The following is a 144179-nucleotide window of genomic DNA, read 5'->3' on the forward strand; positions in this document are numbered from 1 at the left end:
TCCAGCATTTTGGAGTCAATTGCTGGGGCCCTTTGCCATCCAGACGTGTTGCTTCAGGTGCCATCAACAGCAAGCAGTCAGATGTGCTGGCATATGCTTGCAGAGGTTTAGTGTGTGCAAGTCACCTGGGGATTTTGTTAAAACACAAATTCTGATTTAGTGGGTCTGGGCTGGGGCCTGAGATTCTACATTTCTCATAATTCCCAGTGATGCTGTGGCTGGTGGCCATTGGATTTTACTTTTTGCTACAAAATGGCTCAAATGACTAAATTTGCTTTTTCACCTTCCAGCTATATTTTGATTAACTTAAAAATAAGAGCTATGTGTTATGTGCTTGCTCTCCATGAGGCACAACACATCCTTGAAGTCATTTTATGAAACAATACAATTGTTACATCCTTATAAAGTAGACCGAGCCTAAGAGACATCAAGTGATCGCCCAGGGTCACAAGCCTGGTGACCCTTACCATTAGTCTGTGCCACGTTCCCACTCCCTCACTCATTTGTCCTGAGATTCTACTGGCTCTTTTAGACACTCTTCTTACCTATGATCGCTCTTCATTCTTACTTTTCAGGAATCCAGTATTTTGTTGCCACATGTTATCTGTCTGAAAAGAAATACCTCAGTGGGAGCATAAGACTTTCTGGCTGCCTTCTTCCCTCCAACACTCAAACCATCTTCATGGGAGAGGGGCAGGTTAGGAAGATAATAAGGACAGAGAGAGAGAGGAACAAATTGCAGGCTTGACAAGGAAATTGAGTTGACTCTTGCATGAGACTCTGGATGTCTGTTTCCTAATATTTTAAAATTTTGGGGTATCTATTTTCTGCCAACCTAGTACTAGGATGGCATTTTTTAAGTAGCTGTATTTCTCACACTGCTGCATAAGTAAAGATGCTATTTCCTGTGACTGAAATTCTTGTTGTTTTGGAGAGGTGACTTGAGATCTAACCCCTTCCTCAAAACAAAAATCCTTAAAGAAGAAGCAAGGCAAAATACTCCCACTTTGTGTTTTGTAAGGAACTGACTGATACCATAAACATGGTGTGGTCCTGACCTGGGCAACTTGACTAAATTCAAGTGGAGGATCAGAGATGAGTGTGAAGCTTTAAACACTTGAGTGGAGAGCAAGGTGCGCTCCCTCTCCTCAGCCCCCTCATGCTCAGAAGCATATTTTCAGAATGCATCCTGTTCTTCAAGACTAGTCACGGTCAGGTGCCATGGCACTACCTGTAATCACAGTGACTTGGGAGGCTGAGGCAGGAGGATCAAAAGTTCAAGGTCAGCCCTGGCAATTTAGCAAGCCCTGTCTCAGAATAAAAAATTGAAAGAACTGGGGATGTAACTCCCCAGTACCAAAAACCAACAAACAAAAAAACAAAAACAAAGAAAACTGTAGTCACTAGGAAAAATGACAGAGACAGAGATGACCCTAACTAAGGGAGTAGAAATTGGGAAAACTGCTTTGAAAAGAACAAAAATCAATTAAATATCATTGATAGTTACTTGCTCTCTGCAGCCAGGACGATATACTATTTTCAGTGCAGTAAAGAAATAGAAGAGAAATACCTCCTCAGGGAAAGCTTCCATTTTTCTTCTGGCTTCATTATCCCTGGGCTTAATTTAAAAAGTCCTCCCCAGGTACTCTTGGCCTCCTCAGGTTTTCCCTGTGAGACTTTCCAAACCTATGTAAATTAGCTCCACTATGGGGACAGTGTTCAGGACACCTCCAGGAGCCTCTTCTTTCAGTGTAAAGGTTCAAAGTCTCATCTTCCAAAAACTTCTTGTGGCAAGATGATTGCTTTTTCCTTTCTGCTGTCCTAGTATTCAGACTTTCAACTGGGGACCTACCTCTACAAGGCCAGTTGAGGGGTCTGCATTCACAGGCCTCTTGATCAGTCATTAATCTAAAAGAGGACCCTAATTTCCCAGTCCTCTCCTAGCTCCTGAGACACACAAGCACACAAGCAGGCACGAATGTGCATTCCCCACATGTGCATTCCCTTGCATGCTATTTTACTAAAAAGACTTATAAGGCCTATCATCTCCAATAATAATTGGGTTGCTGAAAATGGCCCTCTGGAAATAGTGTCCCACTTCTGTTGAAAGACACCCTTTTGCTCCACTAGAGAACAACTTTTTCCCCCCTTAATTAAACTTTCCTTGATGATGGCACTGGCTTTTGTTTTCCAGCATGCTGTCAGTTTCACCCTTCCAAAGGAAATCCATGAACTCCTAGCTTAGGATTGCAGGTGGAATAAAAACAAAAGAAGGCAAGAATTGTCTAAATTTAAAGTGCTGGAAAATCCAACATTTTATTTACTACATTTTGGTGACTACATAAATGCTGAAACATTTTAACACTGGAAAGCATGATGGCATCATCGCTTGCTTTTTTTTTTTTTTTTTCTTTTTTTCTTTTTTGCTTAGCAAACACAGCAGATGATATTGCACGGCATAAAGTGAGAACAGTAGCGAAGCTTTAAAAAAAATGAAAGACTCCTTAATGCAGTACAGGAGATACTCATAAACAAACCAGAATAATGCCTAATGCATTACACTTCTTGTAGCTACACACAAAAATACAGAAGAAGCATTGGACAGAGAGTAAGAGAGAGACAAAATATTAGCAAACAACCATAACTGGGTACAATAATCATTTCATCTGAAATGTAGATGCAATGTAGAAACTACCACTGTTTTCTAATTGACAAAGAAAATGACAGCAACATTTGTCTTTTATCAAAAAATTTCTAAGCCCCTCATGGTTAGGTTTTTAATTCATTATGTCTTTTTTTTTTTTTTTTTTTTTGTCTTTTTGTGTTTTTTTTTTGTTGTTGTTTTTTTTGTTGCTAAGGAAGAACTCCCTCTGCTCTTGGAAGATTTTTCTACTCTACTGATCTTTTTTAAAATTTTATTTTATTATTATTATTTTTACCTGATGATTGTCTTAGGCACCCTCCTTACATAATAAACCATCAAGCTAACTTGAACAGGGAAACTGAGTCACACTCGAACAATAGCTAAGGTCAGAGATGTACCAAAAATAGGAAAGTGGAAAGGGACAGGTCTAAGTGAGTGACAGATGGGCTGAATCAGACAGGACAATTAACACAGGGAGATACGAAGACAACTACCCAAGCAAGTGGAAGACAATGTTTTAAAGTTTATTTTTTTTAAAAAAATACTTGTCACTTGGTTCAGACGGCAAATCTAAAATGAGCCCACAATGATTATGTAATAAATGCAGAACATACCACAAAAAATCAAGACTAACACAAGAAACAGAAAATGTGACCTTGTGAATACAACTCTGCTCCGTGCTTCATTGCTGATTTCAACTCCCTCAACCACTTTCGTCCAGTTTCTATGACTAACTGCACAGCATTTGTATTAAAAACACATAATCCATCAATGCTTACCAACAGAGCACTGAATGATCCTGCAATTCAGAGCAGATTTATTGCCCTATTAAAATACAGAATGAGTATAAAAATGTTCCTAAGAAAATGTAACTTTTGACCCGAAATCTAAGCCCTCCCTTTCTTTCCCCACCCCAAACACACCTGCAAAAGAAAATAAGATAAAATTCTTGTGTCAAAGGGGAAAATATTTACATCTATGAGTTTATGACAAAGTCAAAGCAATTTATCTCACCAAAATGAAACAAAACAGTGGCGCGGGCTCTTCTGAGGATGCCCTTCGTCATTTAGAATTCTGTGTGTGCTAATATAAAGTATGAGGGGTGGGGGTACTGCCTTGGTCAAGGGCCTGGGCAGGAGGGATGCTCTTGTGTGAAAAAGAAATTCAGTGGGAAGAAGAAGAGTGAGAAGAGACAAACTCAAAGAGCTCTGGGTGGATTCACCCTGGGACCCTGCCATTCAAAGGTACTTCTTCCAATCGTGGCAGGGGTCTGTGGGAAGGTAAGGGGAGAGGGCAGTTGTAGAGAGGAATATGCAACTCTGAAACATTTTTTTTTAAAAATTAGAATGAAAACCATGGCTGAACAATTGTTTTGATTCTTCCAGGAGCTGTTAGACCCACCAGCGTGGATCAACTTGACATTTTTTTGTTTTTTAAGGGCTTGACTCCAGTAAGCTCTCAGCTTTGCAAAAAGAAATGTCTCCAGGCCCTGCCCCTGACTGGAAGAAATTTAGAAACTTAGGGAAAACAGAGGATTTCCAGATTCAAGTTAGCTTGTCTCTGCATTTTTATACTCTTTACTTCTCATAACTGTTCGAATGGTTGAAAAAAAAAAAAAATAGAAAAGTATCTCACAAATGCCGGTGCTTTGAAAACATAAAAAAAAAAAAAAAAAGTCTTAAATTCTTTGGAATTTCAGGTCTTACCTGCAAAGTAGTCTTTTTCCAAAAAATAAAAAATAAAATTAAAATAATAAAATTAATAAATTAAAGGAAGAGCATGAATAATGCCTTTCTTATTTCTAAATGATAGGACTACCTTGAAACACTCTTTTTTGGCATGTACAAGTTTTTGAGGGGGGACCTGGCAGTGTTCACAGCACGTGTGGAAGTGCCTGCTAAGAAAAAGCTAAAGATACACCCTGCAGTTAAGAGAAGCTCCTGCCTCCAGCTCATCTTAGCATCAAGAACAAAAAGATTGTAACATAAAGCTTTGGCCATTCGATTCTACTATATACATTTTACAAACTACACAGTCATAAATTAAAGCAGTGATTAAATAAGCTCATATAAAATGTACTTAAATTAAAAAAATCACAGCACATTATAGAGAAAAATAGGAACCAGTTTCACAAAAAAGAGATTATATATATATTTATATTTTTTTGTTTTGTTTTTACCCTGTGGAAACAAATTTTCTACAAAAACACAAAACCTCCATAAGTAACTGTCAAAATGAAAATCATTTCTTATTCCATTCTTGCATTTTTACACAACTCTTAACCCACCTGGGGAACATATTCAGAAATTAAGTCTTCCTTGAGCAACAGAGCAGTTCTGCCAAGAAAATAAACCCCAAACCAAAGGGGAAGGGGAGGGAACATCCCAAACATACAAACTACAAAATAAATAAGAGTTATAAAGTTTTTTTTTTAAAGTAACCTTAACAATTATCAAACTAGTAAGTTCTGCCTTATCACATAGACTCTCTATACAACATAACCCTAAAACTTTATTACTATGAGGTATTTGGAGAAATTGGTAAAAGTGATGCACGGCCTGCCTGGTGAAGGGACCCAGGGAAGTGGAGAGGACCTCGAGAGGGAACAAGGAGGAGCTTTGGTTTATCAGCAAGAAATTGGGGGTCGGGGGAAGTCATCCTTTGGTATCAAAGAAAGTTTCATTGCATGGTTGCACGGAAAAAGCACCACGGTGAATAATTATTCCTTTTTTTTTTTTTTTTTTCATTAGTGGCCTTTCTAAGAGGCTGAGGTATTCAAAGAGTATAAGGTGAGAGAGGTTAACAGCGGTTTAACACTTTGGTTCAAGCAAGGCACTCATCCTAGGAGTTTACAAAGTTTGCAACATGTTTGCCTAGAGATTTACAAGAAGAACTAGCAGTAATAAGAGTAGTATTTCCTAATGTTGTTGTTACCATTACCATATCATTATTAAGAATGAAGACAAGTTTACACACTGAGTGAAGAGTGAGGAGGGGAGAGGAGGTGGGGGAAGGGAGGGGCGGAGTTCCCTCTGCAGACCAAGGCCGGCATGAAAATATCTTTGGTATTCTTTGGTATCATCAATGTGATTAAAATCACCAATGGAAATTGAGTGAGGTAGCGTCTTTGGTTCACACTATAAATAGTAGATCTTTACACTTTTTTTTTTTTTTTTTTTTTTTTTTTTTTTTTTTTTTTACACGTGGAAGTAGCTATTTCTTACCTTCTGCTTCTTTGTCCTTACTATTTAGGAAATAGTTACCAATGTACTGTAAAGCTAACCACACCACAATAATAATCCAGAAGGCCAAATGCGTCTCAAAACAGCCTCTGGCATTTGAATGCACCCTAAACAACTAGATAGAAAAGGGAGAAGTGCTTTCTCTTTGTTTGCTAAATGCATAGTTTTCATCCTTTATGTACAAAGAAGGGAGGACCTTTCTTGGGGAATGCCTTTATAGCTCATGTGAAAATGTCCTAGGACTCTTTGGTATAGCAAAATTTGCATTTAACCTGCAAAGACGAGTTATTCACCTGGGGTAGCAATGGGAGCGGAATGAGTCCAAATGTAGGTTAGTGCTTTTATATTTTCCTGGAAAACTAATTACACTTTTTGGGGGGCACAATGAGTGACATGTTCAGTTAGAACTTCTGGATTTCCCCACACATTTTCTTTGGTCTTTGGGGTCTGTTCCAGCTGCATTCAGGGACTTAAACTACTGAGTTCCTGACATCCAGAATTCTCTAACTTGAACATTTACTGTAATTTGGGCTTCTGTGTTGTCCAGACTTCACACCTCCTGGCCCTCTTTTCAGGAAAGCTTCCAATTATGAGAGGACCTGAATGATTTATGGCCCAAAACAAAAAACAGACTAACTTCCATTCTACCGAAAAAAAAAAAAAAAAAAAAAAAAAAGAGTATCATTTGAAGTGCAGTTTTGTCTTTAACAAACAAACAAATGAAAAAGCAAGATATCTTTTTTAGCTGAATTTTGTTAAAGGATTGAGAAATGATAAGTGAACAAATGGAACATGACCTGCTCTGTTACATGTGGTAGGTTCAAAAACAGGTGCCATAAACTAATGCTACACTAAAGAGGAACAGATTTTTTTTTTTTTTTTTTTTTTTTTTTACTATACACCAGTTCAGAAACACCTAAAGAATCAGTCATATATGATGTGATAAGTGTATTGCTTGTGAGGAGCTACTTGTTCATTATGATTTCTAAAAATCAAAGTTTGTATGTTTAAGTAGTTAAGTAAGAAAAAAAAATTGCTTTTCAGGCTCTGATTTGTGCATCTGTTTATGAGAAAATATATCTCTAGGCCCTGAAATTGCATAATGGGTGCAAATTCAATGCTGGTATGAAAATCATCTTTGGTGTCAGCAAGTAAGATAACTGGTTATTTTTCAAAAAAACATTATGGTAGGATATTTAATGTTTAGTAATATTCTTTGAGACTGTGTCTACACAGCACCAAAATAATTGGTTGAAAATGCAAAATGCAGTTGGATTAATTTTGAGAGTAGTACAGTAAAAAAGAAAAAAACAGCATGGCTGTCTGAATTCAGTTTTTTTTTTTTTCCTGGAGTATTGAAATTTGGTAAGATTGTGTGTAGACACAGCTTGAATTTTCCCTGCATTTTAAATTCTTATGTTTTAAACAAATAAGGCTTTCCTCCCTCCTAATTTATAAATACATTATATACCCCTGACTTAAATGCTAGTCATGTTTTTCCTTTTTATTTAGATTGATAAAATTATACTTTTAGTCAATCTTGAAGGGTGGCCATTTAGTCTCTCAACAGCTGAACTATAATTGTGCCATATATAGAAGGGAAAATTTTAAGCTGAAATTTTGGATGAAAAAAAAAAAACTAAGACAAAATGTGTCAAGGCAAATGCAGTATTCCATTAAAGGAGAACTACATGATAGTTTCCTTTTCTCCATCTATAGCAGACTTCAGGAGACAGACAGATGGCCGGTTGGTTTAGCGTTAGCTCTCCAGGTGCTAGCCTGTTTTAAACCTAGTTAAGATACTGAGGTTTGATCCTAAAGAGTTAGGTTTTGTGTCAAGATAGTTTAATTTTTTTCTTCAGCATTTGAAGTGACTCTCAATAAACAACTTATTGTTAGGATAATTTTTAGTTTTACATTTCCAATGAGATGTATCCAATTCTTTACCTAATGGTAAGACAGGCATCCATTTACGTAAGTTATGATTCAAAAGAAGTTTCTGGGATCAAGTGATTCATGGGGGTACCACTAGGACAACATTACTACATTATTATTGTTTTTGCCTTGACTTATATGGCCTCAACTGAGTGATTTGGAGAAACAGAAATTTTAAATTTTGTATTTGGAAGCTCAAGTCTAATTTTTAATCTGACTCTGGAATCTGTGTTATAAAATTTCCAGTTTCATGCAGTAGCAAGAAAGAATGTAGTATGCTTTGAAGGTTATGCTTCATGGAACAAGTTGCATAATACTGACAGAACCAAAAATCTTGTGTTTCATTAGAATTCTGGCTTCCTCGATGCAGTTCCACCAATTCTAACACTTCTCAATAGCGCCTACTGTCTTATCAATGTTCAAGTCATAAAATGTCCAGGATTGGCAATAAAATCACTATGATTACTTTTTAGGATGATTATAAATTCTTGGACAATTCATTTTAATAATAATGTTAGTCTGCTCACCTTATTTATATTTGTAAAAAAATTTTAAAGATATTTGGTACCAAATGCATTAAGCAAATTGAAGTCAAATTAATCTAAGTTCTTTACTGGGTAGTCTTGTACTAAAACTCATCACTTTGGCATGTTCACTTTGGCCACTTTGAACAAATTTTCTAATTTAGTTACCTGCCCTTGTTAAAACTTAGTTTTCTAGTGTGTAAATGGGATCCTATTTTGGAAGGAGCCTCACGTTTTCTCAGCTATGAACAGATTATGGTATCATGTCCATTTTTCTATGTAAGTGACATTTATGGATCCTGGAGAGGAGTGTCCCACCTGGATGTACATGTGTAGTGCATCGACCTCTCTGCCGTGATATTAATTGCTTCCCTGAAGCTACATTCTTTCTTGCCATTTCTGAAAACTCATATTTCAAATACTTCAAGAGTCATAAATAATAGTTGTGGATCTATGTAGCATGTGTATTACAGCTAGATCAGTTCATACGTATAACTTTACATAGTATCTTGTGTAAAAATAGCTTTGGTTATTAAAATCATTGCAATAAAATACCTGCACTATAATATTAAGTGTGTTCTTTGGTACCTAGGTGATTTTTTAAATGGATGGACTCTTGTTTCATTTCTTAAAAAATATCTGAACATTCCTTAACAAACAAAGAGAATGCACTGGTTTAGGTGTCATTCAAATTTTCTTTGCTGGGTTTGAATCTGCATTTAGGTTGCGGGCCTGGCAGGTTCAAACGCTGGGCTAGACGAACGAAATCACACTCTTAATCCAATGAACTCAGACAACCCCACACCATGTTGGTTGCACTCCTATAGTGCAACTCTTCCTGAAGACCAGCCCTGCCTAAGATTTTAACCACCGGTGGCATGCGTGGTGTGTGTGTGTGTATGTGTGTGTGTGTGTACATGTGGGTGTACCCACACACAGTACTGAGATACCATACACCTTCGTGGTGCAGTGGGACAGGTATTGATCTTAAAACCGTCCACACAATGGCTCAAAATCACTATGCTCCAAACCACTAAACAGCCAAGCACAGCGAGAATGATCATGGATTGAAGGTGTGAGATCCAGTGTTTTCCCACTCATAACTTCTTGCTGAGTCGTCGCCCTGCTGAAGTGTGTCTCCGAACAAAGTCAGAATGCAGGTGAGCTAAGTCTTTGGTTTCTTTGGACTATAAATATCACTTTTTTTTTCTTCAAATATTTCTAAGTATAAACCTGCTATCTTGAGGTCCTGGTCTTTAAAAATTTTTTTGTTTTGTTTTGTTTTGTTTTTTAATTAAAGCTTTTCCACCGAGGTTTCAGTTTGTGGTTCTTCCTTCATGCTTTGGTACAAGTGCTTGATGAAGAAGATGAGTTGCCTGAATTGGAGCTGCCCTCGTCCTGCCACTTGTCCAGACTCCTCCTCCTTGCGTTCATGAAGAAGTTGCTGACGGTGCTCAGCTCCAACCCCAGCTGCTGGGAAATGGTGATTTGCAATTCTTTGGATGGACGCTTATTTTCCTTGAATATTGCATGTAGAGTTCGACGCTGGACATCTGTGAAGACCAACCTGGGCTTTTTGGGTGTGTTGCCTCTATCCTTCCCATGTTCTTGCTCTTTCCTTTTGCATGCTGAAAAGAAACAGAAGATGTTAGAATAAATTACCTGGGGGATCAGGAATAGAAAGACTGGGCCAATAACAGTTTTTAGCCATTCCTGACGGCCTGCATTCTCTCTGCTGAAATCTGATTGAAACACCACAGGGGGCTGGGAGGGAAGTATAATAAAAAACAGAGAACTGGGACACAGGTAAGACCTAAGCACGGGTTCCATGTTTGACCAGAGTATCTACTCTTTGACTTAGGTATATCAGTTAATTCCATCTGGGCCTCAGATTCCTCGTACAATGCAAGCCTCTTGCTAAATGAACTGATCACTTTTGAACTATGAGTTCTCCCTCTGTAAAGCACACATAAGAATACTTACCTTGTTGGTTATGATATGAAATAACATATATTAAAGTTCATGGTGGCCAGATGCAGTGGTACATGCCTATAATTCCAGCAGCTCAGGAGGCTGAGATAGGAGGAACACCAGTTCAAAGCCAGTCTCAGCAGAAGTGAGGTGCTAAGCAACTCAGTGAGACCCTGTCTCTAAATAAATACAAAATAGGACTGGGGATGTGGCTCAGTGGTCAAGTACACCTGAGTTCAATCCCTTGTACCAAAAAAAAGTTCATGTAGTTCAGTGGTTGAGTGCTTGTCTCACAAGTGAAAGACCCAGGGTTCAATTCCCAGTGCCACCAAAAAAAAAAAAAAAGAAAAAAAAGAAAATAAAGAAAAAGTTCATGGTAACTGAAATGCTTTACAGATGCATGGTATTATTGCAAGAACTGATTGTAGACCTTAGGAATTTATGGTCTGCTGCTGGTAGAAAATCAACATTCCAACTGAGAGTCTAAAAGGAATTGCATTTGTTTCCCTGCTGATTTTTTTTCTTTTCCAAGAAACTCTGTACATAAAATTTTGGGACTAGATATGTAGTTCAGTTGGTACTTTATCTAGCATGCATAAGATTCTGGGTTTGATGAGATTCTGGATTTGAGACTCCAGAATTGAGAAAGAAAGAAAAAAAGAAAGGAGAAAAGAAAACCCTGTAGCCATGTTTATTTGGGGGTCTCTCTGTATCCATTTGGCTCCTTCAGTAAGTCTTGCTCTTGGAGTCCCCTCCTCCCTTACCTGGTTTCCCATTGAGAGACCCAGTCCTTGCCCATGCCTTTCTGGTCCTGTATCATGAAGCTGATTCTTAGAGCTATTCCAGTACACCATCCCAATGTGGCCCTTAGCCCCCACAGGTTGGTGTTGGATCAACATCTTCCTCATCTTTTCTTGTCTTTCCAGCCTAGTGTGACTCACTGGCTTCTTCATGACAAAGGGCAATAATGGCTGCATTACTCACAACATCCTTCCCCCTCCCCATCTCCACTATCAATGAACCCCTAACCATACCCCAGTAGAAACTGTGCTCCGGTCATGCTGATACAGCTTGCAGATAAGCCTCCTGTGCTCTGACTCCATCAGACTGCTGCCTGTTGGGCCCCTACATAGGCCCCCTCTGGAATAGCCACTGCCATCTTCATACTGGTTGGCTACACCTCTCCAACCACAAGAGGCAGAGGGGCATGGGGCATGCTCCCTGGGGGGTCGAGACGGCCACTCTCATACCTTGTACCTCCAGTTCGCATCCCTGTCTGTGGCTGCCTCCCATTTCACCTCATCTGTGTGTTGTAGGTTCTCAGTCTCTGACTAGTTATTTCACCAGCTTTGGCTAGATTTGGGCTCTGTGCTTTCTCTAGGTAGTCTGCTCCTATCTGAGCCTCTACCTTTCATTCCTAACTATTCCAGATTCCAGATTTCTGAGTTCCTCTACAACCTAGGTGCCCCCAGTACAAATTAGCTCAGCAAGAGATCAGCTGAAGTGCTAGTAGGTGAAAGCTAAAGAAGCCTCCAGTCTTTGATGGCTCCAATTTTTTGTAAATACAATGTGTTATTTAGTTAAAAAAATTTTTTTTTCGAGAGGCCAAGGGTGTAGCTCAGTGTCAGAGCATGTACTTAAGAGTATGTGACGCCTTGCGTTCCATACCAAGCACCTTCAAAAATGTTTTGAGTATATGCTCCCTTATTTATTTACAGATTATACGTGTATTACTATACTACAAAATTATGCACATTATAAAATGTAGGAATACCTAAAATGTAGAAATTTTAAAAAGGGGTAATATAGAGACAAATGGACATAGGAATTCTCTTCTCCAGATGCATCAACTTGCCCAGGCTCTGGAATGCATTCACCCATTTAAAAGACCACCGCTGGTCCAACCATTAGTAAATACTAAAGTAAGAGCTTTGGAAGTGAGCTTCCCTAAGTAGAGTTCTTCCTTCTGGGACCTGCAGCCCTCAAGGGCAACCAAATTAAGTCCCTGTAAAAAACTGAGTAGACTACAGTCAACTCGAGTCTGAGCTAAACCCAGTAGGTGGAGGCTGGTACAAGACTGATGCACATGGCTGAAAGAGTCATTCATTCACACTCAGTGAATATAATCCAGGCTCAGCTCATAAGAAGGTCTGTCTAGTGGTTATGTAAGTAAATAACTGCAGGAGTATTATTACCTCTCTTTGAGGTTAATAAGGAAGGCATTTCAGAGGTGCTAGTAAGATAAGCCCTAAAGGCTAAATGGAGGCCTGCTGGTGAGAGAAGTGGGTATCCTTCCAAGGTGAGGAGCATCATTTGTAAGGGACTGAGACAGAGCAGCATAGTGGTATTCATGGCACAAGTGTGCACCCGAGGGGGAGAGGTGAGGGAGATGGACTTCTAGCAGACAGATCAGACTTGAATCATCATGTGCGTGAGGAGGAGTTACTGGAAGATTTTGAGCAAGGTGGCAATGTGATTAAGTTCAGGGTCAGAAAACCCCTCTGGTGTGTTGTGGGGGATGACTTGGAAAGCAGCAAGATTAGGGACAAAGATATTGTGGTGGATGATGTCCTACTCCACCCTGCTTCCCCATTAGGGGCTGAGGACCTCATACCTGGTGGCTGGTGGCTCTCAGCTGAGATTCATTATAGGAATTTCCTTTGTTTAAAGGCTATGCCACCCTGGGGTCGGGTGGAGGCTGCTCATATCCAGTGGCAGGTAGAAGCAGTAGGAGATGGTGGGGTGAGTGGTGGTGGTCAAGGAGAATAGAATTTGTTAGTTTAAGATTCTTTCACCTCAACCCCTTATATCAAGTTTAGACAAGTCTAAAGGGTTATCCAGTTCCAGAGCACCCTGGAAGATTGGTTGAGGTTATTCTTGCAGTTCAACTAATAGTGAATTACAGTGCAGTTCAACTAATTTCCTCCAATCCCCACAAAGGCATCAGTCTGTCTAGCACTCTTCAACAAACTTCCCATGAAAATCTCAGAAACTCAAGAATTTGTTTCTCAAAAAACCTGACCTAAGATAGAAGACAGAAAACTGCAGTAATGAGGACACCAAATTAGACAATGGCAGTTGAGGTCAGAGAAGTCTTTCTTAGGAGGTAGAATTGAGAGGAACAACAACTTGGCTAGGACAGTAGAATTTAGAACATCTTCCAGGTGTCTGGTTGGATGGCAGTATTGGGACTTTTGGGAATGCAGAGATACATTTTATGAGGGCAGCAATTACTTCTGTATTGGATGAAATGCATTGGAAGTGCTTGCAGGACATTCTGTTAAAGATCTCCAATAGGTGGTCATCCAGCAGACAGCAGGATGTATGGGGTCTGGAGCTCAGGGGAGAGATTTAGGCTAAAAATATAGACTTGGACATCATTAGGGCTCTAGATGATAAATGCACAACACACACCTATGGAAAAGTAAGTAACAGTGTTGGTTGAAACCTTGACTTATGTATCATTCAAAAGGAAGAGCTAAGGGAAATCACACAGATCCATTTTCCACCTAACCAGGATGTACTTTTAAAGGATTTTAGTCTGGGGTCTCAGTTCTTGGCAGGACTGGGTGGCTACCCTGGAGCCAGCATTTCCCAGATATCATCAGAGGAATGATTGGGTCTCTGGCAGAGGTTCTTTGAAAAGATGGTTTGCAGATCAAGAAATTTAGAGACACCTGTTAAATATAGCCTCTTCCTCAAATTCATAATATGTGTTAGGATACATAATATTTTTTTTTGGCAGAGTCCACTGATTAATGTATTATACAGTACTAATGCTGGGTGACTCAGTTTGGAAGTTCTTGTCCTAAGATCACAAGCACTGTAGCTGCTACAATACCAAAACCTGGGAAGTGGAGATTTTGTTGGAGCAGGGACCTGGCTGAATAGTCAGGTCTCAGTCTCCTGGGCATCCTAAATAGGGAGGTGGAAGAGGAAGTCACAGCCCAGTGGGGGTGGTGCCTGTGGATAAATGGATGCAGTTATGTCTGGAGAGAATTCTGAAGAAGCTGGAGCTGCCAAATAAGAATACAGAGACAGCAGTAGAGTGGAGAAGAGACTAGACCTTGTTGAGGGTTCTGTGTGGCCAGAGGAGGTGAGGAAGAGCAACCTGCAGAAATAAAAGTCATACTTTTAGAAGCTTTCACAGGACTGTAACTGATAGAGCCTTTGAGAGCATATGAGAGGCATGCTTTGGAATGTTTGCAGAATGCATTTTGGGGTAGAGATGATCCATCATAAGGGAGGAAGCTATCAACTGGTTTGAGTGTCCACACAAGTGTGCAGGGTGGAGAGAGAAAGAGTAAGTGAGTGAAAGTGGAAAAGAACAAGCACTGATGCTGAGGGAATAGTAGTGCAAGTGCTTTAGGTGGCAGTAGTGATTTCTGTGTGGATATACAGTTTCCATTAAAAATAGAGAAATATTTATCATAGAACTGGGTTTACTGTGAAAGGTAGTACTGAAGATAAAGAAGATCCATCACGAATCACCTCCATGAAGGTGGGCAAGCAGGATTCAGTGGCAAATTGTAGTGGCAGCTACAGACAGGTGACTTGGATCTCTTTGTGTATGGTTGCCCATAGCTAGTACTGTGCAGCAGGATGAAGTAGACCTGGAAGATGGTAAAAGTTGGATTATGTGCACAACAGAAATAAAAGATGAAAAAGGAAAAAAGAAAAGAGTATGAGGACATGGGCAAAGGACAGAGGCTTCTATTTCAGGCATGCCTGGGGACTTGCTCTGCCCATAATAGGCAAGGAAGAGCCAAACGTATTTCAAGAAATGGATGTAGTTATGTTTGAAGGGTGAATTTGCAGGATGTTAAAAGACATTCTGTAAACAATAAGTTGTGAGGTTAAATTGGTTTGAGAAATGCTAAGTTAATGATTACATGGGCTTCTTTAATGCAGGACTTCTCAGAGCCTGTGATATGGAAGTGTGAACCAACATTTTCTATTTTAAGGGATCCCCATAAATAATCAAGGAACTCTTTATTCAGGGAATTTCTCTTCGGAATAGCAATCCTTAGAACAGTGTTTCTCAAAGTGTGATGGGCAGACCCATGCTGGTCTACAAACTATTATTGACTTACAGCAAGATTGGTGCAGAAAATGGAGAATAGTTAGAAATGTTAACAGAAGCTTGACACTGTGCAACATTCAAGTGTTTTACTGTTTTTCTACTAATGCATTTTTATTATATTGTCAGAACTACTGGTCCAGGACAGATGAAAATTAGAAAACAAACAAACAAACCAACAAACAACTACTTTTTTACTACCTGGAACTTAAGAGGCCTTATCTTGGAACATACCTCACAAATATGGTATGTAGTAACATTCCAGAATCAGATACCAATCAAGCCTTTTTTTTTTTTCCCTGAATGCTTCCACATTTATGAAGTACAAAAGACAAAAGGAAGCTCTGTCATTCCACAACAGTATCAGTCAAGCATTTGTAACTTCATTTATATTCATTTTCCTGATTTATTCCACAAAATCCCTTACAACATCTAAAGTGCTGACAGTTATGTAAAAGTCTCCCAAAAATTTGTTGGTAATATGTGATCACAGATGTACTGGCCAGGGAGATGGCAAGGCCAGATGGATTTATAATACAACTTCTTAGATGAACCTGGATTCAGAAGACACAGTGGTCAGTTCTAGGGCCACTGACAGAAGCATGATCTTGGGGGCTGAGGATATGGCTTAGTGGTAGGGCATTTGCCTAACATGCTCAAAGTCCTTGGTTCACCTGGGTTCAATCCCCAGTGCCACAAAAAAAAAAAAAAAAAAAAATGTTTTTGCTAAGTATTGTGTTGCATGCTGTAATCTTAGGGCTCAGGAGGCCCTGGGAGAAGAAAAGAAAGAAAGAAAGAGGGTGAGAGAGAGGGAAGGAAGGAAGGAAGGAAGGAAGGAAGGAAGGAAGGAAGGAAGGAAGGAAGGAAAAAAGAGAGAGAAAAAGAAATAAAAGAAAGAAAGAAAAGAAAAAGTGTGATCTTGGGCAAGTCCCTCATCTTCTTTGAACTTATGTCCCCAGTTGCAAAATGGAGGACAATGGCTTCCTTACCTCTCAGGATGGTAATAAGCATTAAGTAAGATAAAACATGTTGGAGGGATTGAAACCACTAACATGTAAGGAGTACTGTAGATTCTTCCTTCTTTATTCAAAATACAAGTATGCATACTGGGCTTACACATCAGGCTTGAATCTTTGCTCTGACTCTGACCACTGGTATGAATTTATAGAAATCCTTCAATCTCATTTTCTGCAGATCTCTTTAAATGAGCAGGCAATATTCTAGGATCCCTATTGGTTCTAAAGCTCTTGTCCACGGCTGTAGTTATCTCTTGTTTTCCAAAATCTATTACCTCAGTTAAACAATGTCGATGTAACCCTTCTCTCTTTGCAACATACAGCTACTATGTTGAATTTTCATTGTATCATGTCCATCCTTCATGACTTCTCAAAAAGAGTAAGTAGCCTTTGCAATCAGCTAGTCCTGCAATAATCCAGACTCACATCTGAACCTACAGTGGCAAACATAAACTCACAGACCTAACAGTTGCTTCAAACTTATGAACTTTAGACAATAATGTAATAACAACTGCCATAGACTCCAGTTAAGCATTTGTCCTCCTAGGACTCTGAGTCATTACACAATGGATGGATTATTTATTTATTTGTTTTACTGAGTTTCTACTTTTGCATTAAAGTTGTAGAACAATTTGTTTACGTGTTTCCTGATGTTCTTGACGTATTTGTCCTAGGGTTGGCTGCTTCATAGAGATGGAGTACTGATTAGTATAGAGTCCTCTTCCTGTGGTCAGCAGAGTTGTGTATGTTTCAAGGTGTGCTTACTGAAAGCACATGGTGGGGTGGGGCAGGTATAATCAGATGTACCCCACTCCATGCTCCAGGTCCATAAGGGAGGTGGCATCAAGGGAAAAGTCTTGCTCTAGTTGTCTGAGGATTTGGGTTCTGCTTCTGGCTCTGTCATTAATTAGTCAAATGATTGGGTTAAAGCCTTGAACCAAGCTGGGTTCAGGTTTCTCAATGGCAAAAATAAAAGGGGCGGGGGCTGAACTAAATAACTATCTGCATGACTTGATGCATATCCACAGTCTTCAGCACTGACCCAGGGGAAGTGGCAGATAGTGTGGACCCTGCCCAGGACTGTTGGTTTCTGAGTAATCAGTGGATACACTGAGAAGTGTGAGGGTTGCACTGTTCTCTCTAGGAGCAGCCGGGCAACCCTTCTGATCCATGTCCTGTCTTTTGTCAGACTGTTCATGTACCACTGCCTCAATCTCACTCCTGGCAGGCAGAGATGAGGGGGAGGTGGGACAGATAAAGACCAGAAAGCCTTTTGGAAAAGCACCTTCAGGAGAGGTAGGTAAGGGAATAAGGTCTGTGCGTTTAGTGAACAGTATTATCATGTATTACAAGATTGGAAAATTGGAATTCATAAATGGAGTTTTTTAAAAATAATTTTCTTGTTTTTCTTTATAGTCTTTTTCTGTATTTTTTATTGGTGCATTATAATCATCCATAATAGTGGAATTCATTTGTAGGATTCATTGTTACATGTTTGTACAATGGAGTTATCCCCCCCCCCCCCCCCAGTACTTGGGATTGAACCCAGGGGCTCTGCACCACAGAGCTACATCCCTCAGAGGGAGGAGGATGGCAAGTTCAAGGTCAGCCTCAGTAACTTAAGGTGTCCCTGTTTCAAAAGGGGGGCAATGGGGATATAGCTCAGTAGTAGAGCACCCCTGGGTTCAATCCCCAGTACTGAGAAGCAAAACAAAGCAGTAGCCAGGCAGGCCTGGGAGGTGAGCCCTCAGCCCTCACTCCTACTGCCACTGGGAGAGAGTCCCTTCTGGCCTGTTTCAAGAACAATAGCTAGTTGGTTTTGATGTTCACTGAGCCCCCAAAGACCCTCTCTTAGGGGCCTAAAGCTGTTTCTCAAAGTAAACTCCAGGAGACAACACACATGGACAAGCAAGTATACAACAGATTTCATTAAACAAGACCAGGTTAGGGAGGGTCTCCTAAGGGAAACTATGGAAGTGACTGTGGTTCTCTCCTGAGCCTGTTTTCCAGGCCTAGTACCCACCCACACTGTGGAGATTAAAGAGTCAGGCTATTGACCATGACAGCTTCAGGATTACAGCTCAGACTCCGGGCACCCTGGGTCAGAATGTTATCTGCCTTGCCTGGAGTTATTTTGCTGTGCTGTGTATATATTTACAAGCTGAACCTCCAACTGTTCTAGGAATGAGGCAGCCTTAAAGTGGCAAACTCGCAGGGCACAGCACAACATGTGGTTTGAAAGGCCACACTAGTGAGTTCTCACTGATATGGTCAAGGACAGCCTTGGCGTGGGAAGCATACTTCTGCACAGATTGTCTGGAAACCGATGCCCAGCAGCGGGAGGTGGAGCCAACACAATCTGATGGACACAAGCTACTTCAGTTATGTGTCTGTAAACATGTGGATGGCCAGAGCAACTATGGAAACTTCTGGGCACATATATGAAAAGCCTAATACTCAGCGGACTTTCCCAGCAAAGAATAATCATCATAACTCATCTGTACCTTGTTTGACAGTGCTAAAACACCTCCAACAAACTTTCACGTGTGACTCCACAAAACTCAGGTGAGGTAGAAAGGTATTCCCTTTTTTGTAAATAAAACACTGTGAGAGAGGTCAGGTTACTTGCCCATGGCTACAAAACTGGCGAGTGTGGGTCATCGGCCTTCAAGTTCACTGTGCCCTGGATGCAGAGGTTAGTGTGGTGGACACATCTTGAAAACCTTCCTAGGGTCATGAGATGGCAGGAGCATATGAAGTAGAGCCCAGGGAACCTGGGGTGAACTGTTGACCAGCTGAGCAGCAGGTCAGCTGTCAGCCAGACCTGTCTCCAGGTGGCTGAAAAGTCTGCACTTTGCCCATTCAAGGAAGTGGACTGGATGGAAGTTGAGATGGAAGCAGTTTGGGAAACACAGTGGGCAGCATATCTATGCTGGCCTGGGAGAGGGACCTGAGTGAGTCCACTGTCAGGAGGGGTGACAGACAGCATAGGTCAGCTGATTCTATGTGAAAGAAAAATGCGGTGTGGAGGGCTTTAGCTAAAGCCAAGAGAGGTAGGTCTGCTCCATCCATTCAGGTGGGAATGGTCATCCAAATTTCTCACCACTACCCTGCCCCTTGTTGATTTTCAAAAAGAGATATCCAGGACAGACATCTGCCATCCCATATTTGCTGCCTGGAGTCCTTCCAAAGTCAGCATATAAAACACTTAGATCCATCTCTCTTCTCTAGGTAAAGCTCAGTAGTAGCCCAGTGGTAGCCCGGGAGAGGTGGGGGCTCCTGAACTGTATTAAAAAGGAGGACAGTACAGAGGGGTGGAACAGGGACCCCTCCCCGCCACCCCCATGCTAAGCCCCATATTGTGAAAGACCTTGCATGGCCTCATAATAACTATTATTATCTCTAATTGACAAATGAGCAACCTGAGGCTTAGTGAGGGTGAATGCCTGGGCCAAGGTCACCACAATGATCTTGGTGGAGCTGAGGTTTGAATCAATATAGGGACCAGTGATTATTAGAGGGGACCAGGAGGTGTGGCTCCAACCAGTCCTCAGGCACAGACGGGGAAAGTGGAGAATCACATCAGCCTCTGCCTTCCTCCACCCCTCACAGGGTCCCTCTTGTGTGATTCTCGGCTATCTTAGCTCTTTTCCCTACAAAATTCTGTTTCCTCATTTGTTCTGTTTTCCTGCTGGCACAGGCTGGGAATCCTTGTTGAGTGAATGTATTTCATACTCCAAAGTCATGGGCATTGTTCTCTTGCTGGCTATTCTAGTCCCAAAACACACCTCTCCTGAGTACAGCCTCGAGGATTTCTATGCTCACAGGAGGAGACACCTGCCGACCTGAACAGCTTCAGAGTTCTGGTGGGAAGAGAAGACAGGGCCTTGCACCTGATTGATTGGTTGGCAGCAAAGGGGAATGTGGCTCTTTTCTGAAAGTTTGGCTCAAGAATTTTGATTTCTTGATTTAAAAAAATGATTTTTGATTTCTAAATTCCTAAACTTCTCCACCCTCCTTTATTTAAGAAATTAAAAAAAAATTAAATTTTATTGGTTTATTTTTGGTGCTGGGGATTGAATGCAGGGGTCCTCTACCACTGAGCTACATCACCCAGGCCTTTGTTTTTATTTTATTTTGAAACATGGTCTCGGTAGGTTTCAGAGGGCTTTGCTGAGCTGCTGAGGCTGTCCTCAGACTTGTGATCCTCCTGCCTCAGCCTCCTGAGTTTCTGGAATTAGAGGCATGTACCATCATGCCCAGCTAAATTCCTAAACTTCTGCTAATGCCTGATCTACTAGAGTTTTGATACATCAGTGTTCCTTATTTTTAAAAAGGCCCTCAGTAGTTTGGAACCCAATAATTGGAAATATGTGATATGGATACCCTAGTTATGATGCTTATTTGGACAAACAGACCAAATGGAATACCTGACAAATTACTTGCTTATTATGCATTTTTGTCTCATACAGGCCTATTGTGAATTATAAAGTTTATTGATCCCATTTCTTTAATTAATGGCTGTACATATTACTTTACCGTATTTGTAGCAACTGAAAGTCATAAAATAGAATTTCTTTAAAAATAATCTACAACTTTGACTTTACCAAAGTTATCAGACATTTTCTACAATAAATTTCAAATTAGTGAAGTTTGCCTTGTTTGTATTTCTAGAAGTTTGTCTCTAGAATCAAATTACAAATGTTAAGCTGCCAATAACATGTATTATACAATGAGCTTCACAGGGACCTTCCAAAAGCCCAAGAAGAAAACTCTATTACACTGTACTGTAATATTCAAAGACCTTGACACTGACCTCAACCACCTTGCCCATCTTGCTCCCCACTACTTGTTCATGCACTACCCATCACTCTTGCTACACTGCTCAGAAGTCATTCTTAAACACACAATGCACTTCACAGCTATAGTCCTTTATTCAAGCTGTTCCCTGCACTCAGAATGTCATTCCTTTTTTCTACACAAAGAGTTACCAACGTAATCAAGGCCAAGGTCAAGCATGAAGCACCAGAAGGCTGAGGTTCCCTGCCTATGATCTTCCTTGCTAATGGGTAGTGATTGGTTCATATGCCTTAGTTACATATAGAGGAAAAAAGAATTAGATTTATGGATGACAGCACATATCCACAGAGTCTGAGCAGTAGAAACCATAATGACAATTAATGAGATGATCTCAGGGGAACAGTCTTGAAGAAATTCAAATTTAAGGGATAAAAGACTCAAATGAGGAATGCTTTATAGTCAGGTGCAATGGCACACACCTGTAATTCCAACAACTCATGAGGCTGGCAGAAAGATGAGAAGGTAGAGGCCGGCCTGGGCAACTTAGATCCTATATCAAAACATTAAAAGGGCTGAGAGGGACTGGGATTGTGGCTCACTGGCAAGTGTGCTTGCCTAGCATGTGTAAAGCACTCGGTTTGATTCTCAGCACCACAAATAAATAAATGAATAAAATAAAGGTCTATCAACCTCTAAAAAAATATTTTTAAAAAAGGGCTGAAAATGTAGTTTAGTGGTAGAGAGCGCCTGGATTCAATTCCCAGTACCACCAAGGAAAGAAAGAATGTTTTACAAATAAGGTGAAATGATATATCATTTTGCTTCTTTTTCTTCTGGCAACTGCAAAGTCACTGGACATTTTGCTATTTGCACCTTGGCTATTGGTGCCCTGGATCCCTGGTTGAGGGTATCATTCTTTTCTCCTCGGCTTCAGGGCTGGCCTGGATTCTGCAGTGAAAGTCTGGAGTTACCCTGAGCAGTTCTTAGTCGTGGCTATGAACTGGAACTATCTAAGAATACTAAGAACATTGGTGCTTCAGACTCATCTCCAGAGATATTGATCTACTTAGTCTACCAAAGGCCTAAACCTGGGTTTTTTTGAAGTTCTCCAGGTAATTCTAACTCAGTCAAAGCTGAGAACCATTACTCTAAATCAGTGCTTCTCAAACTTGAATCACATGAACACCTTGCTAAGGTGAAATTCTGAGTTAGTAAGTCAGGGTGGGGCCTGAGATTCTGAATGTCTGACCTGGATCAGATGATACCAAGCTGCTGGTCCAGGGCTACACTCTGGGGAACAAGGGCCTAGAATCCAGACTGTGAATGCTAATCAAGGTATGGTCAGATACATCAATATTATAGAAGCAAGAAGGGATGGTTTGTTCAAAATGCACATTTGGGAACCCCATCCTATACCTAAAGAATTAGATTCTTTGAGAGTGTGCTTCACAAATGAATATTTAAAATAAGCTTACCAGGTAATAGAATTACTTGCTTTGAGGCCAGTATTTTTTTTTTTCAATTTTCAAAATTTTATTATCAGCTGTGTCAGTAGTTTGCTTACTCTTATTAAATTGATTTGAAACATAACAAAACAAAAACCCAGACAGAGTAGAGCAATTCACAAGCACCATCATCAAGTAGACTGCAAATCTTTCCTTTGTCACAGAGCAAGAGGTCACTTAAGATCACCTCAGAAAACATCTTTTCTACAGGAGTATCCACATCCACTTGTCATTCCTGGACCTCAAAGCTCCTTTTTAAGTAAGTCTTAATCCAGCTTATTTTGATAGTCTGAAAATATGGAATCACCTTCAGAACACTGTTGAAAACATATTAAACTTGGAGATAGCCCAGATCCCTGTTCTTTTTTTTTATATCAGGGATTGAACTCAGGGCACTCAACCACTGAGCCACATCCCCAGCTCTATTTTGTATTTTATTTAGAGACAGGGTCTCACTGAGTTGCTTAGCACTCCACTGTTGTTGAGGCTGGCTTTGAACTTGAGATCCTCCTGCCTCAGCCTCCGAAGCCGCTGGGATTATAGGCGTGTGCCACTACGCTGGGCCAGATCCCTGTTCTAAAATGTTAAAATTATTTTACATGAGTACATAGAATATTCTTAGATTTATTCTGTTATATTCCAAAGGGCTTTTATTTCCCTTGATAATGTCTTCCATTTCCTCTGAGACCTTTCCTTTATGGTCATTTGGTTCTATTGCTTTTAAATTCTCTTGATAACTCCAGTGGTAGACCATTTTCTTTTGCACCCACACAAACAGCCTTTTTGTATTGTGGGAATGAGGGAGCATGCTCATAATTTGTCATCAGATAGCTTCAACAGGTTATTTCTTTTCCTTATGGAGTTGAAACTTTAGCTTCTATTACAACATATATTCCACTTTTAACTCCTTCTTGCTCATCCAGAAAATTTTAATTGCTTTTGTCCATTTTCCATACTCCTCCCCATACTTCACCACCAGGACTTTGAAAAAATGATAGCTATACCTCCATGCCACTTTTGACTTTTTTTGCCTTGGAAAAGGCCAGAGTCAAGCTTAAAATCCTGCAGGTAGGCCATACAACAGAATGGGGCCAAGGGGTTTCAGAGGTGGATCCTCTCCGCCAGCAGGCTGCTGCCAGAGGCAAAGTACAGAAAACTCTCCTCCTTCTGGTCCATACCTTCCTCCCTCGAAACCCAATTAGCCAAGTTTCTCCAGAATCCTGTACTACCCTGTAGGGAGGGAAGTGGGAGTGCCAGGAGCCAGCAGCAACCGGGCCTGGTCATTGGGCCAGACATCCCTGAGGCCAGAATTTTTAATCTTTCAAAAGAATCACTCCATACATTTATCAAAAATAGAGACTGATGGAATCAGAATTTTAGGAGAATGGTCTGGGAATCTGTGATTCTAATGATAGTGGAAGTTGGGTAAGAACAAAGAAGGATCAGATATTAATGACTGACTTTTTTGTTTTTGTTTATGATGCTGGAGATTGAACCCAGGGCCTCACAGGACTGTGAGTTTTTTAGCACTAGCTGACATATCCTCCCTCATCTTGCCTATAGAGGAGGGGAGGGAGCTTTGGGACTAGAAAGTATCTATCCTCTTGTACAAGTAGAATATTTCTGGCCCAGAGAGAGGAAGAACAGTGTTCCCAGGCCACCCTGATTATCCACAGGACTGGCCCCCATATACGTGTAACAAACTCATGCTGAATATTTTGATCTGTGCTTCTCAAACTTTGGCATGCCTTAGACTCACTTTGAGATCTTGTTAAAATATAGATTATTGGGCTCTATCCTAGAGTTTCTAATTCAGTAAGATTTCTAACAAGTTCCCAAGTGATAATTGGGGACATGTGTGTGTAGGGGGTAAGGACTGTAAATGAATCTTATCTAAAAATGTTTAAGCAGTTTGATTACTTTATGAGTATGCACCTGTTGGAGCAATTTTGAAACTACTTAGATGTATAATAGGATTGAGAAAATGAGTGTGTGTGTGAGAGAGATGGAAGTAGATTATTGGGTGTCGGGGTTCTCACTGTGGGGATATATTGCAATTGGAGGTGGAGATAGTTGTATAGGCTCATTATTTAAAAAATCTGTACATAAGCATGTTTACATAAATATGCACATGTGTGTTATGTATTCATAAGAGAGTATATGTATATTTGTATGTGTGTATACATTAATTATATGCATATATTCTTCATGGCTTTGTCTGAGAGGGTGGAAAGACAGCCACCTTAACAACCAGGAGCATATTCTGCATCCAGGTCTTCTCCATCTTTAATATCAGTCTTAATACTCTGCCCCTGGGGCAGAGTAGATGAACTTAGGATTTTTTTTTTTTAATGCCAGAAAGCTGAGGCGGGGGGATGGGAGCATGTCACAAAGACAAAGGAGCCAGGTTAAAAGGACCCCCACCAGTCAAATCTGAAATAATCTGAGCATCAAAATACTTAAGTACAACAATGAATTACAAACAATTGGGCCTGGGGCTCGAGTTGTGGCTCAGTGATAGAGCACTTGCCTAGCACATGTGAGGCACTGGGTTCGATCCTCAGCACCACATAAAAACAAGTAAATAAAATAAAGGTATTGTGTCCACCTACAACTAAAAAAAAAAAAAAAATATTTAAGGGCTGGGGCTGTAGCTTAGTGGTAGCGTGCTTGCCTAGTACGTGTGAGGCACTGGGTTTGATCCTCAGCACCACATAAAAATAAATAAATAAAATAAAGGCATTGTGTCCATCTACAACTAAAAAACAACAAAAGAAAAAAAAAAAAAGAAAAAGAAAGAAAGAAATGAGAGCCAGGGGATTAATTTAAAAAAAAAATTAAAAAAAATAAACAATTGGGGAGAAAAAGAGAAATGAGTAAGTCTACAACAAAAGTAAATGGGTGAGTGAGAGAGAAGGTAGGGCTGCTGCTATTCATTACAGAATGCCAAGGGCTGCCTGTCAAACAAGGCAGGAATGCTGGGAATGGAAAATAATTTTGGAACCATCAGAATACAAATGAGAGCATGTAAGAACCAACAGATGCTAAGTCTAGGGGGAATTTTGATGAGAAGTGGCATATCATCATGGTCTAAAAGTGTTCACCCATGAATCGCTTATTAGTTGTAAGGAATGAAAAGAATGGGTCATGATCATATAGTGGAGAAATTAGATGACACATTGGGTGATTAAATTAAACTCACTAGTTAAGAGTGGGACAGACAGTTGGGGGCCTCTAGATGTGATCCTCTGAGAAGGATATACATGCAGTTTTCTGGATAAGAAGGCATAACTCAATGATCACCAGGAAGTGCCAGAAAAACACAAAGAACTAACATTAAAAACAAGGGGTTGTTAGTTTTCAAACATGTCAATGTTGTAAGTGACAAAGGAATACTGTGGAAATGTTTCATAATAAAAGAAGCACAACAGATATGACAACTAAATCTGAGACTGGATCCTGTGCTTTAGGAGAACAATGCTCAGAGGATATTATTGGGTCAAATGACAAAGCTGAGCAGTGACTATGTAAGCGAATATCCCTATCCTTAGGAAAAACACTCTTGAATATTTAGGGGTAAGGGGCCATGATATATGTAACTTACCCTCATATGGTTGAGAAAAAAAAATTCTGTGCATGAGGAAGAAAGAAAAAGAAAAAAGCAAATAGGATAAAATGTTAACAATTGGTCAAATTTTTGGTTGGTTTTGGTACTGGGGATTGGTACCAAAGGTGCTTTACCAAGGAGGTGCATTCCTGGCCCTTTCAATTATTTATTTGAGATGGTTTTACTAAGTTATTTAGGGCCTCACTACATTGCTGAGGCTGGCCTTGAATTTGTGATCCTTTTACCTCATCCTCTCAAGTAGCTGGGGTTACAGCCACCATGCCACCATGTCTGGCTTCCGTTTTTCAACCCACCTAGAAGGTATCACACTATGCCACTTTTTCAGATTGCAGCACCTTGCTGAGCTTGTAAACACATTTCTAGGGAGGAAATGTTCAGTTGAAAGAATTAACGGAAGCAAAGAACCATTCACTATTTTCCTTAGGTATAATTTGGGAGATGGAAGAGGCCCTTAATTATTCTAAAAAAGGGTTACACATATACACACATGCTTGTATGCTTGAAAAGTCATAGACTATCTTCCAAGAATTCAAAAGAAATTGACCATGGATTTACTTTAGGGGAGGAGGACTACATAACTAGGGAATAGGTTGGGAGAAAAACATAGTTTTCTCTGTATATCTATTTATGATGTTCATTTTTTTTTCTTGGTTGCTTTGGTTTGAGTTTTGATACTTGGGATTGAGCCCAGGGATGTAATATCCTGAGCCTTTTTATTTTTTATTTTTAGACAGGGTCTCACTAAGTTTTGAGGGTCTTACTATGCTACTGAGGCTGGCCTCAAACGGTGTCCTCCTGAATCACTGAGATGACAGGGGTGTGCTACTGTACCCAGCTAAACTGTTTAACTTTCTGAAAAAGATGTGCATCTAGTATATATTTAAACATAAATATCTTTTTAAAAGTTGGGGCTCATGGGACAACCATAAAAATAACTAGATTAGAGAAAGGAATTTTATGAAAATATCTTGTCTTTAGGATGCTTATTTCCCATCACAGAGGGTTTGACTCAAACCAAGACTTGCCAGCACTTGTCTGCCCACCAACTGGTCTGTGCTTATCTCTCTTCTCCTGTACTCCTCAGTTACAGACTGAAGCTCCTGATCCACTATTTACTGGGGGTTTCTTTGTTTCTCTAATAGCAGGAATGGATTCAGATACACTTTTTACATTGGTTCTTCAGGGCTCCTGTATGCCCAAGGGCAGCTGTTGGCTGAGGTGAGAATGACCATCTCAAAACTGAACCAGAGGGAGTGACCCAGAATCTTCACCTAAATAGCATCATGTTCACATCACCTCTCATCCAGTAAGAGACAAATTTGGGTAAAAAAGACAATTGGCCACATTCAAAATCTCAAGTTTATACAGAGCCCAGAGAGTCCATCTATCTTAATATGCAAGTTTGAGAGGGCAGGTTCCTCCTAAAGAGTCTATCTTTGTAGTTACATCAACACAGCCATTCTGTGGTTAAAGGTATATCCAAACACCCAACTCCCCAAGCCAGGGCCACAGTAGTCAGTGCTCTTCCGTTTTTACTTACCACAAGCTCTACTTGATTTTCCTTTGGAAATACTTCTCAAAACTTGTCCACCCATTTTCTCCACCTTGGTTGACAGTGACATATCATGAGACCTTCCTGATCTATTGCTACCCCTCCTAGCTACTAGTTCCCTGCTACTTCTCCTCCTAGTCCTTCCCACTCTGGCACACTTTCAAAAGCACAAACCTGACCATTTCCCTGCATGACAGGCCACCGCTTCCTTTAGCTCCTGCTGTCATAGGCCAAAGGCCCTGGACTTTTACAGATGTGCAAGGTCCTTTGTCTCCTTTTAAAGTCTTCTTTCCAGTTTCATTTTCTGTTTGCACTGCACTGTATTCCTACGTAGATCATGGCCCTCAACAGAGACACTGTCAGTTATTTCCCCACACGCTTTCTCTAGGTTGTGACACATCATTCCTCTTTTTCACCCCAGGGCCTGGCACATGAGAAGCTTTTGGGCAAATGAAGAAACAGGGCCCTTTGAATGATGTAGCATGGCCTTTGAAGGTGCTTCTCAGACTTTACACACAGAGAAATCTTCTGAGGATAGTGTTAAAATACAAATTCAGATCCCGTAGTTCTGGCATGGAACCTGGTCTGCATTTCTTACAAGTTCCCAGGTGAGGCTGATGCTGCTGGCCAGGAAGCCACACTTTGAGCAGTAAGGACTACAGAACAGTACTAACTTTTTAGTTGGAGGAGCATGGGGATCAATTATTTTCAAAGGGATCTTGAAATTTTTAGTGATTTTTTTTTTTTATTTCAAAAAGATCAAAAGGCTGGGCATGGTGGTAATCCTTGAGACTCAGGAGGAAGAAGGAGGATGATCTCAAGTTTGAGACCAGATTCTGCAACTTAGTGAGACTCTGTCTCAAAGTAAAATTTAATTAAAGGCAGGAGGTGTAGCTCAGTGGCAGAGTGCCCCTGGGTTAAATCCCTAGCAACACATAAACACACACACACACACACACACACACACATCAAAAAAAGTCAGAGATTTTATATACACACCACCTAAGTGAGCTGTGGAGCTATTGGTTATTTTAGAAATGAGGGTAAAATAATTTTAAAAAATCATTTGCTTTTAAAATATTGTATCAATATTCTAATACTTCATTTGGAGTTAACATTAGATTCATCTAGGAAGCTTTTTAAACAACACATACTCTCCTTCAGCTTTCCCACCAATCTGAATTTCTCCCTGGAGGAATATGAAACCCTTGGTCCATGGCTCCTACCACGGAAAACTACAACCTTGGAAAATGCTTTTGTTATTGATGGGACTGAACTGTGTCACTCAGTTGTTCTGGGGAAGAAACAAACTTTCAGTTTTATGGTAATTCATATCCAAGAAATCTCCCTGGAAACCTCTTCCTCCATTTCTGATCCAAGTCTGACTCATCCTGTAGGTCTTCAAAATTGTTCCTTCATCATACTCAGTCTTCTCCTCCCTGGAAAACTCTCCCCACCCCTTATGCAATTTAAACTGATATCTGTCTCTCTTCCCACTACACTGAGTTCCAAGACTGGGGTACTTTCCTTCCCCAGTCCTGACTATAGAATCTGCTAGAGCATGTGCTCAAATGAACAAAGACATTAACTTTTTTTCTTTATCTAATGAATTTCCTCTTTTGCTTCTTAAACTCTGTCTACAATTGACTGCATAAAATTCCTAGAAGTGCTAACATTTAGCACAGGGCTAAGACTTGCTTAAATGACAACACAAGATGTCTTGGAGTCTGTTTGCTGTATATTGTTTGGGTCGGGGGATCAGACAAGAATAATCTCGTTCTCTCCAAAGTTCAAACTGAGTAATATTTACCGCTTACAAGACAACATGTATCATGTTTGTAAGATATGAAGCAGTAACAAAATGAACACCTATGAATCCACCACCCACAGAACTAGAACATCAGCTGCCCTTGTGAAGCCACGAACATGTCCTTTTCTCTTATCTCCCTATATCCCCACACCAGAGGCAACCATTCTCCTGAATTTGTGTTTATTATTATTATTATTATTATTATTATTACTATTATTAAGTGGGGTGCTGGGGGTGGAACCTAGGACCTCGTGCAAGCCTGCACAAGCACTCTCTCACTGAGCAATATCCTCAGCTCCATTTTTTTATAGCTTTATTTTTTATGTGGTGCTGAGGATGGAATCAGCACTAGTGCCTCATGTGCTAGGCATGTGCTCCCATTTGTTTTTATAAAAATAGTTTTTATCACAAATTTGTGCATCTCTAAACAGTAAGTGGTTTTGCCTTGCTTGCTTTTGAGTTGTGTAAAAATGGTATTGTTCTGGTGTGGTTTTCTAGTGCTTACTTTTTAAAAAATTCAACATTATTCCTAAGATTCATTTATATTGTTGTATACAGCTTTGGCTCATTTGTTTTTATAAGAAGCATATTATTGCAGTATATGAATTCATCATTATTTATTTATGCTTTCCTTGTCAGTGGACATTTAAGCTGTTTCCAGTTTTTTGCTCTTACGAACAATGCTTCTATGAACAGTCTTTTTAGATCTCTAGGTATACTCATGAGTTTATCCAAAATGTATACAAAAGAGTAGAATTGCTAGGTATGTGCAGGTCCAGGGTTATAAGAGGATGCCAAATTATATGTTTGAGTTTCTGATAATCCATATCCTCACTAACAGCTTGTGTTACTAGAACATGGACAATGGAATCCCAAACTGGCACTTTCGAAGGCAGCATTCCTGACTGGATGGGCTATTTCCTCTGACCACCTGTCTGGAGAGGCTGGCCTGAGACTCTACCCACAAGGCTGGGCCCTGAGCCTCACACCTTGCTGGATCTTAATATTGGGGACAGAACACTAAACTGAGACAAGAGACTATAGTGCCTACTGGGCTTTGCTGTGGACACACAGTCATCATAGAAGGCAATCCATCATAGAATGTAGGAACTGGCAGGGACCCTACGGCCAAATACTTCATTTTACATTTCAGGAGACTGAAGCCCAGAAAGGTTAAATTACTTGACAAGGTCTAGGAGTTAATTACTGCAAGAACCTTTCTCTAGGGTACTTGATTCTTAATCCAGAGTTGTTTTTTTTTTTTCATCCAGTAATTTAAGATGGCATATCATGATCCATAAAATTAACAATGACTCTAAATATTCAGATAACTGATTTGTTATTAAGAAGATAGTTGTTTAAGTGACTGATAAATTTGATTATTCTAGCTTCTTTGCTTATGATGTAATATTCAATGAGATATACAGTGGAAAGATACAACCTCCACAATTACAGTTTCAATATGCAAATTAACTAACACAAGATTCAGGTCTCCTGAGGAAAAGTATTCCCAATCATTCTTACCCTTGGATTGTCCCCCTGCACCAAGGAAAACATTAGGCACCTCCTTAAGAAGCCATGTTTGTGAGGAAGGCAAACTTCAAATTCATTAAATTCATCCTCACTTTATGATCACTCATAATTAAGCTATCCTAAGAGGCTGGGAACTGTAGAGGTTATGGCAAAACAGCCTCAATGAGTTGATGGTTTATAATCCAAGAACTCTTTCCATATGAAGGTGGAAAAAAAATTGAACAGAGAGCAATTTGCAGCAGAGGTTCTCAGCACTCTTCAGAGTTTGTATAATAATAAATGTGGCATAATTGTGTGCAAGAGGACTCCATCAAAGGCAGTAAAAATGGAACTGGGCAGGAAAGAAGGACTGCTTAATAATAGGAAAGGGTGCATGTGAGAAGGAAAGTGACTTCCAAAGCCTACAGTGGAAATGTCCATTCTGTTGACCTCAGGAATTCTCTTCTCCACTCCTACCCATTTGCCATGCTCCTTGTCACTCAAAGAATCCATTTACCATTTAAAAATATTTTTTCCTTTAACAGCATCTGAAGGTTGATAAAACAAGAGCTTTCTGTGAGGCATCCTCCTTTTAATGTCAGGGGAGGTTTATTACTTCAGGGTGGAGGGCTTGGAGGGAAAGCACCTCAAGTAATTTTGCCCAGGAATGCTGACCAAATGGTATTGAGATACTTCTGGTTCAAGTTTTCCTCCTAGCAGTCATTTTAATCAGCACTTCCCGTATTTAATGAGCTTGTAGTGCCATTACATAATCACCCAGCTCACTGGATTAATGATGAAAAGAGGAACTGATTTTTTCTGTTGCATCATTTGAAGTAAATGTTAACTTTCTTTCTGAGTCCTTAGTTACCCTAACCGCATTAGTGTGACAAATATGTCTTTGTCTAGCATAAGTAATTAGAATTTAATCACTTTAACTGCATCTTAATTACCCCAAATGAATTGGAAGGACATTTAATAGCAAAGATTAAATTGCCTTAATGAACGATTTTTGTGACTCCATCAATACTTGAATCGCGTTAGCCACTCCTCTCACGCACTCCAGCCGAGGAACCGGCAGTGAGCACAGAAGTCACTAGGTGGCGCACTTCGCTCGTTTGTTTATTTAATTTCCCCATTGATCTGTTTTGGAAGGCAACAGGAAGGAAAGCAAAAAGCACATAGTTTATTGTGTTCTTCTGATAACCTCTCTTTGGGACTATGAGATCATCACCAGATGTGAAAATGAAAGGAGTGATTTCAGAAACTGTCGATTCTGAGTACCCTATGGCATATGCAAAGAAAGATGAGAAACACATGGGTGACTGGAAGCATGCAGGGTTTGAAGAAAACTGTAAGTTGCCCTCTGGACAACTGCCAACATATAATCAGAGTTTTAGTCAATTTATTATTTTGTATGTATGTAGAGTCCTAAAATATGAGTAAGAGGCAAGTTTTGGAACAGCAAGACAGGCACTGATGTGGAGCCAAAAAATATAATTGCTATCCAAGTGCAGATTAGAATGCTGATGCTTGAAAATATGGGAGGATCTGGGCCCTTGGGTCCTCCTCCAGGCATGGGTCTCAAGGGGCCATCCCTACTCACAGAGCACATCTAATGAGATGGGCCTTGCCCATCAATAATTGTTTAAGTGAACAAATGGATAGAGACTTGGGTTCCATGTGTAAGTCTGTTACTGCCCTGCATTCTCCCTGGCTGCTTCTTCAAAGGAGAGCAATAAAAAATCTCTTTTAAAAGTCTTGAGTAAAAATGAAAGAAGTTTCCATAAGTAACGCTCTTTGAGAGTCCCAGAGGGAGAATATATTCTCTCTAATTTCAAGAACTTTATTATCCACAGGCTTCCTATTGGGTGTTTATGACCATGAATCTGACATTTCCACACTCCAGGTCCACTGATTTGGTGGACCTGAACCAGCAACAGAAGCATGGGGTAGAGGATAAAAGAGTTTTGGGTTTTTAATTGGGAATGCTGATTTTAGGGCATCAGTGTTTTCCAGTTGTGTTAGTACAGGTAAATTATTTTACCTCCCTAAAGAAAGCATCAGGGAAAATCATGGTAACCACACAGACTACTGGTTCCAAAACTTCCCTGCACATTAAAATCACCTAGAAGCTATTAAAAGTCCCAATATCCCAATGCTTCATTAAGCAGGGAGTACTGGTATATATCTACATATATGGCCAGCTACTTGGGAGGCTGAGGCTAGAGGATCTCAAATCCAAGCCCAGCCTGGGCAACTTAACAAGACCCTGCCTTAAATAAATAAATAAATAAATAAATAAATAAATAAACAAACAAAAACAAAACCCCAATGCCCAGGTCATGTTCCATACAGTATATATCCAAATATCTGTTGTTGCAACCAGATATTAGGGTTTGTTTGTTTTGTCTCTAAGTGATTCCAATATGTAGCAAGACTTAGGAGCCATTGGCATAGATGATGAGAAATGAGAATATCTATGTGCCGACCACAGTATACAATAAATAACACAAAACAAACTTAAATTTCCTTTATTATATTATTTATTGCTATGAAAAATCTGATGGGTTGAACTTTAGTGTCTGGTTATGTTCAGCTGTAATCTTATTAAACTGCCTCATCAAAAGAGAAGAATAGTTCTAGAACTAAACTGTTCCAATTTTATGACAATATAAATATTTTGGGAGGGACATATGTAGATGATTCTATAGCAAGACCCCAGGATAAATAATTTGTTTGTATCAAAATAGATTGTTTTGCGATTGGCTGAGTTAACTAATCCAATTCTATCATCTCAGAAAAAAATTAAGCTTCATTAGTATTACACATTTATATTAAAATAAAAACCTATAAAAACTTATTGATGAGATAGGAATTTATGATTATATGCTAAACTCATTCACACTAGAAATAAGTTTTTCCTTTTTAATGAACTATAACATTGATCTTTTTCAAATAGAAATAATGTGATTTTCTTCTCATAAAGGTGCTTACTCATCTTATTTAAATAGACATAATGAAAAAAACATATTTAATGAATATTTGTTAAATGTCTCTCTCCAGCATGATGAGAAATGGATTTTCTAACACCATGACTTCTGTAAGGTCCTCCTGTACTATCCTAGGTTGGGGGGGCATTCAATTTTACCAAAGGTTGGAAATCCTGTTGCTTTAGTGGGGACTGAAATGAACTTAGCTATTTCTCATTCAACCCATGAAGACTCTGTGGTTGAGTTGCAGTATTTAGTATGTGTTTAAATATTCCAATGTGTAGAGTTTTCAAAGAACACTCAGCACTGCCACTTCAAGGACAGGTCCTCTAACTACAGTAGGCAAGGACCAAGACACCCAGAGCCTCCTTTTTAATTTCCCCACTGCGTTAGATTTGAGGATTTTTTTTTTTACAAGAAGATGAGGAATAAATTTTATTGATATGCTCTGTAAGAACTATTTCTTCTGAGAACTTTGGGGAGCAGCATCTTTTTGATTAGCTGAATTCGCCATGAAGGTGGAAATGATGACATCAAACAGCTCGTGTAACAACCTCCTTAAAGACCTCGTAGATTAGAGATGACTATAGATTTTCCCCAGCGCGGATCAAAGGGACTGAATTGAACGTTTTAGCTTAATGATCCAACCCCTGTCACACCCACAGGGACACGAATTCCGATTTTATAAGCAGGTGTGCACGTGCACTCAGATGCATACACAAAGCTGCTATGGGGGTCGAAAAGATCAACCACCAGATCAACGCCGATAGGTTTGATCTTTTTGATTACTTGACTGTGCCACTGTATACTCCTGGCAGGTCTCGTGCTCTCACAAACTTCGGAATATTAGCTATTAATTTTCGTTTTCTCACTACAACTTTTAAAAGACACCCTAGCTTCCTTTAAGGGGCGCAGACTAGGTGACGCTATAGTGGGGCCCTGTCCAGGGTCCTGACGCTGAGACGCCGCGCCAGGGCTGCGGACCTGTCGCCTCGGATCGCCCTTTCACCCACCCCACAGGAGAGGAAACAAAGACTTCCAAGCTCAAGGCCTCAGGGTTGCCTCCTGACTCCAGTCAGTTTGCTGGAAGAGGAGACAACAAAACAAAGGAACCACTAATCCGCTCAAACTATATCCCTTGGCCCCAACATCCAACTTCAGAATGCCAGGGTCACCTTCTCTACCCTGACTCTGCTTTTCTCAAATAAAAACATGTCAGCAGAAGCATAATTTGGATAACAAATCCAAATATGCATCTTGTTTGGGGATGTGTTGGGGTGTGCTTCAGGAAAATGAAAATTTTGTCTCCATCAGTGGGGCAGCACTAGGCATTGTTGAGGACCTCAACAAGTTAATTTGATATCTTTCTCCTCCTCCTCCACACCCTCTTCCTATGGAAATAGTTATCAGTTTGAAAACCCCTAAGACGGAGATGTTCTAAAAACAAAGACTCAGCAAGCATCCCTTTCCTCTCCCAGCAGGCTGAATCACTGATGCTTGCTGGGCGTCCAGCCCCAGCAGCCCGCAGGGGGCGCACACAGCTTCCACAGCCCAGTCTGTCTGGCAACCCAGAGATGGTGAATCCAAATGAAGGGAGCACAGCAGTTCAGCCACTGCTTGACTCACAGAGGACTTAAAGCTTAAAAATAAAGACATATATTGGGCTCTGGGTCACTTTGCTGCTACAACACAACCATGTTATTGTTGGTACTGTAGGTCCCAAATATCAGTTGCAATCAACAATGTTGGGGGGCTGAGTCTCAAGCAATTGTGGTGCCCTGAACCTTGGATCCAGGATCTGGATCACTTTCTGGATGGTTCCAAGTAGCTCGGGGCTGCACCTCCTGCCAGAGTCAGACATCTCCTGAACAGGCTATGGGGTTTGTCTCTGGTGGGCATCCTCCCTGCGCTGACACCAAGGTCAACACACAATAAATAGCCACCAGTCTTCCTCAAGCCTCAGAAGCAGATTTAGCCAACACCAGTCAGATGTAACAGCTCCACTCTTCAGCACCTGCTTATGTCTTCTGAAACCTATGGGCACCTCCCTTCCGCTTGTCACTCTAGGGGACCCCTATGGTTCACATACCCTCAAGGGGGCAGACACAAGCTGATAAAGGTGCCTGCAGAGTCTTATGGTGACTGTCTCCAAGACTTTTGGGTTTTGCAATTGACCGTTGCGTGCATGTGTGTGTGTGTGTGTGTGTGTGTGTGTGTGTATGTGTGTGTGTCTGTGAGAGAATGAGTGAGAGTGAGAGAAGAAGAGTGTGTGTGTGGGGAGAGAGGGAGAGAGGGAGAGAGAGGGGGGGGGGATATTGATTCCCCACGGAATTCATGATGCATTGCCACCATTCATCCTGAGCAGGTTCTGGGACACTCGATTCTTCTTCTGACAACAGGTCATCCCCTGGCCACACTGAGAGGAGGCCAGTCCAAAAATTTCACCCAGGATTCAAGGCGGATATGGGACATGGTTGGTCCATCTTTGGCTCTTTGTTTGCACTGCAGCAGACTAGGAGCAGCTGCGGGACTCCAGACCCTCTGCACCAAGAGGCTGAGATGGAGAAAAACCCAGCCCTTGGCGCCTTATTCTCCCTTTCTTGAGCCCAGGAATCTTTACATCTCCCTTGCCCTCACACCCTGTCCTGTCTTTTCTCCCTGCTCAGGAGTCTTCCAGGATTGAGGAAGTGCAGTTCTTAGAGTCCAACATAGCATTCCTGCCTGGCTCCCGTGGCCCAGGGAGGCAATGGGACAGTTGAAATGTCACTGGCCGAGGTAAATATTAACAAAAAGCAAATGGACTTGTGCGGGGGCCAGTTATCAATCAACCAGGCCGCAAGGCCACTCACAGCAAACACAACCCAGGTTGGATCTGGCGAGACTTTCTCATCGCCGCCTCCATGCAGAACCCAGTCCCCCTGGCTCAGGTCCTCTTCCAGGACTTTGTAGGTGAAAGTAGGGGCCAAAGTCCTGGGTGCTGAAGGCCTGACAATTTCCCCTGCGCGGTTTGGAGGTTTTCTTGCCTGCAAGTCCTGCAGGGTTAGAGTGGCCCAACACCTATCCACTTCGGAACCTCTAGCCTGTGCTCAACAGCCTCCTAGGTCTACTGTGCCTCGCCCATTTGTGGGTATTCACTGCAGTCTCTTCCTGCGCTGGTAGTTCCTGGTGTAGCCCAAAGCCTTCTGGAATCTTTAATTGGAAACTAATCTCCTCACTTCTTGAAAGGTGCCAGCGACTGCGGGGGGGCACACCCCTAGCCCAGTTCCCCCACCCCACTCGGGATCAGAAGCATCGCTGCGAGCCTAGTCGTGCTGTGTTGTAATGGGGCAGTAGCAAGTATTACATTGAGGGAACATATATTGATTTTCTTAAAGGTAGTTAATTTGGTGAGAATTTCTTCTGTCGCCCATCTTCCACTGGAGTTGAAATTTCGAGACCAAAGCCACCTCTTCAAACATGCTACCACTGCCACGTGCAGAGGGTTATGATGGTTGACAATAGGCTGCGTGGAACGTAGGGAACAGAGAGGAACACGGAGAAGCCACCCTCTCGCGGGGAGCAAAGGAACGCATGGTAGTGCGATTCCACTTCCCTTGAGGGTTGGGAGGAGATTGGGGAGCGGTGTCTTTGAGCACAACAGCAAGCAAAGATGCTAGGGGCACTTCTGCATTCGGGAGCAGGCGGAGAAAGGCAAGCACCAAGGTCCTCAAGCCAAGGCCAAGTCGATTTTCAGGCTCCTGCACTCCTAGCCTAGACACCATTTGAAGGGTTCAGAAAACGATCTCGTGTTTTTTTTTTTTTTTTTTTTTTTTTTTTTTTTTTTTTTTTTTTTTTTAAAGAAAATGTTAACGAGATCGCTGTTACTCACTGATTTAAAAATAGGTCTCGCTTTTGCTCCGGGTTCCTTGCGTGGGACCCTCCTGGCCAGCACTACACGCTCAGTCCCAGCCCTCCGTACCATCCTTTTCAGTGAAAAAAATCAAAAGTAGGAGACGCGACGTTCCACCCAATTATCAGGACACCAAGTGCTTTTGGGTTTGTCGAAAAAAGTGTATCCGGCCAGAGTCTCCTATTTTGTACTTTTTCTAGGAAAAGGCTGCCTGCCTGGGGCCACAAGAGCATCAGGCTTGACACAGGCTATTAGGTGCCCAGGCAGGCGCCTCTTCAATGACCTTTTGGGTCCCTCGAGTACCTGCCCAGCACCTCATGGCCTCGCCTCTACTGTGCGGGTCGCGGCGCTTTTCCCTACCCCCACCTCAGCTCTCCACGCCTGGAGGTCAGAGGGCACATACCTAGAATTGGGCGCTAGGTCGGTTTCCAAGTCTCGGGGGTGTTGCTAGACGGAACCTATCAAGCCTGTCCCTTCCAGGGGAAGACCAGAGGCAGTGGGGAGAGGCGGGTCGATGAAGTCAGGAGTAAGTGCTCTTTCACTGGGGGTGGGGCGGGGGCCCTGGACTTCCCTTTCCACCTCTTTTCCACTTTTCCACGTCCCACTCGCTGAGATCGGCGAGCACTGCCTAGGTAAAAGATCCTTAACTCCAGCTCCTGCGGTGGGCCTGTGAAGATGCACTACATTGGACGCCCACAAAGGTTGAGCAGTCAGGGCAGGGAGTGACCCCTTCGCTCATCCTTTTACGAACCTCAGCTGCCGGTAGGGTCTCGGTCATCACACGCGGGATAAGATGATGCCGGTACTCAGCGCTAGAGAGTGGAAACCTCGGAGCCCTGGATTCGATGAGACACTCCGCTAGCCTCTCCCCTTCGGTTCCCTTCCCCACTGCCTCGCCTGGCTTCCAGATGCAGGCAGCAGGAGTGTGCCAGAGAAAGTTGCTTGGCGAAGACCAGCTAGGCTGGAAAATCCCGCAGGGCAGAGGCTCAAGCAGCTTGGTGCTCTCGACCGAAGACCTCTAGCGCCCAGATCCGAGGAAAGCTCTGGGTCATTTCAAGGCTCGAATCGCAAGCTCACCCGCACCTGCCTCCCCCTAGCTTCTTATTGGCAGGCACGAGGTGGGGGGAGGGGGCTTCGGCTTCACGCTTTGATTTTAGACTGTGAAACGGCTCAGTGCCCCCGGCTCAGAGAGGATTGACTGTCTCTCGTTCTCCAGGGACGAATTAATGGAGAACGATCAGTTAATTAACAAACCCTCATTCTGGCTTTTACCTTTCTCTTCACCAAGGCTCAGGCTCCGGCGCCAAGCTGAGTTGCGCGCGCGGGGGTGGGGACATGGACTCAGGAGTCAATCAACTTGGCAACCTCCGCCCAGGTCTCATTAAACCCAGTCTGCCCTCCGCTGCCCTTGGCTCTATCTCCCCTCCTGTCCTCTGTCTTCAAGGTGTAGCCGAATCTTCCTGAAATCCCTGGTGCGGTTTCAGCTACCTCCTCCGCCTGTCTGCATTCTAGGAGAGCCAGGCGCGCTGTCCGCGCAGCGCCACCGAGACCTTCCCCCTTAGCTACGAAACAGCCGGCTTGGGGTTTTTGGGTCCAGTGGACCTTTGCAGACTTGGGGCTCATTTACATACTCCCACCCTCCTGCACTGGGATTCAGCTGAAAGTCACGAGAGGAATAAAACCAAATGCCAAGTCCTAAAAGAATGTATAGCGAAGGCGGCCCTTGCCAGTTGCCGCGAGCTCCCTTACGTGCTCTGCCGCTCTCATCTGGACCTCGGTACTGTGTGCCCCCTTCCCTCTCCTTTCCACGGTCAGTTCCACACTCAGTGTATACTAACTTTTCCGCCACATCCCCTCTACACACACACCGCTCCACAACTTTGCAACGTTTTGCCCGCACTCTTAAAAGTGCGGTTCTCCTGAGCCTGCCTAGTGCCTAGTTAGCCCAGGAGGGGGTCACCGCAGCGAGTTCAGCCAAACCTTGACTGGCAGTTCTGGCAAGCTCCAGCCCAGCGCTGTAACTGAGGGTACTGAAAGGGAGCTTCCAAGCGTATTTCAAGGCACGTGTGCCCCCACTCCACTTCTCAAGCCCTGAGTGCTCAGCTGATAAGCCACGTACAGACTGTATCCTAACAGATTCCAGGATTTCTCGCTCCCTCCGGTTGTCCGATCCTGAAGCGCGGTCCTCCGCACAAATGCGCCCCTACAGTCACCGAGGCCGCTGCAGCTTATGGCCTTCCACAGCCCATAGCCCTGAGCCGTGGAAGAGGCAGTCTACTCCCAAAGCCGTGTGCTGGCTCTTCCACGCCCAGGGACCCCTCTAAAGGAGGGGAAAGGATGAAAGCTCAGTCTACTCTTTCCCTCCCACCTTCAGGCCCTTGAGTTTCCGCTTCCCTTATCTCGCCTACGCGCCAAGCTCTTTGACTTGCTCACCTGCTAAGCGGAGCGCAGACATTCGCTGGAACTCTGGTTCTTGCAGCCACTTCCACATCCTGCGGAAGGTCTCTCGGCCGGACTTGAGTTTGCTCCAGGGTTTGGGGTTGCGCAGCAGGTCCGAGAGGGTCCCCTGGGAGCGGCAGAGCACCCTCTGCGCGAAGATGGCCTGTGGGATGCTGTAGCGTTTGAGCTCGGTGGTGATACGCTGCGCCACCTCTTTGGTATTGATCTCTTCCATCTGCCCTGAATTACTTCCATTGCTGACCTGCGCGCCGGTCACCGAAGGGTTGGGCTCTCGGGCCGTTCCCAGGAGCTGTCCGTGGCCCTGGGCGTTCAGGTGGGCATGGGGGTGGTGCGGAGGAAGGCCATTGATGGGCACCATGCCGGCCGAGGTGGGCGTGAGATGCTGCTCCCCGTGGCGGCCGAGCATGGCCGGGTGGTGGGCTTCGAAGCCGTTGGGGGTGAGCATCTTGTCGGTAGGCATGGCAGCGCCGGGGTGGGCATAATGGGGAAGCCCTTGCTGGGAGTTGTGAATGCTGCCCAGACCCGAGCCGGAGAGGGGGGAGAGGCTCTGGCCCATTCCAGCCACGTCCTTGTGGTAGGGGGTATAGAGGTTATTCATGGAGGCCAGCCCGCGCTCGTCCCGCATGAGTGTGAAGCTACCGCTCACGTTGCCCGCCAGACGCTGGTGGTGGTGCGGGTGGTGGTGATGATGGTGGTGGTGGTGATGGTGGGGGAATTTGTCCGACACGGTGGAGATGGGCGGCAGCGGCTGCAGAGGGGTTAAGGTGGTGTAGGTGGTGGGCATGCTCATACCTGGGGGAGTCTCGCAGGCCATGGTCATAGTGGGGTGCAGGGGGCCAGTCAAGCTGTGCTCAGGGGCTCGGTGGTGATGGTGGTAATCGCTGCCTCCGCCGCCGCCGTCCAGGAGGGACGCCATGCCCATGGAGCGTGGGTGTGCGGGAGGCAGGTGGCTACTACGGTGAGCCACAGAGCTGCGCGCGTGGGGACTGCCGCCCAGTAGGTCGGCAGGGGCGGGCACCGGCTCATGGCTCACCCCGTGCAGCTCGCCGATCGCCTCCATGGTCAGCTGCGCGTTCATCGTGATCCCGGCGAGCGGGCGGCGGACACAACATCGATGTGGCCGGGCAGAGGCTGTGAGGGGCGCACGGAGTCTGGTCTTCACATCAGCTGCCGGCGACTGTTGCCTTTCTTCCTTCCTCTCACTGTGGGGCTCTGTATGAGTGAGTGAGTGTGTGCGTGCGTGTGTGTGTGTGTGTGTGGCCTTCTCTCTTGCCCCCACCTTCCCCTCTGCGTCCTCCTTTTAAAAAATATTAATTTCCAAAAAAGATCCGCGTCGTTGTGAAAGCGCGAGGTCACCAGCCCGCCCAGCCCCGGCCCCCTCTCGCCCCTCTTAGAATTGTGAGGTCCCCGGCTCCCCTGACGCGACCGGCGCGCCTGCCACGGCTGCTGCCTGCCTGCGCCGCTCGCCAGCTCTAGCCATGGCTCGGTTACTGTTGCAGACTCTGTGGCCGCGGTTCAGTCGCCGCGGCGGCAGCAGAGGCCCGCCCTCACGCCTACCGGTCGTACTGCGCATGCGTGAGACTCGGCCCCGCCCCCCCCGTCCCCGCGAACCCAGCCCCTAAAGTCCCCGTACAAATGAAGGTGGGGAGGGGGTGGTCCTGCGCCTTTCTAGCGGCGCCGGATGGCCTGGAAGCGGTGGGCACGTGCAATGAACTGGGGCGGAGCGCGTCCTGGGGTCGCCGCCGCAATCTCGGGAGACTTGCTTCCCGCTCACCTCCCTTGCACTGGTGGGCTCTTTCCTTCCAGCCCCAGGACGCTTCTGCCGGGCTCCCATCCCGGTTGGCTCGCTATGCTGGGAGCATTGCTTCTCTCTGTACAGTTGCTGCTTCCCGGGAAAGGCTGCCCGGGAAGCTGGGAATTTTGTCATCACTCCTTTCCACCCAGGCCCAAAAAGCTCTATTTTCCGGAGAGCTGCTGTTAAGTCGGCGCTTTCCCCACCCTTAAATGTTCTGCCTATTGAAGAAGGGAGCCATAAATATCTTAAAGGTCTCGGTCAGCTTGGCGGCTGCTGACCCCGCACCCTTCATCCTCCCGGATACTTCTTTGCGCACCCTTCTTTATCCGTGCCCTGGGGAAGGAGCACTAAGTGCCAAGAGCTCATACCTCGTTGTCTCTAGCCGCTTGTGTCCTTCTCCCGCGCAGCTCATAATTAAGGCTGCACGCCTGCTTCGTCAGTGACTTGGCGGGGAGAGGGGAGGAGGAGAGTAGGAGTGCCCCGGTGGGTTCCCTTGTTAACTTCCGGTACTGGTGGGGCTGCCGAGGCTCTGACTGTTGCTGCGGTTGCCTCTATAGCTCTCCTGGTAGAGCACCCAGAGGCCACTGCTTGCGAAAAGTACTGACGCAGGCAGGGTAAATGCTGCCACTCGGGTTTCCGCTTGGCCCTTAGGGACGCCCCTTTCCCCAGGTCCCTGGGGGCCTCCCGACTTGAAAACTAATTCAGCTTCGGACGTAATTTCGCCTTTCCCACAGTCATGTTCCAATCCGGAATCGAACCTAGTCCTTAGGTCTGGTGGGGACGCGTGGGGAAGCCCCCAGTGTGGGATGTACACCCGGCCGCCACATGCCGCGGCTTTCTTTCATTTACAAAAGAAAAGGAAAAAAATCCGTAACAAAAGGCAGAGCCGTGTCCGCTTAGGTGCTTTCATCCCTCGGAGAAAGGACAGATGTGCCCATTGTCAGGCCCTTGGCAGTTATGGCCGGGTCAGCGCCGAGCCTCAGCCCCGGGCGAGCTGTGTTCACAATGGGGGCAGACTCTCAGACCCAGGGTATCTGGGCCTAGATACAGAATAAAGTTTGTGTGTGGCCTGTGCTGAGCCAAACTCAAATTGTCGGTTTGTTTGCAGACACACCAGGCTGGAATCCACCACCGGTGTTTGCACTGTGAATGTTCCCAGACCCTTGAAGAGGCCAGGGCTGAGTTGGTAGTCACGGTGGTGGTTGAGTTTCCAATAGGAAAGTTTCAGCTGGACAACCTTTGGGGGAAGTCCCCATCAGCTAGGGCAGGAACTAGGCAGGTCCCTCACCTTGCTTATGTCCCAACCACCAACAGGCCAACATCATGTTTTAGGTAGGTCAGGGTCAGAAGGCACAATCTGACTTCCTTGAAAATACCTTGTTCTGGAACTGATTAATATGACTGTCTCAGAGACACTCTTATCCTATCCCAACAATTTATATGGAGATCATGAAAATGGGGGTCCATCTTAATGGACTTCATTTCTACTAGCTGAATGAACATTGAGGAATATCCCTGCCCCCCAGGAACAGCCCTTTGGGAAAAACACACTAACCAAAATGAACTCAGAAAAACAATCACTCTATTTTAACATGTCTACATCTATCTCTTCATACACATATTTACACAAGCATAAAACATTTGTTGTCTAGTGGGTCACAGTATGTTGGTGGGAAGCTTATAAAAAATATTGTTGTTTCTGTTCTCTTTTCCTATTGTATAGAACATTGGCCCCTCATATGAACCCAAATAATGGGTTAAAATAGCAGCAGCCTTTGAGTTAAACTGGTGCCCCTCCCCATATTTTAATCCCACAGAAATGATTGATTTGCCCTTATGACAACTCTTTTCCCAAAAGGCAGCATGTTAAAAGAAAGAAGTAAATACCACCAAGTGCACAAATTGTTCATGGTTTTCTCTTTGTGTAGCTAATTAGGGGCTTGATCTTGGAAACCCTCCTTGTGAGGATCCTAGCTGATCCCCTGGAGGCTACCTGAAGAGGGCTTGATCAGGTGAGCTTGACTTCACCCATCCACAAAGGGACTTTTGAAAAGGGAGCCTGTTTTGATGTCGATCACTAAAGGGGAAGTGAAGGGAAAAATCTGGACAAGTATGTATTGGGCTTGCTAAATTCAATGTTTCACACTTTTTCCTAAAAGATTTTTAAAAATGCATGTGCAGGATTTGGTTTGGTTGGCAAATCTCCCTCATTTTTCTTGGCTATTCACACCTTTCATTTACCACTGTTTTCCTGTAGTTGATGAGTTGCAGTGATATCTCAGTCAGAATATTTTTCTTACTTGACCTCTTAGAAAAACTTCAACTTACTAAGAATGTATGTTAGTGCTCTTCTCAGGCCTAGCTGAGGTGAGCCAGCATGTGTGGGGGTGGAGGGGTACTAGATAGATTGCCAACTGTGGAAGGGCTGGGATCACTTTTTGTCATTTTGTCCTCTTCTTTTCCATCTGCCCCACACAATTCCTGGTCCCCACTAGATGCATTATGGGGAACAAGGGAATTATAATTATAGTACAAGGAAGAGTTCTTTGAAACTTGGTAGGTCAATGTGTGTGACTGAGAGGAAGTCTTATAATTAGATACTTAGATTTTGGTAGCTGCAGGGAATATAAAGAAAAAATATTACTAATCAACATCAGAAAATTACTACAAGTATATATGTTTTCTAAAAAAGGAAAATAAGACTATTTACTAGATGCTTGTTGCTGGCAATATTTTCAATGTAGAAACAAGGATTTCAAGATGTTTATTTTGTAAATGTCAGAGAAGAGCCTGGGGGGATGGAGTGTGCAGGTGTGCTCTGTCTTGTGCTGGATGCCCTAAAGTTTGCCAGGCAACTCTCCAGGCAACCCCATCAGGATTAAAAAAATAAAAAGAAGAAGTTCATTTCTTTAAATGCTGACACAAAGTTCTCTGAGAACTTTCTATTGGTTTCAGAGTTAATACTTTATTTCTCTTTGTGAGTAGTAGAGATGTAACATATGGTTGGTTCCCAGTTTTCAGGACTATTCCAAAGAAATGTTTCTAGACCCCCTGAGTCATCAAACATGTCCTTTTCCATTTGTTGTTTTCACAAACTGCAATCGTGGGTGTCAGAGCAAATATTCCCACCCAAGTCCCAGTGGGAGACTGACTCCTTGGCTAGAGCCTCAGAATGGAACTCATCAGCATTTCTGATGACAACAGCCAGTCTAGAATTCAGCTGCTGGTGAGGAACCATTTCCTTGATATCTAGCTACAGTAAAACACTTGTTAGCTGGGGGTGAAGGATTTGATCCTGGGTGCCACCAGGCTCTTCTGTCTTCCTCTGGAGTCCTCCCACCTCTGGAGAAATTCTATTCAGAAAATTACTATTGGCTTAGAATAGAATTATCAAGAAATTTAGAAGGGATTGGATTGGTGATTCGCTATTGAAAATCATTTTCATTTTTTAAGCACATGAAAAACTAGTTACTGGGCTGAGGGTGTAGTTCAATTATAGAGAGAGACTAGGTTCCTGGCCCTGGGTTCAATTCCTAGCACTGATGGGGGGGGGGGAATAAGAGACCTTCACTCTCTGAGAGCCAAGGAAGTAACCAATTATTCTGACCCTCCTTTTCAATCTTTGATCTTCTATTTGTCTATAGTGTGTATTCACCTTTTCGGTTAACTTCCCCCCTTCTTTTCCTTCTTAAATTTGGTTTTCGCCCATGAATTTAAAAAAAAAAAAAATCCGGCATTTTCGCACTTTTGTTTTGTATTACTTATCACTCCAAATCCCCAAGAGAGGATGCTCTGCCGAAGGGCTATCAGCTTATGCCAACCGAGTTCTGACTCCAAGTTCCAGACCTGTGAAGAGCCACCTGAGTGGCCATCATGGAACATCAGACCACTCCGGGTGTGTCTGTTACCTTCTGGGTGGAGGAAGAAAACCGCTCCCTCTTCTGGGCCCTTGGCTGAATAGGAGGCGGCTTCACCTGGGTTGAAATCTTTTCTGACTGTCACCCATTCAGGCGAGGGCTTTTCAAGGATTCAAACAAACCAAGAGCGCTGAAGGAAGAATGGGTGTCCTGATGTCCTGAGCAGGAGGGAGGGGTCCAGGTTCCCAGGTGACTCTCTGGCTACAGGACGGTGCTAGTTGCAACCAGCACGATTCTGACGAAGTTGTCCGCCCGCCGCCAACCCTCCGTTGGGTTTTCTTTCTTGGTCATAACCTTATATCGTTGAAGAATTTTACAAAGGAAACCTACCCAACCCTCAGAGGGCGGTGACTTTTCCAGATTTTAGACTGCCATGAATGCTGTTCTTTCCATGCCTCCATATTTTAGAGCCTGTGCGCTGAATTAACCACGCGCCAGTATTGACTTCCAAGGCTGGGGACTGGAAAGGAGAGCGGGAAGAATGGGGGCCCTTCTTGGTGCAATTCAGAGGAGGCGGGTGTAGCAAAATCACTTCGGGTTGGTCCCTAAATGCACTATCTCCCGGCTCTGGAGGGACTGGAAGAGCAGAAGTCACAGGTCGCTGCCCAGCCGATACCCTCAGGTCTGTTGAGCTTGGACCAGCCACTCCACCCTGAGCGGGTTGTGGGCTAGGAGGCCCGGCGCCTGGCCCACTCGGCGAACTCCTCCGCAGCCTCACGGGGTAACGCCGACCTGGATCTGAGAGCAGCTGCACTTGGGAAGGAAAACTCTTTAAACAAATCATTTTGGTGTCTAATCAATTAGTGTTTGCGCAGTCAAGTACCATAGATTTAACAGAATAATCGTTACCGCCCTTGTCTTTATTTGACCCGCAGACACCTAGAAGATTTAAAAATAAAACGTTGGTGTTCTGGTTTCCTCACCCCTTGCCTGTGTTTCTCTCTCGGGGCCTGCTGGGCCTGGATCCCGGTCTTTTTTTGCTTTCTTCAGAGCCTCTTTCCCTCCTTCTTGCCTTCTCCTCCTTTACCTTCTTTTCTTGCCCTTCCCAGCCGTGGGCCTTCCGCTACTCTACCATCTCATCTCCCTCCCCCAACCTCCCAGGCGGCATAAGAACCAGCCCCGGTGTTTCGGACCCGGGTACTCGGGGCAAGCGCACCTGCCCTTTGGCCTGAGAGCCATTCAGGCATAGGATTATGGAGTCTCCAAGCGTCCAGTAGTATTTCCCCCGACCCTCGTGGACTTGCTCTTTCATGAACTGTCCCAATACCCAAGGGATCATGTTAGAGCCCTTTAGTTTTTGTAGAACTTGAGAAAGGCTTCGCTCACCTGCATGGTGGGGTGTGAGAGCATTTAGGGCACTTGCGGGGCGGGGCGGGGGGGACAACCCCAAAACAAAAAACAAAAAGACAAGGTTCTGAAAGGGTGTTAAGAGGAAAACCAGTACAGCCTGATCTCTAACCCTCCAGTGCTGGACGGGGAGGTAGGACCTGTGGACGCAGGAGTGGGGAGCTTCCCCCGAACGCACTGCTGTTGTGTGGGGTCGCCGTTACTGTCTTCTCCGATGTTCTTTGGGCGGGGTGGGCTCCCAAGGTCCAAGAGTCCGGGCGGGAGGGTCTCCGGGCGCTCCTGAATAGCCGTTCCTGTGTGTTTCCTCTCGGTCGGGTGTCTTTTTCAGGCCTAACAGGTGTATGTGTGTGTAGGCAGGACGACAGTGCGCCATGCCGGGCTCTCAGGCCTCCAATGCTGGGCCGCGGGAGTACCGGGCCCCGAGAAGAGGTCCCGGCCCTGAGTACAAGTCCCAGAGGTGTGAGTGATGGTCACCAGGGCCAGCCAAGAGACCTGGAGGTGGGGCTGTGGGGCTGTGGGGAATATGGGTTTGAGGGTGAGGAACTTTTGGAGACCCCATGGATAAGAACACCTGCATCCTTTAGTTCTCCCCAATAATTTATGTGAACAGGGAGGTCCTGATGATTTCAGGTAGTAGGTTGGCTATAGGTGAGGTTGTAATTTTAAAAGGGGGAGAAGGGTACTGAACTGCAGGTAAAGCTCCCCCTCACTCCCATTGTCAGCCTCCTTGGGGGTTCTGGCTGCACTGAACCTAGAACATTTGAAGATACCTGGAATTGCCTCTCAGTTCAGATGCACTATCATCCCGCGGTGAAACTTTGCTCTAAACAATACATGATTATAATATACTTGACTACTGCCCGTATTTTCCTGTTTAACATACATTAATCCGAGTAACAAAAAAATCAATATTGCTAACAACATTGCAAACAAATCCTAGTCTCACACAAAAACCTCCAAGGGTTTTTGTCACTCCTACCTCCTTGAATTTTGGTATTTGCTTCTAGCCCACAGGTAGGTCCTGGCTAGCCTGGAGTACAATCCTGTCTTAATTCTTTAAAGATCCCGATTTTACTTTTGCCATGGGGGAAAATCAGGGACCCTCTAAATCCAGCTTCCTCAAAGACCTTAAGTTTCCTTCAAACTGTCCGCTCCAGCACCAGCTAATGCCTAAAGTTAGTGACTGGTTTTTGTTATTTATCCTCCCTAACAAAATTCTACCTCATATGTGGCAACCCTAGCATCTCTCCAGGGCAGGAGACCCTAAACTGAATTTTTCAGCCATCTTGCTCCCATTCTAGCCATCTGAAATGAATCTGGTTGTTATGGTTGGATATTTGTGATTCTTATTATGATTATTTTTAAAAAATGGTGTTTTCCACCATTTTTTCTCTGGAAGAAACAAACTAGAGGGGCTGGCTAATGAAGAAACTTAGGTTTGCAAAACATTATAAATTATTTAGTATTGTATTTCAAGGGAAAAATAGCTTTCTTAAATCATCCTCGCAATATAAATTGCAGACTTACAGTATGGTCCTGGTAAGTCTAAATTTTTAAAGGAGCAATATTCAAAGAGACATAGATGTCTGTATTAATTATTTATTCGCCGGTGCCTTCCTTCGTTTCTAACTTATTATTAATTAGGCGCCTCTAGTCTTTCGCAGAGCGCTCCACTGAGCCGGTTGCAGCTTTAAATATGAATTAAAAGCAAATCCAAGCTACTGTAATGCGAAAATTATTCCGTGTCTTGCATGGCAGAGATGAATAGCTGCGTGGATCAATACCGTGAAACTCGGCTCCCAACGACAGGGTTATTGATAGCTTATATTAATGATGTTAATGATGGAAAAAGGAAAACAACGGCCCACCCGACGTAGAAACTTTTTAGCCACTGAAACCCCGCAATAAAAACGGGAAGGGGGCAGGGATCGGGCTTAAGTGTAATAAGAAAATTATTTATGAAACCGGATAAATGACTTCAGAGCCTTGATGCATTTGAACCTAACGCTCTTGGCTCCTGGCGGCCCTGGCTCCAGCTGGGGAGACCGCGAAAACCCCAAGCCACGCGGAACTGGGGAGCCAGGGGGCTCTCCGACCGCCTCAGCAGCCTCCGGTTTGCTCCCTCTTTCCTGGTCCTCTCGGGGAGAGCCTTCTGGGGCGCTGGTTACTGAAGCGTTTGGAAGTTGGTGGAATAGGGCTGGCGGGAGGCTGGTCCCCTGCTGTCTGGGCGGAGACAGGTAACTCGGTCAGTGTGGGACTTTGGCCCGATTTCTTTAGGCACCTGCCTCCAGAGGGACGTCTAATGTTTCGGTCTGTTCCGGTCCCGTTATGCACTGTTGCCCCCTGCCCTTCTGGCTAAGGTTCTCCGGATCCCCAAAATGCAAACTAGTGGCGGGTGCTCGAGCAGGAGAGGAAGGGCTTTATGAGAAGAGAAACCGTTCTAGACGAGGCGGAAAGACTGGCAAAGAAGCTTGCTCTCCCTCCCTGTGCCTCAGCGGGTTCTTTACCAGACCCCGGGTTTAATGGGCTTTGGCATCCGGCTCCGGCAAGCGCTGGATCCGCTAGGATCGGAGTTCCTGCGGGTGGAGAGAACGAACTCTCTGGTCTGAGCCCCATCCTCCAGTAATTCGGTACAGGCGCCGGCCTCCTCCCCTGCCAGCCCCCAATATCGACCCACTCTCTCTTTCCCTCTAGCCGAGGGCCACTGAGAAGGAGGAGGGCGCAGAGTGGGGAAGGGAAAGGTTAAATCCTGACCCTAGAGGACGGCGGGAAAGGTCAGAGCCTGAGGGTCAATCGCAGACCCAGGTCCCATCCCCCCTCTGCAGGGCGTAGAGTCGCCAGGTCCCCTCCCCCAGCCAGGGTCTTCTACTCTCAGAGTCGGAGAGGGGTCGACCCCTGGCAGCAATGGAACGGTGCTAATAGCTAGGGTAGCTAGCTATTAGCGGTCCCCTCCTGGCAGCACGGTGAAGCCAGCCCTAAGTTTAGATTCTTGGATTGGAGTAGGAAGTTAGGGGCATTTATTCTGTTCACCAAAAGGGAAGAGAGTCGGTCCAGAGCTGCAAGAAAAGGCACAGGGGCAATCTTACTTTCCTTCTCATGAACCGGATAAATTTGCATTTTTCTTCATTAAATCCTTAAATCGCAATCTCTCTCATTTCCCTTTTTTCCGTCCTCTTCTCCACCCTTTCATCTCTTTTCCCCTGTCTTCCAGTTCTCTTTCCCTTCTAGTCCCTTTCCTTCTCTTCCCTTCCTTTTCATTTTTTCCTTCTTTCCTTCCTTCTCCTCTTCTCTTATTTCCCTCCCTTTCCTCTCCCCTTTTCTCCATCTTTCTTATTCTTTACCTTTTCCCCCCTTATTCTTTCCCTCCTTCTCTAGGTGGGGGACTGGTGCAGATCTTTGTACCCCATTACTGTCATATGAAAAGCTTCATTTGGCATCAACAAAAACTAATCTTTGTTTTTGAAAAAGGAGAGAGAAGAGCGAGCTGTCAGGTGAGCCTCAGGATGCAGAAGTGTCTCCAGGACTGTGGGACTTTTGCTGTAACTGGCTCCCACAGTGCTTTTCAGCTAGGTCTTTGCTACTATCATCCATGTTCCAGTGACCCAGGCCTGAAGTCTGGGGCTTGTCATCTCTCTCTCTCTTTGTGTAGGGGTGTGTGTGTGTGTGTGTGTGTGTGTGTGTGTGTGTGTGCAGTTCTTCTTGCTAATTCTCCACAGTGCCATATAGGTCCCTGACATTCACATATTTTTGGGTTATTGTTTTTATTTTTAGTTATTTGATTTTTATTAAAAATGTAAAACAAAGTGAATCTCTGAGGACTTAATACTAAAAGCACCAGTCAAACCTTAACTATCTTAGGGTGCTTGGGGTGTCTAAGTTGAAACCATTATCTGGATAATTAGAGAAAAATGAAGCTTCCTGCCACCCAAAAAAAAAATCTCAGCTATCTGCTTTCAAGGTCCACAATCAACCACGTGTTTTGGAAAAGCTCTGACTGCATAGACTCAACCTCCTTGCCATACAATCTACAAGCACAAGGTCCTTCTTCAGAAAGGAAACACAACAGACACTGCAAAAAAATCACTTGATTCTGGAAAAAAATCAATATCGAAATTAGATTTATTGTCTGCTTATGTGATTAAAAATGACAAAGTGTTGGCTTTTATTTTCATAAAAAGACAGAAGCCTGAACAAAATAATTTACTATCGAGTACTGCTTGCTTCATTTGCCTGGCAAAACCTGGAGAAGGCTAGTTGGGCAGTTGGAAAGTGTAATGGGGGTGCGGGGGGTGGGGGGAGCCAGATGCTCCCTGCACAGAGGTGGGCTCCAGGTTGAAGGATTTGTGTCTTGCTGTATGCAGGAGGAGAATAAATTTCCTAATCTCTAATCTGCTGCAATGCCAGTGCAGCTAGGTAGTTCTCAGTACTCCCCTGTTCCAAAGAAATGCTGGGTGATCTGTCCCTGGCTCCTAACTTTTCAACTCAAACCCAGGTTCCAGGTCTTGTTCCCCACAATGACTTTAGGGTGTTGCTGTCTTATTGGTTTCTGGTTTCCAGTAGTGTCAGATACTTTCTGGCTAGCTCAGTTGGCCTTTCCAGATCGGCATCCAGCCTCAGATCCTACCTACCACAGGATCCCTGTGTGTGCTTTTGATTGTGTAGCTTCTGTGGCTTGGCTTGGCCCAGGTGGGTTCTCTTCCCCTGGAGGATGGAGGATTGAGTGGTTATCAGAGTCCAGGCTGGAATCCAGAAAAGGGGTTTCCAAAACCACTGGGCTGGAATCTTCAAATGTTGTGGGTGATGTGCACATTCCAGGAATGTGGCTGCGTTTGGGAGGAGTGGTTACACCGGAGCCCGAGGTTATTTATGTTCGTTAAAACAAAATAGAAAAATTAAGAAAACAAAAACAAAAACCCCACAGTGTGTATTTCATCTTACATTTCCCATAATTCTCAAACTAATTTAGAATCTACTCAGTCTACTACTCTCAGGTGAGCGTCCAGCATGTGCAGCACACACTCCTACTCCTACTAGTTCACTGCCCACACTGGAACAAAGTGGCTCCCCTACTGCGAAGGGTCATAGAGAGTGGCACGCGAGAGTGCCAGGGGTTTCACGCACATGTAACAACATCATTAGAAAAATAACTACAAAGCCGGGTCCCTTAAAGCCCCTAAGCGCGCCTTTCAATTGAGAGTTGATGCTTTTTGCGGGCTGCAAACGTGGGGGATTCATTTGTGAAATCGGTAATTGGTCTTTCTTTTTGTTCCGGAACCCAACTGAGAAGGCTTATCTCTAGGTAGTTGTGGAAATGAAACCCAACCATCTCTTCCACGGAATCTCCACGGGAATGGCTTCTTCAAGGTTACCTTGCTCTCCTCTTGGGATCGAAGGTTTAAGGAGAAACACAGACGTGGATCCTTGGTTCCTTAGAAATTTGACAGCGTTTCTCCCAAACATGCTCCTCTTTCTGTTTTTGCACCTGTCTTGGACGGGCCAGTGCAGCCCCAGAGTCGGGTTGCCTTTCTCTCAGACTCCTGAATGGAGGACGCATTGGTCCCTACAGAAAGGTCTGAGTAGGCCGCCGTGGAGATGGGGAAGACACCCCAAAGGTCCCAGCGTCGAGTGGTTCCTGCTGTGGGACAGCACCAGCTTCTTTCAGCCTGAAGACAGGTTCTGCCACTAGCTTCTCAGGGAACAAACCCGGGCCTCTTCCTTTACTCTCCCAGATTCTTTCTCCAGCATCTTCACCGGACAACCTCCCTCTCCACACTGGATCGTAGAAGGTCAGGCCTTTTCTAGGCGCAGACTTCCCTGCACCACCCGCTGAAGCGAGTGCTGGAGAGGTCCCCCCTGTAATTGAGGCTGGATGCCCCTTGTCAACCAGAGAGAACAGACGCAGATCTCAGAGCTTCCCAGTCCCCCGCCAATTTAGTCTCTGTATATAATTGGTGTGGAGTTTTGAGGGGGTGGGAATGGAGTAATTTTATTTAGGAAATTATGTCTAGACCATAAAGTCACTCATCTAGACATTTTAGGAGTTTTCTTTCTTTCTTTCTTCTTCTTCTTCTTTTTTTCCTAAAGGAGAGGCGGTTTTAATGATTTCTCCGTGTCCACGTTGGTGTAACTTTGACTAAAGAACTAAGGAGCAATCTTCTAATGCATCATTTCATGCCCAACCTGGCCAGAGCTGAAAAGGAGTTGCCAGAAGGGATACCGGAGAGGCAAACCAATGTCCAGCCCTCCAATTAGACAGTTCTATTGCAAAGGGGCCGACCTTTTGACTGCGTGGGGGCAATTCCAACTGGCAGAGCAAAAAGCAGATTTCTATGCATGTTCACGTGGCCCAATGTAATGAACACATCTCCATCAATTCCTGGAGGCAGAGGGCTCAATTTACTTGTTTTAGCTGTGCAGTGTTCTCAGCCTCAGCTGACTGACTAGAGAGCAGCTAGTAGTTAGAATTCTCTTTCCAACGAAAGCGATGGTCAATAGAATTCTTGGTATCAAATGAGCAATAATTTGCTGTGGCTACATGCTGGATAATGAAAGATGTTAGTGGGATCAATAAAAAATGAAAACACTTTTACTTACATCTTGAGTTACTGTTTTAAGAGAGCGATCGCGATGCAACAAACCCAAAGCTAAGTCCAGAGCCTCCCAACACCTTCCTCAGAATCCAGAGGCAGAGTTTTGTCACTAACTGACGGGTTCGTCCTGTCCCACAGCTACTACTTTCTCTTTCAGTGTTGACAGGAGAGTAGATTATTTGCATCAAATTAACCCTATAGAAGCCAGTTATAATTTAACTGTCAGGGCTCCATTTTTTTTCCTTCTCTCTCTAAAGGCAGAAATAAATTTTAAACTGTTTTCTACCAGTATGAAACATCACCTAACTGAGTGTAGTTTACCAAAAAAGTATGCAAGTGTCCCAAAGCTGAATTGTCTTTTGGAATGCCTCAAAATATGCATTTGACTAAGATGGTCACGAGGCCCTCTGTTCTTTGGTTGTGTATATATAGGGGCAAAGGAAAATATTCAATTCCTTTTGATTTGGTTTGTGTTATTAACACAAACCTGGAGACTTCAGGTCCCAAACTCAAATTTTTTTTTCCTGATAAACTATTTCCCCCATCTTCTTTCATAATCATGTCATCTGTTCAATTTGTTTTCAGTTTATATTGGTTTTATTTGTTCTGTCTACTCTGCTTTTCTCACCATATGATCCCAACTGCTCTCTTATTTATCTTGTCATTAAGAATGCTTATTGTGAATTGATCAGAGAAACACTACATATTTAAAAGATACCAAGACTTAAAAAAAGGGGGGGGGGGAGCGTTTAACTGCTCTGGTGCTCTGCACGAGACAGGCACAACGAAAAAGCTCACTGCCAGACAGCTCCCAGCACCAGAACCAATATAAGCAAAGAACATTTGAAAATACGTGTTTGGCTGCTTCTGAGGGCTTAAAAAAACTACATTTTGCTCACCACTTAAAAAGCAAAACACACGAATTTAGCCGCCGCTTAATTTCCTCTGACTAGAGGAGCTAGTTGTGCCTCCGAGTTAACGGTTAGTTCTGCAAGATCAGTGGCCTGTGATCATCTTTAGCAGATTTGGGTTGGGTATGGAGAGACATCGAGCAACCTGGGAAATTTAGAAACCGTGAGCGAGACTAGGGAAGTGCAGAAAAGTTCCAATTTGGGGATTTTCCCTAGAAAGTGAATCTGGATGGCTTGGCTCTACAGGGCTTAGAAATACAGGTTCGTTTAGCCACTGCCTAGAGGCAGAATCTCGCACAGAAGGGATACGCTCGCTGGCGTACCCGCCACCAGCGCGGGGCACGCCCGTGTTATTTACACCCTGCTCAGAGGGCCGGTCTCCACTCTCATTTGCCACTTTACACTCTCCGGGAGGACCTGTTTGTTACCTGCGGTGGTCGGGCGGCAAGCTGGGAGGGGGGAGCCCCACTCAGCTCTCCAGCGGTGACGCTGGCGCTGCCCTCCGCCCGTGGCTTCTACCCTTTTTGCGTGGCCACAAGCTCAGCAGTGGACCAGCTTGGTCAGGCCCCTGGAGTCTCTGCTCCGGCCTATCGCCCCCTTCTTTTCCTCCCCCCACCGCCGCATACGCCTTGAGACTGGCTTACCCTGGTAGGCGAGTCGCGGCGCATTAGCGGATTTCATGGCAAGTTGCTTCTGTGACAAGCGATCAGGTTCGCGTTCGAGGATTTGCCCCCTAGGAGGGAGGGAAATGAGAATCAATTTGCATAATTTCAAATTAGAAATAGGAAAACGGGGAGCCGAATTTTAAGCCCACAATTCCTCCCTCTGCCCGGAAATGATAAATCAGTCCCTCCCGCCCAGTGCAGAGAGGAAAAAGTAATCAGCACACATAGCAGGTAATACCTTTTATTGCGCTCATTTTAAAGACAGGGACGGGACGGCCCCCAGCTCGAAGACTTTCTCTGCACCCCGGCCCGGGGCAGGTGGCTCAGCCCGGGCGCTCTTCAGCCCACGGATTCCTGCCAGGTCGCGGGACGAGGGGCGCCGGGGAAAAAAGACCTCGGGCTTGGTGCCCAGCGGCCCCCCTCAGCGCCTAGGGTCTGAGCCAGACACACAGACCCAAATTCCCTCCGGCTCCTTCGGCTCCATCTTTAAGTCCAAGCAAAGATCAATTCCCTCCCTCTCGCTTTCTCGCTCGCACACACACATTTGTAGTCATAAATAAACAGCTCCCAGCTAAATCAGGAACCGGAGAAAAGAAAGGGAGAAGGAAGGAGAAAGAGGAGGATGAGAACCGTGGCGCGTGTCTCGCCTCTCCCGGCGCCGTGTGGCTCTTTTTGGTCAGGCCAGCCTTGCATTTGGGGGATGCAACTTGCATTTGAATAGCTGCCTGGGCTTGTTATGGACCCGGGAAAGCTCTGAAAGGGAATCACTATGCAAATTGTCCCAGTTACAATCGAAAGGTTCGATCTCCAGGAGCTGCCTGACGGAAGTTGATGTCAGCTATCTGTGCATTAGGGTTGCATTACCGCCTTCGCTGTCCTCCTCACCACCCCCGCTCGCGCCTGCCCGGGAGTTTTTTTTTTCCTTATGTGTATATTTTTCCCTCAGTAATTAAAGGGGGGGGGGCGGATAAAGACTGAAGGTGGCGGCATAGCTGGCTTAGGCCTGGGAGGTCCACGGGTGGAGAGGCGAGGAGGTGTGGCAGCCCTGGGAGTGGGGGTGGGGGTAGTCAGTCTTTTGCAGCAGGTGTTGATGGTGTGTCCAAAATCAAATATTTAGAATTTTTTTAATGCTGTGGAAGAGAGGTGGTGGGGGGCTGGGGCGGCGATGTCTACCTCCTCCCGTCTGTTTGATCCTACAATGCTGGCTGCAGATCAATACTCGCTCACTGTAATCCCAGTAATTGTAGGGCTCGAAGCTTTTATTTTAAAGAAATAGGACACCAGGGCGCAGGAAGGCGACTGAGCCCACGGTTGAGTCGCGGTACCTTCGGGGTCCTTTTGGGGCGCCCACATTTTACCTGGGAGCCCTAAAAGCTTCCCGCAGTAGTGTGATTGCGGGATTGCAGCACCGGGCATTAGCCAGGGCCCATCTGAGGGTCCGCCAGAACCGGGAGACCGGCGTTGCTCGCCGCCCGGAATGGCGTTGGGGAGAAGGCGGTAAGGACTTAGGACAGGCAGCACGCGACCGGAGGCTCTGGGTCCCGCCTCTTCCCGGCCTGGGTCCTGGCCCGAGGGGGCCAGGCCTGGGGCGGGGCATCTTGGGCTTGGGCACTGAGACTGGGTCACATAGGTCCCAGACCTTTCGGTTGGGGCGGGATAATGCTGGAATTCGGCCTACAAATGGAGCGGTTTTGTTCATTTTCTGCTTCCTTCCAGCACCAGAGTTCGGGCCAGGCTGCTAACTGGCCTAGTTTGGGCCTAGTCTTCGTTGAGTCCGCGACTTGGGAGGCAGACAAGGGCGCTAGGACCCGGCGAAACTGCCCAGTAGACCCGGGCTTTCTTCGGGAGAGCGTGGCCGCGCTTTGGGCCGACGCCCACCGACCCCGTTGTGCGGGCCGGACTGGCAGGTCCCGCCCGCCGCCTGCTGCCTCTGCCGCCCGCCCCTTGCTGGCAGAGCTTCGGCAAGACTGCTGGGGCCTGAGACTGGCCTCCGAACCGCTGACCGCCAGCAGCTTCTGGCGCCCCCGAAAATGACCATCTGTCATTCAATTAAGGTTTCAGGGCAGCTGATGGGGGAGCCAGGGTCAGCGACCCCAGGACAAAACGGCCTGCTGCCTCGGATAGGAGAAGTTCAAATGTTAAATGCAGAACATTGTGCCCTCTCCCAGTCCCGGCCCCCACCGGGCCGCAGGTCCGACCGGTGGACAGCAGCCGGGTGAAGGGCAGCGGTCATTAGCACTTAGATTTCAGCTCTGGGTCGGGCTCCTTCTGTTGGGCTATTTTGACCAGAGAACCTTTAACTCTTTCACGCCAGCCATCCCTCTAGGGAAGGACAGATTGTCCGGAGAAGGAAAGAAAGAAAGATCAGATGCGTCCAAATAAAGAGGTTTCAAACTGTATTTCTGTCACTGCTCAATAGGAAAAGCAAACAACATACCTACAAGATAGAAGAAAGTTCATCATAGCCAAAACAGACTCACGGCTTCATAAAGTTTTATTATTAAGTTTTAAATTTGGGGGAGAGGTACGTTTGTTAAATATGACCATGGAACTATTGGGCCAGTATGGGGAGAATGGGTCTGTGAAAAGTCCCAGACTTACCTCCTATAAATGTGTTTACCCAACATGTGTGAGTGGTGATGAGCCCCACGTAGCTTGGATAACTCCATTTGAAATGTTGGTGATGAATAGTCTCTGTTGCAGACAGTCTCACATACAGTTGAAAATAAGTTGGATAGTTGACCTTTCCCTTTAAGACTTTCCTATAATAAAATGAAATTAAAGATAATTGTAACTAATAGAATTCATAAAACACATTTATTAAGCATCCAGAGGTTGAGGGTATTTAGGTGTTAATATGCTTGGTTTCTCCACACTAGACTGAGGGAGAAGCAGCCACACACTTAGCAGTTTTCAGAGGAAAATTCAACTATTCCTCTTAATTACTAACCATGAAGCCTGAAAACAGCTCTATTAGCAAAATACCATTTTAAGCCTTGGAAATCTAGGTCCTTCAGCAAGCTAGTTAGTAAGAGAGGCAAGTTCCAGGACTATTAGTTTCCAACCCCCAGTTCTCAAAATGAACCCAGTCCCTACTTTTTGGAACTATGAAGCAATCAATTAATCAATCAGGCATTCAGCATTGAAGCACCTTAGCAAATTTTTCATTGGATAACAATGAATAATGCATGACCCTCCACTATATTGACTGTGGTAAATGGTCTTTAAGGTAAGGTGCTGCAACAAGTACCTTTAAATAAAATCAAAATAAAAAGTTTACCACAATCATAATAAATTGTTCAGTCATCTTCCTATTGACCTACAGAGCATCTTTCTTCAGGGGCATTTGGAGGTGTTTTTTTTTTTTCTCCCTCCTCCCCCTCACAAACAGACCAGAACAAATTGATGAATTGAGCTTTCACTATGCTAATTTAGACATTATAAATATTTAATTAACATCTCTAATAGCCAGTCATAGAGGGTCCCCCTCCGCCCTACTTTACACTCTTCTTAATCTAAAGTAAATGCTTTTCCCATTAATAGCTTGATGCCATTTTAGCAGCTTCCTCTGTAAAAGGGCCCCATTTAATCCAAAAGGAGGGGGGCACTGAGTAGTCTGCATTAGGCAGGGGTTTATTCCTATTTGTAAAGGATCCCGGGAACAGCGTCAAGTCTCTTCTAATTCTACCTTTCCCAGTTATTGCTTAAGTGAGGCTGCTCTAAGAACAGGGAATATCTCTCAATTTAATTTTTTTTGAGACAAGGTACTCTTTTGAAGTTGTACTAGAATAAAAATGTATGTGTTTCAGTAGGGCTTACATTAAAAAGTGGATTAGATAGTGAATGACAAATTTCCAGTCATGGAATATGCTAGTTTTTCCAGCAAAGAGTGGTATTGTGAAAAGAATTCAGAACCAGGAGTCAAAGGACCTAAGTTCAAATCTTGTGGCACTCACTAGCAGTGTGGCTTTTGAGCAAGGGCATTACCTCACAGAGCTTCAGTTTTGTCTTTTAATGTAGAGGTAACTAATGACTAAGTCACAGAGCTAAAGATTGAGTGGGAGAATAAATTACTTAGCATATAGTAGACACTCAATAAATATTGGGTTAATTTGTAAAATACTGCTGAAAATTCATTAACCCTTCCCTCCCCTTATAATATCTATCCTTGTCATCTCTAATACACTCTGTCATCATAATACGAAATTGCAATAATACTTTATGTTTGCAAACATTGTCTCATCAGTTCTTTTATCTAGTTTCTATACCATGAAGTAGGGAGAGACCAGAAGGTCTAAACGCTTACCAAATGGCGAGACAAGAACAGATACTGGAACCTAGATGTTTAATAGCTCTGAGTCATAAACTCTGATCCCTGAAATGTCCTTACACAACAGCCCTTGTGTGGTTTAGAAAGAATTCCAGAAGCAGCATTATATTTCCCTGGGGGCAGGAGTCAGGTCAGAACTGAGAGTTCAAGAAATTAGAAACTCTCCAGCCTGATATAACTCTGGAACTAGAATCTGCAGATGCAGAACATTAGAGGAAATGGTTGAAGTAAGAGAAACAATTTCCAGACAATTTAGATTCAAAACTGAAAAGATAAGCCAACTTATTAAGAATAATTCTCAAAGAATTTGTGATTTGTGGTGTGTTACTGGTTATAGAAAAACAACAACCCTGCTTTTTTTTTTTTTTTTTTTTTGCTTGCCAGCACAAAATAAATATGTACTACTTATTAACTTATGGATTAACAATGGCACAATAGATATTTTTAAGTATCCTAGTAAAATCACATAATTTAGTTTTCTGGTGCATATCAAAATTTCCTTTTTGTTTTTGGTTAGCAGTGGAAAGGCCCAGATAGAAAGACTAAATGGAAAAAGGGACAAAAAATTGGCGGGGGCTATTTCCTAAGGAGCAGGGAGCAATAGGAGGTATGAGCTGATAGCAGAGTCTGGCCTTGGATAGCTCATATCTCTCTCTCTCTCTCTCTCTCTCTCTCTTTCTCTCTCTCTCTCTCTCTCTCTCCACACACACACACACACACTTAGACACACACACACTCACACACACACACACACACACACACACACACACACACATTCTCTCTTATTTATTTACTTATTTGTAGTGCTTGGAACCCCGGGCTTTAGCCCAAGTCTAGGTAAGCTCTCTACCCCTGAGCTTCAGCTTTTTTCTCTTTTAACTTTTATTTTGAGAGACAGTCTTGCTGAGTTACCCAGGCTGGCCTGCAACTTGTGATCCTCCTACCTCAGCCTCTTGAGTAGCTGGGATTACAGGCAAGTGCCACCATACCTGGCTTCATTATTTCTATCTTGCTCAGCTCTCTTACTTTTCTGCTCCTTGTCTCATACTGTCCTTTTCTCTTTTTACTCTATGATAATTTATTAAATAGAAAGGAAAACATTTTTTCCTGCTCCAAACCCCCTACTATTTTGTTTTGAGTTACCCGAGTAGAAAGTTTATAACAAGTGGCTCCTAGGGATGTGTCCCAGAGTGCTACTTCCTAAGTATACCATTTACTCTATGGGAATGCTTGAAGTGGCTTAGAGAAAGAACCCTCATCTATTTATTGGGTTTGGTGTGTGCACTTGGTTACAGAGGAGGCCATGTGGTTAGTCTAGGGGAAGTTCTCAAAACAGAGAAGAAAGTTCTTTGCAGCATGGAAAACTTTCAGTCTGCTTGGTCATCCACTGTCTATTGTGTGCCAGGGACCTTGCTGGGCACAGGAATGCTGAGAAAATAAGAAGTAGTTCCTATTTCTAATCTAAGGAAAGTGATAGTCATTTAGATGTCTTTTCAGAGATCTGAAGAAAGTTTTTTTTTTTAAATTTATTTTTATTGTAAACAAATGGGATACATGTTGTTTCTCTATTTGTACATGGAGTGAAGGCATACCATTTGTGTAATCATACATTTACATAGGGTAATGGTGTTTGATTCATTCTGTTATTTTTTCCTTCCCCTCACCCCTCCCACCCCTCTTTTCCCTCTATACAGTCCCTCCTTCCTCTTCTTGCCCCCTCCCACCCCCATTATGTGTCATCATCCAAGTTTTGAGAGTGACAGGATGGGTAGCCGTCTGGGGAAGAAAATTTGTCACTGAAGGTTTTATCCAGGATGTAACCTCTTAAATTCAGGAGGAAGATGAGTTGGGCAGGTGACAATGAGGATGGGGGAGGACAAAGAGGCAAAGAGAATGTATAGGCTCTACAGTCTGAGAGTTCCACCTGGCAGGCATGAGGGTGCACACTCCAAGGAGAAAGTCAGCTAGAGCCTGTGAAGGGCCTTGTTGCCAAATAGGATTGAGATTTTATCATTCACTCAGGAGGGAACCAGTAGACATTTTTAGCAAATACATGAGAAGATATGATGAATTGCTTAGGAAAATAACTGGTGACAGAGTAAGGAGGCTGGGGACAGGGAGGCCAGCATAAAACTGATAATAGTAACAAAAGAAAACAAAGCTGGTATCCATCTTTTTGATATATAAAACCTTTATATATTATTGAGATTTTCCAAACCTTCATTTTTCTTATTTAACTACAGAGAAGTCATAGTATCAAGTTTGTTTGAGAAGAATAATTGTGTGATGTTTTTCTATTTATTATTATTTTTAGTTAATTTTCCCTTCTGTTATTCTTGTATCCTGTAGTTTTGCCTTGAATTTTGTTTTTGTTCTCTGAAGAACTTGATTTGCTTGTGTTGGGTGGGCAACTTTGTCCTGGAAGTGAGACTCTGCTTCAGGGGCAGTGTGAACTGATTGTAATCAAATGAAACACAAAGCCACTCAAAAAGCCTAGAAAAATAATCTGAATCTTCACTCCCTGTCTTCTTGGATTGTCTTAAAACCTGCACTGCAGGACCAAGTATCTTATATGCACTCCACACAATATACCTCCTAAAGTTCATCTTTAGTCAGCTAAACTTACCTCCAAATTTCTCTCAGTGGCCACACAAGCTTCAGGATCTCTCCGAGGGATCCCTTCATTGCCACATTGCCATGCTTTTGGGTCTCTCCCTCCCTGCTCTCTGATGACTCACATACCACCACTCCACTCCCCCAGTATAGCCCTGTGGGAGAGACAGCTGGCCTCCCTCTCTGACTGCATTTCTCTGGAAGGCATCCCTGATGGAATTTGGGGGAGAAGACTCCACGCCTCCATCTTAAACTTTGTGACTATAATACTCCCTCACATAAAATATCAGAGGACGATGAACTGCTAACAGATTTGGTAGATTCTGTGCTATAAAAATTGAGGGGACAGACTGGTTGGACTAGAGTAATTCGAAAAGGCTTTAAGGAAGGGATGAGACTTGAGCCTGGATTTGAAATATTTAGGAAAGTAGCAGAGGGAGGTCATAGGACATTGTGGATGTGGGGACTAACCCACAAAATGGGCAAAGGTGCATAGCTAGGAAGAGATTTTTATTTGTGCTTCCCACTATAAAATGAAGTATTGAGTCTGGCAGAAATACAGAGCAGAAAGTTGAGAAGATCACTTAGTCTGTTTTGTAACAGACAGCTCAAGAATCTCATTACTTTTAGCACCTCTGAACAGTTATTTTAGTTCTCCCATCCTTAGGGAAACCTGTGATTTTTAAAAAATTTTTATTTGTAGGTGGACACAATGTCTTTATATTATTTATTTATGTGATGCTGAGGATCAAACCCTGTGCCCCACGCACGTGAGGCACAACCCCAGCCCGAAATCTGTGATTTCTAAGCAATAAATGAATTCACTGTCCATTCAATGTCTGTTCTTTCCTTCTGTAGTAACAAAATGCCTATATTGTTGAATTGTATCTCTACCTTTTCTTGCAGAAGCCATATTGGTCCCTGAGAAGTAAGTGAGTATTTATAGTAAGACTTCTGAGAAAGTACTTTAAATGATTCTGAAACAATCAAGATGTGTGACTCTTGATACTGCCTCCATTCTTTTTCCTGATGCCTGGATCATGGACTTGATGTTTGGAGTTGTAGTGATCATCTGGTAACTATGAAGCATCTTTGAGGCTAAAACCTGTATGCTAAAGATGGTGCAGCAAAAAAGATAGAAAAATCTTGCTTCTTGATGACCATGGACTAATCCTCTAGCCCTTGGTGTGTACCTGGATTTTTCTCATGAGAAAGAAATATGCTTCTGTCATATTTAAGCCAAGGTTATTTCAGACATGTTTACTAACAGCTGAGTATATTTCTAAGTGATACAATACTGATAGACTTTGAAAAGAGGTCCTAAAACCTGGCAGTCTTGGCAGGGGTATATTAAAATTTTTAGTCATTCAGTCAAAAGAAAATATTTCCTCACCTTGACAGTCTGTAACTTGTCATGGTGTACTGGCTATTTCCCTTTTTGTCTTATTACATACAGGCACAAATGGTTTTTTGTTACTCAACACTAGTTTTTTTCCTTATGAGCTCCCATTTATATGTCCTTTTTTTTTCTTTTTTAACCTCTGTTCGCATATAAGATGGTTTTGGAATTTTTCATGTTTCTTAAGCCAGACTTATTCATTATTGATACTTGTAAGCATCCAATTACTTCATTAGTTCTTTTAATGTAGTCATGTGACCCACAGAAAGTTTGCTTACCCAGACTGAGGCAAGCCTGCATCCAAGTGGAGCTTGAGGCCATAGAGATGCATCCACTGAAAAGAATGAAACATTGGTTAGTTGAGAGGCTGCCTTAAATGACCTTGTCCATGAGATGTGCAATTAAGGTTTTCACTTGTGCTTGAGTTTGATTTATCCATTCCTGTCTCCTTTAAAACTTATAATATTTTTTTCTGTTGTGATATACTGTCTTCCATGTTGGATTTATTGATATAAATAGTAAAATCCCAAAATCTGCAGAAAACTGTGCTTATATGTCTCTTGCTGTTATCATTGCTTATTTCAGTACCAGGGCATTTTGCTTGATACCAAGAATAGTGCCCAGCCACAATGTCAAGGGGCAGTGTCTTGTGGCTTTCTTGTTTTAAAGCAAAGTTGTGCTGCCAAAATAAAACGTTGAACACATAAAGATATTGAATTTATCCCTTGAAATATATGTTCCTTCCCCTTTGTGTTTTAGAAATTCAGAACTCAGTCATTGTGATCATAGTGTCTGGAACCAGAATAAAAGCAGAGTGAATCATATGAGAAAAAATGGAATAGGCAATTAGAAATAGGGATATGGAATAATACTTTAATTTAAAAATAAACAGGATCAAGATGCTTCTTAAATTTCTGTTATAAAATCATTTATTTATTTATTTATTTATTTACTTTTTTGTGGTGTTTGAATCAAATCCAGGGCCTCACACATGCTAGGCAAGTGCTATACCACTGAGATACACCCCTAGTTTTAAAATCCATTATTTTTAATAGCAGCAAAAATGAAATTTCAGCACCTTCTGTATGTTATAAAGCATGACTCTTTCTTAGGAAAACTGTGGTGAGAGGGTAGCTTAGAAGGTGGAGCTCTGGATATTTACCTTCATTCAGACCAGAGTAGTTCCATTTTATAAAATATTTTGGATACAAATTAGTTTGGATAGAGAGCTATTCTCCAAAAGCAATAGGAGATCATTGATAAGTGTTCTTTTCGTTGAATTCAAGTAGGCATAAATAATCAGTATTTCTGTGCTTCTAGCTAATTTAGTTCTTCTCACTCGTAGAAAAATATGTGACTACTAACAAATGGCCAAATACAATGAAACATTCTCTTTTGGCAAATTAACTTAAGCATTCAAACAAAAATAAAATTTGACCCGTTTGGTAAAAATATTACATTTGTTTTTCTGAGTTCTTAGTTTTGTTTTGAAATGTCAAAGATCCCTAACTAGATAGTTGACATTAGAAAATTAATGACAGTCCCTTATTGACATAGGTGGCTTATATATTTATTTTGAGACCTTCTTTACCATAATGACAATACAAATACAATTTTTCTCCATAGAGATAATCCTGAATTGGAATAACAATGCAATTTTCAGAGATATTAAAAGATGATACAGACATAGTTTAAAAAGATGAACGTAAGAGATATAACATTCTAGTTCTTAAAGACTTTGCAAAGCAGGGCATATATTTGATGCTGACTTAATGCTACTCTGTAGTATGAGTTATAGCCTGAAATTCCATTAATGAACAATTTACATTTAAGTTCAAGTAGATATGATCATTTCATGTGTTATGCCTTCATTGTGTGTTTCAACTTTTCTAGATGTCAAAGAACAAGGAATCGGCCTATTTTTTCAACTTTTAACTAAGAGGCACAAATATGGGAATACATATGTTAATTTAAATAAAAAGAGAGATGGAAGGTATTAGGATAAGTATTCCTTTTGGTTGATGTTATAGATGTTATGCCACCTTCTTTTGCGGACTCCAAAAAAGTTGAACAATATTTCCTCAAAATCAATTAATATGTCCGTTAAGATGGACTGATTTGATAGCTAAAGCATAGTAATTGAGGGCTATAGTGGCACAAGACAAGAATGGGGAATTGGGCAGGGACTGGACCATGCAGGGTTCTCATGGGCTATGATAGAAACATTTGTATTATATTCCAAATTCAATAGGAAGACTTTGAATAATTTTTTTTATTCGAACAGAGTATCATGGTATAATTCATGTTTTAAAAAAACTCCTCTGGATGCTCTATGGGAATGAATAGTGGAGGATCAAGAGTGAAAGTGGGAAGTTTTATGAGGTTGCTATAGTTTCAAATGAGAGAATTGTTTGGACCAAAGTGGTGGCAGTAGAGAAGCCAAGGAATGGAGGCTTCTGGAATATGATTTGGAAATAGAGTTGATAGAACTTGTAGATGAATTAGAAGTGTAGAGGTGTTAGTGAGGAGAAAATAATTAAAAATTTTTTTTGTTTTGTTTGGTCATACATGACAATAGAATGCATTTTGACACATTGTGCACAAATGGAGCATAACTTCTCATTCCTCTGGCTGTACATGGTGCTGAGTCACACCAGCAATGTTAATTATGAATGTTTATAGGGTAATAATGTCTATATCATTCTACTATCCTTCCCATCCCCACTTCCCACCCCTCCCCTTGCTTCCCTCTGCATTATCCGAAGTTCCTTCATTCTTCCCTACCCACCCCCACTATGTATCAGCATCTAATTATCAGAGAAAACATAAGGCCTTTGGTTTTCTGGGATTGGCTTTTTTCACTTATCATGATATTCTCTAGTTCCATCCATTTATCTGCAAATGACATAATTTCATTCTTTAAGGCTAAGTAATATTCCATTATGTATAGGTACCACATTTTCTTTATCCATTCATCTGTTGAAAGGCATGTAGTTTGGTTCCATAGTTTACCTTTCATGAATTGAGCTGCTAAAAACATTGATGTGGCTGCATAACTGTAGTATGCTGATTTTAAATCCTTTGGGTATAAACTGAGGAGTGGGATAACTGGGTCAAAAGTGGGTCCATTCCAAGTTTTCTTAGGAATTTCCATATTGCTTTCCATAGTGGTTGCACTAATCTGCAGTCCCACTGGCAATATATGAGTGTACCTTCCCCCCACATCTGTGCCAACACTTATTATTGCTTGTATTCTTGATAATTGCCATTCTCACTGGAGTGAGATGAAATCTTAGAGTAGTTTTGATTTGCATTCCTCTCATTGCAAGAGATAATGAACATTTTTTCATATGTTTGTTGATTGTATTTCTTCTTCTGTGAAGTGTCTGTTCAGTTCCTTAGCTCATTTGATTGATTGGGTTATTTGTTTTTTTTGTGTTAAGTTTTTTGAGTTCTTCATATATCCTAGAGATTAGTGCTCTATCTGAGGTGTGTGTGGTAAAGAGTTAGAAGAAACTAATTTAAAAGATAACTATTACATATTTGGCTTAAGCAACTAGATAGTCAGTGGTACCATTTACTGAGATGAGGAGACTCGGGAGGAACAAGTTTTTTTTTTTTTTTTTTTCTTTTTTGAGAAGGGGAAGGAAGGAGAAATAGTCCCCATTTCATTTCATATTTTATATTTGAAGAACCTTTTATACATCCTCATTTCTTCCTGTGAGAGAGAATAAAATATAGTGAAACCATCAGGGGTCAGTTTAATTCTATGAAACTGGTGAAATGAATATATTGAATTATGAAATACAGTGCGCTATATTTAATTTGTTTCCCTAAAGTTACTACATTTAAGAAGACTTGTTTATTGTTTTTAGGGATTTTGTGGAAGTGCTGTAATGTGTCATCTTGATCAGACTGTTATAGAGAAGGGAATGGTCTAAACTGAAAATTGTAGGAGCATACTCATATGAGGATAAATTGCTGCTGGAACATAACCATGGACTTATCTTCTCTCTCTGATTCTGAAGAAGGCGATACTGATGCATGGTGGCAGAGAAATAGTTGATTAATGTCCTTGGCTATGTGTTCAAGATCCTTATCAGTTGGTAGATTATCTATTATAACAACTAACCTTGAAAATTTCAATGGTTTACGCCAATCAAAGCTTATTTCTTATTTCTCATTAGACAAGCCTAACATGGATGTTCTCGGTTGGTGGATATCCTTCATTGTGGTCACTCAGGGATGTAGGCACTTTTCAGCTTTGTAGTCTCTGATGGAGCCTCTGCATTAGCTTGGGAGATAGGGGAGAAAATGGTGAGCACCCAGGCGAGATCTTATGGGCTAGGTCCAGGAGTGCCAAATAAACTTCACCAACATTTCATCAATGAGTCACATAATAGCTGCATATCTAGTACAGGGAGTAAAGTTTAGTTTTGTGTCCAGGAGGAAAGGGACAAGTCTTAGATACAAGTCTTTTGGTTGTGAAAGACTCTTGAGTATTCAGGTCATCCTTTGTCCTTGTCGAAGCCATCTTGTATTTAAGGGAAAGGAGGTAGAGAATACTTCAACATTGAATTTCTTTCTCAATAGGCCTGACTTTTGAAAATTGGAAATTAATGCTTCAATTCTTTTCTCCAATACAAGATAATCTCTTTACTCTCAAACAAACTCTTGCACCTGTTTACTGCATCTTGCTTAATAAATTTACTATACATCAAGTCTTTCACTTGAACATTTTAAAATGTTGAAATTCAATAATTTTTGACTTAAAAATGGCAATTTGGTATTGTTTGACCTAATAGTAGAGTCAGATACAATTTAAATACATTCATTTTCTTCTGACATTAATTGTTTTCCATGTATGGGTCATTCTCGTAAAATGAATGGGCAAAGGACTTGCACAGATATTTCTCCAGAGAAGATATAAAAATGGTCACTAGGTACAAGGACAGATGCTCACCATCATTAGTCACTAAGGAACTGTAAGCCCAAACCACAATGAAATAATTCACCCACTAGGGTGTCTATAGCAAAAAAGATGAACTGTAACAAATGTTGGAGAGAATATGGAGGAATTGGAAACTTACATATTGCAGGTGGGAGTGCAGAATGGTGCAGCAGCTTTGAAAGTTTTGCATTTCCTTAAACTTTCAACCATGAAGTTATCATATGACCAACCACTTCCAACTCCGGGTTGAATTCCAAGAGAAATGAAAACCATGTTCACACAAAAATCTGTACATGAGTGTTCTTAGTAGCAATATTCATAAGAGCTGCAAAGTGGAAACCACCTAAATGTTCACTAACTTATCAATTAGGTATACAAACTATATTGTATCCATATAACAGAATATTAGCAATAAAAAGGAATGAGTTGCTCACACATGTTACAATATGGATAAACCATGGCAATATTAATCTAAGTGAAAGAAGTCAGACACCAAAGGCTATTTATTCTATGACTTAATGTATATGAAATAATCAAAGTAGACAAATCTATAAGGATAGAATATAGATTAGCAGTTTCTAGGGTGTGGAGATAGAAGGGTATGGGAAGTGATTGTTGATGGATATGGAGTTTCTTTTGAGGTGATGAAAATGTTCTAGAATTTGATAGTGATGATGGTTGCAAAACTTCTGAACACAGTAAAACTTTTAAGAGGAATTTTATAGTACATGAATTATATTTCAGTAAATTAAAAAGGAATTAATAATATGTATACTTCAGATTGTTAGCATATAACAGTTTTTTTCATTGTAGCACACATTTTCCTAATCTATATTGCTGTTTTTGTTGTCTATTGTCCTTATAACACTCAACAATTCAGTACAAAATTGCTAACACCCACCATATATATTTTAACTAAGCCATATATTTTTGTCCCCTTTGTTTCCTGGACGTGAGAGGAAATAATTTATTTGAAATGCCCGTGTCTTGGTACTTAGATTGGTGAGCTAATTCCCCCAAACATACAACTGCCCATTGTAACATGAAGAACATTTGGGCTTCAATTTCTGTAAAACAGAAATAAAATGCAAACACACAACACTTGCTTTCTTTGATCATGTTTCCATGTTTACAACATGGAAATAATTTGGCAGAGGGTGCTGTGCAACTCAGGGAGGTGGGGAACTCAAACGGACACAAAGGCACCTATAGAATTAACTTGGCCCGCAATGTAGTCTCTTCACTTCTCCTGAGAGTCACAATGTTTGTTTCCCATGTAACCCTATAAAGCAAGCACTCCTGGTTCATTCTGGGAATCTGGCAAAATAAACACAGCCAAGTAACTATCAGTTCAGGATAACTCAAATCCTTTATTTGTTGTATTTCTTAAGAATGTGGAAGGGATTCAAATAGATATTCATGGAGACACATCCTAGAACCCTCTTTCCCTTCTCTAGAAAGTGCGGGGCATTTTGCTTCATGATGATTCACCTCCAACCTGTCAGTCCATTGCTGCTCTTCCCTCTCACCTCACTTTTCAGACCTTCACTGTGTAAATCAAATTTTCCTCTTTTGGAATAAGGAGGAGGTGAAATTGGGGGGTGGTAGATTATAGTATTTTTTTTGGCAGGGTTAGGGTTAGAAAGGAGGTAGTAATTATTTCTGTATTAATAATTTTGATCATATTATGTTATGATGTAGCACAAACTAGATGTTTAGTAAATATGTGTCGAGTAAGTGAATGAACTTTGATGTTCTCATAGCCCAGAAATAGCCCTACAACTAGTCAGGTAACAAGAAAGCCTAAGAATACCATGAGATACCAGCTATATCAAGTTATCAAGTTGGACAGAAATAGGCCTAAATGAACTCAACTGAAACCATCTTGTCTGGAATGTTAGAGTTTTCCTGGGTGCAGAGTACACAGTTTCACTAAATCACATTTTGACTCAAGTGATGAAATATGAAAGTAGTCTAATTAGTGGCTGAATTGCATTTATGTTGCTTTTGTTAAAAATCATAGAAGCCACTCTTAATTTTATTCTGTAATGCTCTACTATATGTTTCAGAGATCTCTTTATAAGATGATCTATATCATCTACCTACCTACCTATCAATCAATCAATCATCTACACACCTACCCATCTAGTATCTCTGTTAGGTTGACTAACTTGTGCCAGTTTGCTTGAGAATATCCTGATTTTAGCATTAAAAGTCCTGCACTTTGAGCTGGGCATGGTGGTATACGCCTGTAATCCCTGTGACCTGGGAGGTTGAGGCAGGAGGATCATAAGTTCAAAACCAGTCTCAGCAACTTAGGGAGGCCCTAACCAACTTAGTGAGACGCTGTCTCAAAATAAAAAATAAACAAAGGTCTGGGGATGTGGTTGAGTGCTCTTGTGTTCAATAATTGGCATTAAAAAAAAAGTCCTGCATCTCAAGAACCCCCTCAGTCCTAAGAAAATTGGGTATTTGTTTATATGTGTGTATATAAGCCTATAGTCCCTATTCCAAGAGATCTTTAAAAATGCAGCATCCCTTTTGTCCACTTTTAACCAAAATTTCTTCTATTAATATTTGAAGGGAATAAATATATGTTCTTGTAATTAATAGAAAATTTTGCCTTGCATGTTTTCAGTATCTTATTTCATCAAATTATTAGTCTTTTAATGATGTTGGCAAATCTCTTGACGTTTCTTCCAGCTATATGATGCTACTTTTCTGAATCTAGTCTATTCAAAGCCTGTCATATCTTAATGACTTTTCTGTCAAGTTTCAGTTACATAGAAACACCCCTTCCCTTGTAGTCACATTAACTTCTCACAAATCTCCCCAACAGATGCAGAAATACTTTCTGGTCTTGTCTAGTTTTTTATTTTCAATTTTTCACTCCTTGACTAAGTATTCTCTTTTCCTCCTATGATTTAGGAGGAAGAGAGAATATTCTACTTGGTCATCAATTGTTTTGGATAGTCATGTCCTTCAAGAACACTCCCTAATAATAGGTATTTTGTGGAGCCACAAAGAAGCATACTAAAACATGATTAATTTGAATTGTTTATTTGAAATTTGTGATAGTTGGATTGGGCTTTGTATTCTCCAATAATCTTTTTTTTGTCATTATAATTAAAAGAGCAAACGAAATGTATGGAAGGTGGAAAGAAGGGAGGTGGAAGATTGTTTAAGAAGTAGAATTATATATTCAAATTTTAAAAGTTGGTGTCAATATCAACAATAGTGTGTAATATTGACACATTTCTATTGGTGCAGGCCCAATGACATATCTTTTTTTCTGTTTATTATTTTAGTCTATATACATATATACATACACATATTTGTATACATGCATGCATACATATATGTATGTGTATATATACATCTGTATATTTAATGAAATTGCAGCTGCATCTTTCTTTCTTTTTTTTTTTCTGATTCCAGGGATTGAACCCAGGGGTGCTTAACTGGTGAGCAACATCCCAGCCATTTTTGCTTTTTATTTTGAGATGGGGTCCCACTAAGTTGCATAGGGCCTTGCTAAGTTGTTGAGGCTGGCTTTGAACTTGTGATCCTCCTGCCTCAGCCTCCCAAGCCACTAGGATTACAGACATTACCACTGTGCACAGCACTGTTGCTTATTTCTAAACAAATCTGAAATCATTTAAAATAAAAGAAAGATAGCCAAAGCTAATCTATACACGTTAAAAAACTCAAAACACAACAGGGTATGATGTGGAAAAAAAAAAAAAAAAAAAACAAACCCTCTCCATATACTCCTTGCAGGAACCATTGTTAGCAGTTTCTCATGTAGTTTTTTTATGCATTAAAAATTTTAGAAGAGACATCTGTACTCATGTTTGTTGTAGTGCCAGTCACAATAGTCAAGAAATGGAAACAACTTAAGTGTCCATTAACTGATAAATGGTTAAAGCAAATGTACATATACACTCTGGATGACTATCCAACCATAAAAAAGAACAAAATTCTGTCATCTGTGACAACATGGCTGAAATTGGAGGTCTTATGTTAAGTGAAAAAAGCCAAACACAGAAACACGAGGATAATATTATTTCACTCATATGTGAAATTTAGAATAATTGAGTGCAAAGAAGTTGAGAATAGTGTGGTTACCAGAGGATAGAAATAGTTGGGCACATGCAGGGAAAGGGATGGGGAAAGGTTGATCAGTGGTCACTAAGTTATACAGGAGGCAGAAGTCCTGGTGTACCAGTAAGATGATTATGTATACTATTAATGTCCTGTACATTTGATAAAACTAGGAGAAATAATTTTGAGTTTTTTTTCTGTAAAGAAATGATAAATATTTAAGGATATAAATATATTTAATTTCAGCATTACACGATGTGTACATATGTCAAAACATCACATGGTACTTTATAAATATGTATGATTTTACATGTCAATTAAAAAAGTAAAATATTTATCCCCCATGTGTATGCAGCCTATGTTTTTAAAACATTTATACAAATGGAGCATATTAAACTACTGTTATGACTCTTTTGTTAGTGTCTTTGATGATTCTTTTTAAAATATTTCCATTCCATTTCAACTAGATATACCTATTTTTTGTCAGGGCTGTGAAATATTCCATTGTATGGAAATGCTATGATTTATTTAACTGATACCCTAATAATGAATATTTAATTTTCTTTGATTTGTTTTTGTCATTGCAAATAGCACTGCAACTCATATTTTCGTGTGTGTGTGTGTGTGTGTTTGTGTGTGTGTGTGTGTGTTCATTCCGAGCAGAATTGTGTGGGCTTAATGTGTACGCACACTGAAAAAATTTTTAACAGACTTACCAAAATATTCACCTATAAAAAAATACTGATTTGTCCTTTCCAACGATATAAGGGAATGCCTGTTTCTATAACCATCATTAAAATGTGTGCATTTTCAGTAATAAAATTTGCTATTCTGGCAAAAATTCAAAGGTGGGCATTGTGTGGTTATTTTGATTTTCAATCTTGAACACTTGCTTCATTAAGTGTTTGCAGGTCTCAGCAGGAGTCACTTCCTTCTTTGGAGCTGATTGAAGATCCTGAACTGAAGAATAGTCTCCTTGCTCCAACTTCTTTCTAAAATAAGCCACTTGAACAAATGGGGGTGATAGTGGGATGTGAGAGTGGGTCCTGAAGGGAGGAGTAGGGGGTTTTAGGTCAGGGAAGGCTCATGATCTTTCATTAGTTCATAGGGAATGGAGATGAGTCATATTATTGGGTTCAGGTTGGAAAAAACTCTGGAACTATAAGAAGCAGTGAGTTCCCAATTAAAAATAGTAGAATATGGAGACTTATTTCTGTCTGGCTATTGACAGAGTATGAATTTACAGTCGCATTCCCTGTAAGCTTGTTTGCACAGGAGTGTGGGTTCTGGAGCGTGGCTGCCAAGGTCTGACTCCTGGTTCCACTACCTGGCAGCTATGTAATCTTGTGCCTCAGTTTTCTCGTACATAATGTGGGATGTTAACTGTGCTACTTTATAGGGTTATTAGGAGGACTGAAGAGGTTAATATCTGTAAAGCATTAAGAACTACACCTGGCATATTGTAGCTACCATACAGATATTTTGTTCAATAAGATAAATTATGTAGCTGGTGAGTGATTTTTCCAATATTTTTGCCGGTCAGCAGTGTACCAGTGGAACCTGGAGAGGAAGGGCATTGCTGATGACTTCTCCCAGTTCTGGGGAGAGTGGTCCTAAATAGTTCCTATAAGTAGTTCAGAGCACATCCTGGACTGGAGGGCACAGAGAAGGAACAGGCACTAAAGAGAAGGGTCAGAGGCTGAGGAAAATTGATGAAGTCTAAACAAAGATGACAAGGGAGATGAGCAGTTGGTGCTTTGAGTTTTATATTTGTTTGCAAAAGAGCCTGGAGTAGAGTACTTTGAGGTGAAGCTCTTCGTGCAGCTTCGCGTGGGGATAATGCCTGTAGGTTAACTCCCATTGCATTACATTGCTAGGTAGAATAAGGCACGTCTGGATTCAACAGGTCCTGTCTCAGAATAGGGCTGGCCTGGTTGGTTTTGGAAGGAGCTGGGTGCAGATCGAGAGAGACCAGAACTGGGCCTGTAGTCCAGGGTAGATAGGCATAGGAACAATAGACCCAGGCAAGTCTCTTTGGAGCCAGGAGCACTGTAGGCTTCTTTCATCTCTTTGACTGAAGGAATAGAGCTCACGGGAACTGCAGAAAACTCTCGTGTTCTTGGCCCTGTCAGGTACAACTGACTGAGAACAGGCATTACTCAGAGGAAAGGCGTTCCATCAGTTGGGATTAGGAAAGGGGGCCTTTTCACTTTCACTTTGGACACACTTTCCTAGATACCTATCATCTCTGCAGTTCCTGGCTCTGACTGGTGCCTCTGTGTTTGTAAATAAATTTTACATTGTCCAGGCTCTACGTGCTTGGCCAAGGGTGAGAAGTGGAAGGAAGGAAGATCTCACCTCCATTTCCACCATCGAGAGGCAGCCAGCATTCTTGGATATCATTGATTCTCTTCTCTTTTGTGTCATGTATTTATTTGGAATTTATTTTGAAATTCTGAAGATATGCCACAAGGTATAAGGAATAATATAGCCAACAACCAGGTGTCCACTTTCCTGCTTAAGAAATAAGGCCACCATGTTTATTATTGAAACTTCCACTGTGCCCTTTTATGTTATGTCTCATTCCCTCTAAGAGATTACCATTATGCTGCTTTTCTTTTTTTTTAAATTTTTTGTTTGTCCTAATTACTTATACATAATATACTATATTTCTTTACATTCTTACTAAGCAGTGTAAAGCATTGCTTTGCATGTTTTAAATAGATAAAGCTTTTTTCTGCAGTTTATGTTTTAAAAAAATTTTGTTGTTGAGGGACCTTTGTTTTATTTATTTATTTATATGTGGTGCTGAGAATTGAACCCAGTGCCTCTCACATGCTAGGCAAGCACTCTACCACTGAGCTACAACTTCACTTCTGCAATTTACTTTTTTAAAAAATTTATTTTTATTGTAAACAAATGGGATACATGTTGTTTCTGTTTGTGCATGGATTAACAGCATACCATTTGCATAATCATACATTTACATAGAGTAATGATGTTTGATTCATTCTGTTATTTTTTCCTCCCCCCCACTCCTCTCACCCCTCTTTCCCCTCTATACTGCAATTTACTTTTGATGCTTAATATTATTTTTGTGAGATTTAGCCATGTCAGTGAAGCTCTAGTTTATTAATTTTCATTGCTGAATAATATTCCTTTGCATGCCATGACTACAATTTATTCATCTTTTCTATTATTAATAGAAATTAATAATTAACAAATAGTTCTTTCTGTGGTTAACTAAATATAAAGGGTAAACTTTTCTGTGGTTGTCTTTTTATGTGCCATAGAGGATTTCTCTTGCGTACCTTCTCAGGTGAGAAAGTTCTTCAGTTATACTAGATATTGCCAAATTATGGTTCTAGGTTCCATTATTTCACAAATTCACCCACACTTGGCATTGTCAGACTTTAAATTCTGTTGATTTTGTGGTGTGAAACTGCATCTCACTCTCATTTTTATTTGCATTTCTCCTAGTGAAATTTAACCCATTATTTTATGCATACATTTTTGTATAATTAAAATAATCCTATATGCACATATTTTTACATTTTTCTCATGTGTAATTCAAACAAATATTCTCCCTTTTACTTACTCTTCATACATATTTTTTAATGACTGTATAATGTTCCAACATTATACTTACTTCCAGAGAAGTAAAATATTGTGCCGTTATTAGAAATTGAGGTCACATCCAGATTTTCAGTGTTACAGCTGAGGCTTTGAAAGAATTTGACTAGAAAGCTCTTTATATATTTTGGGCAATTTCCTTAGGTTGGCTTGAAGGAGGTGAATCATGCACAATTCTAATGTTCTTGCTATGTACTTTGCCAAATTGCTCTTCAAAAGGTTTCTACCCATATTCTTGCCAACTGTGCAATTCTTGTACAACTGGTGCCTGGAATTTGAAGGGTGCTGTTGGTATCTTTTCCAGATTCTGGGGAGAGTGGTTCCAAGTAGTTCCTATAAGCAGTTCAGAGCACATCCTGGATTAGAGGGCACACAGAAGGGGCAGGCACCAAAGGGAAGGAAGGGTCAGAGGCTGAAGTACTACAGAGTGTCTTGTCTGGAGCACAGTTCTGCTTCTCATGCCTTCCTGGGAAGGCTGGACTGTGGGAAGAAGAGGTGAAGCTCCTTGAGCTTGTGCAGGAGTCCTCCTTCTTTCTCTCAGTTGCTTTCCTCTTGTGTGGCCTGTTTCTGACTTCTTTTTCAAGTAAATGATGATTTCTGTGGATAAGAATTCACTCTTAAAGAAGTTGAGCCAATTCTATTTTTTCTTGGAAGTAAGATAGTGCATCTACCAAGTTATATATAAAAGTATATTAAATCCAAAAAACACTAGGCACCTGCTATATCCTGGGTAGTCCCTGGGGACACCGTGATGAACAAAATCATTGCAATAGTGTATTATTGTCAGATGAATCCTATAGTAGTATATTTAGCATATGAACAATAATAAAGTATTTAGTGTATTTAGTATAAACTATTTAGTATTCAGTATACTTAGTCTACTATAATGTCCACATAGGTTGTAGAGAGGGACAACAGTCATGTCTATAATTAGCAATAATATTTAAGATTACTAGAATGACTAGCAGTGCCTGAGAATTTATTATGCAAAAGTATTTTTTCCAGGCATTGTTGGAATGGAGTATTACAGTATGGGCAGGTTTTTTTTTTTTTTTTTTTTTTTTATCTGATTTTCCATATCTTTCATAGCTGAGCCAGCATGGCAGACTGGTGGCTTATTAGAACTGGCATGGTGCCCTGCAGGGCTAATGTGTTAGTAATAGGTTAGTGTTCCTTCCTGCACTGGCCCTGCCCCGCCTCAGTGTCCCGCAGGATCTGCTGCCGCCATACGAGTCTCCATTCTGCCCCCGATGTTCCTTTGACAGCCTCCAGAAAGTGGAGTTTCAGAGCCACTCATACATCACAGGTGACTCTTAAAAAGAGATCTTAGAGATGGCAGGATAATTTGATCGTCACATGTAATATTTGTAGCACCAGAGGCTAATAATGATGAAAGCAATGAAACTTGGGCGTCCAGAGCAGGGACTTTTCACCTGACAGGGTGAAGAAGGCACCTGGCTGTCCATGCATGCTCAATGGTTAAACGCTCCTAGGTTCAATCCCTGGTAAAAAAAAAAAAAAAAAAAAAAAGAAAAGAAAAAAAGAAAAAAAGAAAAAAAAGATGCTATGTAGCCATTCAAAAAAAGATGAAACCATGGGCAAGATGTAACATTAAGCAAAAAGAAAAGGCAGAAGAGTGTATATACTATGGGGAGGGGTTTCTTTTAATTTTAAAAAATATTTGAATGTTCATGTGCTTACTAACAGGTCAGAGGGAAGGACTGGTGTAGAAGTAGCTAACTAAGGCACTATGATATTTTGAGTTGGTATGACAGAATGAGTTCTTGCACTTGTATGGTGGGGAACAGATGAGGGATGAACGTCTCCACGGACCTGGGTTAACCTACCCAAGCAGTCCTGTTAGGAACCTCTTAGCTGCAAATGCCAAGGTCCATTTCTTCATGGGGAGGGCATCCTGAGGCTGCATCAGACCCTGAACTCGAAGAGCACACGTCCTCAAGGATTTATATGTATAATTTAGACAATTGTGAGATTTAATGATACATGTATTGCAATATGTCAATGTTTGCTATTTGGCAACACTTTTCAATAATAATACAGGGGAAAAATACCTCTGAGAGCCCATTGTTAGTGAACTGATTTTGTAAGCTGACAGAATTTAAACACTCTGGGATAAAATTTCTCAATATAAAAATTGTGCCTGATTTATTAATTTTATAAGCATATTCATTATTATCACTATTATTAAAACTAATGAATTCAACTTGGCACTGGATCACCATATAATTGGAGAAATAAAATTCTGTCTCTGAATGCTGAACTCACTGGCAATTGGTAATTTGACTACTCTAGCCAGTTCTATTATTAATTTCAGGGTTGTTCAGTTCAGCTTCAATTAAAATCAAACATTTATTTTATTACTTTGAATTGAATTGAATTGTTATCTTTGGATGGGTAATGTGGGTAATATATGCACATGGTAATATATGCAATGGTAATGAAATTCAAACAGAAAGTCTCTGTCCCCCCACTGACCCTGTATATCTGCCCCCTTCCTGATAGCAACCAGTGTTGTCAGAGTTTTATTGCATACCTTTTGAGAGATTTATCAGAGATCTATATACCCATTTGTATCTTTATATAGCTCTATCCATATCTGATTTTATTTTACATAAATGGGAGCATAGTATATACACTCTTCTGCCTTTTCTTTTTGCTTAATGTTACATCTTGCCCATGGTTTCATCTTTTTTTGAATGGCTACATAGCATCTTTTTTTTTTTTTTTTTGTACCAGGGATTGAACCTAGCAGCGTTTAACCATTGAGCCACATCCCCAGCCCTTTTTAAAAAAAATTTTATTTAGAGACAGGGTCTTGCTGAGTTGCTTAGGGTCTTGCTACATTGCTGAGACTGGCTTTGAACTAGTGATTGTCCTGCCTTGCCTCCCGGGCCACTGGGAATACAGGGTGTGCCATTGAGGCTGGCTACATAGCATTTTGTTGTAATCCCAAAATGTACGAAGTGCCTATCATGTACTAGATGCTGTCTGGAAGGAAATATGAATATGACAGACTTCTGTTTCCCTGGGGATCACAGTCTGGTGAAGAAGGTATGTACCTGGGTAATCAAAAAGAATGAGCTGTAGGTATTATGTAAATGATCCCTAAGCAGAATTCAGAAAATGAAACTGAGAGAAAGACATCCTATTTGGAAGACATGAGAAGTCTTCCTGGAAATGGAAGATCTGAACAAGATCTCTGACAGGGCTAGGGACACTTGGGTAGGGAGGGGTGAAAAGGGTTGTATGCTGAATTTGTTCAGGGCATGGGAACTGTGTGGTTCTAGGTGATGGGATAAAGTTGGAAAGATGGCTTGATGCTTTGAATGTCAGTGTATAGCTACATGGTGTGTGTGTGTGTGTGTGTGTGTGTGTGTGTGTGTGTGTGTATGTGTGTGTGTGTTATAGGAAGGCCTGGAAAAATGGGTGGCTATGAGGAGGGAAGGCTTTTATCTAGGCAGGTGTAGAGAGGGCCTGAATCAGATTGAGTTTTTTTTTGGAAGGGAAAGGAGGGGATGAATTCCTAAGATATCACAGAGCTAATTTTTCTTATGAATAAGGGTTGGCAGCTTTGTAACATCATTAGCCATTCTAAATCTATTCCCTGATGAACTTGGAGTTTTGAATTCCTAATGAGGACAGTCTGAGTGACAACCCATTTAGGATAATACACTTTAATAGAACAGTCAAACACACTTATTTCAACAGAGACATGGAACACCATTAATTTGCAGAAGAGAAATAACTGTGGGGTGGCACCCCTTGCCATGCAGATATCACTGACATGGCTGATTGGAAAAGTCATTGAATAATTGTATACGTGCAATTCTGTATTGGAACAGAGAACACACTTCCATGTTCAGTTGTGTACTTGCAAAGGTGATTTTTACAAGCTGAAGTGCTAGAAAGCCCTGAAAAGACAAAAAAAAAAAAAAAAAAAAAAAAAAATGAAGGCAAACAAAATGATTCAGGTAACCTTAAGAGCAAAGTATAAATGACATTTTGCAAGCCAATTTCATTAGCCTGTTTCTAGCATGAGGACCATGGTGACAAATAGACATCTTTTTTTCTCATCTTTATTTTGGGGTCTCTCACAATTCCGAGTGGTTCTCCATTAGGATATGGGGAAGTTAGATAATTAATACATGAATTTATTTGGCAAATTCAAATTGACTAGACTGCTAAAACAATGTAATTTGTTTCTCTTAGCTTATGATACTTTAAAAAAAATAATTAGACTTCTCCTTGCCCTCCAGGGAGAAATACATGTATCACAGTAAGTAAAATTAATATCCTCTTCTGTGTGCCCCTAATAAATAGTTTCTTGCCTTGAGCTGGTGGCTATTTGCAGGGCCTGTTGAATGTTTCAGACTGCCTGCTGGGGAGACACTCAGGTGAGTGATGCACTGCCTTTGTTTGGCACAAGCCATTTTAGCAGGTGGTGAGTCACAGCAAAGATTCCATATGTTCTCACCAAAGTCTGGGCTCAGGATTTGAGACTATAACCTGAGAGTCATTCTATGTTGAGTGAGGACAAGTGGCTGGCATTTGGCAATCCTCAGATTCCTTGGATAGCAGAGTGGCTAGGAGTGGTGAGGAGAAGGCACTGAAGTGCATGAGCTCTTGATGAGCTGAGTTACTCTCCTGACTCCATGGGGAGGGTCCCTCTGCAGCTTGCTGTATCTTGACCTCCCCCTGAACACTCCGAGTCACACACATCGACTTGTTGGAAGGCTTCTGAAATATTGAGTTGATTTCTGCTTGTTTAGAACCCACTTGTCCTAGCTGTAACCAAAAAGCAGAACTTGAGGGTGCATAAGAATCATGGGGGTTGTTTATTCCTTTTCTCTTAAATATTTTTTATTAGTGCTTTATAGTTACATATAGGAGGGAGGTTCATTTTGACATTTGCATAAATGCATGTAACATAGTTTGCTCCATTTAAACTCCAAGCACGTCTTTCCCTTTTCTCCTTCCTCCCTCTTTATATATTTTTATTATGGAAAAATTTAACATAATACAAAAGAGAAAATTATATCAAAACACTATTTACTTACCATCTACATTCAATAGTTATCAATATTTTAGACATGATCTCATTGTTCTTATCAGTTTTTTTTTTCTTTCTTGATACTGGAGATTGAACCCAGGGGTGCTCTAACACTGGGTGCTCTACTGCTGAATCTTTTTACTTTTTATTTTGAGACAGGGTTTCACTAAATTTCAGAGGCTACCTTGAATTTGTGACCCTCCTGCCTCAGCCTCCTCAGTTGCTAGGATTACAGGTGTGCATCACCATGCCTGGCTCAAATGCTTTTTTGATGTGGTAATTACAAAAAAATCTCAGACATCATATAATTTCATCTGCATGTACTTCAAAATGCATCTTTGCTAGGTGACAACCATTTTCTACATAATTCATAATGTCATTGTCACACATAAGAAAATTAACAACAATTCCCTAATATTATCTAGTATCCAATACATATTCCTATTGTTCTGATTATTTTCAAAATATTTTTTAAAAATGGTTTGCTTGAATCTGGATTCAAACAGCATCTATACATTACATATGACATTGAATTATATATAGCTTAAATGTCATTTAATCTATAGCAGCCCTCCTAACCATTTAAAAAATATCATTTATATGTTGGAGACACCAAATCATTTGTCCTATAAAATGTGTCACATTCTGGACTTGGCTGGTTGTTTCCTCATGGTGAATTTTAATCCATTTGCATCTGTTTCCTACAAACTGATAGTTACTGTGACTTATTTAGATTTGTTCCCTTCTTTGGGCAAGAATACATGATAGACAGTGCTGTGTGCTTCCTAATACATCACTGCAAGACATGCCCCACATTTAGTGGGGCTGAGATTGTTCTGTGAATTCAGGTGTTGGGGTACTGAAAGTGCTGCTTCATGGGTCCAACCTAGGCTTCTGAATCAGTGTCTCTGAGCAAATAGCCCAAGTGATTCTGGGACTGGTGATCCATGCAACATTACTGTCTGAGAAACACTGTTCTAGAAAAGCATTCTGAAGTGGAAGAAGTTTTGGGAAACACTGTATGTGATGACTAATTTTATATGTCAAACGGATTGGACCATGGGGTACCCAGACGTGGTCAAACCTTATTCTGAGTGTGTCTGAATTTGAATAGGTAGACTGAGGAAAGCAGATTGCCCTCCCCAATGTGTGTGGGCCTCATCCAGTCAGTTGAAGACCTGGTTAGCACAAAAAGACTGAGTAACCGGAAACTTCCTGCCTGACTGCTTAAGTTAGACATCAGTCTCTTCAGCCTTCAAACTTGAACTGAAAAGTCAGCTTTTCTTGGCTCTTGAGCTGTTGGATTTGAACTGGAACCTGTACCATCAGATCTACTGGTTCTCAGGCTTTTTGGACTGGAAATATCTGGACCTATACCATGACTTTCAGGGTTTTCTGCTTGCTAACTGCAGATATTGGGACTTCTCAACCTCCATACTTATGTGAGCCAACTCCTTGTAAACTAAATTCTCTTTTTCTCCACAGTATTCTTTCTCTGGAGAACCCTAATTATAATACTCTGTGTGTGTGTGTGTGTGTGTGTGTGTGTGTGTGTGTATTTACTGCACAACTTCTCAGATCCTTTAGTATGATAATAGGTATTGTGATTTTCTGAGCAGGGAGAAGGCTCATTGTGTTCCCCAAACTACTTTGACCAAGAAACCTTTTGTGACCATGCATCTTGCAGATTTGGTGTTCCACAGATTCTTTGATAAAAACAACTTTGGTGCATTGTAGAATAAACCTCCTTCCTTTTTGCCTTTAGAATATTTGAAGGCATCAGTTTCTGTCCTTAGATTTCTCTTTTGTGGGGCAAACGTCCCCAGTATGTTCAAGTTTTGCTCTAGCATCTTATGTTTCCTTCTCCTGTTCTCTGGTCAGTCAGGGGCCTGATTTGGCTCCCGTATCATGTGCATATTATGTGGGGACCCTGGAAGACCTCAGGCAAGGCCTTCAGAACAACTGGTCCACAAGAAGAACCTTCAGCTGGTCAAAATGAACTTTCAGTAGTTTGAATAATGTGTTGTGCTCTTTTCAAAACCATCTTCTTAAGTGTCTGGTGCTGCCATTTCTTTCAAATGTTTTCCTAATGAAGGGACTTGTTTCATGAAACAACCTTCAGGGTCTCATAGGATGTGAGCAGATCAGCTTCTCTGTTTCTCCTGCCTCCTCCTCATTCCTCCTCACCCAGCTGGATTCTCCTTGGTTGTAGAATGACTGAAGCAGCCCCCCAAGGCCACATCCCATGTCATTCATGTCCATCATGAAAGGACAGGTTCTGCTTCTTGTAATACTTTTGATCTTCAGAGACTTCTGGCTGCTGAGAGTTTATCTGGACTGAAATGGATTGGCCTTTCCTTTAGTTTGCTTCCTGATTGAAGGTATTTTCAACCAGACTGACCATTTCACATGTTTCAGTGCAAAGAGGCATCTGAGACTAGAGGGAAGGAAGCAAGAGAAATACAACATAGTAGATGGAAAGGACTCCATTTTAAACTATATCTCAGTTAACCCCTTGTTCTTGGTTGTGTCATCGTTTCTCTCCCCCAACTTTTTTTTTAGCGGGGGCTCAGAGAAGTTAAATGGTTTTCCAGAGGTCACACAGAGAGTTGGGGGGCAGTGCTTTGTTAGAAACTCTTTTTGGGGAAAGGTCAAGTCTCCACATTATAAAGGAACTCTCCCTCATGGACTTTATTTCTTTGGTCAATGTTTGAAGGGTGCTTTTTATTTTGGCAACATTGACGCTGCTTCTCTTTGATCAACCCTGAACAGCATGCTGTTTGTTTTGGAAGCCAGTAAGAAGGGGCAACAGTCACCACTCATGGCCTCTCTTTTGAACCTTGACTCCAGAGGTGGGGGACCTGTGAGCCTTCCTCAGTGGGTAGGGCCTGTGATCTTGTGGATGGTTTAACACCAATCATTTAAAAGTACATATTTTAGAAATCTCAGGGTGATAACCTCCGGGGTGCAATATAGAAACAATTTACCCCAAAGTTTTTATATAAACACATACACATACTGTAGATGGGGTTTTATAGATCAAAACTTATTAGACAAGTAGTAATAGTATAATAGAAATAATAACAATACATGCATCAATTAATTTTTTGAGTGTCAATAGGAATAGTGCTGTAAAGGGTTTATATAGTGCACAACCTGTATTCCCTGTGGACATTAGGAATTATAATACCAGCATAATTATAATTTTTACAATGATAACTCTAATGTGGACCTATCTTTTGCTGTGTTCATGTAATATGTGATCAATCTGAAACACATCATCTGATGATTAAAAATGTCTACAGAGAGAATTTCTCGGAAAATTCAGGATGTTACACTCCTTTGCCTCCAGTCCAAATTTCCTGCCTTGATGTCACATTTTGACTCTTTTGTGGTCCTTGATCGTCTTGGATCTATTTGTGGCAACTAGGCAGCTGCTCCTTCTTCCTAGGGGGCTGGGCCAGAACTAGTATGGATTAGGAGGCCCGGGTGTCCTCTTGCTGTCTCCCAGCGAGGGGCCTCGCCAGGCTGTGGTTGCTGTCAGGCTGACTAAGTCTTGCTGTTGACTTTCTAGGATGTCTCAGCTTTGCCTCCCCTCCGGGACCTTGTGTTTAGAATCTTTCTCTCTCTGTTATTCTAATGTGTTCCCTTGAAAGGACAAAACTTCATCATTAAATGGTAGGCACTCCTGTGAGGGAATCAGAGGTATAGAGAGGCAAAGAGAAAATGGACCCCTCAGTAATTCCAGAGTGACTGAGCCAGGGCATGGCTGGGGAAGTTGAGGACAAGAAGAAAGTTGACATTCAAAGGCTTTGCCCTCGGTTCCTCAGCATCTGTTCCCCTAGAAGGTGTTTCCTCAGCACTTAGAGATAAAAGGGCCTGATGTTTTGTCTAGCTTAGCTCCAGGGACCTAGACAAAGTCAAGGTACTAAGACTTGCCTCTCACATTTTTCTTGGTTCTGTGGGTGTTTCTACCTGCCAGCCCAGTATTGGAATGTCCCGATGTTTCCTAGGCTGTTCAGATAAAACAAAATCACAGGTGATAGTGATGTGTCATGGTACCCTTCCTGGGAAGCTAATGTTTGTAAGGGAATAGTAATAGTGATTATTGTACATTTGCCATGTGTTATAGATCTTATATTAGTCACTTTATATTCATTATTGATTTTGATTCTTATTGTTGCATCAGTATGAGAGTATTATGGACTGAATGACATCCCCTTCAAATTCATTAGTTAAAAATCTTAATCCCCAGGATATAATTAGATTTGGAAACTGATTCTTTCAAGAGTAATTAGGTTAAAATGAGACTGTTAGGATGGTGTTATTCAGCTTTCTGTCACGGTGACAAAGTAGATGAGGTGATCAAATTATAAGGAGGAAAGGTTCATTTTGGTTTATACTTATAGAGGTTCCAATCCCTGGTTGGTTGGGCCTGTGGAGGGGCAGAGCTTCATGGTGGTGAGCACATGGTGGAAAAAGTTGCTCACCTCATGGCAGCCTGAAAGCAAAGAGAGAGATAGTGAGGGGCCAGGGCCAATATCCCCTTCAAGGGCACATCCCCAGTGACTTACCTGCCTTCCACTAGGCTCCACCTCTTAAAGGTTCCACCACCTGCCAATAGTGCCACAGGATGGTGACCAAGCCTTTAGAACATGGGTCTTCAGGGACACCATATCAGGTAGGTCCTAATTTTATCTGATTGGTGTCCTCATAAGAAGAGGAAATTTGGACATAGAGTGTGATTCCTGGGGTGTGTGAACAAAGACCTTGTGAGGACACAGAGCAGGGAGTCACATGTAAGCCAAGGAAGAGATGCCATAGAAGAAACCAAATTGCCAACCCCTTGATCTGGCACTTCCAGCCTCCAAAACTGTGAGGAAAAATTACTGTTGTTTGAGTTACCCAGTCTGTGGTATTTTAAAATGGCAGCCCTACAAACAAATACAAGGAGGCCATTGTTCCTATTTTGCAGCCAATGACCAGAAACAGAGAGCCACTTTCCCATGATCCCACAGCAAACCCATGGTAGAGATGGGTTGACCTGGGTCACTACACCTTGGGGACTTCTCAGAGTCCCCAGGGGCCCAGAGTTTGTGATGAGTACATCACTAAAATATAACAAAGACTTATGAATGGATATCCTTCCTTTTTTCCTCTTCCTCATTCTTATTCCTCATCTTTTCATTTTATCCCCATAAAATTTTTATGCTCATAAAAATAAATGATAAGGAGATGAGAAGTAAAGGATATAATATTCTAGGTGTATTGTCAGACTTGGGTTTCACTCTGACTACGCCACTAATTGGTCATGTGACCTTGGGGAGCTCATGCTCCTTTTCTGGACTTCTGTTTCTGACCATGCAGTTTTTAAAATGTGATAATTCTAACTTCACTAAGTCCTGTGAAAGAAAGATGAAAGGAAGGGGTTGAAGAGAATCAACTAATATACTGGTGTTGGAGTCAGTGATATGTTCCTTTGTCTTGACTGTTTCCCCTGTCCTTCTTCTGTTTTCTCCAGCTGTGTCCTTCTGGTTCCCACTGGTGGCAAGGACCTTACCCGTGGGTGTGTCATGGACCATGCTTCAGGTATTTCCCAATCCTAACGTTGTCTGTCAAACCTTACCAGTTTTGAGTCCTACTCCCTTGAAGCATGCTCATGTGAAAGAAACAAAATGAATTAATGAATTCATAATAAGGAGTAAATGATTTATTTTTTTTTCAAATCACATCTCAGATGTGATAGCCTCTTCAATTCCATAACCTCTTATTGACCACCCACTGTGTGAAAAGCGCTGTGCTATTGACTATAAGGGTGTAGGTAAATATAATGTGGTCCCTGCCCTGGGGGGGGTGGTGCACACTCTAGGGAGTTATGCACACCAGTGCCTGTGATGCAGGCTAACCATACAAGGAGAGGAGAAAAACTGCATCAGCTGTATCTTGCTGGTTGAAAGGTAGCAGTTGAAAGGTAGGTGCATTGATTACTGGAAACCTGTTGGATAAAGATCAGGGAGATTTCAAAGTGTTTAGTGAAAGACAACTAGTCTGACAGGTGAGTCAACGAGTGTGAAGATGGGGTTGGGAGACAGTGAGTCACAGTGGAAGTTGAAGTACCAGGGATGCCATGCTGAAGAATCTCAGCTGCCTTCTGTAGGCAGTTGGGAGCCACTCAAGGTGAATTGGGTTCTGGTGATTGCTAAAGTTGTATTCTCCCTAGAATCCAGTATATTTGGAGGACAGGAGTGGAAATGAGTTCCAGACATGATCCATTTGTGTGAAGGATCCAGCCACATGGAGATAGCCCAGAGAGATGGTTTTGGAGCACTTAGGAAATTCCCCTGGGGATTCTTGGGAGGACTTGACCTGGAGGGGATTTGCAGGTCCTGTAGAGTGGTGGTGTGGAGACAGAGGAATGCTTTTGTGTGGATATGCCATCTCACTGGGAAACTGGGAAGACCATTAGGAAGGGGTTCTTGAGGGAGTGAACTAGGGTAGTGGCTACCTGGGAGAAAGAAGGGGACTGATGACCAAGACAATATGGAGCCACAGGGATGGGGATGTGGCACTTTCAGTCTCATCCTCTGAAAGTGGTGAGGTGGGATGGGGCTACTTTAGTGACTGCACATGGAGATGACATCCAGTCTTTTTTCTATGCCTCCAAAGCCTCCAGGCATCCAGCGGGTGGGACAAAAAGCTCTTTGCCATGTTTGATTTGCTCAGCAACATTCTAGGAAATCCCATTGATCTAGTGCCTTGTTATTATTATTATTATTTTAGGTTTTTTTTTTTTTTTTTTTTTTTTTTTTTTTTTTTTTTTTTTTTTTTTTGCGGTGCTGGGGATTGAACCCACGGCCTTGTGCTTGCAAGGCAAGCACTCTACCAAGTGAGCTATATCCCCAGTCCTATTATTATTATTCTAATATTTTGATTCTTTTGAAGTCCAGGGATTAGCCAATAGACTCTTTCATATTACAGAAAAAAATTAAGGCAAATTTGAAGGAAGAGGAGCTAGCCTCTGCCGGTTTCTCCCAGATCTGTAGATCCTGGAAGCTCACTTGCCCACTTGTGCCAGGAAACCAGGAAGGTAGACTGGGGGGTGGGGGCGAGTGGAAGATCCTTTCATTCCGGGTAATTAGAGGGAGATGTGAAAAATGGGTAGCAAAAAGTCGCGGGCCTATTCTAGTTGAGGTAGAGTCGCCTTTCACTTTTCAACGCCCTCTGATCTTGCATTCTCGCGGCAGCACCCATTCAGATACGCTCAACACATTCACTTAGGTAACTCCATTACTCTCGCAGGCACTTTTACATAATGCACCTCCCGTCAGGTGGGGCGCTCAATCATTCAGCACAGGACCCAGCGCCTCTCCCCTAATATCACTTTACACACAGCTAATGAACACAGGTTCCCAACAAGTGACTGCATCAGTCAATAAAGGACGGCGCAATCCTACCTGCCCGCGCTGCCTTGGCAGCCTTTGGAGCCAATTAGCCCGCTCAGTCCCCAGCGCTGCGGGAATACATTTCCCAAAGTGGTTCTCCTGCTCACCCTGGGGTTATCTTTGTCTCCTTCTTCCGCAGAGCTCATGCAAAACACGGGAGGCTGCAGCAGATCTGACAGGCTGGACAGCGTAGCGGGAAGGGCCTGATTTGAATTCACTCCAGCGCTTAGATCCAAGCAAAGGGGCGCGGGGTTCTTTGGGGTGTGGGAGAGAGGCGAAAGGCCCCCTCCACTCCTGATGCTTTGAAAAGGGACGAAGCTGCCAAAAGAGCAGACTGGCATGCATCTCAGCCTCTCTTTTCTTCTACTCTCATGGTTTTAACAGGTAGGGAGGGATACAGGAAGAATGAACGTGCTCGCTGGTCCCTCTTCCGCTCTTGTCCTTTTTTCCTGTCCCATCTGACTGAGAAATCCCAGTTGATGGGAAGGAATGTCACCATGCTGGGAGTCCAGATGCATTGATAATCTGGGGTTCGGTGAATTTAAGCAGGGAAATTCATCAGTTCTTAGTTTGCTTTCCTGTGAAATTTCTGCTTTACCTTCCTTACTGGGCTGCAGATAGGACCAAATGATCCAATGTCTGTGAAAATAATTTATGCAAGTAAAACTGCACAGAATACAGTATTGAGTGATGATGTGGGGACGTTGAAACAGCCATGGCTGGGAGACTCTAGATTATAGTCCGGAGTTCTTTTCTGCTCATCTATGCCACTTACTAGCTTGGGGACCTTTGATATATCATTTCACTTGTATGGGACTCAGTTTTCTCATCAAGAAGTTGGGGAGGGGCTCTGCATGTAGCTTGGTGGTAGAGTACTTGCCTAGCGTGCATAAGGCCCTGGGCTCCATCCCCAGTACTGGAAAAAGAAAAAGTTGAGGAGGATAAAATCTACTTCATAAAGTCCTTTGAAAATTGGAAGAGGCAATGGCAATGAATATTTAGAAAACTATGGAGTATTATACACGTGGAAGGAATAATTAATGCCTATGCTGAAGTAATTGTGACCTTAATACAGCTCTCCCTGGTCTTTGGGTATTTCATTTGTGCCATATTTTTTCCACCAGGTTTTTTCTTTTTCTTTTTTCTTTTCCTTTTGGTAAAGGGATTGAACCCAGGGGCACTTAAGTACTGAGCCACATCCCCAGCCTTTTTTTTTTTTTTCTTTACATTTTATTTAGAGACAGGGTTTTGCTGAATTGCTTAGGGTCTTGCTAAGTTGCTGAGGCTGACTTTGAACTCAAGATCCTACCTTTCTCAGCCTCCAGAGCCACTGGGATTACAAGTGTGCGCCACCGTGCCCAGCTCCACCAGATCTCTGTTTTAGATCTTTAGATATAAGTGTATGTATAACATTTATATATACATGAAATATATGTATATAAATTTTAGTTTTAAAGGGACACAATACTTTTGCTGAGGATCAAACCTTACATGTGCTAGGCGAGCACTCTACCACTGAACCACGACCCCAGCTCCTGGTTTAGATCTTCTTGATGAGACAATAAGCTGAGGCAGACTTTGTATGGGTCAGGGTTGCAGTGTGTTCTTCAGTAGCAGCTGTTTCATTGAAGAGTTTGTATACAGTCAGTGCTTAATGAACACTGCAGATCTATAGTCATTGAGCACCCAGGCCTGCCTTGTGCCTTGTGCTAACTTGTTTTAAAGAAAGATGGTAGTGATCTGACTCAAGGAAAGAAAAAAAAAAAAAAATGAGCCCGAGAGTTATTGTTTGACAATTTTTTCTTTCCTTGATGTCCTTTTTCTTTGATTTAATGAATGACTCTGCTTCCCTAAGCCAATTGTGGAAGTCAGTCACTCATCTTGAGATCTCTCTCCCCAGTGAGGGAGTAAAGTCTTTAATGATGGGGCCTTGTCGTAACTAATGGAATGAGACTAGGAGAGGTATCTCTTGAGTAAAAGTTATAATCTCCATTTCAATCTAATACAATATCGTAAACTGAAAGGTGCAATGGGATTAAAATACCTTTATTTCACCAGATTAGAAATATCAACCTTTTGGAACTTTAAGGCTACAAATCTATTGCATTTATATGTAGTTTTGAGCAGGATGAATTTCCATGGGGACTAGCAGTGGTGAGTCTTGTGATTTTGCACCTGGTGCAGGATTGCTAACAGCAACTCTCTACTTCAATTTATTAATTGCTCATTGAGTTCCTGTGAGATGCTGAGTTTTGTGGAGACACAAATAAGGAGGGTGACATGGTCTCTGCACTCATGTTAACTCCTACCCACAGAGAGTCTGCATCACAGGGAGGTGGAGAGGATGGATGTGTGTTCCTTTGCAGTTATTAATTAATGTTTTCTTTTAATACTTAGAGATTTAGAATCAAATCTTGTGACTTCACACCTCTATGCTTTATTTCTAGGAGTCCAAACCTTGGTACAGAGAGGACACCTTTCTTCCTGTTTTCCCCACAATAGCATTAGCTGCAGTGATACTTGGCAAGTTTATGACTTGCCAAAGGAAATACTGCAATGGCTGACAGCATCATTGATGTTGAGAAATCATGGATATAGGGATGACTGCAACAAAAGGAGGTGGGAGTAGTTAGGAAAGGGAAGGGAGCAAATGTAGTGAGGTCAAAGCAAGCTTTTAGGGTTGGAAATAGCTTATGGAATCCTGATCACTTAAAGAAACTACCCCAGGATGCCTTGATGGTCTTTCCCCTGTGCACTTCACCATCTTTAACCCATTTCATCTAGTCTCGGGTTAGAGGCCTGTGATTGCCCTCAGATTCTTTATTACAAGTTAGTAGATCAAGGTTTCAATAGTAAATAGATTCCAGCCCAAAATACAAATGTTCCCATGAAGACACAACTTCTTTAATTATGAAAGCCAAATTTACTTAAGTCTGTTGAGAGAATTAACGACAGTCTCAATTCATGTTGCAGGTAAGTTTCTGCTTGGATCCAAGAGTAGTCTCCCTTCTATGAGTAATATACAAACAAATTAGGTTCTTGTAGAGTCAATTGTTACTATATTCTCTCTCTCTCTTTCTCTCTTTCTGTTGAGGAAGACACAATACAAAAGAAGGATAGAATTGGTAATATGAGTACACTATTGATGAATCCTAACACCAAATCTGACAACACGGCGAGGTTTGAGTATTGTGCATGGGATGAATGTGAGGCTTTTAAAATTTTATTTTAAAAAAATTAACAGAGTATCAGAATCTGGAAAACAGCACAGGACTGTTTTACTGGAAACTTTCCAGTTCACTGTTAACAATAAAAGATCAAATAACATATGGATAAATATGTATCAAGTACAGTGTGACTTCCTGCTCTGCCCTCTACCTGGTATCTTCAGTGAGGGGAAGATTGAGGGGTGAGGGAAGAACTTAGAGAGCAGCAGTGGTTCAAGTTCCACAGCTTCCCTTCCCTTCTTCCCAGAACTACTCAGCTAGAAACAGGGTGAGACTGTGCTTTCAACCCACTCAGTCTTAAGTCAGGGTTAGTGTTTTTTTTTTTTTTTTTTTCTTTTAAACATCATTGAAATGGACATTATCAAATGCAAAGAGAGCAGTTTAATAATCCCCCCTGTATCCATAACCTGGCTTCAACATTTGCCAATCTTATTTTTTCCATTACTACTCCCTCTTCAACCCCACTTTCCTGGAGCAGTAAATCCAGGACACCATGTTCTGTCACTTGTCAATACTTCAATATACATTCTAACTGATAATGATGTTAAAAAAGTTACTTATGCTTGATGCTGTCATCATATCTAATAAAACTTCAATAAATCATATTATCTAATACCCAAATTATAGTCAATATTGGTAATTGTCTCAAGAATATATTTTTCTGTTTTTTTTGAATGTGAATTCAAATAAACTCTACCTAGTATATTTAGTTGATTCTCTTAAATCTATTTGCTTTCCATGCCATTGATGTGTTGAAGAAACTGATAGTTGTATCCTCACTAGATAAAATGGCCTTTGGCAGACAAAAGATCACTGGAATGGGGACTAGGAGACCAATGTCAAGGCCCGACTTTTCTAATAATTATCAGCATGGCCTTGGAATATGCAGTTGATCTTTCTAAGTATCTGTTTCCTTATCTAAAATATGAAAAGGGTTGACCAGATAGTTCTTTAGACCCTTTCCTGGATAGCAAGGGAAACAGGACAGGAATACTCAGTCACTGAACTTTTAGAGAATTTTAATCACAAGGTAGGTATAATTTCTGTATCTGAGCTTACAAAGGACAATCAACCAACCAAATCTGTACATATTTGGAAGAAGGTGGACCTTTCTCACCAGTGGTCATCTGATTGAAGCCTCCCTGAGAGTAAAGGGATAAATCTGGGGCCCCAGAGAGGAATCGTTAGGGGCTTACTGAGTTGTTTTCCTCATCCCAGCTTTTCCTATTACAGACATTGGTTCCTCACCCATGGACAGCATATGGAATTTCTGAAGTTCCTTCATTCTTCTACAGTTCATCAAGGTTTAATTGGAGAAGATTCCAGGCCCATGGAACACTGGAGTGGGAAGGAACCTCAGCAGTAATTTACTGCCTCTCTTTTTATGACGAGCAAGTACTTTCTGTAACATTGCTCAAAGCACTTCTTGACAACAGATTTAGCCTCCCTGTGGAGGTGGCTCAAGGCCTACTGAGGTAGTTCATTCTAGTTCAGGCTGGCCACTAGAGATCTCTTCCTTACCTGAGATTTTCCTGATCTCTCTCATTTGGACCTTGCTCATGTTCTCTGTAAATATCTCTTACCTTTATATGACAACTCTCCAAGTAATGGAAAATTTGGACAGGACCTATTCTTGTCCACCCTAGCTGAGGACTTTCAACCATGTTATGGGGCATGATTGACTCCTCGTTGCTGCAGTTGCTGTGTTATGAATGCTCTCAACTTGACAATGATGATCAAAAAGTGTGGTTCCCACAACTGGGCACAATAATCCAGGTGCATGACCAGGAAGAAGGAGGGACTGACCATCCCTTACCTTGTTCTGTATGTGATATCCAGGTATATAACCTGATATCCCTTGCAAGGTCTTTCTGAAACTTTTCTAAAGATGTCTGTGGAAAGAAGACAATTTCATATAGAAGAATCCAGGGACATAGGACTCATAGAATATTAGTGCTAGGATCCTTCAACTGGAGACATTTCACAAGAAAAAACCCTAAGAGACAAGCATAATGCTTAATTTGGTTTTCCAAAGATTTAAATAAGAAAGTCATTCTGAAGATGTTCTTCCACAATCTTAAATTATCCTAGGTCTTCCTTGGCTCTAGTGAATACCTTGGATTGACCTATGTAATTCTCCTTTTGAAATTTTTCCCATTATTTCCTTTTGGATTGGTCAACCCATGGTTTTGGGTGAAATTTTCCTGGAGTATGCCACTTTCTGCAACAGTGGGGAAGAATGAGGGTAGATGTTGGAGCATTGGAAGATCTCAGAACTGGAAGGTAGCTTCTGGGAGTAGCTTCAATAAACCATGCGATGAGCGAGGCTCCAATGATATAAAGGCAGTGAAAGCTACAGGCAAGTATGAAATTCTCTGAAAATACAAGCAGCACAGTATTTTGAGGTGGCTGTTCCTCACTGTCATAGGGCTAGTTTTAAGAAGCATTGTAATATGCTCTAGTTCTTGCAATATATTACTTAGTATGTCAATTATTTCAACTTGCTACCAGGGACAAATTGTCTAAACTTTTTCTTGTTTCTACAGAGATCATTTTTACTATTAACAACTACAACTCTCGATTTTTCTTCATATTCCACTCACTCTCATAGATAGTTCTGGAATGTTGTTTCCTAGAAGCTGGTAATTCTTCTTATTATTCTTTTTCCTACTTTGTGATGTTGGGGATTGACTCCAGGGCCTTGCACATGCTAGTTAAGTACTCTGTCTCTGAGCTACATCCTAATCTTTAGGAGCTGATAATCTTTATCACCTTCCTAATGACTTCCTGGTATGGACCAGAATACCCTCTAGGACAGTGTTGCTTTGGAGAATGAGGGTGGGACTGTGTATTATTAGACTTTGACTCAATACCCTTGAGTCAATGTCAATCTCCCTTTAGGCAGTGTGGAGCTGCAAGGGCCCCTCTGGTCTGTACACCATGGCTTCTCATCTTACCTATGGTGAGGTGGGGTAGGGAAAGGATGTAGAGTGCAGGAAACCCAGGGAAGGTTAAAGTGTCCTTGGGAATATGGCCAGAGCCTGCCTCTCCCTAAGCATGGGATCAGAGGAAAAGAATTGGATTCATTGAATGGTGCCTAGAGGTCAACCCATGAGATTCTTCTTCCTGAGTGTGGTGAATTCACCAGGACCAAGCACTTGGTAGCTTCTAATTCAGTCTAGACAAACAAATGCCCCAGATGCTTGTTTTTTACCCAACAAAGTCATGGAATCCTTACCTAGAGGGGCACTGTGGATGAACTCTTTTTATTCCCTGTTCCTTCCCCATTCCCCTCTGCCAATTCTGATTGCTTAGCGAGGGGTTACTGTGCAAACCAGGTAACCTCTTTCACTCAACTAAGAAATTTAGCAAACTCTGAGACTGTGTCACCTTGCTAGCAGAAACACTGAATGGCAATAGCACTGAGAGTCAACACTAATAGCCAACACCAAATTAAACTGCCAGACTTGGTGTGATGTAGCTCTGTCACCTCTTGACACCTCTGACGTGAGTACTGTGAGCTTCCGCAGGAAATTCATCAGCTGTAGTTCATGATGCACCATCTTTACATATCTGTCCATCTACATTTGTCAGCAACAGGCCAGCCTCAAATGACTTCAGTGGTTGGTGTAGAGATTGCACCACCTCCAGACACAGTAAACAGGGTTTTAACTCCTGGGATCCTTTAGCTCTGCCTTTCTCACTCACTAGGCCTGGTTCCCAGTGTTGCTGTTCTCCTTGTGTTTTAGGAGTGATTGATAAAGGTTGATTAAGAAGGTCTCCTTTCTTTTCCCTACTAACCAGTATCTCAGCTGTTTTCCTTCTTTCCAAGATAGTTGTTCTGTGGATTTGCATTTTTCTAATGTGTATTTATTCGAATGTCATCTGAAAATGTATGCTCATTCATGGCTGGATTTATCATTGCTATGATGGCGATAATTAGAAGTTTAGTACAGGTTCATCTTACTAATCAAACTTGTTTGCTTCCTCCAGGAGAATGTCTTTGCCTTCCAGGGAGATCTTTTTAGTAAAGTAATAGCTGCCAGTGTGCCAAATCAGGGACTTGCTGATTTTAAGAATATCATCAGTCCCTTAAAACTCTCTCTGGTCATTATCACCTTAGACATTTATTTAGTATATTTATCAACACCCTTCAAGCTCATGCATGCTCTTAGGTAAGCTAAGTAGCTTTCTAGGGGTGCAGGTGTGTTTGTATGCTTTCTTAATGTGATCTCAGAAAGTATAGTACCAAATATATAAACATTGGTAGAGACATGGGAACCTCCAGCTTTTGTTACCATATTATATGCCCTATTTTATATTTAAAGGGGGTTTTATTGCAAAGATATCATATTCAATAAATATTTCTGTAGAATAAAGGCTGTAGTTCACAAACTGAGTGTGTGTGTTTATTTTTGTTTTTGTTTTAAGGAGATGGAACTTTGTTAAGGATGATGCTTACTGTTTTTAGTTCTTTGATAACAGAGCCCTTGATGCTGTTGTCTAGTGACTGGGGAAGACTGCCCCAGGCCCTTTATGGTGTTAGCATCACTTGGCAATTCTCTTACTTGGGTCAACTGGTCACTTCTTCAGTTTCTGGACCTCTGATGGGGTTTTTAGTGTGTTTAAAGACAACCTTGAGAGACATTTCTGATGGCTGTGGTCAGTTAAGAGCCTTCCCGAGGGTGATGGGCATGTGAGGGTGTAGCCTAATGCACTAACTGGAAGTGGCAATCTATCCCAGAATAAACTCTGGAAGGCAGGAGAAATGCCTGCTTACCAAGCTTGAAATAGTCTGAATTTAGCTTAAGATATTCTGGGAGTAGGTGAGTGAAGTGATGGTGGTGGGTATAGATTAAAAAAGGATTCCTAGGAGTTGATAGTTGATAGTATTGAAGCTGGGTAATGGATACACAGAATTCATGCAACTATTCTCTCTGCTTTTGTATGTTTGAAAATTTCCATAATACCAAGTTCAAAACATGATCTTCAATTTCTTGCAATGTTCATTTATGACTCTGAGAATTGAAATAACTGAATTTGACTGTTGTTAATGATCTTATATTCTTTGATGGACAAATTCATACTGAGCAATTGGTATATTTTTTGCAGTACTGGGGACTGAACTCAGGACTTCGTGAATGCTGGGCAAATATTCATCCACTGAACGACATCCCCAGTCCAAGTAGCAAACATTTTTAATGTGAATTTCCTGTGGGCCTGAAAAATGATTCAATGTGGGCTCTTTTCTCAGTACCTTTTGGGCTTCTCTCATTTCACAAAGCCCACTGGTTTTGGTGTCAGGCTTAAACAGGTCAGCTCCATCCTGCCTAAGGGAAGCCCGAAATTTATATACTTACCTGGGGTATTTTTCTGGTATTCTAAGAAAATAAGACCCCCATTCCCACCCTCTCACTCTAGATTTTCCTGACAACTGTGACTGTGGAGAAGGGGCTTGCCGAGAAGGAGACGGTGCTCAAACAACTGCGTCCTCACGTGCCTATGTCCATGTACTCATCATTCTGCTTGAGTTTTATTCCTGCTCTTCAAAATGCACTCCTGACTCAGAGTGCATTTTAATTGGTGCATATTTATTGTGCAGAATGGTTAGTGTCATTGTGGCACATTCATACATGCATATAACATAATTTGATTAGTTTCACTCCCATGTTCTCCCCTTACCCTTCTCTATTCCCCCCTGCTGATCCCCTTCTTCTACCCCTTCCTTACTTTTAATAGGGCTATTCTACACATCAAGGCAGATAATGCCATGTAACACTTTATGGCATAATAGGAAGATTAAATATTGAACACTGTTCAAATAACAAAGGGTTTTATTAACAAGTATTAGTTACATGCTTAGGTAAATTTACAGAATGCAGTCTTCCACTGATGAATACCCAAGACTGCAGTCCAAGATGTCAAAAAAGAGGGAACAAATTCCTGCTTACTCAGAACCATTGCAATGAGGTCAAGACCCAGTGTATGGAACCAGGATGCGAGAAAACAGTGAACCAAATGGCGAAAAAAAGGCTTTGAATCTGACTTATATCTTAGAAACATTTGGAAAAAGAGTGCTTAGGTAGGACATTTTTGTAAAGTGATAAATATCTTAGGAATGAAGGAGCCATGGGAATAACCTTTAATGTGAGGTGCTTCTTGCTTAAATAGACACCTGAGAAGAATATGGAATACCGCCATGGTTAGAATAAGTCAGAGGGTGAAAACAAATTGAGACCAGTCACTCAAGGCTATGTTTCAGAGGCTGTGACTTGAAGTGGCTGAGATAAACACTTAGCTCACTCAACTGGGGATTATAATGGGAGTGCTGACAACCCTCACTAATTAGGACACTCTCAGGCAGCTGCGTAATAGCTGCGGGGAGTTGCTGTCAGTAAACTCTTATATTCGGGGGTCATCGCATCGGGCGCTTCTCGGCACCGCAGAGACTTAGTGTGCCTCACTCCCAGCAGTCGTCTTGCTTCTAGCTCTTTCCCCAACACCCTAAGGATCTCAGTGCCCTTCTCCAAGAGGCACAAAGGATTCCGAGCTTACCGCAGTCTCCTCCTCAGGCAGAGGGTGAAAGATGACACCTGCAAACACACAAACTAATTATAACCCTATTTAGTTCCTGTGGGTGAATCTCTCCGCCATCCCCTTTGCCCTTTCCCACATTTAATTCCTATCTGGTGAGGAGGAAAGGATTATTTCTGGAAACCAGGCTTTCCCCTCCAGCTCCGCTAACGACAAACACAGGCGAATCATCCTGTGGTCATTAACAATCTCAACTTTAGAAGTACATTTGATGGTACCCTCGGTCAGGTAAATTCTAAATTAGCTCAGTTAAAATGGGCCATAAGACACGAAGCTGCCATCCCTATTAGCTCCTGGCCCTCGGCCAAAGCGACGCACTATTTCGGGAGCAGGGCTGTGGCAACAGGAATCATTACCCAGAGATGGCGTGCAGGAGGATCCGGATGGAGGACGCGCAGTGGTGGCGGCCTTCTCTCCTTCCGGCTTTGCTTTAAGTCCTGTGGTAAAGGAAGGGTTAGAAAGGACTGACGGTGGGGAGGGGAGGATATGGGGATGTCAGGGACCAGAGGTCACTATCTGCCTTTACCAAGTACTGCTGGGGACTTTGCCACCACGTTTCCCCCTGGGATTCCCAGTGATCCTGAAGAGGACAGAGGGCTTTCCTAACAGCCCCCGGGGCTTCAGTACATAGGCTAAGACTGAGTAGAAAGAGACTGGGAGTTCCAGCCTCTTTTTGAAAAGCACGTCTGTATACCCTTGGGCAAGTCGCTTTCCTTGGTCTTGTCTCATTTCCTTAGCTGAGAATTCAAAAGTTTTGGCAACATGATGACCGAGGTCTTGTGCATCTGAAACACCTGTGACTTTGAAATTCGCCTGACCTTCTGGAGATAACCATGGGTTCTGTTGAAAGTTTACAGTGCTTTCGTTTCTGAGAATATATCTAAGATTTTTTTTTTTTTTTTTTTTTTTTTTTTTTTTTTTAAACTGGTTACTTTTGAAGTTTTGAGCTCTGGGGGAGCAAGAGATGCAGCACAAAAAATCCATTGTGCTCTGAATATAAAGAGAGAATCACTTAACTTAAAAAGATATGCAAACATTTCTTTCTAGGGCCTATAATGTATCAAAGCAGTTTGTCAGGAGCCTGTGCATTTTGTGGGGATGGGTTAGGGAATAGGTTATTTCAAGATACTAGGTAACAGATACAGAACAAGATTCTCTCTGCCCTTAAGCACCTTGAATCTAAGGGAGACCAATATGAATTCAAAGAATTCAAGGGAGTGAGAAAAAAATATAGAGGGAGAGTTGAATTTGAGCTGACTATAAAATTATCCAGGAGAAAAAATTTGAAATTTAAATAAGAGAACGGAGGAGTGGTTTTGGAAAGCATAATGGTATTAGGGCCTGTCTAGATCTGGGATGGGGGCCCTTGGAGGGCCTTGATACCAGGGCACCTTGGAGCACTGGTATGTGCTCCAAAATGTGATGCATAACTGGGAAAGGGAGGATGAAGGTATGAAGGGAATTCAAACAGTGCTTCATGTGATAAAGAAAAAATTGAATCAAAAGGGTGATGAGAAGCCACTTTGGGACACTAAAGTATGGGCTGGCATGCTCACCATACCACCAGAGGAAACTCTGGCAGCAGGAAGGGGGTGTGGAACACTCATCAATGTAAGAGTTTAGTAAGGTAGTAATAACAGCCAGATCACATCACCAAAGAAAATATATCAAAACATTTTGAAGAGGCAAAAGAAAAATCTCATCCACATTGAATTATATACAATATTTATTTTAAAATAATCATGTACAGAGCCAAGAAAACTCAGTTAAAGCTAAAGAAGAAAAATAGCCACCATTTATTGATTTTTATTATATGCCAGGCATGTTTTATCTATTTTACATATTATCTCATTTAATTCTCATAATAATGCTATTTGGTAGGTATTGTGATTTCATTTTACAGATACAGAAACTAAACCTAGGAGACATTAAGTGACTTGCCCAAAGTACATAGTTAACAGCAATGGAAGATCAGGTTAGGGGAGGGTCTTTCTTGAAAGTCTAGGGTAGTCTGATCTCAAGTCTCAGTTCCTGTACTGTATAACCAGATTTGTTCATGAAGCATCATGTTTGTTATGTTACATATAACATTTCTGGCTATTTCTAAGAAAAATTTGAATTTTAAGTATTTTAAGGTAGATGAATAAAATATTTAAGGTGAAATGTTAATGTAATACTAGTGGGTTCTAATGCTTCCCCCACAAATACAATCACATGCCAATTAGTACAACACCAGAAGAAGTCCTCTAACTGCTAGGAGAGTGGCACTCCATTTTCACAAAGAAGGAGGAATACAGGTGGACTTCCTCTTGTACGTGTTTGAGCAAGAGATATGAGAAAGCATTCCTCAGTTCTTCCTTTGACCAGGAGAAGAGAGGAAGCTGGTAAATTCTTGTTTTGAAAACAGGTACTTTTCCTGCCTTTGTTACGTGGAAATGTTCTTTTATATTAAAAAGAAGGTTTTCATCTGACTCACACTAAACTGGAAAGAAATGAAGATGATGATTTCCTCATATTGGACAGTTGGCAGCTCCATTTATAATAGAATTAAAACCATTAAAAGTAAATTCAGTGAGAAAATGGGTGATTTAAGTGCATTTTCTCTTAAATGACTACACAGAGTTCTTGTATATCCTTGAGTGCTAAGGTAGAACTTTCTGGCATTGGGGTTGTAGGTTCCTGGAATGATGTACTCTTTTAGATTATGCAAAATTTCCTCCCTCGAGACTTGAAAAATAGTGTCGTATTTGAGATGGCTCATAGGCAACAACCATCTTTCTTTTTAAAAAATATTTTAAAATTTGTTCTAATTAGTTATACATGACAGTAGAATGCATTTTGACACATCATGCATAAATGGAGTATAACTTCTCATTCTTCTGGTTGTACCTGATGTAGAGTTATACAGGTCATATAATCATATATGCATATAGGGTAATAATGTCTGATTATTTCTACTGTCATTTCTATCCCCATGCCCCTCCCATCCCTTTACTCCCTTCTGTCTAGTTCAAAATATCACCTCCCCTTATCATGAATTAGCATCCACTTATTGGAGAAAACATTTGGCCTTTGGTTCTTTGGAATTGGCTTATTTCACTTAGCATAATATTCTCGAGTCCCATTCATTTACATGAAATGCCAGAATTTCATCTTCTTTAAGACTGAGTAATATCCATTGTGTATATACACCACAGTTTCTTCATCCATTCATCTGTTGAAGGGCATCTAGGTTGGTTCCATTGTTTAGCTATTGTGAATTGAGCTGCTATGAACATTGATATGACTGCATCACTGTAGTATGCTGATTTTAAGTCCTTTGTGTATAAACCTAGGAGTGGGATGGCTGGGCCAAATGGTGGGTCCATTCCAAGTTTTCTGAGGAATCTCCATTCTGCTTTCCATCATACTGCTTTTCCAATTTGCAGTGTCACCAGCAATGGATGAGTGAACCCTTTTCCCCATATCCTCTACAACATTTATTGTTACTTATATTCTATGAATGTCATTGGAGTGAGATGAAATCTCAGGGTAGTTTTGATTTGCATTTCTCTAATTGCTAGAGATGTTAAACTTTTTTTAATATATTGGTTGATTGATTTTATTTCTTCTTCTGTGAAGTGTCTGTTCAGTTCCTTAGCCCATTTATTAATTGGACTATTGTGTTTTTTGGTGTTAAGTTTTTGAGTTCTTTATTTATCTTGGAGATTAATGCTCTAACTGAGCTGTGTGTGGTAAAGATTTTATCCCATTCTGTAGGCTCTGCCTTCACATTATTGATTGTTTCCTTTGCCGAGAAGAAGCTTTTCAGTTTGATTCTATTCCATTTATTGATTTTTTGATTTTACTTCTTGAGCTTTAGGAGTCTTGTTAAGGAAGTCAGATCCTAAGCTGACATGGTGAATATTTGGGTCTACTTTTTCTTCTACTAGGCGCAGGCAACTTTGAGTTGAGTTTTGTGCAGGGTGTGAGATAGAGGTTTAATTTCATTTTGCTATATATGGATTTCTAGTTTTCCCAGCACCATTTGTTGAAGAGGCTATCTTTTCTCCAATGTATGTTTTTGGCACCTTTGTCTAGTATGAGATAACTGTATTTATGTGGGTTTGTCTCTGTGCCTTGTATTCTAGTCCACAGGTCTTCATGTCTGCTTTGGTGCTGATACCATGCTGTTTGGTTACTATATCCCTGTAGTATAATTTAAGGTATAGTATTGTAATGCCTTCTGTTTTGTTTTTTTAATTAAGTATTGCTTTGGCTATTCTGGGACTCTGATTTTTTCAAATGAATTTCATGACTGCTTTTTCTATTTCTTTGAAGAATGTCATTGGGATTTTAATAGGAATTGCATTAAATCTGTATAATGCTTTTGATAGTATGGCTATTTTGACAATGTTGATTCTGCCTATCTAAGAACATGGGAGATCTTTCCATCTTCTAAGGTCTTCTTCAATTTCTTTCTTTAGTGTTCTAGTTTTCACTGTAGAGGTCTTTCACTTCTTTTGTTAGATTGATTCCCAAGTATTTTATTTTTTTGAGGCTATTGTGAACATGGTAGTTTTTCTAATTTCTCTTTCAGTAGGTTCATCAGGTTCATCACTGATATATGGGAGCACATTTGATTTATTTGTGTTAACTTTATATCCTGCTACTTTGCTGAGTTCATTTATTCTAGAACATTTCTGGTGGAATTTTTTGGATTTTATAAATGTAGGATCATGTCATTGGCAAATAGTGATAGTTTGGGTTCTTCTTTTCCTATTTGTGTCCCTTTAATTTCTTTCTTCTAATTGCTCTGGCTAGAGTTTCAAGGATGATGTTGAATAGAAGTGGTGAAAAAGATTATCCTTCTCTTGTTCCAGTTTTAAGAGGGAATGGTTTCATTTTTGCTCTATTTAGAATGAATAACCTTGGGTTTAGCAAGGTCATTCCTAGTATCCTAGTTTTTCTAGTGTTTTGAACATGAAAGGGTGCTGTATTTTGTGAAATGCTTTCTCTGCATCTATTTAGCTGATAATACAATTCTTGTCTTTAAGTCTATTGATGTGATGAATTATGTTTATTGATTTCCGTACTTTGAACCAACCTTGCATCCCTGGGATGAACCCCACTTGATTGTGGCATACTATCTTTTGAATATGTTTTTGTATGGGATTTGCCAGAACTTTATTGAGAATTTTTGCATTGATGTTCAACAGGGATATTTGTCTGAAGTTTTCTTTCCTTGATGTGTCTTTGTCTGGTTTTGGTAGCAGAGTGATACTAGCTTCATAGAATGAATCTGGAAGGGTTCTGTCTGGTCCTGGGCTTTTCTTAGTTGGTAGGCTTTTGATGGTGTCTTCCATTTCATTGCTTGAGATTGACCTATTCAAATTGTGTGTGTCCTCCTGGTTCAGTTTGGGTAGGTCATATGTCTAGAAATTTGTTGATGGTTTCAAGATTTTCTATTTTATTGGAGTATAAATTTTCAAAATAGTTTCTAATTATCTTTTGTATTTCAGTATTATCCCTTGTGGTATTTCCTTTTCATCACAGATTTTAGTACTTTGAGTTTTCTCTCTTTTTCCCTTCATTGGTGTGGCTAAGGGTTTATCAATTTTATTTATTTTTCCAAAGAACCAACTTTTTGGACTGGGTGCAGTGTCACATACCTATGATCCTAGGGGCTTGGGAGACTGAGGCATTGTGAGTTCAAAGCCAGCCTCAGTAAAATTGAGGTGCTAAGCAACTCAGTAAGACCCTGTCTCTAAATAAAATACAAAATAGGACTGGGTATGTGGCTCAGGGGTTGAGTGCCCCTGAGTTCAATCTCTGGTACCCCCCTGGCAAAAAAAAAAAAAACAAAAAAAAAACAAAACCCAACTTTTTGTTTTGTCAATTTTTTGAATTACTTCTTTTGTTTCAATTTTATTGATTTCAGTTCTGATTTTAATTATTTCCTGTTTCTGCTGCTTTTAGTGTTGATTTGTTTTTCTTTTTCTAGGGTTTTGAGATGTAATGTTAGGTCTTTCATTCATTGACTTTCTATTCTTTTAATGAATGAGTTCAATGCAATGAACTTTCCTTTTGGACACCACTGCCTTCATGGTGTCCTAGAGATTTTGATATGTCATATTACTATTCTCATTTAACTCTTAAGTATTTTTAATTTCATCTCTGATTTCTTCTGCTCTCCATTCATCATTCAATAGTCTATTATTTAGTCTCCAGGTGTTAGAGTAGTTTCTATTTTTAATTCTATGTTGGTTTCTAATTTTATTTCATTATGATCTGATAAGATGCAGGGTCTTATCTGTTTTCTTGTATTTGCTAAGAGTTTCTTTATGGCATAAGATATGGTCTACTTTAGAGAAGGATCCACGTGCTGCCGAGAAGAAAGTATATTCGTTCTTTTTTTTTTTTTTCTCTTTCTTTTTTTTTTCTTTTTTTTTATTGTAAACAAATGGGATACATGTTGCTTCTCTGTTTGTACATGGCGTAAAGGCATACCATTTGTGTAATCATAAATTTACATAGAGTAATGTTGTTTGATTCATTCTGTTATTTTTTCCCTTCCCCCCACCCCTCCCACCCCTCTTTACCCTCTATACAGTACTTCCTTCCTCCATACTTGCCCCCCTCCCTAACCCTAACTCTAACCCTAACACTAACCCTTCCCTCCCCCCCATTATGTGTCATCCTCCACTTATTAGCGATATCATTCGTCCTTTGGCTTTTTGAGATTGGCTTATCTCACTTAGCATGATATTCTCCAATTTCATCCATTTGCCTGCAAATGCCATAATTTTATCATTCTTTATGGCTGAGTAATATTCCATTGTATATATATACCACAGTTTCTTTATCCACTCATCAATTGAAGGGCATCTAGGTTGGTTCCACAGTCTGGCTATTATTAATTGAGCAGCTATGAACATTGATGTGGCTGTGTCTCTGTAGTATGCTGATTTTAAGTCCTTTGGGTATAGGCCAAGGAGTGGGATAGCTGGGTCAAATGGCGGGTCCATTCCAAGTTTTCTAAGGAATCTCCACACTGCTTTCCAGAGTGGCTGCACTAATTTGCAGCCCCACCAGCAATGTATGAGTGTACCTTTCTCCCCACATCCTCGCCAACACCTGTTGTTGCTTGTATTCTTGATAATCGCCATTCTAATTGGGGTGAGATGGAATCTTAGGGTGGTTTTGATTTGCATTTCTCTTATTACTAGAGATGTTGAACATTTTTCCATATGTTTGTTGATTGCTTGTAGATCTTCTTCTGTGAAGTGTCTATTCATTTCCTTAGCCCATTTGTTGACTGGACTATTTGAATTCTTGGAGTAGAGTTTTTTGAGTTCTTTATAGATTCTGGAGATTAGTGCTCTATCTGAAGTATGATTGGCAAAGATATTCTCCCACTCTGTAGGCTCTTTCTTCGCATTGCTGATAGTTTCCTTTGCTGAGAGAAAGCTTTTTAGTTTGAATCTATCCCAGTGGTTGATTCTAGCTTTTATTTCTTGTGCTATGGGAGTCCTGTTAAGGAAGTCTGGTCCTAGACCAACAAGGTGAAGATTTGGACCTACTTTTTCTTCTATAATCTGCAGGGTCTCTGGTCTGATTCCGAGGTCCTTAATCCATTTTGAGTTTAGTTTCGTGCATGGTGAGAGATATGGGTTTAGTTTCATTCTGTTGCATATGGATTTCCAATTCTCCCAGCACCATTTGTTGAAGAGGCTATCTTTTCTCCATTGCATATTTTTGGCCCCTTTGTCTAGTATGAGAAAATTGTATTTATTTGGGTTTGTGTCCGTGTCCTCTATTCTGTACCATTGATCTACCTTTCTATTTTGGTACCAATACCATGCCGTTTTTGTTACTATTGCTTTGTAGTAGAGTTGAAGATCTGGTATTGCAATACCCCCTGTTTCACTCTTCCTGCTAAGGATTGCTTTAGCTATTCTGGGTTTCTTATTCTTCCAGATGAATTTCATAATTGCTTGCTCTATTTCTGTAAGGTACACAATTGGGATTTTAATTGGAATTGCATTGAATTTGTATAGCACTTTAGGTAGTATGGCCATTTTGACAATATTAATTCTTCCTATCCAAGAACATGGAAGATCTTTCCATCTTCTAAGGTGTTCTTTAATTTCTTTCTTTAGTGTTGTATAGTTCTCATTGTAGAGGTCTTTCACCTCTTTTGTGAGATTGATTCCCAAGTATTTTATTTTTTTCGAGGCTATTGTGAATGGGGTAGTTTTCCTAATTTCTCTTTCTGAAGATTCGTCATTTATGTATAAAAATGCGTTGGATTTATGGGCATTGATCTTGTAACCTGCTACTTTACTGAATTCACTTATGAGTTCTAAGAGTTTTCTGGTGGAATTTCCAGGTTCCTCTAAATATATAATCATGTCATCAGCAAACAGGGATAGTTTGAGTTCTTCTTTCCCAATTCGTATCCCTTTAATCTTTTTTGTTTGTCTAATTGCTCTGGCCAGAGTCTCAAGAACGATGTTGAATAGAAGTGGTGAAAGAGGGCATCCCTGTCTTGTTCCAGTTTTTAGGGGGAATGCTTTCAGTTTTTCACCATTTAGAATGATATTAGCCATGGGCTTAGCATAAATGGCCTTTACAATGTTAAGGAATGTTCCCACTATCCCTATTTTTTCTAGTGTTTTGAGCATGAAGGGGTGCTGTATTTTATCAAATGCTTTTTCTGCATCTATTGAAATAATCATGTGATTCTTGACTTTAAGTCTATTAATGTGGTGAATTACGTTTATTGATTTCCTGATGTTGAACCAACCTTGCATCCCTGGGATGAAACCAACTTGATCATGGTGCACTATCTTTTTAATATGTTTTTGTATGCGATTTGCTAAAATTTTGTTGAGAATTTTTGCATTGATGTTCATTAAGGATATTGGTCTGAAATTTTCTTTCCTTGATGAGTCTCTGTCTGGTTTAGGTATCAGGGTGATATTGGCTTCATAGAATGAGTTTGGGAGGGTTCCCTCCTCTTCTATTTTATGGAATACTTTGAGAAGTATTGGAATGAGCTCTTCTTTAAAGGTTTTGTAGAACTCGGCTGAGAACCCATCTGGTCCCGGACTTTTCTTTGTTGGTAGGCTTTTGATGACTTCTTCGATTTCAGTACTTGAAATTGGTCTATTTAAATTGTTTATGTCCTCCTCGTTCAGTTTAGGCAATTCATATGTCTCTAGAAACCTGTCAATGCCTTCAAAATTTTCTATTTTGTTGGAGTATAGATTTCCAAAATAGCTTCTAATTATGTTTTGTATTTCAATCCTGTCTGTTGTGATGTTTCCTTGTTCATTCCAAATTTTAGTGATTTGGGTTTTCTCTCGTCTTCTCTTTGTTAGTGTGGCTAAAGGTTTATCAATTTTGTTTATTTTTTCGAAGAACCAACTGTTTATTTTGTCAATTTTTTGTATTGTTTCTTTTGTTTCAATTTCATTGATTTCAGCTCTGAGTTTAACTATTTACTGTCTTCTACTACTTTTGGTGCTGTTCTGTTCTTCTTTTTCTAGGGCTTTGAGCTGTAGTGTTAGGTCGTTTATTTGTTGAGTTTTACTTCTTTTATTAAATGCGCTCCATGAAATAAATTTCCCTCTAAGTACTGCTTTCATAGTGTCCCAGAGATTTTGATATGATGTTTCTTTGTTCTCATTTACCTCTAAGAATTTTTTAATTTCCTTCCTAATATCTTCTGTTATCCATTCATCATATAATAGCATATTGTTTAATCTCCAGATGTTGGAATAGTTTCTGTGTTTTACTCTTTCATTTATTTCTAACTTCAATCCATTATGATCTGATAGAATACATGGTAGTGTCTCTATCTTCTTGTATTTGCTAACATTAGCTTTGTGGCATAATATATGGTCTATTTTAGAGAAGGATCCATGTGTTGCTGAGAAGAAAGTGTATTCGCTCTTGGTTGGATGGTATATTCTATAAATGTCCGTTAAGTCTAAATTATTGATTGTGTTATTGAGATCTATGGTTTCTTTGTTCAATTTTTGTCTGGAAGATCTGTCCAGTGGTGAGAGAGGCGTGTTAAAATCACCTATTATTATTGTGTTATGGTCTATTTGGTTTCTGAAATTGAGAAGGATTTGTTTGACATACATGGATGAGCCACTGTTTGGGGCATAGATGTTTATGATTGTTATATCTTGCTGATTTATGCTTCCCTTAAACAGTATGAAATGACCTTCTTTATCCCTTCTGACTAACTTTGGCTTGAAGTCCACATTATCTGAAATGAGGATGGATACTCCAGCTTTTTTGCTGAGTTCATGTGCATGGTATGTTTTTCCCCATCCTTTCACCTTTAGTCTATGGGTATCTTTTTCTATGAGGTGAGTCTCTTGCAGGCAACATATTGTTGGATCTTTCTTTTTAATCCAATCTGCCAGTCTATGTCTTTTGATTGATGAATTCAGGCCATTAACATTCAGGGTTATTATAGAGATATGATTTGGTTTCCCGGTCATTTGGTTCATTTTTTAAATTTTATTTATTTATTTGTTTGACACAACTTATTTCCTCCTTTATTTGACAATTCCTTTAGGATAATTCCTCCCTTTGCTGATTTGCTTCTTTGTTTTTCATCTCTTCCTCATGGAATATTTTGCTGAGAATGTTCTGTAATGCTGGCTTTCTTTTTGTAAATTCTTTTAGCTTTTGTTTATCATGGAAGGATTTTATTTCATCATCAAATTTGAAGGTAAGTTTTGCTGGGTATAAGATTCTTGGTTGGCATCCATTTTCTCTCAGGGCTTGAAAAATGTTGTTCCAGGCCCTTCTAGCTTTTAGGGTCTGGATTGAAAAATCTGCTGATATCCATATTGGTTTCCCCCTGAATGTAATTTGGTTCTTTTCTCTCACAGCCTTTAAAATTCTGTCTTTATTTTGTATGTTAGGTATTTTCATTATAATGTGCCTTGGTGTGGGTCTGTTGTAATTTTGTGTATTTGGAGTCCTATAAGCAAGCCTCTTGAACTTGATTTTCCATTTCATTCTTCAGATTTGGGAAATTTTCTGATATTATTTCATTGAATAGGTTGTTCATTCCTTTGGCTTGTTTCTCTAGGCCTTCCTCAATCCCAATAATTCTTAAATTTGGCCTTTTCATGATATCCCATAGTTCTTGTAGATTCTGTTCATGATTTCTTACCATCTTCTCTGTTTGTTCAACTTTGTTTTCAAGGTTAAATATTTTGTCTTCAATGTCTGAGGTTCTGTCTTCCAGGTGTTCTATCCTATTGGATATGCTTTCTATGGAGTTCTTAATTTGGTTTATTGTTTCCTTCATTTCAAGGATTTCTGTTTGGTTTTTTTTTCAATATCTCTAACTCTTTATTGAAATGATCTTTTGCTTCCTGTATTTGCTCTTTTAACTGTCGATTGGTGCGATCAATCAATGCTTGCATTTGCTCTTTCATCTCATCATTCAGTGCGTGCATTTGCTCTTTCATCTCATCGTTTGCTTCTCTGATCATTTTAATTATGTACATCCTGAACTCCTTTTCTGTCATTTCTTCTGCCATGCTGTCACTGGGTTTTATTGATGTAACATCTAGATTTGTTTGCAGCATTTTCTTTCCTTGTTTTCTCATATTGTTCAGGTATCAGAGGACCGCTGAGATATTGCAGATTTCCTCTATTGACTTACAATGTCCCTGAAGATTTCTATATATATCCCCCCTTAGCCTTCAGTAGGCTGAAGTCTTGGAGGAAGTTGATAATGCGGTGCTCCACAAGGAAGCTGCCTCTCTAGGAGTGGTGTCCTTCAGGTGGGGTATAATCCCTGCTAGTGGGCAGAGGTGCCTCCACTTGTTGACCAATGGTCATCCAAAGGGGACCTAGGCTGTGGGCTGAGGCAAGGCCTGTTTGGGCCTGAGTCTCTGGTTTTACCGTCCTTGTGGGGAAACCTCACCCAGCAGGGAAGACTCACCCGGTGGGGAGGTCTCGCTGGTCAGTTCCCTCCTCGAGGTTCCCCTCAATTTACAGCTACCGCCTGGGCTGGGCTGTCTTCCTCTGCAAAGTTCCCAGGGGCCCGGCCCTACCTCCTGGGCCTGGGAGCCTCACCCTTTGCAGATGACTCTCTTTAGGCTGCCCCTCCTCAGAGAATCTGCCCACAGGCCTGGAACCTTCGCTCCGTCCTAAGCCTGTCTCTGTGCGGCTCTTCCACCAAGAAGCCTCCTAGATCCTGGGACCCTGCTCTGCACCTAATCGCCTGGCTATGCGGCCCCTCCTCTGAGCAGCCACCTGGGGCCCTGTACAATCGCTCTGAATCCCAGAGACCCGCCACACGCCTCTTCCTCCAGACAGCCACCCAGTATTCCAGTGGGGTCACTAGGAGTCCAAGAAACTCACTGCGTGCCTCCACCTCCACCAACCACCCGTAGCCTTGGGCAATCAATCACTCCTAGTCGAAGTGACCCTCCCCATTCCTCCTCCTTCTCCAGATAACCCCCGGGGTGTTCAGGAGCGGTCGCTCTGAGTGGCTCTGAGTCCACGTGACCCGCAGCACGGGTCCTCTGGGCAACCGCCCGGAGCTCTGGTGCGGCCACTCAGGACCAAGCGTCCCACCACGCTTCTCCTCCAGGCAGCCCCCCTGTGTTCAGGAGCTGTCACTTTAAGTCCAAACAACTCACCACTCGCCTTCTCCTCTGAGCAGCCGCCTGGAGCGCTAATGCAGTCACTGCGAGTCCAAAGGACCCGCCGCGCTCCTCCTCCTCCTCCTCCTACTCCTCTGGGCAGGCCCCGGGGTTCAGAAGTGGTCTGAGTCCAAACAGCTCGCCACGCAGCCCCTTCTCTGGCAACTACCTGTAGCTCTGGTGTAGTCACCCCGAATCCAAGCGGCCGCGCTCCTCTTCCTCCTCCTCGTCCTCAGGGCAGGCCCCGGTGTTCAGAAGCGTCGTTCTGAGTCCAAACAGCTCGCCGCGCAGCTTCTCATCTGGCAACCGCCTGTAGCTCTGGTATAGTCACTCCAAATCCAAGTGGCCACGCTCCTCCTCCTCCTCCTCAGGGCAGGCCCTGGTGTCCTGAGTCCACACAGCTCTCCTCGCCACTCTTCCCCTGGGCAGCCACCGGAGCCCCAGTAGTTGCTCCGAGTCCCAGCGCTGTGCCGAGCGGCCTCCTTTACGGCGCTCCCAGCTGTCCGAGTTCACTGCTTCAGCGGGGGGAGGGGCGTCTCGCTGGCAGTTCTACTTCACAAAGTTTCCTGCGTTCCGGGACCACCATTCCATCTGGGATGCCTCCCCAGGGGATGAGAGTCACCCGGCTGCTTTGAGTTGGTCCCAAGCGTCTCAATATCTCCTCTTTTGAATCCTGAGTCCTGGAGCAACATGAAATGCAGCCACCCTCTTGGCCGCCATCTTGAAACCTCGTATATTCGTTCTTTGATGGATGTAATACCGTATATCTGTTAAGTCTAAATTATTGATTGTATTATTTAGTTCTGTAGTGTCTTTGTTTAGTTTTTGTTTGGAAGATCTATCCAGTAGTGAGAGAGGTGTGTTAAAGTCACCCATTATTATTGTGTTGTGGTCTATTTGATCTTCAATTTAAGAAGGGTTTGTTTGATGTATGTAGATGCTCCATTGTTTAGGGCATAAATATTTATAATTGTTATGTCTCATTGGTATATAATTCCCCTAAGCAGTATGAAATGTCCTTTTTTCTCCCTTATGATTAGATTTGGTTTGAAGTCCACTTTAACTGATATGAGGATATCAACCCCTGCTTATTTATGTGATCCATGTGAGTGATATGTTTTTTTCCCATCCTTTCACCTTCAGTCTGCCCATGAGTTGAGTCTCTTAGAGACAGCTATCGTTGCATCTTGTTTTTAAATCCAATATGCCAGTCTATGTCTTTTGATGGATGAGTTTAGGACATTAATATTCAAGGTAATTATTGAGATATGATTTATGTTCCTGGTCATTTTGTTTTTTTCCGAGTTTTTAAGTTGAATTAGTTTCTCCTCTGATTATCTAGTCCTTTAGTGTAGTTCCTCCCTTTGCTGGTTTTCACTTTTTTTTCATTTCATCTTCATGGAATATTTTGTTGAGAATATTCTGAAGTGCAGGCTTTTTGTTGCAAGTTATTTGATTTTTTTAATCATGGAATGTTTTTATTTCATCTTCAAATCTGAAGCTTAATTTTACTCGACATAGGATTCTTGGTTGGCATCCATTTCTTTCAGAGTTTTGTATATGTTATTCCAGGACCTTGTAGCTTTGAGGGTTTGGATTGAGAAATCAGCTGAGATTCACGTTGGTTTCCCTCTATGTGTGATTTGATATTTTTCTCTCACAGTCTTTAAAATTCTATCCTTATTCTGTGTACTAGGCATTTTCATTTTAAAGTGACTTGATGTGGATTTGTTGTAATTTTGCATATTTGGGGTCCTGTAAGCCCCTTTGATTTGATTTTCCATTTCATTCTTTTGACTTGGGAAATTTTCTGATTGTGCATTCTTTTGGTTTGTATCTCCATGCCTTTGTCTATTCTGGTAAATCTTAAATTTGGTCTTTTCATGTTATTCCATAATTCTTGGGAGTTCTGTTCATGGTTTATTAAAATCATCTCTCCATTGTCAACTCTATTTTCAAGATTACATATTTTGTCTTCATTGCCTGAGGTTCTGTCTTCTAAGTGGCGTAGTCTGTTGGTGATACTTTCTATTGAATTTTTAATTTATTATTTTCTTCATTTCAAGGATTTTGGTTTTTTTTCTTTTTTCAGATTCTCTCTTTATTGGAGTGATCTTTTGCTACCTGTATTTGCTCTCTTACATCATCCTTTACCTCACAAATCAGCTTAACTATGTACATTCTAAACTTCTTCTCTGACATTTCTTCCACTATGGTGTCGATGGATTGAAGTATCTTAGTTCGCTTGGAGTAATTTGATACCTTGCTTCTCCATGTTGTTTGAGGTTTCCATTGCCTCACTGTTTAGGGGGTCACAAATAATAACAACAACCAATGCAAATTATTTATAGCATTAAACCAAATAGTTCCTACTATGACATCTACAATGTTAATTGTCACAATAAACAGAAATGATATGATCAGTTATTGCTTATAAGAACAGCAAGTTTGCAAAAGGGTTTACACTTTCAAATGGTGAACAAGACAGAATAGAAGTGATATATGATATGATAATTATGAGGGAGGAGGAGAGAAGACAGAAGTAAAATATTAAAGGAAGAGTGAAAGAACAACAGAGATTGAGTGTTAGCAGAAGAAAAGAGAGAATCAAGGGAAACAAGTAGGAGAAATATACATAAAGCAAAAATTAAAAAAATTAAAAATGAAAATAAAAGAATATAATACAAAACTAAAATATACTCATCAAATATCCTAGTTCACAAAAAAACTAATCCATGTAAAATGACTGGCTTCAAAAATGCTAGAGATCAGGAAAAAAAAAAAAGGAAACTGTATAAATGTCCATGTAACATTAAGGTTGCAATTAAACAGTGAAAAAGAATTAAAAAAAAGAAAAGAAAAAAAATCTTGATGAAAAGTTAAAGAATTCTTCCTGTTGGAGTTCAAAATATTTTTCACAGTTTTATGTGGGATCTTCTGGAGTGTGATGCTCCACCCTCTGGATTGCTGGAGTGAGAGAGGTAATCCCATAGGTGGAAGTCCTAGAGGCAGGGCTTAGGTTTAGGTGGGTTCCAGGCTTTTCACTGAATACCAAGTGACCTGGAGATTTTAAATCAGTGCACCTCCAGTGCCCAGTACTTGCTGGTCCACACTGAAAGACTGTCTCCCAGGGATCTCCCCTGGGTTCCACTCATGTGGCGGGGGAGCCAATTCTTAGTCCTCTACATCACCCCCAGCCCCCATGTTTCCTGGTCTATGGTTCAGTCTCCAAAAAATTTCTCCTGCCTCCGCCTTTCTGAGTTCCTGACCAGATGGTCTCTCCCAACTGGTCCTGCAAGTAGTTGGATTGGAGTGGGGATGGGAGGTTGTGGGGGCAAGCTGGGTGGGTTTCCATGACCAGTTGTTTCCTGTGTAAACCTCTCTCCACATTTGATTTTCTTCTGGTCACTTAAGCTCACTCTATATTCTGCAGCGTGTGTTTATTGGGCCTGTATTTTGGGCCAAACTATCAGCTTTCTCATTTGCAAGCCCCTGTGCTGCAACTGCAAAATGGTTCCTTCCTTTGTCCTCTGCAGGCTGCCTGGAGAGATGGTGGCTTCTTTCCCCACACATAGATAGCATGCAATGTGTCCTTCAGGTTTGTTGGGCAATGTACTTGGTCTCTAAATGCTCCATATCTAGACACATCTTTGGCCTCCAAAAAGTGTGGGTTTCTTTAATTCCCTTATCCCTCTGCTATGTTCACAGAGGGACCTCTCTGGTTGAATCTTCTGGTCTGGCTGTGGCAGTAACTGTGCTGCTGGGGATTTTTCCTTATTTTATTATGTCCAACCTCTTGTATCCCTGGTCTGCTTTGAATGTCCAGTTTTAGGTTCCAGTAAAGTATGCCTCCCCCCAAACTTTTATTGTTCACGCACCATGTGGAGAAGTTGCTTGTCTGTTTTCTTGGTTTCACACCACGGAGAAGCCAGGAATGCAACCTCCTCTATTCCACCATCTTGGATCTCTCTGCAACAACCATCTTTCTGAGGAATAGGAGAGATCAAATGGTCTCATGAGATTATTTATGCTTATAGAAAATGCACCATTTCATACAAGTTCATTTACCTGTTTATTTTTTCTACCTGTGCAGGTTGTTATTGGGAAAAACAAATTCTACTCTGGATAGTTTAAAGAAGAAAGGGATTGATATAAAGGACATTAAGTGGGGGGAAGCACAGAAGAGCACTTGGGGCCAAACTTCTAGAAGGATGAGCACATAAGCGGTAGAAACTGGCCTGATGGGAAAGCTATGAAGCCATTTTATACCAGATGCCAGGAAACCACAGTCACAGTAGCTGCTATGGTCACCAGTCTTGCTTTTCCTTTTGTGCCAGAAATTCTACCTTGAACTACCAGAAAACCTCTGTGGGCATTGGTGTCTCTATCACCAAGAACTGTCTTCTCTCCCCAGAAATAAGGGATGACCTCCTTTGCCCATCTCATACATTGTGTACTTCTAAAACACAGCACCACCTTTGTGTGGCTGATAGGAAGAGCCTGTCTCAACCCTGTGTCCTGGCTTGAGAGAGGCCAGGCACTTGTGTTTTACTTTGGAGAGTTTGGACTCACAATTTGGACATTTCCCCAGTTAGAGGGAGCTTATGCCAAAGGTCATGAGCACTGTGAATGAGGTAGATGTCACTACTCCATTCCCAGACAAATTTTGTTTTTTAGTATATGGAGAAGTAGCCTGTGGGCAAAGACAAATGAGAGGAAACGTCTACTGAGAGGCTTTTAGCGGAGTGGGTGTGCCACTCATGTCATCAGGACTCACCATGTTGAGGAGCTTCCACCACTTCCTGCTGCCAGTATCTGTGTGTCTTAGTTTGAAGGTGCTGAACTAGGGCAGGAGTGCTGGGATAAATAACACCTTCCTCAGGAGCTGTCAATGAAATGCTGACCTTAGCTCCCTTGCCTTTGGGTAAAGTAATTCAGAGGCTCTTGTTTTATACCATGTGTCAGAATTTTCCTTGGAATTAATCCCAATTCCACAATAGTAGCTGGCTTGGTAGCAGACCCTTTACTGACTTTCGTTCCTTCCCAGTGTCACTTCTTCACCCACCCTTCAGTGTTTCTTATACTTCTTAAATATACTGCCTTCATCATCTTGGGTCTGCCACAGGAGGTGTATATTAGTCTGTTTTCTGTTGCTGTAACAAAATACTTGAGGCTTGATAATTTATAATGAAAAGAGATTTATTTAGCACACAGTTCTGGAAGTCCAAGTGTGCTAACATCCACTCAGATCTGGTGAGGAGCTCCTTAGTTATACCACATCATGGTGGATAGCATGATGGGAAGAGTGCATGTGTGAGAGAGAAATCACATGGCAAGCAGGATGCTAGAAAGTGTTCGGAGCTCAGTTTTACTCTTTTATAACAATCCACTTTAATGGATACTGTTAAGATTTGGAAATGAGGTGTCCCCCAAAGATTCTGGGTTAATGCAGGAGGTTAAATGATTAGATTATGAGAGCTATATGATGGATTAATAATTTGAGAGGACTACTGTACTGGGTGATTAACTATAGGCAGGTAGGGTGTGACTAGAGGAAGTGGTCTCTGGGGGCATTGCTTTGAGGATTCTATATCTTGTCCCTGACTCCTCTCTTGCTCTCTGCTTCTGGACTCTCATGAATGGAGCAGTTTTCCTCTGTCATGCCTTTTTGTTTTGATGTTCTACCTCACCTCAGTCCCAGAGCAATGGAGTCAGTAGACCATGGACTAAACCTCTGAAACTGTCAGCCCAAATAAACTTTTCCTTCTTTAAGTTGCATTTGTCAGGTTTTTTGGTTACAGTGATGAAAAACTAACTAATAGAGGAACTTACTGGGGTCCCATGAGAACTACTTAATTCCTTTTGAGAGTGATGTCCTCAAGGACCCAATTACCTCCCACTAGACTCCCCCTCTGAAAGGTTTCCCCACTTCCCAACATCACCACACTGAGAACCTGACTTTCCATGCGTGAACCTCTGGGGACAAAGAATATCCAAACCGTAGCAGGGCACAACCTGACCTACTTTGCCACGGGTGCTCTCACATTTATTGAGTTAATTCTTGGGGCACCGTTAGAAGTGCTTAATGAAGAAAGCGAGGCTCACATTCTAGCCATGGCTTCCACGGAAGAGTCCCCTCTCCCTCACCGCAGTCTGCCTGAAGTGGAGCTGCTCCTGGGCAGGGCCATGCTCCCAGGTCTTCAGGCTCTGCTGCAGAAACCCTCACAGCTTCCCTTTGGGCCCCTGAGAATATTCCAGGTGAGAAAAATCCCTCTAGGAGTGTCTTCTTGCACAAATCACTGCTGAAAGACTTCAAAGGGGTACACACATCTGTCTCTGCCCCTTTCCAGGTGACAGAAGACAAAAGATAGAAGGTGAAACAACATTTGTGAGCCGTTACAATGCCAAAGAACATAGGCTCTCTGCCTCCGAAGACTAGATTCCTTCTCAACAGAGGGAAGTAATTTCCACTTTGCTTGACCAGAAGAAATAAAACAATCACACTGTCAGTTCCTACTGCAGAGTTCTTGCAGGTAATTTTATATCCAGTGGTGCCACTGTCGACAGAGCCTTACCAGAGCTAAGCTACCTGCAAAACTTGACAAAGTGCCTCCCCAGGAGCACTAGTGGGAGCTCTTTTGAAAAAAACCTGCATCCTCTGTCAAGGTTAGAAGACTTGGTCTATGGCGTTTGAACATGGAGAGGAACACGGGTTCAGGAGCCTTCACAGCATGCTTGTATGAGTGGCTTGGAAACATGGAGAAAGAAACCTCCTTCCCAAAGGTGCTGTCTTCCCAGGGACCTTGCTCTGGGCTGACTCCAGCTGCCCACCAGCCCTCCAGTCCCTCTGCATGTCAATGGGCTTCCTGCACTCCTGCCCCTTTGCTTGTCCAGATATAAAAGCCAAACACTCCTACTGCAGTACCTTTTCTCTGAAAACACTTGACCTGCAAGTTCCACAAACACTCTGTTTTCAAGTTGTGGAAAATGGAGGCACAGAAGAGAGAAGCGATGGCTTTTGAGTTATTTGTGGCACAGAGGGAAGGAGAGCTGCCTCAGAAAACAGTCCCTTAAGAATTAGACAGAAAGTCTCTTATGCCACTTAATGCTTGAAAAGAACCACTAGAAGGGGCCAGTGCAGAGGGTGCTTGATGAGGAATTCAACAACCACTGTGGAATATAAGGTTTTCATTTCCTTTGCCTAAATTATGCTTCAGAACATAAGGAGTTATCTCACAACCACTTAGTCAATAATATTTTTTTGAGTACCTACTATGTGCTAGGCATTAAATCTACAGTAGGGGTCAGTCAACTTTTTCAGTAAAGGACTGGATAGTAAATATTTTAGGCTTTGCAAACCATCATTCTCTGTTACATCTTTATTCAGTTTTGCTGTTATAGAACAAAAGCAGCTATGGATAATGCATAGAGGAATGAGCTTGACTGTGTTCTAAAAATCTCTATTTACGACTCTAGTACATGAGCATGAGTTTTCTACCCCTGCGGTAGACACTGGGAGTGTGGTAGTTAACAACACCCTGCCTTCTAGGAGTATACACTCTACAGTAAGTGCTACTTTGAGATCAGGATCCTTACTCATGGGCACTGCGGCTTGGAATAAATGATTCAGTGATAGAATTATACATGAATTGAAAAGAGGCATAGAATGAAAAGTGTTTCCTGGAAATTTGTGTGATGTGACCTAGAAAGTGGTTATAAAAGGACAGTGATGTTAACCATGCTTGAGATGAATTTAATTACTTCATGTAATGTGAGATTGATAAGAAATATTTCTAAATTGATTCTGTAGATGTAATTTAAATATGCAGGCAAATTAAGTAAAACACCAATGCTGTAAGTAGAAAGTTGACTATTTCATTTGCATTCTATAAATTATATATTTGAGTTGACCAAACTTTTGGTGACCTTCTCTTTGGAGAAACAGGCAATTGCCTTATATTTAATCTCCAAGTTATCATCACCTCCATACTTCTTGATCTGACTTTCTTCTTGTTCCTACCCTTCACTGACAACTGTTTACAAAGCTGTCAGAGCATTTACTTTACAATGGATATTAATTCCTTTGTCAGATGAATAGTTTGCAAATACTTTCTCAGAGTCTGCAGGTTGTCTCTGCACTGGTTGATGGTTTTCTTTGCTGTGCAGACACTTCTTAGTTTGCTATAATCCCGTTTGTCCACTTGTGCTTTAGAGGAACCCACCTTGCCTTCTCCACGTGTTCTTTTGGATGATCACATGGCCTCTCTATTGTCTTCTCATTTCTAGGCATCATTTTGTCAACTTTTAGGCTCTATTGGCTATTTCATGTTGATGTGTCCATCTCCCAAATGATCCTCATGCTCTCTACCACATCAATATTAACCTTGCTAACAATTCCCAAGTCCATGAAGGACTTCTGTCACTCCATGGGCCACGTCAGAGTCTAGCTTTGTGCTCTCTTTCTTCATCCCTCTTTGAAGCCCTGCTTTCTGAGAAGTACACTGCTTTGAACTCTTTCATTCCCCCTTTAGTGCAAGCTACAGTTATTTGGAATCTTGGATTTAGTTTCCTTTCCAGGCACTGTTGACTAGCCTGCAGAGGTGTGTTCCCCTTTGCACACAGACACCACTTCTGTCCTGATTCAGCTCCTAGAAGGTATGTTTCTAGGGTGAAGTACAGCCTGCATGCCATCTTGCTTGTCTCTGGCTTTTGCTATGATTTTCTGGAGTGGTTATGCTCTGTATCTTTGTCAGAATAGGGTGGCTTGGTTATGAGGAGACACAATACTTTGGATTTTAATGCTTCTTTGGTCATTGTCATTCTTTGCAGTTTTTAAGAAGCAATGTTTTGGGTGCTGAGTAACCTTGATGGTAAAGAGAGGAACTCTGTATTCTAAGCTAATGTGCCATTAGAGAGGATCGAGTTTGCTAAATGAAGATTCTTCTCTTTTAACTTGATCATTACCCAGGGTCTTCCTTAGAATTTATTTTAAGAATTACAAATATCATAGCAATGCTTTTCTTTAGACTTATCATAAAATGGTACATGCAAAAAAATTTGGGACATGCAGAAATGTATAAAAAAATCAGAAATAATACAATTAATAAAAATCTCATTTGTAATTTCACTACCAAGAGGCAAGGCATTTTTTTTTTCTGATCTTTTTTCTATTCCGATGACATGGTTCAATGCAACCATTTCTATTAAAAGTTGGCAATCCGCAAAGTGATAAAGGTGTACAGTAAATGCCCTGAAAGATTTGCCATCACCTCTTACTTTAAATACACATCTTAACTTCAAATTACTTCCCAGCTGTATAGGCAGAGAAGATATCAGTGCTGGAAGGGATCTTACCTTCTAATCTGACTGCTTATGATGCATGAATTTTCCACAATTTTCCTGGAAAGTGCCATCAAGGTTCTGTTTGTTAGGCTATGACCTTTGCTCCTGTGGTTTCTTTAGGCTGTAATGAGTTTCCCCCATCTTTGTTGGTTTAAATTATCCCTTCTGGCAAGCTCCTTGGACTATAAAGCCTTACTTGATCCCCTTGCATGAGTATTTTTGGTTTACTCTTTCATCCATTTATTTATTTATTCATTTGAGTAATGCAGTGCTCTGAGCCTGGAAGATAACATTTCTAAAACCTTAATGGTTAGTGAAATTTTGTTTCAAAGATAATAACAGTTTTCTGTTTTTTAAAGGTAGAGGTTTTATGTTGTGGGAAATGGGAAGACTGTTCTTTCTCTTTTCCTCTGGGTGTGGGAGACTCTGATATTTCAACCTGCCTTTGGTTATGCAAAGGTACATTGCAGATCCTGCTGCAGAAAGCAAAATTTGAGATCACAAGGAAAGAGCCAAGTTTGAAATGATATAAAGTGTTGTTCTTGTTTACAATGGCAGAGTGCATCTCTGCAGAGTGTTTTGATACTGACTAGGAGATGAAGGAGAAATTTCTTCCTCTAGTTGGAGAACAGGGGAGGTCAGGCGTCAGACCCTAAGTGGGGAACTTCTGCCTATGGTGGTAGTAAATTGACTCTGAAACATGGTGGCATCTGTATCAGACAACTAAAGAGAGATACACTTCCAGAGGCATGACTTTACAAACTCTGGGCCTTTACACCAAGCTTTGAGGATTCTTCCCTGGATTTTAACTTCTTTCTTCTATCCCCAAGTCTTCAATAAATATCTGTTGAACATAGTCTACCTAAGATTGTGTGTTGAGAAATTAGGGGAGAGTCTGTTCTCACTGGGAAAGAATTGGTACTAAGAAGGTTCAGGTGAGCTGGAAAAGGTGTCTGAGCCAAGCAATGACCCACATAGAGGTGTGGAATAGTAATCTAGATCTGGATGTGACAACTGACAGCTAAGATGACCCCTGGGATACAATACAAATACATTCCTTGAACACTCTATAAACACCCCAGGAAGGAAAACCTGATTAAAGACTAGACTTTGCAGAAAATGGGGCAAGGTGAAACAAAGAGACTATTCCACTGTTGTTTTTTAGGTTTTAAAGGAAAGGGTCACCCAGGGCTACAGAACTGGAGACTGATGGCTTATACATGGATGCCAGGCACAGTGCTTTGTATGCATTGGGCATACAAAAGTGTTTAAGAAACACTCCTGTCCTGATAAAACTCACAATATCATGCACAGGTATTTTAGCCACCTTTTTTGCTGCTGTGATCAAAAGACCTGATGAGAACAATTTTAGAGGAGCAAAAGTTTATTTGGGGCTCAAGGTTTCAGGGAACTCAGTCCACAGATGGCTGACTCCATTCCTCAGGTCCTGAGATAAGGCAGAGCATCATGGCGAAGGGTGTGGCACAGGAAAGTAGCTCAGGACATGACAATCAGGAAGCAGAGAGAGACTGCTCCCCTCACATGGACAAAATATAAACCCTAAAGCCACGTCCCAGGGACCCACCTCCTCCAGCCTTATCTTCCTGTTACCACCCAGTTAATCCCTATAAGTAGAATAATGCACTGATTAGGTGAAGGGTCTCATAACCCAATAATTTTACCTCTAGACTTCCTTGCATTGTATTACTAATAAGTTTTTGGGTGGCACTTCATATCTAAACAATAAAAACTGGATTTCCTTGATGGTTATATGGAAATGCAATGTAACAAGACAAAAATTGTAATAGAGTGTGTACATGATACCACATAAATACAAAGAATAGGAAGTCTGTTTTGGTCTCAGAGGATGGGAAAAGCCAGGAAATGTTTCAGGAGGAGGTAATTATGTTTGAACTGAATATTTTTAAAAAACATTTTTAGTCGTAGTGGACACAATACCTTTATTTTATTTATTTATTTTTATGTAGTGCTAAGGATTGAACCCAGTGCCTCACATGTGTGAGGAAAGAAGCACTCTACCACTGAGCTATAACCCCAGCCCTCAAGTTGAATCTTAAAGGATGAATAGGACTGTAGACATGATAAAGAAGTAAATTTCAGGCAAAGGAAAGAACACAATTGAATTCAGAGGTATAAAAGAGCGTGCTTTGGGGGAAGTGGAGTAGCTTAATAGAGAGGAAGGTATAAAGCCTGGTTGGAGTTGGAAACTTGAGACAGGGACAGTGCAGGAAAGTAAGCAAGAGTTTTTATGATATCTAAGGTTCTTGTATTTTATTTACATAGTGATCCTTGTATTTTATTTACGTAGTGCACTATTAATTTAAAATTATATGTCAAGGAGGTACACGCTGAACTATGCCTTTAAAACCAAGTTATTCTGTGAAAACATGAAAAATATTTTTGTTGGATTTCCTAGAATTAGATCCTGAGGTTGGGTTCTTGTGTAATCAATTTATTGAAGGAATGGTAGGGAAAAATAGTTTTAAGAGGATGAAGGAAGTGAGACAGGACAGGGGAAGAAGCTGGGAAAGGATATGGCTTAAGGAAGAATCTTGGGAGATCTGGAGAGTTAAGTTCCCCAGTGGAGGTTGTCCTTTCTGGTTCCCAAGGGGTAGACATCAATCAAGACATCTCCAAGGAAGGCTGCTCCACTGGTTTCTGGAAGTCCTTCAGAAAAGGGGGTAGGTGTGAGGGTGGAGCAGCTGAAACCTGCAGTGGCTGGGGAATAAGTGCAGCATCTGGCAAAGGCACCTGGGCTCCAATGGCATCAGCTATCCTGGATGAGTCAGGATAGCTGGAAGTGGGGGAACAAGGAGGAGTTGTCAGGAAAAGTGTCATGTATGGCAATGGAGAAGAAGGGGTAGATTGAAGAGCTGCCAATGGGGTAGAACTGATGGCATTTGGTGATGGTGGATAAGATGGCAATTGAAGAGAGAGAGGATTCCAGGGGCATCTGAGTTTGGGACTTGGGTGACTTGCTTATTTTCAGGGTGCTATTTTTTGATTTAGTAGTCCATGTAAAGAATAGATTTGTGGGCCATGATGTTGAGTTTGAATTTTCTCCCATCATCTCAGGATTTCTTGCTCAACATACAGGGAGCAATGGTCAGTGGACAGGTGGAATTCCATTGCTATGGCTCATGCTGTGGCTCATGGGAGAGAGCTGATCTGGAGAAAATTTCAGGCACCATCAGAGAGCCTGGCAAGCAAAGTCAATGGAGAGGAAGACAAGAGAGATGACACTTAAGATAACTCTTGTAGTTCCTTGTACCCAGCAGAAGCTCAGAAAATGTTGAATTGAATTGCATATGCTAGTGAGGTGCTCATTCTAGCTTCTGGGACCAGTTTCCCTGCAGATGTCATCTGTAAAAAGTTAATGGACTGAAAATGGCAATGGCTGTTCTTGAAATTGTCACTTGGAGGTTTGTCAAGTGAGAGATTTCAGTAGATCTGAGATTTCCTCTTTCTGTTTCAAGTCTAAGCATTTAGCCAGGGCTCTCACCTACTTGTCTTCTCCTCTCAGGGATGGCTAAGTATGATCCCCAAAATGGTACATAGATATTCACATGGACTTCCTCTCTCTAGGTACTTCTGGGTGGATCTGAGGGAGAGAGGAGGCATACAAACACATCTTTAAAAAGTGTGGGGTAATACTCTATCCACACATAGCACTAGATGTCTTACTCCTGGGGATAAAAGGAATAGAGAGGGCATATGGTTGTGACTCAGTGGTAGAGCACGTGCCTAGCACATGTGAAGCACTGGGTTCGACCCTCAGAACCACATAAAAATAAATAAATAAAATAAAGATATCACCATCTACAATGAAAAATACTTTTTTTTTTTGAAAAAAGGAATGGAGAAATTTCTTGTGCTGTTAATAGCTTTGCGGTTACCATCCTTTCAGATTTCCAGAGGTACTTTGGTTACTAGGCTATTTCTTGATAAATCGAATGGGTGTAAGGCAAAAACATTTGAGCTTTAGAGAAAATCTGAACCTCAAATTTTTGATTTGCCAGGTAAATATGGACAGTGGGGAAGGAAAAGGCTCTGCCAGTACTATGGGGAGTTCTGTGCTGACTTAAAACCCTTGTCTTGTTTTCCTAGAGTATCAGACTGCCCCTGATTGCCCACCTGAGTGCTAGTGCCTTTAACTTCTAATGGATTAACTAATGCTCCTAGAGGGATGTGCTGGGGAAACACATGCTCTGGGCACGTTAAATGTAACATGGCTCCACCTCAGGCAGCTGACAGATGGTGATTTATTCCATGAAATATTGACATGCTCTGATGAAGTACTCTGTTATTGAGACATTTTGGCAGACCTAGTATTTCCATCTCTGTGTAGCAGAAACATTTTCATTGACAATCTTAAGTTATGCCACTCTCTTGTGCAAAATGGCATGTTTTAAAAAGCTTTATTGAGGTATAATTTACATATGATAAAATTGGCAATTCTAAGCAATGAATAGTTTCATGAACCTCGCCCACATCAAGATGCAGAATAGCTCCATTTACAAGGTCTCCTCCTTCCTCTTTCTGGTCAACCTCCTTTCCTGGCCCTCACTCCAGACAACCACTAAGCATCTTTCTTCCCACCATCATTTCACCTTTTCTAGAATTTAAAAATGACAATTAAAAAGGGACAAATTGTCCTTTGTTAAGCTTGGTAAAATATTAATATGATTAACCTCAAGAAAGTCTGCAGATGTACAGGATTCTATGATTATATGGGTTATGTTTTTTTAGAGAGCAAGCAGGGAAATTGGTGCATTTAATAGGATGTGACCTCTCATCAGCAGGGGAGCAGCTATTCCTGTGCCCTAATATCAAGTGGACAATCTAGGTTATTATCAGGATAATTTAGGTTGAACACATTTTGATCATTTGTCTTTCAGTGAATTTTGGTGGATCTAGAGTTTCTGACTGATGAGACTTCTTCACATTATGAAAGTTGATGTAATAATTTGTCTTATGGAGTGTTGGGGCCAAGCGAGGGTGATTATTAACCAGATATACAAGCTGGAGATGGAAACAGTGAGATCCAGCTTAGTTTTCAAGAATTGGAATGCCTCTTAGAAACAGCTGCTTGGGTTGCATGGCCACGGGACTCCACTTCTTTCCCCATTCATCTGCTCCCCCATCATGCAGTTGATCATCTCATTTCTACTCTTCTCTGTGTCTCATTATCCAGAGTGTGGGGTGTGTGTGTCTGTGTGCATGGCAGGATAGGTGACAGGAAAGAACAGGTGATGGGAAGGTGGCTCTCACCTCTACTGCTAGGGCTATTACATCTGTTTATCTCAAAGCCTCCCAGGTTCCCTGTGGTCTTTTGCTCTGGGTCTCCTCCTCTGCCCCCATCTGAGCTCCTGTGATGGAATACCCAGGAGAGTTTGCATGTTGATAGTCTCTTCACCCTTTGAGAACACATAAATTTACCTCCATCTTATCTGGATCATATAAAAGAAAAGAAAACAAAGAAGAGTGTTTGTGTGGATCTGATGGAGGAGGGCAGGGAGGAGCATAAGGAATGGATTTGTGACTTATGAGCTAGGCATGGGGTTTCATGCTTTCATGTATCTCTAATTAAAAAAAAAAAGTCTCTATTTGCATCAGCAGTGTGAGAAAAGGCAGCAAATACTTACTGAGCACCAAGCATGGGGTTGGGATTTTTTGCTTTTTTCTAGATGAGGAAATTGAGTCTCAGAAAAGATAAGTGACTTTTTCGCCTGAGGCCACACAGTTGGAAGTAATGTCTGTTTTCCTTCTCTTTCTCAGTGGACCTGGTAGGGAAGAGACCCTGTTTGGAAGCTGTAGGTGGTGGTAGAATGATGCACTCTTTGGAGTTCCAGAAACTATAAGAAAGAGCTGTGCAGGCTGTTCATCTGTGCGTTTGTATGAGCACCCACAGCTGCAGCATGAGGAGGCAGCTGTATCTCCTCCACTTTGCCCTCAGTAGACTCACATTCTCAGCTTCAGTCTCATTTCCTATCCTGGGAACTACTGTATTAGATCTGGGGGAGGGTTTCTAGTTCCACCACTTGGCAAATGGCGGGGGAAGCCCCAGTCTTTCTGTTTCTGAGGGCACTGTGCTCCTGGGAACACAAGGGTAACCGGCTCCACTTTCCCATGGCATCACTGATAGACATTGTTATTCCTAGGCTCTAGCAGTCAGTCTCAATTTAGGCTCATCTGGGGTTCAGGTCCCACCTAGATAATTGGTTGCACCCCACTGATTGCATTTCCATGAAGGCAATCTGGAGCATCTGAATAATGAAACATTTTCCACTTCTGTTCCCTTCAATGGCAGAGCTGGGGTAACCCAATCTATATGGAGTTGGTGGAGAAAGGGTTACTGTCTAACCTGGATTGGTGTCCGGTCATTTCCTGAGTTCGTGAAGCACATTTGATTGCATGACAATTTTCACCTGTGACTTGGCGTTGCATTAGGCTGGGGCTTCTAACAAAGCATGAAGCTGGGCAGACTGGAAAGCCTTGTCATGCCCTCAGCCTTTCTTGAGAGGTTATGTTGGAGCTTGGGGGTTGGGAGAAAGTAAACCCGCCTGCTGAGATCCCTCTGTTAGCTCTGCTCACTACCTCTTCTCCCCACTTCCTCCCCTGTGGCATAGATTCTTGGATAACAGAAGGGTAGAGACCTAGGAATAGGGTGTATGTCATGGTTTCCAAATATTGGGGCAGTAATGCTGGTTTACTTTATGCCTTTCCATTTATTAGTCTCTTCCCTTGTAATTTAGACAAGTATGTCACCAGGTTGGTGGAGGCTTCTCTAGCATTTTCTGGGGGTAGCCCCCTTTTTCTAAGAGACTCCTATCCTCTTTCATGGTAGGACTGTTCTGTAATTAGGAAACTCAGAACCTAAATAAGAGAGAGGCAAACAAGATGCCAAGGGTGTGAAATTTAAGGAAGCACCTACTTTCCTGAAGTGCAAGTATAGAGTTCATACTTGCATAACCCAGAGAATGAGTTCTTCCTTAAATTTTGCTCTCTGGGTCCCTTACTAGCTTTACCCTTCTCCCAACTTTGCTAGGAATTTATAAATCATAGAAACGGCCCACTGAACAGGCATGCATTTCATTAAGGCAGAAAGAGAGCCCACAGCACTTTGCCCCTTTGACAAAGCCAGCCTGTTTCTGTTGTCATTGGTATGGAAAATAAACTGTAATCATCTGTTTCAGGTCCAATTTGAACATATTAGCTTTCCTCGGGGACATGTCAGCAGGTACAACCCACATGCCAGGGATGGGGGAGAGAGCAGCAATGAAGCTAATTTGAAAATACTTCTGTGGCACTTAGCAGAGTGTGATTTTAATTCATTTTTTGTCCCTTGATAATCATAAAGTGCTTTCAGGCTGTGAATATCCATTTTTGACCAGCGAGCTCATACTTCATCTGGGGACTGCATTTAATGGCCATGGTGATGATGGGGTTCACAGGGGAATTGTGTAAGGTACAGATATTTGCTTCGTGGGGAGAAACACCATGGATCCATGGATACTAATTCATAAGGCTATTCTGTACAATGAATGCTCACTCGCCTATGTGTGAGTATTGTTTGTATATACACATGCCCACCCTGAGCTAATATGTGCATGCCACTTTTGACTTACCAGAAGTTTTATTAATTTAATTATTGAAATAGTCCTATGAAATTTACTGAAGCTGCTTTGTGTAATGAAAAGAGAATAAACCATGCCAGATTGTTTGGAATGTGCCTTTGCCACTTAACCAGATATGTAAATTTGTTTAAATTATTTAATTTCTGAGCCTCAGTTTCCTCAATTGTGAAATGGAGATAATCTGGGGCTGTTGGGAGGATTCAATGAAATGGATATCTGCAGCAACTGGAACAGTACATGGTACATAGTGGGAATTCAGTAGCTATTGGTTCTTTCCTCCCTGTCCCAAAGTGGGACCATGGTACTTTTCATTGCAGCCAGTCAGGTACCCTAGTCTTGACAGCCTTGTAGACCTACCAGCTTTAGCACAGTGCCCATGAATTGAATCCAAGAGGGAGAAAACTGGCCATCGTGGATTTGAGGTGCTGATTGCATACATTTCTCTCCCTTCATGCTCAGATGTGACAGAAGGACCCCTCTTGACTAGAAATTTTCATGGTTTTCATGTAACCAAGGGTAGAGGCTATTATCTGAGACTTTTTAGGTTAAGGTCTAGAGGATATGGATGGGGGCAGTTGGCCGGGTCAGGAGAGTGCCCCAAGTTTTACCCCTGGGCAACCTCCTTTCTCCCATTCAGCTGGTACCTGCATCAGACTCACTCAGAGGAGAGGGAAACTGGAATTTTGTTGCCTCCCACAGTCCCTCACAATTCCCAGTGGCTCCTCTCTTGAGTGGAGAATCTCTATTTTTCTTTCCCTTTCCCCTACCTCTGTCTCCATCCCCTGCTTATTACCTGATATTAGGGAACTTCCCGTGGCTCCCCGAGAGTCCAGGAAGCTTGCACTGATGGTCCCTCTAACCACCAGAACTAGTGGGGGCTAGAAACTAGTCCTGTGTTCCCCTCATCTCATGGCCTCACTTGGGGCTTGGCACAGCTAATTTGCCGAATGAGGGCAGAGAACACACTGGAGTTTCTATTCTTTAACCTAAAGTGGTGTCACGCAGTGGAAATGCATAGCATCATCTCAGGCAGATCAAGGATTTATTGTTTAGATTGTAAGAACTTTCCTCACCCCCTACACAGATCCCTCCTGGCTCTGGACAACTGAATCTGGAGTCAGAGGATCAGAGTGTCTGTCTTTGCTCTGCTATTTTCTAACTTGGAACAGCCTCTTATTCTATCTGAGGCTTTTTTTCTTATATGTAAAATGGGAAGGATAATAACAATCCTGCAGGATTTTTATTCTAAGCAAATAAATAAAGCAGGTAGATGAAAAGGCTTGAGTACTGTGGAAAAGGAAGACATAATAATTACTGGTCATTGCAAGCTCCTTCAGTTGTCTTCATGCCTGGAGGGTGATTGTCAATCACACTACTTCTGGTTCACACTTTCCAGATGCCTAAATTCTTTCTTCCTTATGGGAATTTTGAAGGGATCATAGGATCTTCTATTGTCATCAGTGAAAATGTGAAATTCTGACCATGGATAAACCTGAGTGCTTGTTACCTATGCTGGCCTTTCCCTGAGCTGACCATGCAGCCTGTCCTGACAACTAGACATCACATTCTCTTAGGCTTGCAGAACTTCAGCAGTGGGGGCTGCAAGATATGGAACTGGAATGGAAGGAGAGACCTTTTGCAGAATGAGTTCAAAGAGCCATTAAAAGTAGTGAAAATATGATTGTGAGCCCAGATTTAGTCTCTGGTTCTAGACCCCTACCAGCTGCCACTGAAAAACTACTAGACACTAGAAAACCTACTAGAGGCTCTTAAAGGTTCTTACTAATGAATTTGCTCTATGGTTGAAGTGCTGCCAGTCATGTATTCAAAGTCTTTTGTTCTAAACAGGTAAAACCCTATTGACTACAGGCTGAGAATCTAGAAAGATCTCTTCTCTCCTCCGTGAGATTACCTCACATATCTTTCCCATCCTCTTCACTCACACCATCTTTCTCCCAAATGCTCTTCTTTCTCTAATGATCACAGTTGCTGGTGAAATCTCTGGGGAGAACATAGAGTCTCTCTTGCTGCTGAATCTAAACTTAGGGTCATTTATTACTTCAGAAGATACCTCGCTATTGAAGTGCCAAGGTTCACATTTCTCTTTTTCCTAAAGGAAAGGATTCCATTACAGTCAAGGCCATACAATGAGACGTACAGGAGCAGAGCAATGCCTGATTAGGTGGACCCTCTTTTAGCAGGAGCTCTGTTGGATGTCAGGGATGGTTTTGTGAAGCAGCAGGCACTACAGTCGTCGATTTCTCTCCCTTCCTCCCTTCCTTCTTTCCTTTCTCTTGTCCTCTCTCCTGTCTCTTGTCCTTCCTCCTTTTCTCTCTCTTTCCCTCCCTCCCACTGTTCCTTGGTCACTCTTTCTGCTAGCAGATGTTTGTCTTAAGCACTAGAGAAAGAAAATTTTTGGAAAAAATGTAAACGAAGAGCAAGACGGATATCCTTTTTGTCCCTGGAAGCACAAATTGATTTAGATAAAGGTCTATTTTCCAGATGAAATGATAAGCAAATGCAAGGCCATTCATTTTATTAGATTTTAGATAGTAATTAATTAAAACTTCTGGAATATTTGGAAGCAATTACACTTTCCCTTTTGAGCATGAAACGCTCTTCAAGATAGAGCAGTTGTTAGTCATATTTTTTTCATTTATTCCTCAAGAGGTTAGTGAGCTCACTAGCATGGCCAAAGCAGCAAAGAAACCGCTGGCTTTCTCTCCCAGGGGGCTGTTTCTAGACCCCACCTTGACCTCTATGAGATTTCCATGGCTGCTCTGAGCCCTTAATGACTGGTCATCCTGGGATGGGTCAATCAAGTCTCATGCTGCTGTGGGGGTAAAAGGACAAGCTGGGAAGCCATTTGTATCATTTTACAGAGAAAAGGGTTAAAGATGGCGTGGTATGAGGGCTTTTTAAAGAGAGCTCCGGGGAACATTAGGGCCCATAAGTATCTGGCCTGGCCAATGACTCAAAAATCTCAATATATACCATCCCTCCTCCCATGACTAAACCCGCCTGCTAAACACCCATTTAAAGTAATTATCTTGGACCTTGTATTTTTCATCCACCCTTGCTCTCTGTGTCACCCTACTCCTGCATTTATGCAGCAACTGACCTTTTCTTAGCTTTCTCCCACATTTCTAAGTCCAGTGGATGGATGTGTCTTCCCAGGATTTGACCTTTGGCACTGCTAGGACTGAGCTTGTCCTCTAGGTCTGCCTCATGCTGGAGGTTCTGACCACAAGTGGGCCCAGGACACTCCTAGCACTGGTCAGGGCTGCCCTGGTCTCCTGGACAGGCTGGCCACAAGTAGTGCATCAGTGTTAACAAGCTCTATTTATTTATTCTGTGCTGACAGTAGACCTATCCATATAGAAGTTCACAAAGGATTTCAATGGTGAGCAACCCCGGACTTGGCGACCACTCTCCTGTATTCCAGTTTGCCTCTTCTTTATGTTGTGTTTGAGTCATAGAGGCCTGTGAAATTTAGGGGCTTGTAATTTCTAGCTCTTCCGGCATCACACTGCCTGGCAACAACTACTAGGTGAGATCTAACTACTAAGACATCAAACTCACCCCAAATCATAATCTCCTTGAACACTGTGCCCTCCTCCCACCATTTTTGCAAGGGGCCCTTGATTAATCAGCGAGGTGTTTGTAAAGCTGAGTTCTCTCATGGCAGACGTGACAAGCCATAATTCGTAATAACGGAGCTACCTTTCTCCGGTTGTCTCAGCCTCAGTGAAGGGGCTCTGTTGTGATTTATTGCCTCACTGCAAAACCTTTGATAAGTGGCCACCAAATGGCTCCTCATTACTCAAAACTCTTCCAATTCCGTAAACTAAAGTCCTCCCCAAACCTCACACAAGCCGCTCCTGTTCCGGGGGAAATGAATCAGGGCCCTTCTCGCTAAACTATTTTGGCATAAAAAAATATCATAAATGAGAGAGGAGAAAATCTTGTTTGCTAAAGGGCTGCTGGGTGAACTGCCTCTTGGCCTTTTGATAGCATCTTTGAAATGGAAATGGCCAGCTGCTTGACCTTCTGTTCAGTGACCCTTTTTGTACAAAGTCAAATTGCAGCCGCCTCACAGCAGCAATTCACCTATGGACACAAACAGGATTTCCATTTTTTTTTTTCCCTAACCTTTTTTTTTTTTCCTCTAGCACATTTGTTCCCGTGAACATTTTTTTACTATTCACATAAAAGACATCATGCTTAAAAAAAAAAGAAAAAAAAAAAAAAAAAAAAGGAAAAGAAAAAAAAAAAAGGAAAAAAAAAGAGAAGCCCTTTGCATCAAAAGGATTGTAACTCATAATGATTTCAAAATAACAGGGAAGTGTCTGTCTTCAATTCTGCTCCCTGTCTGAGCCTTTAAATGTATTGTAATGTGAAAAAGCCTAAGAAAAGATGATATTCTTGAATGCTGTTTAAGGTTGTTAATGTTTCTACTCTATCCTTGTATTTGAAGGGATTCAAAGGGGAAAAAAGGGAGAAATTATTCCCACCTTGCTGTGAACAAAAGGAGAAAAAAAGGTAAGTTCTGTTTATGCAACTATGAATTTAGGAAAATAGTAAAATGCCTTTATTGGCTCAATGGAGCAATTTTGAATTGGATTTAGGAGTCTGTTTTTAAAAGGAGCTAGGCTCTGGCTGCACTGTCCTTTGGACTGCGCTGAAGCCTGTGGCTGAAGAAGCTACATTGGATAGAAAGAGGAAGCCCTTTGCATTCCCTCCTCCCCATATCCCTGTGGTTCCCTCTTCCTTCTCCTCTGACTGCTCAGACTGGGCAGTGCAGAATCTCCTACCTGAGGCTGACCATCAACATGCTGTTTGACTTGGAGAATGCACAGGACCCATGTTCTAGGGAAGCTGTTGGTTGTCCAGGTGCTGCTTTGCCTCAGATGCTGGCTTTGCTAGGCTGAAGGACCAGGGTGAGAGAAACCTGTCTCCCATCTCCCATCCCACATGGGTGTCTGTGATTCACAGTTGGATAGGACAGTATCTCACAAAGTGGCAAAGGAAAAAACCACTCTTTTCTGGGCTGGCCAAGGGAACTGAAGAAACTAAAGATGTGGACCTTAGGGTTTTGATGGTAATAAATACCAAAGTTCTGATTCAGCAAATATGTATCAGGTCCCCACTGTGTGCCTGATCAATTAGTTATTTCAATCTCAGAATAATCCTGTGAGGCTGCATGCAGAGAGTGAAAAGACTAGGTTCTGGGGTTGGGCAATCCTACGTTGAGTCCTGGCTTGGTCACTTACTAGGTGAGTTGTATGACTATAGACATATTACTTAATGACTTGAAGCCTAATTGTCATCATCAGTAAATGGAAGGCTAATGCTTATCTTATGGGGCCGACTGAGAGATTAGCTTAAACAACAAACTGGGTATGTGGTCAACACTTAGCTTGCTATGCTCCTCTTTATTCTCAATTAACAGATGAAGGAAAGAAGGAAATGGCCAGATTGAGGCTTAATCTCATTTCTTTTTTCTTTCCCTGCATACTTGAAGTTCATGGTCCCATAACTTTCCCCTGGGTGTGTTGAGGATTCAATATATTGGTTACTTCTTATGAAATTTTCATCAAGACTTGAGTTTCAAATGTGTCTTCTGCTTTGATACTGGCTGCAACTTGGCTAATAAAGATTACAGATACAGACCACAGGACAGAACATTCTGTCACCTGCTACTTGTGAGGACTGCTTCTCTACCATATTGGGTTTACACCCTGTCAAAACAATAATTAAGAAAACCTTCAAACAAACCACACCAAAGACACTGAAAAGTGTTCTTTTTCTCCTTCTAATTCTTAATCCTTTCACCTTACTACAATACTCATTTATAAACAGCAATATGCTATTTACATAGCTGGTCTTACAGAATGTAAACCTATTTTCACAAGTAACAATCAAAGCATATGTGACCATTTCATTCTTTTATTAATAGTATAGCATATATATTTTTTTGTGTTGCTGTCTAGGCCTCATAATTTTAATTTTTATGACTGTAAAAATGTCACATTCATCCTATATGGTGGAAATTACCCATTTCCATTCTAAATTTACTTAGGTAACCCATACATAAGCAGAAGGTTAAAAACATTTGTACTTTCTTTAGTCATAACTTAAATGAACATATATAAGTGATCCAATATTCCATGCAGGGGAGTAGAGGCAGAAAAGTGCCTGAAGTTTGTGCAAAACACAAACTAGAATAACAAGTTGAAGGTTTAGAAAACCCAGTTAATCTTTTCCTTTGCTCTTCTCTTTTATTCAGCTTTTTAAAAGCTGACTCCAGGCAGAATAGCAATAAAGACTCCTTGCCTACTGTGGGTCATCAGCAGTATCTAGTGCCAGAAGTCCTGTTTTCATCCTGATAACCAGATATCAAAGGGGCTCAAATATGTTGGGCTGTTCCTGATAGAGATCTGAACTTTCAGAGGCCTCTCTGAACTAAATCTATGACCTTCGAAAGGCAGGGCCATTGTTACTGGTGCAACACAATCTTTCCAATCCCACGTGAGGAAGCATGTTCCTTGCAGAAAGCAGGCAGGAGTCAAACCTTTTGTGTGCTCTTGCTCTCTGTTAAAATCAAATCCTTATTGCTTCGTGAGCTTCTATACCTCTGACTTCATGATGACAAATCATTTGAAAAAATGAATTCCTATATGGATCTTTGAAGCTACCTTTAGAAAACTGGAAAATGTTTTTGAATTTCCACAAAGGATTGAATTTTCAAAACGTTGTTTTACTTGTATGATCGAGCCTTTTGCCCAGTCCTTGGATTAACTAAAGTCTGAGTTTATGTCAACAGTTCTCTTTGGCCTTGCTCCTGATAACTTGGTAGAGGCTCAGTGTGTATTTGTTGTATGAATGAATGACACCAGAAGTCCAGGCAGATGTGAGATTAATTAATTTGCTAATAGCTCTTCTATTTACTATCAGCAATTGTAGGTTTAAAAAATTTTTACAAAATGGAAATACTGAAAACTTTGAGTGTGTACAGGTTTGGGTCCCTGATCTGCAACTAATTCTCTTTGTGAACTGCTAAGCCATTTTGCTTCTAAAGGTCTTAGTTTTCATATCTATATAATGAGGCTGCAAAGTGTTAGTGGGAAGGGAAACTTACATGTTCTTTCTTTGAGGCCAGCACCCTCTCTATCCAGTTACTACATCCCTACATATCTCTGTGTGGTCATTCAGCAATATCCCCCTCCAGACCAAGCCTATGATTCCAGGATCAAGTTGCTTAGCATTCCAATTCTGGGTAAAAGCACAGGTAGGCATTTGGGTAGATGTTGGCATTGCCTTGTGCTCAGGCTGACTGAGAAAATCTGTTTGTTTTTTCTTCTCTCAGTGATCTTAGGGATGGGAGTATATGACAGTTCAGGCATTGATTAAACATGCCAGCAGGATTGATTTTGGACTTTATTATTTCATCCTTAATTTGGATCCTTGTTATTGTATATCCAACTGCCTATATAACATGTTTACCTAGTCTATGAATTGTCCCTTACAGAGATCAAAACAAAACAAAACAACAACAACCAAAAACATCTCTGGTCTTTGATGTTGACTATCTTAGGGAATGCCCTAAATATCTACCTGAAAGGCTAAGCCAAACTCTAGTAGTAATCCTTGATCTTTCCCTAAATTTACCAAATACTCCTTGTTATGGTTTAGACATGACCTCTTTCCTGAAAAGCTCATGTATTAGCAAGTATACAATGTTCAGAGATGAAAAGATTGGATTACAAGAACTGTAACCTCATCAGTGGATTAATCCCTTTGATGGACTAATAGTTTGAATGGACTAATTGGTGGTAACTATAAGCGGATGGGGTATGGTAGGAGGAAGGAGGTCACTGGGAGTATCTCTTGGAAAATATATCTTGTTCCTGGCTCCTCCCTTTTTCTCTCTGCTTCCCAGTTGTCATTAGGTAAACAGCTTTCCTTCCACTATGAAGTTCTTCCTCACCTTGGGCCCAGAGCAATGGAGTCAGCTGACCATGGACTAAACCTCTGAAATCATGAGCCTCAAATAAACCTTTCCTTCTCTAAATTGTTCTTGTTAGGCATTTTGGGCACACTGATGAGAAGCTGACTAACACACTCCTCAATGTAACTCTTTATACATCCTGAATTTCCTCTGCTTCTCCCAGTCTTCAAAGCTGCCTCCCTCATCTGGGTCACTCAACTCTTCTCCTGAGCGCTATATTAGCCCCCTCTCTGATCTTTTCATTTCTATCTTGTCACCCGCCGACATATTTTTGCCATAGGAGACACAGTGCATATATCTTCCAGGTTGTAAATTGATCATGTCTCCTACCCTGCTTAATCCTTTCATGGTCAACCATAGCATTTTGAATACTGACTAAAAATTCTTAATGTTCTAAAAGCCTCAAGTGTTCTGACCCCTGCCTGACAGCCTCTTTAAGGCTTACCTGTCTCTCCTTCATCTAAATGTCCCCTCGTTCTCCTAAACTGTTCTGGGCACTTGGGCTTTTCTTTTGAAAGAAAAGATGAAGCAACTGAGGTTCAGAAAAACTTATTGTGTCCAAAAACAGTTAGTTAACGGTGAAACTGGGATCCATATCCCAAGGCCAATAATGACAGAAACAGGATTCAGAACTATGATTCTAAACCTTTTGCTGCTAACTACTCTGCCAAAGATGGGAAACAAGTTTCACCTCTCACAGCAAGTTTGATTAATAGTGCTTCCTGCAGTGCTATAGGGCAAAGGATTCTGAGGTTGTATCCTGGCTGGGAGAAGAAGTATACCAGGATTGGTTAGTGATGCCTGCTGTGAGCAAAGGATTGGAGAAGGAGGTTATGTGAGATAGGTATTTGCCCCATGCAAATGCTTTGATGCACAGTGTTGTCATGCTTTTTTTTATTTCTTAAGCACATGGCACTGGGTATTTGTGCTGAATGTTTCAGCAAATTTCTCAGTGCTGTAATGAAACATTTTCTTTCATCACAGGCAGGAGAGGTTGTGCCATGGGTGTATGAGCACACCAGGCTTACCTCAACTCTCAGAAGGTACATGCAGGTGGATCTGTGTCTTTCCTCTGGTCCTTGCCTCCTGATATCCAGAAGAATAGAATAGAGGTTGTAGCAGTCCCATGTTCTGGCTTATGGTTCAGGATTCCGGTTTCCTTAAATATTTGAATTCCTCTCTGTCTCTGAATTCCTCTGCTTCCACATCTAGTCAATGTCTTATTCTTGGACTCCAAATCTTGGCATGCTCTTGAGAATAGTGTTCAGTTCATTTCTCTTCTCTCACTGGCCAACTCATCTAGTCACATGACTTTTTTTTTTCAATCAGGTGGCTTTTGATGTCATGTATAAGTTAGTGATTCCTGATTTTGCCTTCTTAGCCCTTAGAGTATCCCTGAATCTTAAACATTTACACTCACTGCTGCTCAACATTTGTACCTAGATAGTCAACAAAGCATTTAAGACTTAAAATATACATAGCAGATACTCAGATTTTATCTTTAATTTGTTTCTTCCTTGGTTTTCCATTCTTAGCATTATCAGGTCAAAATCTACTTTTCTTTCACACTTCTATCAACATATTGTCCTTCAATAAACCCTGTTGGCTCTACCTTCAAAATAGGTCTTATGTTAAGTTTCTTATCACAAAAATTATAATACATAAAGAAGACAGGAGGAAACTATTGAAAGTGATGGGTAGATTTGTGGTGTAGATTGTGGTGATGGTTTTACAGATGTATACTTATCTCCAAATTTATCAAATTGTATATATTAAACACGAATAACTTTTGATATGTCAATAATACTTTAATAAAGTATTTTTAAAAAGTTATATAATCCTGTTACTCCTATAATTAAAATTCTGCAGGAGTAAGATGGCTGAATAGAGGCACCCAGCATTCACCTGCCCTCCCACAAAGAAAATTCAAAGAGCCTCAAAATGGCTGCATTTTAAAGTGAGTGATCACGGGAGAACGCTGGAAATCAACAGGATAAAAACGAAAGCCTTCTAATGTTCAGAGATCTTGGACAACAGCATAGTAATATAAACAAAATATGCTGATGCCTGCTGCCCTGATTCTAGAACTGGAGAAAGGGGAGTCTCCCCTTGGCAGGAGAAAAATCGAAAGAGTCCCAGAAAACTCTGTCTGTATAGACACCAGGGTTCCTAGTTATTAGAAAGTCTCCCAACTCCTCCAGGATTGAAACCTAACTAGATAATAACCTGAAATCTGCCTAGCAACCTTGCTTTGGAAAAGGATCTCACAGCATAGCCTATCAAACCCCTAGGGTGCTGTACCCAGGATCCATTGAAAAGGGACCAATTGCCTGCATTTGGATTGCTCTAGGATCAAACATCCTTGCATATTTCCCATCTCTGGGACCCCACAGATATTCCAGTGCACTGTCTTACTAGGTAACTGCTTTGGAAATCAAACTTGCTTAGTAGAAGGACTCTGACTCTGAGTGCCTTGCACTGAAGGGCACAGGTGTTGCAGTACAGAGGGGAACTCGAATGCTGTCCTCAAGAACTGGGGGGTGAAGGAGTCTGCCTTCTGAGACCAGGGGCATGGCCACCTGCATATAGGTTCACACTGATGCTGGGATTGAAGGTGACCACCCGTATGGGTCTCACCACCCCTTTCCTCAGCATTGTGTCCAGATCCTGTCCCTAAAAAGGTAAGGGAAAGAACTCTGTGTTTCAACTGTTGCTATGCCCACAGGGGTGTGCTGGAGTGATCTTAGTAACATCGTGACTATGTCATCTCTGTAAGAGAAAAACCCCAAGTCACATTTCAAAGCAACTCCATTAGATTAACAGCAGGTTTCTCAGCAAAAACTTTGCAGGCCAGGAAGGAATGAAATGACATATTTCAAGTCCTGAAAGAAAATAACTGTTTATGGAAATCATTATACTCATCAAGGCCATCATTTTATAAGTGAAAGAGAAACACGGCCCTTCCAAGATAAGTGAAACTTAAGGGAATTTATGGCCACCAGATCAGCCTTATGAAAGAGACTTAAGGGAGTCCAATATCAGAAAGTGAAAGAAAAATGACTATCATCATGATAGCACATGAAAGTATAAATTCCACCAGAAGAGTAGATACACAAATGAGAAATAGAAAGGAACCAAACATTATCAATACAGTAAGCCACCAAGCCTCAAAGATGAATAAGAGAAAAAGAAATGAGAAAAGAATACTTAAAACAGCTAAAAGAAAATCAACCAAATGACAAGTATAAGTCTATATCTTTAAATAATAACTCTGAATATAAATGGACTTAAAAAACCAAGACCTAAAAAATGCTGCTACAAGAAACTCATGTCAATAGTAAAGACACAAACAGACTGAAAGTGAGCCATGGAAAATGATATTCTAAGCAGATGGAATCCTGAAGTAAGCAGGAGTAGCTATACTTATACCTGACAAAAGAAACTTCAAGGCAAAAACTGAAAGAAGGGACAAAGAAGGTCACTAGATAGTGATCAAGGGATAAATTCATTAAGAAGATAAAATAATTATAAATCTATATGCAACTAATGTCAGAATATCCAATTTTATGAAACAAACATTATTAGATCTAAAGGAAGGCATAGGTTTCAATACAATAATAATCATGCATTTTAATATCACATTCTCACCAATGGGTAGATCAAAAATTTAACAAAGAAACATCAGGGTTAAACTATACTACAGATCAACTGTTCTTAACAGACATTGATAGAGTATTCCACCAAACCACAGCAGACTACATTCTTTTCATCAGCAAATAGAACTACCTTTAGAATAGACCATATATTAGGGCAAAAAACAAATACTAAGACATTCAAAACTTTGAAATTTTATCCTATATCTTTTATGATCACAATGGAATGAAACTAGAATTCAGTAATAAGAGAAACTTTGGAAACCATACAAAAAATGTGGAGATTGAACTGCACACTTTTGAATTAACACTGGGTCATTGGGAAAGTCAGAAGGGAAATTAAAAAATATTCTTGAAACAAAACAAAAAACTGGTTCTTTGAAAAGACAAAATAGACAAAACTAGGTAGACTATGAAAAAAAGGAGATTCAAGAAAATGATAATAGAGATGAAAAAGGAGACATTAAAACTGACACCACATAAATGGATAGAACTGGAGACTATCATGCTAAGTGAAATAAGCCAGTCCCCCCAAAATGAAGACTGGATGTTCTTTCTGATATGCAGATGCTAACACACAATGGGATGGTGGGGGGAGGGAAGAAGTACATTGAATTAGATAAAGGAGAATGAAGGAAAGGGGGGATGGGAATAAGAAAGACAGTAGAATAAATTGGATATAACTTTCCTATTTTCATATATGAATACATGACCAATTTAAATCCACATCATATACAACCAAAAGAATGGGAACTTATACTCCATGTATGTGTAATATGTCAAAATGCATTCTATTGTCATGTGTAATTAAAAAGAACAAATAAAAAATATAAACACCATAGAAATAAAAGGATAATTAGGGATTATTTAAAAAAGTTACATGGCATAAATTGGAAAATCTAGAAAAAATGAACAAAGTTATGGACACATATGACCTATCAAAATTTGAACTGCAAGTATGTGAAAAATCTAAATAGTCCAATAGCAAGTAATGAGATTAAATTGGTAATAAAAGTCTCCCAACAAAGAAAAAGCCCAGAACAAGGTGGCTGTGCTACTGAATTTTACCAAACTTTTAAAGAACTAATACCAATACTCTCAAACTATTCCACAGAATTGAAAGAGAGGAAATACTTCCAAACTCATCTTATGAGGCCAGCATTATCCTGTTACCAAAACTTGACAAGGACATAAGAAAGAAAATTATAGACTGATATCCCCAATAAACATAAATGCAAAATTACTCAACAAAATACTAGCACATCAAATTCAATGACACATCAAAAATATCAAACAGTATGATTATGTTGTTTCATTCCAGGAATGCAGAGATGGCTCAATGTATGCAAATTAATAACCATAATATATAAAATAAACAGATACAATAAATAGTAATAATACATTACATAAATAGAATGAGTGATAAAAATCATATAATAATCTCAATAGATGCTGAAAATTATTTGATAAATTTCAACAACACTTCATGATAAAAATCCCTGAATAAATTATGTATAGAAGAAATGTGTCTTAACATAATAAAGGGTATCCATGACAAATCCATAGCCAATATTACACTGAATGGGAAAAAACTCAAATCATTTCCCAATATTAGGAATAAGACAAGCATGGAAATTCTCACTGTTCTTCAATGTAACACTAGACATTTTAGCCAGAGCAATTAAAAAAGAGAAAGAAATAAAAGGCATACAAACAGAAAAGATGGAAGTCAAATTACCTATGTATGTAGATGATATAATTCTATACGTGGAAAAATTGAAGAATCCAACAAAATACTATCAGAATTGTTAAATAAATTTGGTGAAATAGCAGGTCTAAAAATCAACATATAAAAACCAGTAGCTTTTCTTTATACCAATGATGAGTTTGCTGAGAAAGAAATCATGAAAATAATTCTATTTATAATAGCCTCAAAACCAACCAACCAACCAATCAACTTACCAACTAATCAACCAACCCACCAACCCACCCTAGGATTATACTTAACTAAGGAGTGAAATATCTTCACAATAAAGATTAAAAAACATTGAAGAAAAAACTGAGGAATGTTTATGAATTGGAAAAAATGTTGTTAAAATGTCTATACTACCCAAAGCTATCTATAGATTCAATACATTCCCTATCAAATATCAATGGCACTCTTTATAAAACTAAAAAAAAAAAAAAATTCTAAAACTCGTATGGCAGCAAAAAATAGCCAAAGTAATCTTGAGCAGAAAGAGCACAACTGGAAACATCATAATACCTAATTTCAGGACATATTTACAGAGCCATAGTAACCAGAACAGAATGGCATGAGCATAAAAACAGACATGTAGACCAATGGAATAGAATAGAGAACTGAGAAATAAATCCACATATCTACAGTCAACTAATTCTCAATGAAGTTGCCAAAAACATGCATTGGAGAGAGGACAGCCTCTTAAAAGCAAATGGTGTTTGGAAAATTGGATATCCTCATGCAGATGATTGAAATTTGACTCTTATTTCTCACTCTGTTCAATAATCAATACAAAATGGATCAAAGATCTTAATGTAAGACCTGAATGAAACTCTGAAGCTACTAAGGGAGATCAGGAGAAACACTTTAAGATATTGGTAGAATCAGTGATTTTCTGGATAGGACCCCCAACCTCAATAAACAAATGCAAACGTTAACAAATGAGATTAAATTGAATTAAAACACTTCTTCACAGCAAATGGAACAATCATCAGAATGAAGAAACAACATATAGAATGGGAGGAAATGTTTAACAGCTATCTGTCTGTCAAAGGGTTAATAACCAGAATATATAAAGAACACAAAACCTTAAAAAGCCACAAAATCCAATTAAACAAAATACAAATGAACAATAAATGTATGGTAAAAATTTCAATATCATTCCGCATCAGGGAAATGCAAATCAAAACTATAATGAAATACCATCAAGTCCCAGTTAGAATGGGTATTATCAAAAGGCTGAAAAACAACAAATGCTGGCAAGTAGGTGGAGGTAAAGGAACTCCTATACACTCTTGGTGGGAATGTAAATTAGTCCAGTCACTATGGAAAATAATACAGATTTTCTTCAAACAAGTAAACATAGAATTATCATGTGATATAGCTATTCTACTCATGGGTATATATAGCCAAAAGAAATGAAGTTAGCATACAGAAGATAGATCTGCTTTGTCATGTTTATTGTGGCAATATTTACAATAGCTAAGATATGGAATTGGCTCAGGTGCCCATCAACAGATGATTAGATATGGGAAATATGGTATAAATGCACAATGATATATTGTTCAGCCATAAAGAAAAATGAAATCCTGTAATTTGCCACAAAGTAGATGGAACTAGAGGATATCACGGTAAGCTAGAAAAGCCATACACAGAATGACAAATATTGCCTGTATTCTCTCATATGTGGAAAGTAAACAAAACAAAGCAACAAAAAAGTAAACTTGAAAGTAGAATACGCATTACTGGGGACTGGGAAGGGTTCCAGGATGTGGATGGCAGGGCAAGGGTGGAAAAAGGGTGGATGGGTATGTTCAGTGCACACTGTATACTTGTGTAGAAATATCACAGTGAACCCCATGAAACTGTGGAATTAATATGCTTATAAAAATAAAGATTCTGAAATAGTTTCCCAGCATATTTAGAGAGAAGTCCTGTCTATCATATTTACCT

General features: G+C 41.4%; 1 protein-coding gene, 1 long non-coding RNA gene and 1 pseudogene across 3 annotated transcripts; all 3 read right to left on the minus strand.

The window, feature by feature from the left end:
• Positions 1-2774: 2774 nt before the first annotated feature.
• Positions 2775-42071, minus strand: ONECUT1 (one cut homeobox 1). Its single transcript, XM_079129955.1, has 2 exons — positions 40535-42071; positions 2775-9973 (listed from the first exon to the last, which is right to left on the minus strand). Exons 1-2 carry the CDS (start codon positions 41637-41639, stop codon positions 9681-9683), a joined length of 1398 nt encoding a protein of 465 aa, XP_078986081.1. The 5' UTR covers positions 41640-42071; the 3' UTR covers positions 2775-9680.
• Positions 20269-25023, minus strand: LOC306655494 (gamma-glutamylcyclotransferase-like; annotated as a pseudogene). The gene has a single exon. The product of its transcript is annotated as a gamma-glutamylcyclotransferase-like (transcript).
• A 9637-nt stretch (positions 42072-51708) lies between the features above and the next one.
• On the minus strand, positions 51709-56428 carry LOC306652210. The gene is made up of 3 exons (XR_013761321.1): positions 56025-56428; positions 55766-55854; positions 51709-54158 (listed from the first exon to the last, which is right to left on the minus strand). It is a non-coding gene; the product is annotated as an uncharacterized lncRNA (long non-coding RNA).
• Between the last annotated feature and the right edge of the window lie 87751 nt (positions 56429-144179).

Source organism: Sciurus vulgaris, assembly GCF_902686455.1.
Source record: "Sciurus vulgaris genome assembly, chromosome: 2".
In the NCBI taxonomy this organism is placed as follows: Eukaryota; Metazoa; Chordata; class Mammalia; order Rodentia; family Sciuridae; genus Sciurus; species Sciurus vulgaris.

Excerpts from the sequence above, each read along its gene's own strand:
- ONECUT1 (XM_079129955.1), bottom strand. The coding sequence starts at position 41,639 with ATGAACGCGCAGCTGACCATGGAGGCGATCGGCGAGCTGCACGGGGTG. Across the intron at positions 9,974-40,534 it reads GTCTGCGCTCCGCTTAGCAG|CATGCAAAAGGAAAGAGCAA; the intron begins GTGAGCAAGTCA and ends GTTTCTTTTCAG.